The sequence below is a fragment of the Polypterus senegalus genome, chromosome 16, assembly GCF_016835505.1.
Source record: "Polypterus senegalus isolate Bchr_013 chromosome 16, ASM1683550v1, whole genome shotgun sequence".
Lineage (NCBI taxonomy): Eukaryota > Metazoa > Chordata > Cladistia > Polypteriformes > Polypteridae > Polypterus > Polypterus senegalus.
Window position 1 is genome coordinate 102,893,006 of NC_053169.1, and position 144,179 is coordinate 103,037,184.

Below are 144,179 nucleotides of genomic sequence, written 5' to 3' on the forward strand. Positions count from 1 at the left end.
TGTCAGTCACATGACTTGCTGGAATTATGGGGTCTTTTCTCAAAGCAAGTCCTCCACCACCGATGATGAATGAGTTTGCCCAAATTGTAATGGGGTGACCTCATTCACCACTTCCTAAGAATCCTACTCCTAATAACTTAGACTTCAGCATTATTTCCTAAATCAGTGCAAATCTCCAGCAACTGGAAAGTCCAAGGATGACACCCACTAAGCATTCTAATAAGAAGGAAACACCGAAAAACTGTGAACATGAGGTGAGACATTAAACAAGAAGGCGACACTCCAGACATCAGAGATGGAGCAGCAAGTAGAGGCCTTTAGCCGACAGGAGGAATTCAATGAATCTGAATAACTCAAAATGAAACTGACTGATAAGTCTTGGCAAGGAGTCGGTGAACGGTGCGGCGATTACTGGAGCAGCGGCCCGTGGCACTTACCGATGCCCCCTGTGGTTAATTGCGTGATCCGTTTTTCGTCTCTTGGACACACTTGGCCTGGCTTGGGTGGGCAGTCCCCCTTTTTCTTAGTTGAAGGATGAGATTTTTTTGCAAAAAATTAAAATTTAAAATATATTATTTAAAAAATATTGCTACCAATATGAATGTATTTTCAAATATATTACTTTAAAGTTTAATACAATATACAGTATTATACAGTAGATTCTTGCAGTAGAATGAAATATATTGCAAACTATTTATTTTTAAGTATATGTTGTGGATGCTAGGGGTCACTGTTGCCCCATTGAACCCACCAGACAGACGTCCAAGACACACGTTTAAAAAACCAAGAATAATTTCTTTAATAATATTCTTCAATAAATTGCACAAAGCACCGCACACTCCACATTTCTTCCAATAATCAATAATAAACACAATCCTCCACTCCCAGCAGCTGTTACACTCCCTCCCAACTCCGGCTCAATCTGCTGGGTTTCCCATTGTCCTTTAAATAGTTCATGACCCAGAAGTATTCCTTCTCCGGGGTCAAACGCCACATCCTCCTTCCTTAAATATCCCAGAAGTACTGCAGGGAACCGGCCTTGTGACTTCGAAGTACTTCCGTGTTGGTGTAGCAATAATAGTCCCCAGGTTCTTGGTGAACTCCCCCTGACGTCACCCCCAGCATCCAACAGGGCTGAAGAAATGGACTCCATGTCCCATGCTGCCCTGAGTGAATCTGGGGAAGCATTTCTGTCCAGGGGAGCTGCCATCCAGTGTCCGGGGGGATGCAGTACCCTGAAAAGGCTGCTCCTCTTTCTTTTCTCTGTTGAGGGACGTCCCGGCCAGACTGAAATGCCAGCCGTCCATCACAATGTATATTTGTGAATTTTGCAATATGTTTTCCAAAATATAAAAATCTACTTCTGTAATAGTGGGAATAAAATACACTAAAGCATCTCTCTCTCTCGCTATATATAATACATATATATTTAAATATAAAACAAATCCAACATCTGTCTGTCCGTCTGTCTGTTTATCCACTTCAGTGCATTAAGTATTATAGTTTGGTTCCGGTACCGAGTTATTCACGTGATTCCGAGAGAGCGGCTGTGGGCTGAGGGGAGGGGAAGGCAGGACCTCAGGAGTAGGGAGCCAGGCGTGGGGGGGGGAGCCTTGGCATTCCTCACTCGCCCTCCATTCGAGTCGCTCAACCAGCAGCCACGTTTTGGAGCACACCTTACCTCCACTTAGCTGGCGATACCCGTTAATTCTGTTATGGAGTAACGTTTGACATTTTTGAGAGAAACATCAGAGCTACGTGTGTTTTAGGGGGTTGCTGCTGATTGATTTCATGTTTTTTTCTCACCTCACCACACGGGGGAAGGCTGAGCACAATCAGACACAGTGGTAACATCTATTGATTTTTAAAGTTTGTCCTGCCATGGTGGACAGCTAATATATTACAACATATTTTAGATATACTGTCCATTCTTGTTATAATGTACTACACTAGATAGGTTAGAGGATTTAGATATCTCAATATATTTCAGTATATAATTGTTTTTATTCTCCACAATCGACAGTATGTGTTCTCTTCTCTAGAAGCTAAGGTTGAAGAGATTTACCGTACATGTCACACATCGGTAGGACTGTAACCTTCTTCATTTTCCCTGTCGATCATCAAAGACCTCGCTCTTGCAGCCAATGTTTTAGCGTTTTATCCTCTGTGTGTGCCAATAAACACAAACTATCAATGAACTTTCAGAAAGTTAGAATTAAAGGTAATGTACATTCCATGTCTTCTACACAAATATGCTTGTTTAAATATAAGGGAAATTTTTGTTTGATCATATTCTAAATATAAGCTTAAAAACAGATATTTGAACTACACATATTTGACATTATATGGCGAGATATGTCTACATATTTGTTTCAGATATATTCCAATATATTTTAATGTTCAGAGGTAAACTCGGCTTTGACTTCTCTCTGATTTGCAATTTTCTGCATTTTATCTCCACTTACTGTAGATATTCAATAAATGTAAACTTTTGAAAGTAGAACCCTTTACTGATGGAACAGAATATATACATTTTAAATACAGAATTCAAAAACTTCCAAAGCAGATTTTTTTTTGGCCATCTCACTGTTTTGCTTATTGCTCAAATTCACCTCCTGTTAGTTTTGTAGATAAGATGCATTTTCGCACTAATTGAGATTTGTAGAAGCACAGCCATCACCATACAGGTCTGAACCCCACTCGCAGCGCCAGCTGTCACAGTTTAATCACTGAGCCAGTCCAGGATGAGAAGAATACCGTTGTTGACAAGCCACTTGGTACATGAAAAGATACAACTGACTTACCGATGCTGGTAACACTTCTTAAATACGCCGGTCAATCACAGAAGTACGCCATTGGTTTCAGTTCTCATGTCCTTTGCTTGTTTCAGATAATCAGGACCCTTGGAGTCAGGATTCTGCTAGATGAGATGGCACTGGTTCTCCTATCCATGCTTGTCTTTGGAGGGAAGTTGTTGCGGGACCGGGTCACAGATCAGTAGGCTTAATTAAAATGCTCCCTAAGGGTGCTAAAGGCAAACGCTAACGGTGATTCAGTATAAATGATACATAATCAATTTGTGAAATCATATTTACCAGTAAGAATGAACTTTCACACTCTCAATGATTAGCATCTCACCACTAGATAGCTCAAGAGGAACTGCGAGATCCGATTTGTTGGACCCGGCCAGGTTATGGTGAAGCTGACATATACAAGGCCAGAATCTCGCAGTTGGCTCACACAAAGAATTTTATGTTTCTGTCATGAGTTAACATTTTTTCTTCCAGAGAAAAATACATTTTTATTGTGTGTTTTGCACTTAATTAGTGCATTAAAAGAACACCCTGATTTTCCAAAGACGTCTAGAGCAAACTGACCTATCGTCACTGTGGCAGTCACCAATTTCATGAATTCCAACCGCTGTCCTCCATGCTAGGGCCGCCATCAGCCCCTCTGACCAAGTGTCTCACCTTACGCTCGGTCCTTCCAGCTTCATGCCTTTTCGTTGGAGTAATTGAGCCCTTTCATTCACTCCCTCCATACTTTTTCAGACTCACTAAGCCCGTGTGGGACTTCATTTAAAACCTGCCTCGATATCAGCCTGGAGTGACTACGCTTGGCCAAAGCAGCCCCTCAATTTCCTGCCACTTCTGTCGGTCAGCCAGCTGTCAGTGTCAATGGAAGGCTGAGGGATTCTTGTGGATCACAAGATGAGCGCTTTTGAATCTTAATATTTCTTTACATAAACACTTGTAGGAAAATAAATTTAACAAGGTGGTCCTCGGTCCAGAATCCTTTGAGAGCCACTGGCTTAAATGGCCTTGGGTCTCATTCTGAAAGCCCAGTCTGTCCCAAAAGCCACTTTGGCACCCACGATGACCACAATGTTGGCAGCCTGTTAGCCAAGGTTTCCAGGACCCTTGAACTTTGTCATTCCAGCTGACTGTGGACCCTCCAGAGGTTTACTTTCTCCACTGATGCTATCGACTGAGTTTTTCTTTTCCTGGCCACAGTTCAGCAACAAATGAATGGCCAGATACTCTGCCAGACTCCATTTATGTTGCTCCATTTTGAACCATGTTGCTTTCCTGTCTGTTTCCTCACATCCGCGCCTTTATGTCATTAGGCATTTCTGTCTACTGGAGAACTTGTCACAACGCTCGGTGAAAGGTACCATACACAAATAAACTGAATTGAGAACTCAACTGAATAGGTGTCACACTCTGCTTGTCACCCTCAAAATGATAAAATAGAAAGCCTGGACAACTTAAAGGAGTGAGAATAATTGAAAAGAGAACTGGCAGGACCAGCAGGGAGGACTTCACCAACTTCAGAGAATCCACTAACAACTTGAGGACTATGTGAACTGTGACATACTAGAGACGGGATGGCCTTGACAATAGAAGGGTGGAATGAGTTTGTCTCTTGGACCACAATAAGTGGCAGCAACTGTCTAGCAGGTCTTTGGTGTAAACACACACAGGGCTGCACGGGAGTCGTTGTTCTGTTTGGGAGCCACCGGGGGAGCTGATGGGAGAAGCTGTACCCAGTTTAAGGAGACACTGCCTCCCCAGGAGTGCTTCCTGAATGCAACGTGGTGGCACAGGAATTACTCTTGGGCCCACCGTAAAGGAGCCTGCTTCACTTCTCCTGGTGCAGCTGATGTTGTGTATGAAGGAAGAACAAAGCTTGCTGGGAGGAATGGAGGGGAAAAGACCAAGGAGAGGTTTATTGTAACAAATAGTGGTGAAAAAAAGTAAGATTACTTGTAAAAATTATCGTGGTAATAAAAAGCCTTTACTTGTACCAGAAATTGTGTGTGGAGTTTGGGGTGCTGCTGTGCCCCCTACTGGCCACAATTAATAGACTGGTGGAAAACAAAATCATAAATCCATCCATTAACCAACCCACTATAGCCTAACTATAGGGTCACGGAGGTCTGCTATAGCCAATCCCAGCCAATTCAGGGCACAAGGCAGGAAACAAGACAGGGTGCCAGCCCACCGCAGGGCACCCACACACTAGGGACAATTTAGGATCACCAATGCACCTAACCTGCATGTCTTTGGACTGTGACAGGAAACCCACGTAGACACGGGGAGAACATGCAAACTCCACGCAGGGAGGACCCGGGAAGCGAACCAGGGTCTCCTAATTGTGAAGCAGCAGCACTACCCACCGCGGCACCGTGCCACCCTCAGAATCATAAAATATCAGGAAAACTTTTTTTTTTTTCCAAGCTAACCCAAGATGGTCCTTCCTTTTTATGAAACAAAAAAATGTTTTGAATCCAAATTGCACGGGATTATAAAGATGGCGTCCTACGCTTGCATAATACTGACGAACACTAGAGTGAAAAATCACGATTAAGAAATGAAGTGAATGAGCAGGATAGTTAATAACACAAAAAATGAAACAGAAAGGGTTAAAAAGACACTATGTAAGCAGAAGAAGAGCTGGGGCACCAATGTCACCGACTTCCTGGTCCTTCATTCTGAACATCCTTGTGATGTCAGAACAGGCAGCACCCATAAACAACACAGAAGAGAGATGGAGAAAATCAAACTTCAGATAGGAATTCCTTCAGTTGAAAAAAGAAAAAACAACTCCCCCGAAAAGGCACAAGAAATTAATAAAAAACACACACCAACCCTAAATCATCCCACACCGACTTTAGTGCCTCTCGAGTCCCACAGAGAAACTCTTTCCCTCTGTCTGTGTCCCCTCTTCATGCATTTTAGGGTTGGCCTCACCCATTCTGTCACCAAACCCTAACCCTAACCCGTTACAGCACATTGTTTTATGGCGACTGTAGGGGACAAGCATACGGTGTGTGACTTACGCTATAACGTATATCAAACCTTAACGTTGGAAACATCGATAAAAGAGCGAGAGATGGCGAGAGCGAGAGAGTTCCAGCCAGGGACCCCTTGTCGTTGATCCTTCTCTTTCTCTCTACCGTATTAAAGTTTTGTGCAGCATGTCCCCCACTTTGAGTGTCATTCCTGTTAGCTTTCTGGGTGAATCTGTACAGCACATTGAGCCCCCCGGTGGAGTGACAGGTCTCTTGTTGTTTGTCGCACCTCCCATCCCAAAGTGTTTTACAGACCCGGCTTAGTTAACACGGGAGCCATGACTGCTGGGGAGACTTGTAAGGGATGATTGGCAGACTCATTGAAGGGAGCACAGCAGACTAACTTAACTTCACCTGGAGAGTGCCCACTGTCTTAGCTGCTGGACCACAATGCCTGGGCACGAGTGCCAACAACATATCTGCACAATGTGCCCACTTCTCCAAAAAGGCCCTGCCCTGAGTGCTCGTGGCTGGGAGAGGAACTGGCGTCTTGCCTTCTGGGACAGGCTGCAGAACCATTACGGGATGTTGGAATCAATTACAATCACTAAATAGTTTTAAGAAATACCTTTTATAGGGTGAGGGTCATTTATGATTGACACATCATTCTATGGATTCATCGGTTTTTGGCATCTTCTGGCATTTCATTGGGTAAAGTGGGTGAACTTTCTGCTTGGACTCAAAACTCTGAGTGTGCATTTGAAAGAATCGCTGCAACACTCAGGTGTCTTGTGCTTCACATCAGTGTGAGAAATTGGGAGAAAAAAAGAAGTGGGCTTGGGGTCACGAAAGTGGTCAGCGTGCAGAAGCAGGAAGAAAAAGCACAAGACAGGCACGTGAGCTCAAGGAACAGCACAAGTCACCAGCCTGAAACTCCCAGGGGGGTCTTTAACTGGACTTAAAGATTAGCCCTCTTCTCAGGGAAAAACGGGAGCCAGCGGAAGGAAATAAATCCAAAATATTCATAACCACCTTGGAGCGATTATGCCAGACAAACGCGTAGAGCACACATTCTGTAAAGTGACTACAGGGGATCCGTAATCCACAGTTGTTGTGCAATTAATGTTTTTAATTATCCCCAAAGACATCTGGATTGTATTGGCTTCCCAGGGGAACGTGGTGGCTGTTTGTGTGTTTTTGAAGAGGAGTTTAACTCTACTCGGCAAAACAAACAGAGCATGTCATTAAACAAACAGAAATGAAAAGCCGACAACTTTTTACCAGCCAGCCGCGTGAAGATACTTGAAAAAAAAAAAAATGGAGCAAAAGTCCAGAAATCATTGTGTCAGGAACCATTGGGGGGGAACGGGGGGGGTGTAAGAAAGACATCATTTAGTGTCGATTTACATATGGCTAGAAAAAGAGAGTGAGGCAAACTGATAGAGACAGGGACGAGTGCACAAATTGTCAAAAAGGCACTATATAATCATAGATAGATAGATAGATAGATAGATAGATAGATAGATAGATAGATAGATAGATAGATAGACATGAAAGTCACTATATAAGATAGATAGATAGATAGATAGATAGATAGATAGATAGATAGATAGATAGATAGATAGATAGACATGAAAGTCACTATATAAGATAGATAGATAGATAGATAGATAGATAGATAGATAGATAGATAGATAGATAGATAGATAGATAGATAGATAGATAGATAGATAGATAGATAGATAGACATGAAAGAGGCTATATAAGCTAGGTGGGCAGATATGAATGATGCTATTGAAGATAAGTAGAGATATAAAGTAGCCCTGATTACATTCTGCTCCTTATAATAAAATTTTATAAATACATTATTGTAAGGAACACAAACTGTTAGACACCCTGATTCCAACAACACCAGTTATAATCTCACAGGCAACTAATGAACTATATAATAGAACTCAGACAGAGAGTTAGATGTCAAAGGTGCTATATACAGTAAGGTGGGCAGGTAGATATGAACGGTCCTGTATAAGGTAGATATGGAAATGGCTATATAAGAAAAACAGAGACATAAAAAATAGTGCTAATTATATTCTGCTTCTTATAATAAATTGCTAAATGTAAACAATTATAAGGGACAAAATGTTACTAAATCTGTTTTCTGACAATATTAGTTAAATCTTACTAGATAGAGAAAAAATGGACAATATATAAAAGAACTCTGCAAGACAAATAATAAATAAAGTATTGTAAAGGAAAAAAATATTATCAGATGTCTTTTCCAACAGTACTAGTACTATAAATCTCATTGTATGGACATTAAATATACTCTATAGTATATAAAGAAACTCTTTAAGATATACTGTATAGATAGATATTTAGGGCAGTTGGCAGGATTAGATAGATAGAAAGATAGATATGAAAAGCACCATATAATATACACACATATATATATATAAACACCACACATTAATTCAAATAATTATCCATGTTAAATAAATAGATACATTTTTACCAAGAAAGAAAACAGTTCATAATTAGTTTACTCCATCACTACTCTCTCCGTACACTCCTGATAGATAGATAGATAGATAGATAGATAGATAGATAGATAGGCAGATATATAGATAGATAGATATGAAAGATATAGATAGATAGATAGATAGATAGATAGATAGATAGATAGATAGATATAATAGATAGATAGATAGATAGATAGATAGATAGATAGATAGATAGATAGATAGATAGATAGATAGATAGATAGATAGATAGATAGATAGATGTCAAATTCTAAACTTTGTTTAATTAATCAATCGCCCGCACGCCTCTTCACGCGCACCGAGTCATGTCAGTTTCTCACTTCTTCATTTTCGTTTCATTTTAAAAGACAGAAGTCAAGAAAGAAAGGTCGGAAGTTTCTGAAGTTCCTTTGAGAACCCGACACCCCTCAAACACAAAGCCATCACTTGTTGTTGCTCTCGATTTTAATTTTTTTGTGTATTTATTTCTTTTCCGAAGTTTGTTTGGTTTTTTGTTTTTTTTTTCGTTTTCTGGGGCCCTTCCAAGTCGCCCTCCTAAAACTCACCGCTTGGACACCTAATGTAACGCCCAGGACAGCACATTAAAGTGGAAACGAGAAGCTGCGCAGTCCCGGCAGCCTGAAGGAGGAGACGACCGCCGAAAGAGGAGTCGCCGTGAAGCGCGGAAAGTGAAAAGTTGAAGTCGACTTTAAGCGAAAAGAGGTTTCTGATTTCCCGTTTGAATTTTCATTTACTGCACGCCGAAACAAAGAATTAGCTCGCGGATCCCTTAAAGATATTTATACACTTGGTGATCTGGGAAAGATATGCCTAAATTATAAAATAAAATAAATAAGCGTGTAAATGAATGGTTTATAAAAGTGCAATTAATAATAATCCGAAACACGTCATTTACTATATTTTATACAGATTTTAATAAATTGATTCTAATAGATTTTTTATTAAAAGAAAATTCATTATTATTATTATTATTATTTTTATTATTGTTATTATTATTATTATTATTATTATTTTTATCATTGTTATTATTATTGCTGCTGTTGTTGTGTTTATTCCCGTAGTGACTGCATTACTGTCATCGTTTTCGCCCTCATTATGTTGTGCTCTGTCTGCTCCAGTATTCCAGAACTTCACTCGCGACTGCCTTTGCTGCTTTCTCGGCCCCCCAACTCCATGTTTTGTTAACCTTCTCTATGAACTCGTGCTCCGTGTTTCTATTACCTGTCGAATGTCTCCGCCAACTTGTTGCCAAGCGCGTTTAATTTCACGTTTAAACTGATTTTTTTTTTTTTTGTTGTTCAAATCGGGAATCCCAATCAAGGTGGTGATGCCAATTGACAGCACGTATGAATTATTGAAGGCCTGTCCATCTGGAATTTTGTGCGATAAGAGGTGTCCAGTGTTAATAAACAGGCTTCCTCTACACCTCGGCTCCGTCTTCCTTTTCTAAACAATCTTCCTTTAATGCCGTAATATGTTTTTCCATTTACTCAACAATCTCGCCTTTGGGGGTGATGCCGCCTGATGGCTCGCGTTTCAAAATAAGTCGGACACCTGTTTTGGAAAAGAAATTCCTGACACTAAAGTTCTGACTTCCTTCTAATTTTTTCGTCCTCGAAAACACTTCTTTGCGACATGGAAACTGCCGCCTGCATGACTCCGCTTTCCTTTTTGGCAGTCTGTACTCTGCTGAAAGAAAAACGGCAAAAATAAGAAAGGCATTAAGAATCAGAACGTTCATGTATTCATTTATTTATTTAACTTCGGTGACCACGGGGTTAGTTAGTATTTATTTATGTTGTAAAGAACGAGACGGAATCAAAAACGCGTTAAAAAGATATAGACTGGCTATTTTTATTATTTTGTAATCATTCAATAAACGAGATTGGGAAAAGTAGCAGGAGTACAGAATTAAAAACCAGGCTGCTACCGGGCACGTGAAACTGATCATAAAAAAAGCTTACAGGGGACGGGATGTTCGGTTTCAATCGGCTGCTAACGAGCTGGAACGACGGCTTGTTACCCGAGTTTAGCGGATGCGTTCGTTTCTTCGGGTTGCCGGTGGGATTGGACACAAAACCGAACGCGACAAGCACCGCGACGGAGGCAATTAAAGAAAATAAAGGGAATGATATTGTGCGTAATAATAATAATAATAATAATAATAATAATAATAATAATAATAATGTGATTATGTCTGTGTATTGGACGGTGCGGAAAGCTGTTTACAAGAACTGCAGGGACAATCAAAGATGACAGATCCTGTGGTCCTGTTGGACTGGTCATCATGTTTTCCATGGGAGTAGATGGGCTGCAAATAACCCTTCTTATACAAATGAACAGCACAAGGCACGTACTTTACATGTACTGACAATAAATCAAAGATTGGTGTGGAGTTAGAAACACGGCAGTCATTATCCGGCCACAGGTGAGGTTGTGCAAGATGAAGGCCGACTACCTTCATTTCGCACTCGTTACAAAATAAATAAGTCAATAAATGACAACAAAGAAGTTGAAGTTGAGCGATCTGTGTATCCAGCACATCGGGACTCCACACCAGTCACTACACACGGTCGGGGGAAACGTAACCAAAAGAAGCCAAAGTGCCGTCACTGGAGTGAAGAGCCGTGACAGGCGCTCGATGTCAAAGCCGCACAGCACTTGTAGTGAACGACTTCGTTTCCTTACCTTAAAGCGACACGAGCGTCTTCTATTGGCTCTTTCTGTTCCTGCTTAAAAGGTCACCACTACAAACAGCTGACATTTTGCAGACTCTCTACCTTCAAGTACGAGGCGTGGTCACCGCAGGTACCGACATCGCGCTGTCTTCTGTTTTGATGCTGGAGGGCTCGTCCCGCCCGCAACAGAAATTACTGGTCGAAAGCGCACTTCCCTTTTCGTTAATTTACTTTTCTTTACAAATTAAAATAATAAAGAGGGGACCGTGTGTGTGTGTGTGTGTGTGTGTGTGTGTGCAGGCCTGGGGGAGGGGGTGTTGTTGGCGAACCACCAAAGCTGAAGTGTCGAGAGATTTAATTAAAAGTAGGTAACAAAGTAGGCGCTCATATTCCATAATTATAACAAATAGCTGAAGAGTGCGCTCGGGCTCCGGCAGTGCAATTTTCAACAGAAGGTGCCGTAACGACGACAACAACAACAATAATAATAATAATAATAATAATAATAATAATAATAATAATAATAATAATAATACATAGCCCCGTACCCAGAAAATAAATAAAAATAAAAAACGGCCCGTGAGAATGGCTGTATGGATACAAATACAACTAATAATCATCGACGCACACATATTGGACGGACTCCGCGGCGCTCCTCGTGTGCTAACACAGCAAAGTGTCAAATAATACGAGTTTTGGGCGTCCCGGTGTTACACACCAATTCTTTTCATGTGCCTATTCTGATGCTCTCCATCAATGTGTCCGAAATGAGACCTCATCAGTTTCGCCATTGAGCGACTCCTGCTCGTCCAACGGAATGAGCCTCGCATTCCAACTCAAAGCAAACAAAACGAGCCGCTGTGCTCACGAGATCTGCTTAAACGTCCCCAAAATTTAATATAAAATATGGACAGGAATATTTATTTCTGCTACTCAAAGAAGTACTCATCTTTCTCTCTCGTGGTTTTAAATACATAGAATGAACAAATAAGTAACGTTCAAAGGACATTTCAAGTTTTCTATTTAAACTGTTAACGAATAAACGGAGAGGCTAAACGTCACGTAAGGTTTGCTTACTTAAAATACGAAGACAGGAGACATGACTGCCGTGTTCGAGAAGAGCCTTTTAGAAAAACGTCGTTTGGTTTGATCGGCAGATGTACACGAGCGACCTTAACTGAAGCCACACGCCGGCCAGGAGTAATCGCGTCTCGGGCCACTCAGCGTGAGCTGCACCGGGGAAGGCAGCTTTAGGGAAAGAGGCGGGTATTTAATTTAATTTAATTTAATTTAATTTTATTTTATTTTATTTTAATTCTCCAACGTAAAGTGCACTAGTATACAATACACATGCATGTAGAGAAGTACACTTCTAGGGGCCTAATATTAAGAGTTCACACACTTTCAAGGTTATTAGTTTGCTAAGCTGTCGGATATCGGAATACATTTTTACAAAACTGAACGAGACACACAGACGGTGTTGGTACGTCAAACTGGTAAATGTGCTACATGTGCTCGTCTTCCAGAAAGAGAAGTAGTGACGGCAGGTCTATTTAACATCAATGGCCAATCCTTTTGGATCTATCTATCTATCTATCTATCTATCTATCTATCTATCTATCTATCTATCTATCTATCTATCTATCTATCTATCTATCTATCTATCTATCTATCTCATTTTACAATTTCTATCATTCCGTCTATGATATACTGCCTTTCACGTCTATCTTTTTTCTAATATAGTGCCTTTTATGCCTGTTCATTTTATACAGCATGGCGACCCTTTTATATGTTTATTGTTATTTCTGTTATATACTGTCATAATATCTGTTTATGATTAATTACCTTTTAGCATCTTTATTATTACTCTGTCTGTCAAAGTGTGTTACTGATAACTGCTTTTCTATTTCTTTATTATCTATAGTGTGTTTCCTCTCAATCTGCATTTGCACATTACCATTTATATCCATATACTTAATTTATATGGTGTATTTCATATCTATCTATTTTAAGTAGTGCCTTTCATATCCTGCATGTACTATATGTACAATATTTGCATTTTATTGTGTTTTTCACATCAATTATATAGTGCCCTCCATGGCCATGTAATGAAATGTATCATTAGGGTTATTACTGGGACTGCTGAAAAAGGATTGGCATAAAATTTAGGCTCCTTATAATAAAGGATCCCAAGTTAATCAAATCAGCACCACATTTTCTTTCTTTCTTTCTTTCTTTCTTTCTTTCTTTCTTTCTTTCTTTCTTTCTTTCTTTCTTTCTTTCTTTCTTTCTTTCTTTCTTTCTCATCTTTTACACTTATTAATTTATAATATGCTTCACATTTATCTATCATGATATAATGCGTTCACATCCACCTATGGTATAGATCTATCTATCTATCTATCTATCTATCTATCTATCTATCTATCTATCTATCTATCATATAGTGCCTTTTATATCTATCTATCTATCTATCTATCTATCTATCATATAGTGCCTTTCATATCTATCTATCTATCTATCTATCTATCTATCTATCTATCTATCTATCTATCTATCTATCATATAGTGCCTTTCATATCTATCTATCTATCTATCTATCTATCTATCTATCTATCTATCTATCTGTCTAATCCTGCCAACTACGCTATCTATCTATCTATCCAATATAGTGCCTTTCCTTTTTATCTATCTATAGTAATAAATTTATTTAAATAATAACTGCACTGCTTAGATTACAAGGCATGCTGCCTTTCAAAACAATTCACCTGAACAAACACCCCTGGAAATATCAGAGTATGCGTGTTTATTATTATTATTATTATTATTATTATTATTATTTTTTTTATTCAGTTGCCGTCCCCGTTTTACGCTCAGCTGTCCCGCCTGTCCCCATCCAAGTTTTCTCTCGTTTCCTTTGGCCAGTTTTCGCCTCCCCTTGCATTTCTTCTCCCGGCCGAAGCTGCTGGCCCGCGCCCGTCGCCTGTCATCGCACGTGCAGTTTACATGAAGAAGTCATATCAGAGGAGGACGATTCTTTCCGGATGAGGTGACATTCCCCACTCTGACCTTGTATTATAATTTCTAGTTAGTTGTATTTCAAATGTGTCTTTTGAATCTTCTTACGGACTCGTCGCTTTGCTCTAAATGTAACTTTTTTCGTTGAAGAGGTTTATCTGTTCCTCTTTCTTTAATGCGTAAATGTACATCAGTTACAAAAGAGAAAAGAAAACGAATTAAAAGAGAACGAGAAAATGGGCGATGACAAACGATAAAGACCAAACGATGATAGAAAAGACAGGTTCATTTGGCGAGGTCTCGTAAAGCTCGTCTTAGGTGCGGTGCCATTCGGACATTTCGGGGCCGAGACGGCTATCCAGAAGCCCCAGGGTGCTCCATTTACTGTCATAAATTGTGGTCAACAAAACACACGCACAGGAGTCGCGAGGGATTAAACCTCCAGCTGGGTCAAGACGGACCTCGGATGACGGCGCCCAAACCCGCACCCCCCTCACACCCAGTCCGGTCCAGTCCAGTTTAGTCCAGCTGGGGTTTCAGATTCCGAGGGCGTCCTCTCTTCCCATTTCACTGGACCCCTTTGGCGCACATTTACATACTCTTCAGTCTTGGGAAGGTTGAAGAAAACAGAAGGGTAAAATGGACTTTTTCTATTGCACGGTTTGATAGAAGCAAACTAATCGATACAAATATACGAGACCGATTATTGTTTTTTTGCACATCTCCTGCGGAGAGCCGAGGAGATGCTCTCGGCCTCTACAGACCACACGCACTACCTACGCCTTTCTCATTTTTTTTTCGGCAAACTTCAGCATTTTGTATCCCATTAAATCCTCAGGCCGCTTCTTATTGGTAGGTGGGATTGTTACATCACGATGATTATGACGCGCCGTCTTCCTGTTTCCTTCAGCCGAGTCTTAAAGTGAATCTTGTTGGTGGGAGAGCGCAGCAACTCAGCTGAGCCCCGCTCGCCTCGCCTCTCCTCTCGCCGCCGAGACAGACAATTACAAGCCTCGGAAGGAGAGCGGCGCACAAGAGCCCAGCTCGGGTCGCGCATAGCGCTGCTGAGAAATTACAATATTCATCATCAGCGGCAGCGGCAGGCGGGCGGGCAGCCCCTCGCGCTCCTCTCTCTCTCTCTTCTCCATTTCAGGGGGAAAGAAGAAACGACGCACTTTTCTCTCATCCGCCGAGTAAGTAACCTTGTCCTCCGCTCTCGTGCTTTGTGAGCCTGCCCACCGGAGAAAGGGGCTATTTGTACTCTGATTTCTGCGCTTCGCTTGTCCGTTTTTGAAATGTAAAATGATGTTGGGAAGATCCGGTGGGGACGCGTTATTCTTCACCCTGCATGGATTGGACTAGCGAATAGATTTATTCCCGTAAAGTTACTGCTTGTATTCCCACCTTTAGTTTCTTTAACTTTGATCAGTTCCCACCGCGGTGTGTCTTAGAAATAACGTCTGAAAAACGCAAGGATTGCTGCGATTGCCGGTCGCGCTCCCCTCTCATCCTAGCATATGTTCTCTTTGTCTTTTCTGTAGACTTTGTTTCATCTGGTCAGGTGAAGCATTTGCTTGTCATTTGCATGTTTACTTCTGTATTATTGTTTTCCCTCGGTGACCCCGGAGTCCAATCTGCTTACATTTCTTTTCTCTTTCTTTTGGTGTCGCATGGGTTGCAGTTGTGTGACTCTTATACTAATCGTGCTGAACGCGACTCAACGGCTTTTGTACTCCGACTGGATGCGCTCGAAAGTTCGTAACGCAACTTTTTTTTTTTTTTTGCCAGCCCCTCTTATTATTATAGTAACAATTATTATTAATAACGACGTGGTTTGGTCTAAACTTGCAGGTGATTACCTATCTAATAACGAAAAGTGGATCGCGTGTTTGTTCTTTTACATGTTACGTCATATCATGCAGTCAGTGCGCAATCTGGTCAAACCAAATAAAGTTAAATAAACAAATAAATAAAAGATTTAATTTGCAAGCAGGGTATTTCGGTATAAACGCTCTCTCGTTAATTCGATGCCCATTTTTCCTCCCAGCTCTACTTTCACATTACTCGCACCTTTCTTTTCCCTGGACTTTAAGTTTGGGGCAGCCCATTTAAATGCCTCGCTACGGGAATTAAGCGACCCCACTGCGGAGAGATCACCCGAAAACACAAAATGTGGGAATCAAAAAATAAAAAAAAACAGGTCTTTGTAAGCCCAATGAAGAGGTTTGGAAGTTGGTGGCGCAGTGCGCATGCGTGCCGAGAGACAGGTGCGTCGTGTATGGACAGTGAGCGGGCGCGGGGGTGCGCACGCGCGTGCTCACTGTGGCTCTGTCTGAAAAGACAGGTGCGTCTCACTTTCTTTAGATCTCGTTACCACGGAGGGGATTGTCAGCACGACTTCATGCCAGCCTGAGAGGTCTTGTATTTTCGGCCCCTCCTGACACAATTGACACACATAAGGCGGCTCTTTCTTTTCCAGCTTGTGTGCAGCCGGTTGAAGTTGATTTTTCTTTCTTTTATTGAGCGGAATGGCCGCTTTGTTCAATTCAAAGAGTTTTCCTCCCAGGTAGAGACCTGCATTACATGTTGACATTGTTTTGTTGTCATTGTTTGTAGTGGGATTGTAATACTAATTTTACAAAATCAGAGAACAGAACGTAGCTTAATTGTTCATTTTATGATTAGGACCTTAAAATCCAAAAAACGTCTACTTGTCTAGTTTAATTTTTATAATGTACAACAGGTAGCACTTTTTAAACAGTTCAAGTAAGTCAGTTACTTGCTGTGCAGTTCATTTACTGCTTTTAGACGTGGCCGTACATTTCTTTCGCAGACTGTTTTTCGTTTGACCCTTTATTTCTAGCAGCGTGTGATTGACTTCTCAGTATTTTTAATGGCTGCTTGCTTGCTGCTCACAAACTGATTCGGATACTCGGTGTGAACGTTGACCTTTCACTGAAACTTAAAAATGAAGACGTGTTTGACAGAAATGAAAACTTGTTGGATTGAAATGTTTGCCAGGGCCAGAGCAGGGCAGGTCCATCTCCACTCTTCGCAATGCTGGCGCTTTACTGGCTGGTGTGGTTACTGGCAGCTCTGCTCGCTTATTGACAATGAAGCAGTTAATTCTGGGAAGGTGGGCTCCAAATTCGTGGACAAACTCTTCACTATACCAGGCAGAATATACTGACAGATCCAGAAAGCCTGGACCGAGCTGGCATTATTGTAGGCAGTGAGAGTTCCGTTCACAAATCTGTTATCTGGCTATTTTAATAAATGGGCACATCCTTAATTCAATAAAGGTTCTCCTCTCTGGAACCTTCACGCGGGTGGATTCTTTGAGGATATTTGAATGCCCTCCCCACCCCCCCATGGCATCTCTGTCACCTTGATTTGTACCAGGGACGCGGCACCGGTCATTTCGTGAATCGGTTTTGTGACGCTCGCCCATCCCGTGTGACATTGTTAGTTGATGGCGAGTCTTGATCAAGTTTGGGTGTTGTTGGGACTCATTTGGGGGTTCAGATTACGTCATCTCTACCTGTATACTAAATCACAGGCCTCATTCCGGCGGTCTCTGCACGACCCTTGTATCTGACGGTCTGTCACAGGTTTCTACCCCGTGTCGTTATAGCACAGCACACGCTTACAGATAACGGTGCGGGTTGTGTGGGCCCACGTAGAACCTTTTAGGGTTCTTTGCGTGTGAATTTGGTTCTTTAGGCGTTCCGAATATGAGCTCTTTAAGATTAAGAAATCTTTAACGTCTGGTAGGTGACCCGGCAGGTACAACAAATCAAGGAAAACGGGACCGGGCCTTTTTAAATCCCGAGTCCATTTCAGTTGTACAAATCTGTAATCATCTAATGTTTGTGGACCCAGTTATGACCCTAAGTGCTCTTTCTGGAACCTTCTTGTGAGAGCCCCCTTCCGAAGAAGCGCTCTGGCCCCGCTGCCGTTGAGCGTCAGCAGGTGTGAAGCTGCCGTTTGCTTTTCACTTTCCCACATTTCCTCAGCCGCCTGCCACCGAAGGAGACGTTTTTGCGGATTGTCTTACAACAGACAGGAGGACTTTGTTTTGCTCGCGACCACCGTGCAGCTTGTATCTGTCGTGGAGCTCATTACAAAGTGCGCTGCATTGTTTATGTCGCTGATAAACACGCTAAAGAGATGATAATTTATGAACGAAACCCAATTAACGCTCATCGCTTCATTGCCGCCTCACTACAAGTCGTGCACGTCCCTTTTTCATTGTTTTGAATTGTTCTCCAAATTCTGAATAATCCCCCTGTGCGAACTTCCAAATCCGACTCACAATACGGCATTTGTTACATTTTAGAGCCCCTCGAAAGTTTCCAAACACTTCGGAGTTGACGGCGGCAGCACAGCGACAGGAAGGTTGAAGGACCGGGTAGGCAGACGATGAGCGCAGCAGCAGGCAGAGAAAAAGGATTTCAACGAAACTTACACTTTACTCTTGTTGCTTTTGAACAAAAACAATAACAGAAAGCCATCACATTTTTCTTTTTGCAAACGATGCCATTTAGGTCGGAATAGAGAGGCGTTTTGCCAGGCCTGTCACAGACGCTGTCCCGATGTTTTTACAGGTGACTCAAACTTGGTGGCAGCAAATCCAGAAAGCTGGGCGAGCGAGCGAGAAGCTTAATATGCGGGAGACTCGGAAGGGGCTACGGGGGCTCTGATAAACACACAGCCGGGACCCCCGACGTGATCGCCGCACCGGCACGGCGAGTGAAAGGAGCTGGAAAGCGCAGAACGCACCGGGAATTGCACTTCCTCGGAAAGCCATTGGTCCCGCAGGAGAGGAATAAATAAATAAATAAATAAATAAAAATGGCTTACTTTAACCCTCTGCCAACTGTCACTTTATATTGTTTACCTTAATGGAGTCTGAAACCCAAAAAGAACGACGTCCGCGTCAAGCCAACTCGTTTTACTGACAGCATACAAGTAACGGCAGGCTGGAGTTACAAACCGAATTGTGTGCAACACTTGCAGACGCAGCGGGGACTTTCGGTGTGAAATGTCACTTTGAAGTAAAAAGCCTGCGCAGAAAAGCAGCAAAACACTTCGTGAATCGGTTTAGAGAATTAAGATTAAGCAAAAGTGTCAGACACACTGGTCATAATTATGCTCTGAATCAGCAACACCCGTTTTATTTTGATGTAGTGCTTCTCACTTCATTACACGGCCCAGCATTCTCACACTGATATGTAAAAATAATAACAATTTAAAAAGTCATCTGTCACGACATTAATCTCTGGGTAGTAAATCGACGCCGCAGTGACACCGACGACCGACTCCGTGAGCCCCCCATCTGCTCGCATGGCCGGCCGGCAGTGTTTCGTGGGAACGTCGGACAACCAGGATGAGCGCTGCGGCTGTCCCGCCATTGCCGGCTGCACTTGTCACCGGGAGGCATTTTTGTGCAAAATGAGACAATAATAGAATTTGAGTTCAATTGTTTTTTGGCACGTTTTTACTTAAAGTATATTTTTTAACCTTTTTTTTATTTCAAAATTGTTCCAGTCAGAATTATCGTTTAATTTATTTATCGTGTGTAGGGAATTACTTTACAGTATGGCGCCTTCAGTATATCAGGAGGGCTATTTTTTATTTATTCTGTAGGAATGCAGCATCAGAACTGTGGGGATATTTTAGTATCACTGCTGCAGATTGATTCGTTTATTTGTCTGCTCGTCTATTTGGTCGTTCAATACTTCTCTCTATATAACATGTCTGTTACTTACAGTAATATAATAATTATCTATTTATCTATCTATCTATCTATCTATCTATCTATCTATCTATCTATCTAATCCTGCCAACTACACTATCTATCTATCTATCTATCTATCTATCTATCTATCTATCTATCTATCTATCTATCTATCTAATAATGTCCCCATGTACATCTGCCCAGTATGTAGCACCTTTCAAATCTGTCTATCAGTCTGAGTATCTTATAAAGTTCCTTTATATATAAGGCATTTCAATCTATACAATGAAATATATAACTGGCATTACTGGGATTTAAGAAAATGTTTGTCCTTTACAATAATGTAATAAAATACTAAACAGTTTAATTATAAGCAAGCAAATATAATGAGCCATAATTTCCATGAATCTATCTGGCTACCTATACCCATTTGTCTTATATAGCACCTTTCATATCTGGTCATCGAGTTACAAACAAGTCTGTTTTTTCATATTCATATTTATTTATCAAGTTATGAAAGTAGGCAGGAGCTTCATGAAATCCAAATGGCATTACCATGAACCGAAAAAGAGCCATCATGTAGGGAAATCTCTGCGAGCAGCACAAGTGCCTTACAATCAGTTGAACTCAACGTCAGCCTTTCATAGCACTGGGACTGTAACTGGGATGGCTGAAAAACGACTTGTGTCCAGTTTGTGTTACTAATAAAAAAAAAAAAAAAATCAAATCAATTATAGGCAATTGAAGCTAATTAGCACCAAAGTCTTTCTTTCCTTCTCAGAAGTATCTATCTATCTATCTATCTATCTATCTATTATATAGTGCCTTTCATATCTATCTATCTATCTATCTATCTGTCTGTCTATCTATCTATCTGTCTGTCTGTCTGTCTGTCTGTCTGTCTGTCTGTCTGTCTGGTGGCTTAATGTAGCGCCTTTTTACAGCCACTCAAATGTTTGAAACTCTGATTTGACTTTGGATTGCTGAAAAGCGCATTGAAAAATTATTTTCTTTATCATTACATTTTTTTTAATAAGGAACCCAAGCTATTCAGGCCCATTCTTTCTTTCTTTCTTTCTTTCTTTCTTTCTTTCTTTCTTTCTTTCTTTCTTTCTTTCTTTCTTTCTGTCTTCTACACTTGTCCTATCACTCTATCTTTTACACACTGCCTTTCTCTAATACGGTGCCTGTTATACGTCTTTATCTAATATGCAGCACGAGTCCCTTTGATATGTCTGTTTCTGTTCTATAGTGTCGTAATATCTGTTAGTGATTTATTACCTTTGTAGCACCTTTACTTTTGCTCTGTCCCTCCATTTATCTATAGTGTCTTTCCTCTCAGTCTGTATTTACACACTGCCTTAATGTGTACGGTGCATTTCCTATCTATCTATTTTACATAATGTCTTTCACATATGTAAATTGTCTCCATTTTATTGTGCCTTTCACATCGATTACGTTGCACCGCCACTCCAACCCATCTCAAATATGCTGCTTTTCATGTCTATCTTAACATCACATCCTGCAGTGTTAAAAGTAACACTCGGTGTGAATAAAGAAGAATGTTTCCATACAAACACATTTCCGGGTTACTTTATCGCAGAGAGTTAATTTACCAGTTGGGATTCTGCTGCGCGTCTCTCCGCCTGACTTGTCGTATCTGTCTGTCTGTCTGTCTGTCTATCCTACAGTGCATCTCATATCCATTATAGGGTACTTCTGTCCGTCCGTCCGCCAGCCCCGCTCTTCCCTTCCATATGTCCGTGTTGATGTCTGTATGTTTGAGTGCCTGCGCGTGTGATTTTAATCTTAATCCATCTTTAATCACTGGAGCAGAAATATTCCAAAATGTCTCTTTTCAAACAGACTGCCTAATACACTGCAATAACGGTAATGTGCCATAAATCCCAGTATGCCCCGTGCATTTTATGTTTTATTCAGGATTGAGGTCAGGAAACTTGGAGAAATTTAAAGAAAATGATTCATCAGTCCTTTTGTTTTGTTGGCCAGGTTCCCAGGATTCTCGCTCGAGCTGTGCCCAGCTGACAGGCTTTTGAAGATGGCACAATAACAGTCCAGTGATGCCTGACCATGACAGCACAGCCCTCTTAAGCAGACAAACCAAGAGAAGAAGAGTTGACATTGGAGTGAAAAGGACTGTAGGGGCAGCATCTGTGGTGTTCTCTAAAGCCAGAGCCACGGTTTTCAGTGCCATGAATCCCCACGGTTCGGAGCAGGACGTCGAGTGCTCGGTGGTGCAGCATGCAGATAGCGAGAAGTCCAACGTGCTGCGCAAACTGCTGAAGAGGGCAAACTCCTATGAAGATGCCATGATCCCCTTCCCGGGCGCCACCATCATCTCCCAGCTGCTGAAAAGCAACATGACCAAAAACGGTGGCAACGAGGCCAGCTTCCAAGGCAGCGGGCTCTCCAGCACGGGCTCCGAAATCCACCAGGAGGATGCGTGCAGCAACTCTTCTCGAGAGAGCCCCCCAGAGTGTCTCTCCCCCTTCAGCAGGCCCACCATGAGCCAGTTTGATATCGAGCGGCTTAGCGACGAGCACCTGAGAGCCAAGAGGGCGCGAGTGGAGAACATAATCCGTGGCATGAGCCACTCTCCCAGCGTCACGCTGCGCGGTGGTGACAACGACCGAGAGGGGGTCCCGCAGCCCCCCAGCCCCCGGGAGAGCTATCGGGAGAACAAGCGCAAGCAGAAGCTGCCGCAGCAGCAGCAGCAGAGCTTCCAGCAGCTCGTCTCGGCCAGGAAGGAGCAGAAGCACGAGGAGCGCCGGCAACTGAAGCTGCAGCTGGAGGACATGCAGAAGCAGCTGCGCCAGCTGCAGGAGAAGTTTTACCAAATCTACGACAGCACCGATTCCGAAAACGACGAGGATGGAAATTTGTCGGAGGACAGTTTGCACTCGGAGAGCATGGACCACCAGGCCCTGGACTCCACCGCCGACAGGTCGGACAACGAGATGTCTGACCTGGACCCCGGGCACTTCATCGACCGGGCCCGGGCGCTCATCAGGGAACACGCGATGGTAGCAGAGAGTGAGAAGCACAAGAGAGACGGGCAGAGGGGCAAGGAGCAGGGGCCAGCGTCCATGCACACGGAAGGAAAGCAGCTGGCCGAGACTCTGAAACAGGAACTGAACACCGCCATGTCGCAGGTGGTGGACACGGTGGTCAAGGTGTTTTCCAAACCGCCACGCCCAGTCCCTCAGGTCTTCCCACCTCTTCAGGTGCCTCCGACCCGCTTTGCGGTCAATGGGGAGAACCCCACCTTCCACCCCGCCAATCCGCGGCTGCAGTGCTTCGGTGATGTCATCCTTCCCAACCCCCTCGACACCTTTGGCAGCATACAGGTCCCCAGTTCCAATGACCAGACAGAAGCGCTGCCCCTGGTGGTTCGGAAGAGTTCCTCCGAGCAGTCTGCCTCTGCCCCGGCCTCCGCCAGCCACCACCACCCTGCCCTGCACCCCTCGCCATTGTCGGCAACAGTGGGCTTTGGCTCGGCCTCCTTCCGCCACCCCTTTCCCCTTCCTCTCATGGGATACCCCTTTCAGAACCCTTTAGGTGCCCCTTCGGCATCCTATCCGGGCAAGGACAGGGCCTCTCCGGAATCCTTGGACTTGTCCAGAGAAACCAGCAGCCTGCGGACCAAGATGTCATCAAACCACATGAGCCATCGCTCTTGTTCACCAACACACACGGGCAGCACCAACGAGGGCCTGTCGTTGTCCCTAATAAAGTCCGAGTGTGGGGACCTCCAAGACATGGCAGAGATATCGCCTTATTCAGGAAGTACAATATCCTTTTGAACAAGTGTGTGTGCGTGTGTCTGCGCTGCGGTGTCATTGCGGTGTGCTACTCGCACCAACAGCTGGAGGAGGGAAAAGTGAGCAGGAGAGCAAAGCATAGCATAGTCTGTCTGTCTGTCTGTCTGTCTATTGATTATATAGTGCCCTCTATCTATCTATCTATCTATCTATCTATCTATCTATCTATCTATCTATCTATCTATCTATCTATCTATCTATCTATCTATCTATCTATCTATCTATCTATCTATCTATCTATCTATCCTGCCAACTACGCTAAAATATCTATCTATATATCTTAAAGAGTTTCTTTATATACTATAGAGTATATTTAATGTCCATACAATGAGATTTATAGTACTAGTACTGTTGGAAAAGACATCTGATAATATTTTTTTCTTTACAATACTTTATTTATTATTTGTCTTGCAGAGTTCTTTTATATATTGTCCATTTTTTCTCTATCTAGTAAGATTTAACTAATATTGTCAGAAAACAGATTTAGTAACATTTTGTCCCTTATAATTGTTTACATTTAGCAATTTATTATAAGAAGCAGAATATAATTAGCACTATTTTTTATGTCTCTGTTTTTCTTATATAGCCATTTCCATATCTACCTTATACAGGACCGTTCATATCTACCTGCCCACCTTACTGTATATAGCACCTTTGACATCTAACTCTCTGTCTGAGTTCTATTATATAGTTCATTAGTTGCCTGTGAGATTATAACTGGTGTTGTTGGAATCAGGGTGTCTAACAGTTTGTGTTCCTTACAATAATGTATTTATAAAATTTTATTATAAGGAGCAGAATGTAATCAGGGCTACTTTATATCTCTACTTATCTTCAATAGCATCATTCATATCTGCCCACCTAGCTTATATAGCCTCTTTCATGTCTATCTGCCTGTCTTAGAGATTTCCTTGATATATAGTGCCTTTCATATCGATCAAGCGAGATGTATAACTGGGGTTATACGTGGTATTGGAAGCAGAGGAATTGTATACAACATCTGTTTCTTACAATAAAATTGTATTGGAAGGAAAGGCAAGTAATCATCAGTAGATTCTTTCTTTCTTTCTTTCTCTTTCTTTCTTTCTTTCTTTCTTCACTTGATCGAGAACTCGTCCGTTGTAACGCTCTTTTTGTGCCGCGCTCGGATTTCGAGGAGTTTGCTGTCCCCGAGAGCGTACGGCACGGAGAGATCCTTCGATTTCAATTAATCGCCAGTCATTGGCTTATCCATTAACCTCCGGGTTCTCCCAGTAGTCTTGTGTTACAACTTGTTCGGTCGTCTAAAGCCTTTCAGACGTTCGTTATTAGGTTTGATGATGCCGGACGAACACGCTGCTGATCCCATTATTGCCGCTAATGCCGCGCGCTGCTCCCCACCCTCTAAGCCTCTCTCGCCGTCCCCACTACGCCTGATTAACCTCCGTTCAGTCGGACTAAAGAAGTGTTTTGTGTTTAAACACACAAAGCAAATGCTTTTTGAAAGGCAGAAAAGTGCAAACGAAGAGAAATCTCATCTACGCTGGGACTTGAAGGGCAAAGTCTGTCTTTTTTTCCCCTCCCATCTGTCTGAGTGAAACACTTTTTTGTTTACAAAAGGATTTTTTTCTTATAATCTCTGCAGTCCCAAATAGGCCATCTTTAGTGAAGGCGCCTTCAAACAGAAGACGTGGTGTCTCTGGAGCTTCTTTTCTTGCACTAACCATCTATTGCTCCGCAGTAACATTTTTTTTTGTTAAATCCTTGACGTTTTTAGCCCGTTAAGATGGATAAAGATGCTCTTCCCTGCCCGACCGAGGAGCTCGAGCCCCTCTCAGGTTCTTCTTGTCGTTCTCGTCGCCCTTTAGATGTTGACATCGGCCCCGTTACACCGAGCGCCGTTCGCCGTTGCTGAGCAGCCAGCTGGGTTGCGCGTGCATGTGCATATGCGCGTGCGCGGGCCCACTCCCTCCCGCAGGTAGCCAATGCTGACAGGTGTTCCCAGGTAGCTCCGCTCCGTCTCTTTTCCCATTCCACCCGTTTACTTTCACATCGTTCAAAAGGCTCGAGATGTGTTGGTACACTTTTGGTAGAACTTTCAGTGGCTGCTCGTCTCCATTAGAACTTCAAGCGGAGTCGTGAAGTTCGCCTCTTTTAATTCAGCACTGGAAGGGTTAAATGCTTTTCTTTTCTTTCCTTTCCTTTTTTTTTTTTTTTTTTAAGACGCCAAGAAAGTAACACCTGCACTGCGAGGGGCGCCTTTCATCCCGGCGGGCGTTCGGGATATTTGCAAATGGATCTGTTTATAATCAAATATTAAGTTTTATTCAAATCGTCCAAGAAACAGACAGCCAATTGTTGTTGGCCGTGAGCGTCGTGATCTTCCTTGTCACACGGCCTCTTTGCATCTCAAGAAAAATAGCCTTGTTCAGGCCCGGCGACATTTGCATAAGGCAAACCGAAGCGCACAGCCGGGCGGCCGTGCCGGCCTAAGACATCTGCGCAGGTGAACGCGCTTTGCATGCCGCGCAGATGACGTACGAGGACGCGGGGATACCGTGGAGGACACAGGGGTCGAGCTGGCCGGCAGTGACGTGTCCACGGCCACCTTACATCTGACACCCCCCGACCTTGTGTTTACGTCTAAGGGAACAGCAGCACACGGTCCGTCTAATTCAGGGGGCTGAGGGCCATTCGAGCAGCATCCAGTGTGAGGCAGGAATCACGCCTGGATGGGACGCCGGCCCACCGCAGGGCCTCTAGATGGAACATTTGTGTCTGTGCTACTCTACCTGCACTGCAGGGTGGCTTAGTGGTTAACATATGGAACTACACAGCACCTTGCTGTCTGTCCAAGCCCAAACACTGTTCTTCGTGTGACCCTCAGGTAGTTACTTCACCTGCTTAAACAGAGAATCGTTTTTACGGTCCTGGCACTATATTGTTTCTTGTTATTTGGCAGACACCTTTATCCAAAACAGTTCATAACAGTTCAGGTATATTTGGTTTTGATTATTTTTTTTTCCTTTGGAGCACAGGCATGTGAAGTGACTTGCTCAGGGTCACACAATGTCACTAGTGGGATTTGAACAGTGAGCCACAATGTTTGAAGTCCAAAGTCTTTACCACCACGCTACACCACACATTATATAGAGGTAGGTAGGTAGTGAAATATAACTTCTTACAAAGAGAAGGGGGTGGCATTGGCTATGAAAGGCACTATAAAACGTTAGTCTTCACCACCTGTTCTCTGCATTACACAGAGGTCATTACTTCATCCATCAGAGCAGAAATATTAAAATAAGTGCATTACTCTGATAAAATAAATAGGACATATATATATATATATATATATATATATATATATATATATATATATATATATATATATATATATATATATATATATCCATCCATTATCCAACCCACTATATCCTAACTACTGGGTCACGGGGGTCTGCAGGAGCCAATCCCAGCCAACACCGGGCGTAAGGCAGGAAACAAACCTGGGCAGGGCGCACACACACACTCACCCAGCACACACGGGACAATTTAGGATCACCAATGGACCTAACCTGCATGTCTTTGGACTGTGGGAGGAAACCCACGCAGACACGGGGAGAACATGCAGACTCCACGCAGGGAGGACCTGGGAAGCAAACTGCGAGGCAGCAGCACTACCCACTGCGCCACCGTGCTGCCACCACATACACACACACACACACACACATATATATATATATATATATATTTAAAAGGTGCTATATAAAGTCACAACTTTCAATGTCCACCACTTTGTCACTGCGTGATCGTCACTTCATCTGCCCCATGTTCCTATAGCAGATATTTAAAAAATAATGACACTACACTCCTATGAAGTGAATAGGAAGGCACTATATAAAATCACATCTGCCAATGTCTTACTCACCTCCTCATTGCATGATTCCAAATTCATGACTTCATCTGCCAAAAAATATCACAATTAGAATATCACTCCTCCATAGTCTATAGGATGATGTTTACTATAAAAGGCACTATATAAGTTCAATCTGCAGAGTCCATAGTTAGTTTTACTTGATGTACCAGAGCGCATATAGCAGAAATATCAAATGATTACAGTATTCCTACAAAGTGAATGGGACATTGTTAACTATTAAAGGTAGACTCTCTCTCTCTCTCTCTCTCTCTCTCTCTCTCTCTCTCTCTCTCTCTCTCTCTCTCTATATATATATATATATATATATATATATATATATATATATATAATACCTTTGTGTTGTGTGATCTAAAGCTGATCACTTCCTCTGCTAGACCTCATACACCATAAGCCCCAAAAGCACTTTGCCGTGATTATTAAATAAGAAGTGTGATCTTTGCTATGAAAGGCACTATATAACTTGAATCTCCACCCCCTGCTCACTGCATGAAAGAGAGTTAATTACTTCTTCTCTCAAAGAACATATCGTAACAATGTCAGATTACTTGTGCTATTGCTGTGTGAAAGGCGCTACACAAGATAATGATTTGGTTTGTTCAGTCACCTTCTTTGAGTCGCCGTGTAACCATAAGCAGGCCTCAAAAGGCTGCAGCAGTTATACTGTAGAATGGTGTTCACTGTGAAAGGCGCTATATAAGATATCATTTAATTTGAACAGTTACCGTTCTAGATGGCCTTCAGCAGGCCTCCAAACTGATATATGCTTGTAGAATGAAAGCACCCTGGTTTGCTGGGCTGCATGATGAAAAGTGCAATATGAGATAACAATTGAATTTGTTTAGTCAGCTTCTCTTGGTCACTGTGTGGCATTAACCAGGTCACCAAGCTGTTAGTGCTGCTAAGCACAAAACAGGAGGGGATTACAGTGTAAAGCCCCTTGGAATGGTGTTCAGTATGAAAGGCGCTATATAAAGTAGTAATGTTACTTGTTCAGCTACCACATAGCATTAGCATGCGACTATAAGCATGTCCGTTGACAGTACAGGTGTTCCCTTATTGGTTCTTGAGCACCTTGTCGTGGCGCTATATAAAAATCAGTTTGCACTGTCATTCCTCCTGCTGTGGGACTCTTAAGCCGATACCCGAATACCCAGAGCGCACTGCACAGTTAAAGCATCTTAACGGCGGATAAGATCAGTTTTGCTTGGACGCTTTATACAATTGGCTTCTTAATCTTCATTCTCGTCCGCTCTCCAATCCCCACGTTTTTTTCTGTCTGCCTCAAACTAGGAACCCAAATCCCGGGCTGCAGGAGACGATTCGGGGGTCCCGTTGGACTCCTGAATGGGTGGGCTCGCCCGGTTCAAGGCCGCAGGTGATTTGTGTGCGCGGTCCTCGGTTGGCCTCGTAAACACAGAGCGGAGACAGGCGCACAGCTTGTTTGAACACCGACCGGGGTTCAACGGCGGTGCACTCCGCCGCTCATCTTTTCTGCTCCCGAGCAGATGTCTTTCATGAATTTATGGATTCATCTTTTTTTTTTTTTTTACACCTGGCAGCTGGTTCAAATTTCACCAGTTATTGTCTGCTTTGCATGGCGCACTCAACTGAATGTCATCCGACTGGAAACACGCCGGGCTAAGCGGGCGGCGTCACGTGACGCGTGGTGTTTACCGACTACCAGCCCCCCCTTTCCCTGTCTTTTAACTCCTTCATATTTATTTGGGCTCGTTTTCTTTGCCGGCCGGCCGGCCTTGAGGAGGGGCTCGGCTTACCTTCGGCGCTGCGGATGTTTACTGAATCTGCTCCGCGTGAGTCACCGGGCGGCGCGCGCGGAAGTCTCCTGGAAACGGACGGCGCTTTCTGGGAAGACGAGCTTCACTGTAGCATTGACACCTCCGGGGGCCGGCAGGAATATTCTTATCATCCGTCGGGCACCGGGGCTCTCCAGGCAGGTGGGTGTGCGGGCACCTCGCTCTGTCTGACCCTTTCTAAACCCAAGCCACCCACTTCACGCTCCTTGGATGGTACCCCCAAATTGCTGTGGGGCCCCAAGGCAGTCACTTTGCTGGGTTTAAACAAAGAAAGGGAAGAGCGAAGTGTCTACAGAGAGAGGCTTACAGCTTAAGGACCCAAGCAGCCCTGCAGATATCACACACTGGACTTTAGTGTCTTAGAAAGAAGGAAGGGTCCGTCCGGAACTCTGGGCAGAAATCGATCTTAAGGGTCTGGGAAACTTAATGGAGTCACGGAGTGAGTGTGTGGACCAAAGTGTTTGCAAACTGGCGTCAACATGGATGCCAACAACAAGTGCGCCTAAAATGAAATGAAATGGTTTTGGTCGATGGGTGGATGGATGACCAGAGCAGACATTAACATGGGACTCTGGGAGACGCTTAGCTAAACACTCGAGTGTTTTTTTTCTCTGCTTGTATTAAACGCCTGCCTTCCACTCCCCTCTGTATTAGGACATTAATTATAGCAAAGCCCCCAGGAAGCACGAGGGTACCTCACAGCTTCTGAGACCCCTGTTCAATTCTAGACCAGATTACTGTCTATGGGGGCTTTACCTGTTTAACCCCTGCCAGGGTGGGTTTTCTCTCCCATCCCAAGTGTGCGAGGGAGTGTGAATGAGTGTGAGTGCACGTGGCTAGATGGGACTGCATTTGTGCCGACTTTCCTGGGCTAGACTCAGAAAATGGATGTATAGGTGATGTTGTGCCTTTCTGTGAGTGGAGTAATGGGCAGAGATTCACGTCCAGCAAGGGAACAATTCACAGCAGGCAGGAGCTCAGAGCAAAGCAAGTGGTGTCAGCAGTGGGATCATTACTTAAGGAGTTACGTACGTTTATAGAGCTCTTTTTGAACCACTTAAAGTGCTTCACATCCCTCTTTTAGTTACCACCAGTGTACAGCATACACCTAGAGGATGCGAGGGTAGCCATTTTGTCCTGGGACACCATTAGAGATACTGGTAAATGAAGGTACAGTAGGTCGGGACACACCAGTGTTCAACATGAGAGCCCACTACCCATACAGTTTACTGGATATATGGTGGGCTGTCAGAGCAAAGTGGTGGGGGGGGGACTTTAATGCAAGGATATTTAATACATCTGTTCATCAGACTCCATGAGGCGATGCTAAAGTGGCTCTGTGTGGGTACAGAGTGTGTATTTACAGATTTACAGATACAGTACCACATAGGTTACAGTGCAGCACACGATGGGGGCACGGGGCCCTTAAAGATCAGGGACTGGATGTTACAAATGTCTGACAATGGCCAGAGAGTGACTTGTATTTTGCTGTCCAGCCCTCCATTGTTTGAAGTTTCTGCCATCCATGCCAAACTGTCGTTGACCCCGCTGTGTGCCAGCTTTGCATTTGTCTCTTTCGTATCTTCCATTTTGTGTTTCATTCTCTGTGGTCCTGCTCCTCTGAGGAAAGTCAAAACTAGAATGGTCCATGTCCTCCTCTCTCTCCACACTCTGGTGCCCTTTGTTTCTTCCTGCAGCACCACCACCGTTTGCTGGACCTCCACTGAGATAAGCCAGTGTGGTTGTGCACTGGAATGTGCCCTCTAGTGGAGGGCAGGGGTACTTCTCAGATGTTTCATCTCCATCCTTCCATCTGCCCATCCACTTATTTTCCACACCTGCTTATTCTGAGCATCCAGTCATAGCAAGCATTGGATGCAAGGCAGGAACAACCCCTGTAGAGGGCGCCAGTCCATGGCAGGCCACACACACACACACACACACACACACTACGGCCAATATAGTGTCACTAATCCACCTAACCTTTGTGTATTTGGACAGTAGGAAGAAACTGGAGGACCCAGAGGAATCCCACACAATGACAGGGAGAACATTCAAAAACTCAACCCAGGGAACACCCGGGACTCGAGGCCTGGTCTCCTTACTGTGAGGTGGCAGTGCTGCCCATCTCATCTCCATAACCTTCTCAAGGGTGTTGGGGGGCTCAGCGCCTATCCCAGCTAAATTAGGTGCCAGTCCATTGCAGGAGCCTCTCTTGTACGCACACACACACACACACACACACACACACTGCAACAGTTCGAGTCACCAGTTTACTGAGGATGTGGGGGGGAAATCCACAAGCAAACCCCAGACCATTGACAGCCTGGCTTTGGATTGACCCCCATCTTTTATTTTTTGCACACTTTAATACAAGAGCCAACTCAATGTCTAATTTTACTAAAAATTCAATTCATATATCTATGGCACTCCCTCCGTGTATGTCCATTCTTGTGGCCCCCATCTGGCTTACTGTGTTGGTTTAAGCACACAGATAGAAACTATATTTATTATATAGCGCCCCAACAATGGGAACTGGGATATCAAAGTGTGTTGGTACAAATGACCTGTAAATGTTAGCCATCCATTCATTTACACAAACTTGTTTACCCCTGAAGAAGTCAAAGCCCACCTGAGCAGCACTGGGCCCAAAACTGGAGGGGGCGCCAGTCCCCTCGCCATATGATGCGTCTCTCTGTCCGTCCATTTACAGGAACTGCTTTTCTGTTTGGAGGTTGAACCCTAGGCCGGCAGCATCAGGTGCCAGGCAGGAGCTAAGTTCAGGAAGGTGGGGGAGGGGGGGGAGGTCCACTTAGTCCACTTCACAGGGCTGGAGCCGCTTCTAGCAGCATGAGGTGTAAGGCAGCAGACAACCATGGAAGGCAAGGCACTATTCACATATTGGCCGTCCATTCCCAGATTCTTTTACTTGAATTCATGGGGGTGCAGCCTGTGAGAACAGCACTCGGGGCAAGGCAGGAACCAACCCCGGACAGGACGCCAGTCCCACACAGGGCCCCCAGATGGAGCATTTCTATGAATGCTATTCTACCTGCTCTTCAGTGTGGCTTCATTTCCAAGGCTCTGCCTCTACAATCCTAAGTACTGCGTTGTGTGACCCCGAGGCAGTCGCTTCACCTCACATTAAAGAAAAAGCAGAATCATTTCACTCTGCCTTTAAATATTGATTTATTATCTGTCTGTTATTATCAGACCCATTTCATTTGATTCTTGGGGCTGTAAGGAAGGTGCCAACTCTGGATGGAAGGCCACTTGAATACAGATATTCATATTATTTTAATTTCATCCATTCATTCTTAATCTATTATCAAATAACTGAGCATATTCCATAAGTATTAAATGCAAGGCAGGGACCAAATGTGGGCGAGTTATTAGCCAATTTTAAGATAATTCTTATGCCTTATAAAACAAATGGAGTCCAGTTCAGGGTTTAGGAGCTGAGGCCTCATCCAGCAGCATGAAGTGTAAGGCAGGAACCAACCCTGGCAGGGAGGCCACACAATTACAGATATCAGTTTTACTTTGACTTCATCCATTCCTTCTTCATCCGTTATCAAATGAAGTTCATCCAGTTCTGGGTCGCAGAGCCGCAGCCTCTTCCAGCAGCATGAAGTGTAAGGCAGGAAACAACTCTGAATGGGACGCCAGTTTATTGCTAACAGAAATCTATTTAATCCGGTCGATTGCTCAAAGGTGCCAGGGGTGACCGTTTGAAGGGAGGAGGCTGAGCAGTTGGTGCCACGGAGCTGCCTAGCGCGGCCATTGCTCAGAGCAGATCGCGGGCCATCCGTGGGCACATTAACTGTGGAGGTCCCCGGTCAGCCCTTTACGGACTGCCGCGGGTTCGAGTCTGTTCGGCGGGTCCAGTGTTGGCTCCCAGCTGTGCAGTTTGCAGTTCTCGTTCGCTCGCTCTTTCTTTTTCGACATCCTGGCATTTCCAGACATGTTAGACGTCTGCACACGTTCGCCTTTATGGTCTCCACGGGCTCGATGTCCTAAAAATGCCGCTGAGGACGGACGCCAGCTGTAAGGAAATCTGCGAATCAAGTGAGCGGCGCCAGGCGCTCCGCTCCACGGACCCGCCGCTTCTGTCCACATCCGCACTTGTCACTCGCCGGCTCCGCGGCGTCCGGCATTTGAGAATGAAGCTGTCGGCTCGTCCGTGTCGGCCCCAGGGCATCTTGCAGGTCGGTCTTTTCCTCCTTCGTTAGGCGCTGCCTTTGACAGATGGCACTGGAGAGCCTAATGCTCTTTTAGTCTTCTCTATCAGTCTAATGGAGGTCACCGAGGGTCCTTTCAGCGCGCCTCTCCTGGCACAGGAGGCACGTCAATCTCGACTTATCATCTCTGCAATCAGCAGGCTTCGGGAACACAAAGAGCCGCCATGCCACAAGTTGGCAATCACGCACATGTCAGTCCGTTTTCGGGGCGATTATTGTTATTTTGGCCCTTTAATAAAATTGTGGTTCTTTAGCTGTGGTCGGGCGTGACGTCGAAAGTTTTGGAGGCAGTGGGCTTTGCTTGCGTAGAAGGCGGGCAGAGCAGACAGTGGATGAAGCAAAAAGGCACGAGTGTGATGAACGAGAAGAGCGATGAGGATGAAGAAGGTCCGTCCGTCCACCTCCCGTTCAATTTCAGAACTACTGACACGGGCGGTGCGGCCCAGCGGCTGAGGCGTTACGACAAAAGGAGTGCAGTTCAGTCCTTGTAAGGGGTACCGCTTATTGGGTCCTTATTGTCACGTGCGCAGAGTCCAAACACCCATTAACACATCGCCACGGTTAGTGATACACACACAGCAAAGGTGCTATAGAATGACTAGATACACGTGAAAGGCGCCATATAATAGATTCATTGTGTCGTTATTATCACATGCGCCGAGTCCAGTCAAATTCTGACGTGCATGTGCCCATCAACATGTGGCACGTCTCCATGATTGGTAATAGATAGGCATGAAGTGTGATATATAATAGATAGGCAAATAAATGTGGGAGATGCTATATGATTGGTTTATATATGTGTCACGTGTGCGGAGTCCAGTCAAATTCTGACTTGCATCTGCTAATCAACGTGCAGGATGGCTCCATGATTAGTGACAGATATGTGTGAAAGGCGCTATATAATAGACAGATTGATGTGTGGCACAATAGATAGATGTGAAAGGCGCTATATAATAGATTGATGTGTGGCACAATAGATAGATGTGAAAGGCGCTATATAATAGACAGATTAATGTGTGGCACAATAGATAAATAGATGTGAAAGGCGCTATATAATAGACAGATTAATGCATGGCACAATAGATAGATGTGAAAGGCGCTATATAATAGACAGATTAATGCATGGCACAATAGATAGATGTGAAAGGTGCTATATAATAGACAGATTGATGTGTGGCTCGATAGATAAATAGATGTGAAAGGCGCTATATAATAGGTTAACTCAGTCCTTATTTTCCCAGTCATGTTCTTTCTTGCATGTGCTAATCAACATACAGTCCATCGCCCCACTAAGATGCCATCATTGGTTGAACTGACCAGGACAACTTGTCTTCCTCAGAACCTATTTGTCATGAGCAGACCTCCAGGAATGGCCTGTTGTGGCCTGTAGAGGGCGTCCCAGAGGCCCAAAGCCCAGACACAACTTCACAGACCCAAGTTCCAGGATCAAATATGTGCTTTTATTTAATAATGACCCACCATACAGGCTCACACGATCCTCTTCTTTACTTTCCTTTCTCCTCCGTTCCTTACCAGGTGAATTTTGATGTTCTCCTCTCCTGACTCCAACTTGCCCGGATCAGATGGAGATGCCTCTTTTATGTCAGTATGCCTGGTGCCATAATGCTGGACCCAGGGAACACTTCAGGGTTCTGGTGAAGCTCCTTAAATTGGAGAAGCCCTTTCCTGGTGGCACCCAAGGAACCCAGCAGGGCTGCCCATCAGGACTACGACTTCCAGGATGCCCTGCAGGTGTGGCATCTCAGCAGAGGGGTGCTGCCACGTGGTATATTGGGGGAGCACACAGCTCTGCAAGGCGGTCTCCCTCTGCCCATCCGTTATGTTCACTATAGAAGGCGCTATACAAACTATATGATTCTTTAGGAAGTCCCTTCATTTAATAATGAACAAATACATGATGATGTAGTTAAAATATGGAAACTTCTCTAATGTAGCCTGTGAAGCACCTTGGCATGGTATTCACCCACCTCTTTACAATAAAATATGTTTCTTAGGGAAGTCTCTTCTCCTGCCAGAGATAACATGGCAGAAACAGTCATAGTGTCCATTGAAGAAAGGCGCTATATAAAACCACAAGATTCAGTCTCCAGAACTTAGCCGCTTCACCTGCCAGTGCACACATCATCGTGATACGGAGCAAACAGTAGCGTCCTTACTGTACCACTCTGTACTTACAGTGGTTAATGGATACAAACGGCACTATATACAGTAATATCTATGAAGACTTACTCTGAGACCCCAAATGTGTCACTTCACCTGCCAGTAAAATGGTGATGATTCTGGGGGCAGGTGCTACACACAGTAAAGTCACAATAGTGAGAAGTCACCACTGTGACCCCGGGTCAGTCACCTCCTGTATGCAGTGCTTTCAGATGGTGTTCACTATGAAAGGCACTATATAAACCACCACAGCTTTAGGGTCCTCTTGTGACACCCAATGTGGCCCCAAGCAGGGTCACTGATAAGCTGGAGCCTAAAGATGGACATCCATCCACCTCCACAACCTGCTTACCCAGGGCATGGGGACGAGGGAGCTCTTCTCAGCAAGCATTGGGCACAAGGCAGGAACAATCTCTGGATGGGGTGCCAGGCCTTCTCAAGTTGAACATACGGTCAATGCCAATTTAGCACCGCCAATCCACCTAACGTGCTTATCTTTGGACTGTGGGAGGAAACAGAAGCAGACATGGGGAGAACCTGCAAACTCCACACAAGGAGGGCCCTGGGATGTGAACCCAGTGATCTGGTTGGGAGGCAGTAGCACCACCATGCCACCATAAAGATATTGCTGTTGTTTTTATTTATGTATTTGGGGTGGCACGGTGGCATAGTGGTAGTGCTGCCACCTCGCGGTAAGGAGACCTGAGTTCACATCCCTGGTCCTCCCTGTGTGGAGTTTGCATGTTCTCCCCATGTCTGTGTGGGTGTCCACCCACAGGTGCATTGGCAACGCTAAATTGGCCTGTGTGTGATGGACTGGCACCCTTTCTAGGGGACTGTTTCTGCCTTGTGCCCTTTGCTAGCTGGCATAGGCTTCAGCCCCCCCTGCAGTTAGAAAAAGACTAATAATCTAACTGCATGTCCATTTGGAGTTCTTTCCCTGTCCTGCACTTGTCCAGTGTTTATTCTACACTGTGGTGCTCCTGTTATTTTGTGCCATTGTATGCTACAATATGGGATATGGATGGTATGTGACAATAATGGCATTTGACCTGACTTGAGATGGACATTTACCTAAAGATATGCTTGTATGGTGGACTGCAGACCGTAACCAGGCAGACAAATTAATGAGGGTGCTTGGAGATATGAATCCGCAACGCTAAGCACTGTGCCACCGAGTGATAAACGATCACATTTCTATTATGGTAGTGTAAAGCGGGAATTGAGAAATCACATCTTAGATGTATTCATTCAGAGAGAAAGCGGCCTTTTGTAACGTACAGAAATCCAACCCCCACCAGCCTCACCAAAATTAATTGACCTTGTGGGGCCACACTGATTTTCTCCACATGCATCTTCATTTCTGATAAATTATAAAGACGTTAATTTGCCGCAGAAATGGCAGGGCCAGCGTGCGGCGCAGATGTGGCCAAAGCCGCCGTAACTCGCGGCGCGCCGCGGACTGCCAAGAAACGGCAGGATAATTGGAGCGGCTGGATTGCTTCGGTTAGCCTCACTTTCTCCTGGGACTCGCTTCAATAGATTCTGTTTACAAATCTGGAGGGTAATGATGTTTCCAGATAAATAGGGCCTTTTATTAGGGTAAGTAGGCAGTTATTGATCTGCTATCCCACAATTATTGATTAGCCTGCCCCAAAAGGCCTTTTCATTGTCAGCTGAGTAACCTTCCATATATCTTGGCTTGACGTACACAGTAAGAAGAGGGGAAAAAAAGAGACTCACAAAGTCGAGTTGCTTTTTCTTTTCGTATTGGCGCAGCTTTTCCGAACTCCGCTTCTCTACGTGTGCGTGTGTGAGTCAGTGTGAGTGAAGTGCGCGCTCTCCTTATTATAAGAATTTATTGTAGGGAGCGCCTTGAATGTGCGCGCCCCTTCTTTTATTTTCCTTAACTGACATTTTTTCACATTCAGGAAGGACTTTCGCCTAATCACTTGAAAAAGGCAAAGCTGATGTTTTTTTACACGAGGTATCCCAGCTCCAATATGCTGAAGATGTTCTTTTCGGATGTCAAGGTAAGCGTTAAAGTTCTTTTTGTTTTTTCTTCCTCTTGATCGATTTGGGTGATTTGACGGCAGTGCGCTTCGCAGCTCACTGCACTCTCTTTATATATATATATATATATATATATATATATATATATATATATAATATTGACATATGGAAACTGTGCTCAATAAAGTTTTCTCTGAAGCCTTCATACTTTCCTTATAGAATTACCCGGACATTGCCAGCATTAAAACACCCGCGCACACGCACATACACGCACACAATGGTGGCGATTGTCTTTTATTTACAACTTAATTTGTTGTCGATGCAGCGTACACTGAGCATAAGGAGCGTAAATAAAGTGACATATTCAGGCCACATTATTCAAATGAGGACGTGAAGGCTGTCCACTAACAGCTGCACCCTCCCTCTGTCAACAGAGCTCCTTGACTTGCGCGCCCCCGACATGTGCGTACTGTACGTACGGCGCGCTTCCGCCCGATTTGGCCTGCGAGTTTGATTCCAGTAATACAGTTGTGTTCGTTCGTTCATTCATTCAGCAGTTTCTGGATCACCAATCAGTGCCATATATATTAGAACGGAGTATCATGCATAAGGCAGGCGGTGTGGTGTTGTGGTGAAGTCTCTTGGACTTCAAAACCTTGGCAAGTCACTTCACGTGCTTCTGCTCCAAGTGCAAAAACAAAAGACACGGGGCCGATTAACTCCCATTTATTTTTCAAGCTGACACCTTTATTCAAAGAGATTTACATCATCCATCCATCCATTATCCAGCCCGCTATATCCCAACTACAGGGTCACGGGGGTCCATTGGAGCCAATCCCAGGGCGCAAGGCAGGAAACAAACCCCGGGTAGGGCGCAAGCCCACTTCAGGGCACACACACCAGGGACAATTTAGAATCGCCAATGCACCTAACCTGCATGTCTTTGGACTGTGGGAGGAAACCGGAGCAACCCAATGCAGACACGCCGAGAACATGCAAACTCCACGCAGGGAGGACCCGGGAAGTGAACCCGGGTCTCCTTACTGCGAGGCAGCAGCGCTACCCACTGTGCCACCATGCCACCCGACTTACATCACTGCAGAGACAATTGGTTCCATTTCTGTATTTGTTGTTGCTTTTCCAATTGAATACCAGGCAGGTGGAGGGACCTGTTCGTGGTCACACAATGGTGTCAGGAGTGGGATATGAACTCGCCACGTCAGAGTCCAAGATTTAAAGTTAAACCCAACACAGCATTGCCAGTGGCAAGCCAAGAGTTTATAAAAGGAACACTTTTTACATTCAGCGTTTGTATGAGGAGGATGCAGGTTTTCAGGATATGGAAGTTTTGTATTTAGCATTAAATTTGGTTTAATTTAAATGACATTTTGAGTTTGACAAAAATTACAGGTAGACACTGCTTCGATGTTCTTTTAATAATCTCTTGGTTTAAGTTCGACATGGTGGTTAAGACTTTGGACTTCACACTCCCTACTGACACCACTGTGTGACCCCGAGCCTGTCACTTCACCTGCCAGTAATCCAACTGGAAAAAGAAAACAAGTGGAGCCAACTGTATCTCAAATGTTGTACGTCGCCTTGAGTAAATAATAAGTAACACTTATAACGTGCATAAGCAGCATATGATCTGATATAACACGGAAATGGGCGAATGACATTCAGCAGTCTCACCAATAATTGTAAGGGGCTGCCAGGACGGTCCCAACAGGTATCACCCAAACGTGTGGCAGGCAGACAGACAGACAGACAGGGCCTGGCAAGGGTGAATGGCACCGGAGAAGGACACTGAGGGTGATGCTGAGGAGAGAGAAGCCTGCGAGATTCCCCAAGGACACTTGAGTACAGCCGGTGGATCCAACAGAAGGACGACAGAAGGCAGGCTGCCCGGCTCTTCGACAGAAAGGATGATGCCATGGGGGGATGGTGGGACGCAGACTAGCAGGCGGCAGGGGACTGTTTTCAGGCTTTAAATGGGGACACCACTAGAGGGTGCTCTCACCTGTTAGCTCTGCGGCTGCTTCCACGATCCCAGGGGCGACTCCATGGCTTGGCCTAGAAGAATCCACACAATGGCGTTTAAGTACCATCTTCTGCCAGGGACCTGTAAACATCACGAGGTGAGCCGCACAAAGGCTCACTGAGGGGAAAGAAGGAAGGCCACGCGTGCCGAGAGAACGTAAGGAGCGTTTAACGGCTAAGAGAAAGGCAAGATGGAAGGACTGCAAGGATTTTCACTCCTTGAGGCGGCAGCTCCCTCGCCATCAAAGGCTGGTTCTACTCTGAACGCCATCTTCCTTCTTCACACTCCTGTAAATACTGTAGTGGATGGGGTGGACGTCCTCTGAGACGTGGCTCCTCCTCTGAGACGTTCTCCTCCATTGCAGACCTTGGAGTCGCAGACACTTGTGAATAATGGAGGAGGATGACTGGAACTAAGAGAAGCGAGGAGTGACAGTGTGGCGCTGCCATCAGCATGAAGGAGCTCTTCCTCACACCCTTCTGCCAAGTGATTCATTGGCTACACATACTCAAAGTGCAGGAGGTTCAGCTTAGTTCATAAGGCCAGACGGAGTAAATGACCAAGTGGTGTGGTGGGGAGCAGGACTGTAGGGGACTCGACGTTATTTTACAAAAGGGTGCCAGTCCATCAAAGGGCCCTCACACACGTTAACTCGACTGCACATCTCTTGAATGTACGAGGAAAATCACACAAGCCTGGCAGAACATGCAGACGGCACCCAGAAACACAAACCCGCTGAACCGCGTCGGGTGCCTGCGTGGCGTTTGTGTGATCTCTCTGTCTCTGGAGACTCGTCAGATGTGTACTGGTGAGGCGGACTGGTGATTAGAAACTGGTCCCGGTGTGAGTGACAATGGGGTTGTGCTGATAGGTGGGCAAGGCGATGGACTGGTGACTCGTCTTGGTCGGTTCCTGCCTTGAGCCCCATGCTGCCAGAATGGAGCTGATTGAGGTGTTTAAGGTTATGAGGGGAATCTGGAGCCCGGCTGGTACTTTAACACGGGGGACACAGGTGGGCACTCGTTAAGAGGACATTTCACACAAAAACCAGAGAGACGTTCTTCACTCAGACGCGTGGAATAAGTGACCAGTGGTGTGGTGGGCATTTTCAGAACACGACTTGCTGTCATTGTGGAGATCAGGATGGAGGAGCTCGTCTCGGCACAGCTCTTCTGATGTCTGATAGAGCTGTGGACGTACAGTGTATGCCAATTTATATACAGGAGATGGAAATGAGCCCACCATTGAGTGTCAATGGCTCAACTTTCAGCTCCCACATTGAATGTTCTCTCTGTGTTTGACAGCCCTGAGGAAGAAAAGCTGATGTGCACCCGATTTGTAAAGATCTGCAGATGTGGAGTACGTAGCTAGTGAGTGGCGGCCCCCCACCGGGTCCTCAGTTCAGCACTCTCTCCTGACGTCTTCATTTTGTCCAGCCGCTCGGGTTTTCCCAGACTTTGAATGGTTTGGCTGACGTGGCAGGAGTGAACAGCAGTCTGATTGACCCCATTTATTTCTTTTCATCCCCTTTTGGGCCCTCAATGTGGACTCTAGCCATAGTTGAGTGTCCTCCACCACTTCTTCTCAGGACCCCACCGTCAGTTTCTTGCTGTCCTTGGTGCCTCCTGTGACATCTTTGGCCAAGAACTCCCTCTTGACAAAGCCCTCCATTAACTGGGATGGCGTAGGGAGGTCAAACCTGATGGAGCGGATAAAGAAGGTCCTGGTGTGCGAGTGGCCACCACCGCTAAATACACCACTGGTGTGGGGGGCTGTGTGGCCCCAAAGGAGAGGATGAACTGGGAGAAGTGGATGAAATTCCAAATGTGTTATGAGATGTTCACTCAAGGTAGACCAGGGAGTTTGGCTTTCTTTATGTCTGGAGCATTTCTGTGCAGTGTGACATCTTCTGATCACAGAGATTACTTACTTCACGTTGCCGCAGTGTTATTTGGGCCGCCATCTTATCATTCCTGCTACTGAGTCGCTGCTCCAAGGTGGCCAAGGAACACCACGTCTTATGCCACCGGTGCGACCTCTCAAATATCAGTGTGACCATTTGTTTCCGGAATTTGGATTTTAAAAACTCAAACGAACGGAGTTCTTGTGCACATTACTTACTCCGATCTCTGGCTTTTGAATTTTCAGTTGTCCCTCCGACTTTGATTTCTGATTAGCGATTTGGCTTTGTCTTCTCGGCTTTGACTCGTCCCTCCTGCTGTCGACTACATCTCGTCTCCTGGTCCTCTTCCATCCTTTGAGCAAAATAAAATGGCATACATGTTGTTTTATTGCACTTATTGGTGTATTTGAGATTGTTATTCACACAGGCTTAGGAAGGAGACCCTTTTTTGTGTAATTAGAAGGAGAGTAACAGCTTCTAGACTACACTATATGCAAATATATATGATAAACATATACAATAAATATATGTGTATATATAGTAAATAAAGCAAACTGAAACTCAAAAGGCGTTGGGGGTCACATAGGATGTCCCATTCAGTGACCAGGATGTTCAAATAAAAAGAGAGAAGAAAACATTTGAAGACGTGGGTGATTTTCACCAGCCTCACCCAAGTCTCCCGAGTGCCAAGTGAAGTTCTCTCTGGATGCTGGTCCACCACCGAAGAATGCGGATTTAATTGGGACAGGACCAGCAGGGGGTGGGGCTTATTACAGCAGGGAGGAAGTGATGTCAGTGGTCACCTGGGCTCATTCTAATGGTGAAAATGGAGAAAGAATTAGTGAGCCTGCATCAGCCTTACTTCAGCATTGCCCATGAGATACTCCCTGAGCGTGTGTGTTTGACAATATATACACACACAAGCTTGTATCTACATATACAGTATGTTTATAGCGTAAAAAGAGACAAGATAAACAGGAGAAGAGTCGGGGCACCACGGGTGCCACCTTATTTTTGTCCAAGGTTGGTAAAGAAAGATGGCAAAAAAAAAAAAAAACAAGGCTATCAAAATAATGTCAAAAAGATTTACAGAAGTCCTCTCTTCATTCTTCATGAGTCCCTGGTCGGGTGTGACAGGGTCTGAGGATCAGGTGACCTTATAAAGCAAGGCCGAAGGGGCGGAGTGTTGGTCAACTTGGGTGGAAGTGACATCACAGCTCCTCCTTATTGTGCTTTTTTATTTTAGGGAAAATAGAAATTGGCTTAGTGACAGTGTCACATCCAAATCCTTCCCCTTAAGATAAGGTGACCTAAATCAGAAGTGACATGGCCCGAGCTCTTATGTTTGACAATATGTGTATTATATATACATGTGATTATGGGAAAATGATAAATTTATGCAATGGATAATATATGGGACTAAAATTAATACTTTCAAGTCAGATCAAACAAATAATAATAATAATAATAATAATAATAATACATTTTATTTATATAGCACCTTACTCATGCGCAAGGTGCAAAAACTGGTGAGCTCTCCAGAAAACAGATGATGCCAAGCGAAAAAAATAAAAGAAACAGTCCATCCTTGCAGCTTCCCCCTTGTGGCACCCATAGAACACAGAAGGGCTGCTCAACGGGACTACAATTCCCAGTATGCTCTGCAGGTGTGTGCATGGGTGCACCGGTCCAGGATGTGTGTGTGTGTATATACTGTATATATATTTATATTTCTATATATACAGTATATATATATGTATATGTATGCAGTATATAGATAGATATAGATATAGTGACCTGTAGGTGCCACAAATAAGATACAAACACCAGACATAATAGCAACAACACAGTCCTGGGTTCAAATAAATTGCATCGGGGGTTGCTGTACAGTGGCTGACCCTGCACTCTGACCTCCAAAACGTCATGCGAAAAGTCAAATTCCCCTCCGGGATTACCAAAATGTATCAAATCAAAAGAGAAAGTTCTTGTTATTTACACAACAGCACCCTTTCATTTTCCTTCTTCCAGCACACAACACAAAACAACAGAATTCTTTTCTCACTCATTCCACGCCTCCCATGCGCAGCCTGACCTTGTCCACCCCGTCCCGACTCCAACTCCCAAACCGAGGAGAGGCAGCCCCTCTTATGTTGAACCCAGCAGTACTTCTGATGCCATAGACTTGCACTGCAGGAGCGTTCCCAGGTCATGCCTAAGCTCCGCTAAACAGGGAGGTCTTCTCCAGACAGTAGGCTCTGGTTTCACCCAAGGACCCCAAAAGGGCCGTCCTTCTGAACTGCGAGTTCCATGGAACCCTATGATGTGTTCAAACTGATACCATGCTAGAGAAACACTGTCACCTGTCATACTGGGGGATGAACTGGTCTTTGGTATGCTGTCTCCCCCAGTCCATCCATTAAACTTACTCTGTGACTGGGCTGTACCTCCACCCAGGCTATCCTTCCATTATGGCATTCTGGCCAGGTAACACATGATTCTCCATCCCAGTCAGGCTGTCTGTCCATCCATTACGGCATATATTGTAAATATAATGTATACAGTATATATATGTCTAAAAGTTTCTGTGCTATGTGTCCATCTGTTATAGAGCGCCTTTCCTAATTATCTACGTGATGATCTGCATGACAGGCAGATTGATTGCATTATAAGAAGGCCCCATAGGTAGACAGGAAAGCTGATCTTTAATAGATAGAAAGCAGAATCTAAACTTGTTGACGGGAGGCACCTTAATCAGTTTTTATTTTATATAGCCCCTTGCACCGAGCACGCTAAAGACCAAATGCGGCTCAGTGTGTATTAACCTTCATCTTCTGGCGCTTGACACCTCCTTGCATTTTCGATGAGGCACACCTCTTTACTCTTTTTGGAACAAAGCCCAGTGCGTGAAGAGCATTACAATCTGTGGAAGACGCGTAGAGAAAGCACAAAGGAGGCCCCGCTCCGCCGCAGAGGTCTTTCCAGCAGATGGTCAGCGGTTTTCACATTGTAGCTGTGCAGATTTTGTTTTTTTTTTTTCTTCCAGATATATTCCTTAAAACAAGATAAGCAGACAGAGCCACGGTGGACTTGTTCAAGTGCACAGGTAGCACAACTCAAACTCCTTACATTTATGGCCTTGAACGATTTGTTGTTTATTATTTAGTGCAAAGCAGAATTTCTTTGAATGTGTTTGACATGTGATTTTAGTGATGTTCTACATCGGGGATCACTGAGACATTTTTAGTATCTGAAATATTTGAAAAGTGAGAGTTAGGAGTCCAGATGAGATATGGGGACAGGTTAGCCCCCAAATGAGCTTGATGGACTGGATGTTCTCCTCTTAACTTCTTGTGCTCTTCTCTAACATGGAGTTCAATTGCTTACCAGCGTATTCACTTCCATGGGCTGGTGTGCCCTGCAGATTTGGTTTCTCTCTTGAGATCTTTGGGAGCCTAAATTGAGTTAAACATCATAGTCTGAATGTTTGCTCATTTGATTCAGCTGCTCTGACTAAGCCAGACGTTCCACTAGCCTAATGGCTGGTCTGTGTTAATCTCACAGAACACGTATCATAGAAAAGGTGACAAGTGACCCAAAGAGATTCTGTGAGGAGCAGTCAAGGAGGAGATGAAGAGCATCTGGAACACCAAAATAAAGAGACAGTGACATAGTGGAGACTCTAAACTTGCATTTCTCAGCAGAAGTTTTCACATGTAAAGAAGTTGAGAACTTCTAACAGCAACAAGGACTACTAAGGAGGCAGTGAGGGATTTGGAAACTGTAGAGAGAGAAGAGCTGTTTGAATTAAATAGGCTCAGATCAGGGTAACCATTAGGACCAGGTAGCGTTTATCAAAATGCTTAAGTTTGAGTGCAGGGGATTTCCTAACGACAGCAAAATAGGAAATATTATTCAGTTACAGAATTTAAAAGGTGCGATCAGGCAGATCCAAGTAATTAACATAATGTGCATCACAGGCAAATTAATGGGAAGAAATATCCGAGGATACGAGTCCAGAACAGCCATACCAGTGAGCAGTCAGCATGGGCAGGGTGGGTGTGACTGACATGCTGGATGTTATGTTACAGTCAGGCTTCCTCCAAATTCTTGTTCAATTTTGATTCTTTTGTTTGTGCTAATTTTGTTATTTGTTTACTTTGTGTGTATCTATATATCTTTTGGTGTGGTCTATGTGTTTTGTGGATGTTTCCCCAAGAGTCATCGCCAGGGACCACCTATAAAAGCGAGGGTCTCCCACAGCTCCTGGCAGTTTGTTTGAACGTGCTGGGTAGGCGGTGATTTGTGTCCTTGTGTCTCTGCTTATACTTATTGTGTTTTCTGGATTTTTGAATTTCTGATGTGTTTTTTGAGCTTGTCTTGGGTGGTTTCATTGGGACTTTGTTCACCTTGGATTGCCTTTCCTGGCAACTGCTTTTTGCCATTTTGTGCTCCACTGAGCCTCATGTTACTTCGGAGCATTTTCATTAAGAATAAATCAATTATTTTACAAAGATTCTATGTATGTGGTCCCCTGTGTTACTAGCCAGGGTTTTATGAAAGGATTTTCCCCTCTAGAGGGCATTTTTGGAACTGTTTCGGGACTGATGTGCTTGGGCAATGACAAGCGGCCCAATACTGGAATTCCATGAGGGAGCAAAAAAGGACAAGAAAGGGAAGGTGCATATGATATTATTTATCTTAAGATATAAAGATTTCAGAAAGTGTTTGAGAAAGTGCCACGTGAGAAGTTGGGCATCAAACTAAAAGAAGTGGGTGTTCAGGGTATTGTGTGGAGATGGGTGCTGAATTGGCTCAGACTCAAGAAGCAGAGGGTTGTGGTGTGAAGACCCTCATCAGAATTAGGTGATTTTAGCCATGGTGTGCCTCACGGGTCAGTACTGGGTTGGCTACTATTCTTAATAGACATAATTGATCAAAGGCCAAGCTGTTTAAATTTGCAGATGATACCAGTCTGGGTGGAATTGTAGATAATATAGGATCGGGCGTTTTCAGTTGCAGCTCCAAAACTCTGGAACGATTTGCCATTGCACGTCAGGCAGGCTCCTTCACTTGCTGTCTTTAAATCGTATTTAAAGTCACACTTTTACTCCCTGGCCTTTGACCCCATGTGAGATGTCGACTATCTGTGTACTTCTTTATTATGAACTTCTTCAGCTCTTATGTGTTTCTGTTTCTCTTACCCTTTTGGTTATTGTGTGTCTTATATGTCGGGTTTTATTGTACAGCACTTTGGTCAGCCCTGATGTTGTTTTTAAAGTGCTTAATAAATAAGTAAGTAATAAAGAAATAATCGAGGAGCAGGCAAGTCGTTACAAGCCGGGGTTTGTGGGAGGTGAGTGAGCACCGTGTAGACGTGAAGCAAATACACTTTGGGAAGCACATCTATTTGAGAGACCCCCCCCCATTGTCAGGTGAAGATTTAATGATCAAAACTTTAAAGCATTTACTGATCTTTACTTAAATGACACCAAGATATGTCTAAGTGGACACAATTAGCTTACTTAGAGCAGACACTAAGAAGATATTTTCCCTTCATTAAAAATGTTTTATTGGGGCTGTTTACCTATTCATTATCTCCATTCAAAGGCATTGGTTTTTGTTATTTATTTGGCTTCATTCTCAGAGCCAGGATGCTCACGATAACCGAAGAAGATACATGAGCAACTTGTGTGAAGAGGTGACTGAGCCGTGATGTCTAAACACAGCATCAACTACGAGTCTCTCCCCGGAGAGGAGACATCCTACCGTATTTAACGAGATTCGGGCCTGGAAAAGCTGAGCGCAAAGTTTGATAACCAGAATGTCCGACTAACCGTTCACCAAGTCCAAAACAAAAGCCAAACCTGAATTCCGTCAACAGAGAAAGCCAAAACAAGAAAATGCGTATACAGTTTTTTTTCTGTTTTTTTAAGAATTATCCACAATCTCGGATAAAGATGGTTAGTGTAGAGTGAATCAGCACACCTGGGGCTTTACCGGGCGTTTCTTATAATCCCCCATGAGATCAGAAAAGCAAACAATCAGGAGAGGTGAGGAATAAAGGTCAGTAGGACCACCAGGACAGACTACATGTGTGTGAATGAGAGGGAGGACAGTGGAATGGTGAGGATGAGGGGAGTCGGGTTGGTGAAGGTGGAGGAGTTTAAATACTTGGGATCAACAGTACAGAGTAATGGGGATTGTGGAAGAGAAGTGAAGAAGAGAGTGCAGGCAGGGTGGTGTGGGTGGAAAAGAGTGACAGGAGTGATTTGTGACAGACGGGTATCAGCAAGAGTGACAGGGAAGGTCTACAGGACAGTTGTGAGACCAGCTGTGTTATATGGGCTGGAGATGGTGGCACAGGAGACAGAGCTGGAGGTGGCAGAGTTAAAAATGTTATGATTTGCATTGGGTGTGATGAGGATGGACAGGATTAGGAACAACGACATTAGAGGGTCAGCTCAAGTTGGATGGTTGGGAGACAAAGTCTGAGAGGTGAGGTGGTGTTGGTTTGGACATGAGCAGACTGGGAAAAGGGTGCTAAGGATAGAGCAACCAGGGAAGAGGAGAAGGAAAAGGTCTAAGAGGAGGTTTATGGATGTGGTGAGAGAGGACATGCAGGTGATTGGGGTGACAGACCAAGATGACGAGGACAGGAAGAGATGGAAGAAGATGATCTGCTATGGTGACCCCTAATGGGAGCAGCAAGAAGAAGAAGAAGAAGAAGAAGCAAAATCACAGACGAAAGTCCAAAACTGGGCAGGACGTGGTCTAAGATGAGCCGACGGAACTTCAAAACTGAAACCCTAATGGAGATGCAAAGGGAGGTTGAAACCTAAAGCCACCCTAACTAACATTGACAAACTTCTTTGAAAGAGTCTTTGATCCGTGAAACAGATAACCGTTAATGTGCACCGCCATCTTTAAATAGAAAGCACATACCCAATAAGCCGGTGCTAATTACCGACAAAATAATAAACTATTCTGTTTAAAGCTAAATACAAATAAGTCCACAAAAGCTACAAACATGAGTTGAGTACGACCCTATTTTCCTGGTCTCCATGTTGACCTTCTATAAAAATGGCTGCCTCTTCGAGTTAATTGTCTGTCTTCTGGCCCAAATCTGCACTTTTCACTCCTTCTTCCTGCAATGTAAATATTTGGAATTTACCTCCCACAGAAATCGGGTAATCGGCCCGTTGGCAGTTTCCAAAGCGCGGTAGACTTTCTTCCCTGTTATCCCTAAATTGGGTTTGAGATGGAAGGAGGGATGGATGGACGGACGGATATTTAACTCTAAGCACATCCCTTACAAGGCAGAGCAGATTTGTGTCTAATTTCACTGCTTACGAGTGGAGTTTACGGCTGTTGTTTTACGTTTTTTTGGGCTTGTTGTGACATTTGACATCTCCGAGAATGAAACGTCTCCCCATGGCTTGTCCTTTCACATGTTTAACTTCAAAAGTATGCGCTTATTCTTAATTTCAAACACAAACGATGAAAGCCATTCACGTGTTTTCAGTACAAGAGCTGATGCACCGTCACACGCCAGGTGAGCACACTTTTATTTTGTTTCTTCAGATTGCCGCCTGCTGTCTATTCTGATATTTTATTCCGCCTGCAAGTTTAACATGTGTATCATTTCACTTTGTGTCCCGTGGGCCCGCATTTGTACTTTGCACTCTTTCTCGGCCCCCCATTTCAAATTCTTATTGTTAGCGCCGGCTTCCCGAGCAGACGTTCACAGGCCTTTGAGCATGACTGTGTTCAATGATGTTTCTCAGTCTGTCCATCCTTTGAGTCAACTGCTGCACGGCTAGATTAAGGTGTCAAATTGATTTGTTTTATGCGTCTTTTGACCGTGCTCATTGAATATTTAGGAAGTTTCCTTAGCAAATATCAGGACAGAGGTATCCCGTGGGAAACATTAATCAAAGTCAGAGACTCTTATGCTTTCAAAACACAGACCTTTTATTGCAGCAATTAGTTTTTGTAAAAACACATTAGCACACCACAGATGTCTTATTCGCCTCTTTTTTTTTTTTTTTTTTATAAATAACCATGTGTGCCTTTTGTTGTGTTTATAAATGCAAACAACACGGCCATTTATAACAAACAGATTGAGTGGATCAATAGAAATACATGCATACTTAATAGACGTTTAAATTGAAAAGTATAGAGATAAAAACGGCGGGCTTGTGTACACACCCATGTGGATTTTTACATCTCCTGATTCCTACGTGGGCATCACACTGACAGGGAGAGGCTGCGGCCCACCACTTGAGAAAATGCTGGAATGTGCACAGAAATCGGACAACACAACAGTCCAGAATTTGAGGAGTTTGGTTGTTGTTTTTGCCTTTGCTACAGCACCGCTTTGTAACTTGCTACTTTCTCCCATTTCATTTTAGGACTTCATGTTTAAGCACAATAGAAACCTAATTGTTGTGAAAAGTTTAATTATGTGCACATTTGCATATGGCGTGTCTACTGCATGATGTGTTTAAGTGCTTTGGATGTTGTAAATGTGGCCAGCGTTCTCAGAAGTGTGGGATACGATAAGCCATCGGCCTAAACTTGGTCATAAATTCGAGTGTGCTGATTTGAATACCACAAATATAATGGTGGGTAACGCGTCCAACGAGGGGAAATTAATAACTAGGGGGCTGAACTGCACGGATAAAACAAAAAAACAAAAAACATCGGACTGTTACAGAGTGCCTTTCATATCTATCTATCTATCTATCTATCTATCTATCTATCTATCTATCTATCTATCTATCTATCATATAGTGCCTTTCACTCTATCTATCTATCTATCTATCTATCTATCTATCTATCTATCTATCTATCTATCTATCTATCTATCTATCTATCTATCTATCTGTCATCATTATATGGTGCCTTTCAAATCTATTTATATATATGTATTCTTGTAGTTATACATTAGCATCTACATATATAAAACTAGTATTTTATTAATTTACTATTTTTATTTATTTATTATTATTATTATTATTATTATTATCATTAGCACACATACACATATATATATATAGTGGAGCCGACCCGGACATGTTGTTTTTCACCACCACACGTATTTATTATATACACTATATACAATTATGAGTGTCACTCAGACACAATCACGAACCCCATCTCACAGTCCTGGCCACACAAATGCCTTTTCTTCGGGTCGCCTCCACACTCCTCACGTGCCTTGTCCTTTTTTTACCCGACTCCAGCCCTGAATGATGGGGGACGGCCCCTTTTACATTCTTCCCAGATGAGCTCCAGGTGATTCCCGACACTCCCTCATTGGCCACGCCCCCAGTGTGGCAGAAGTGCCGGCTGTTCTCCCGGCAGCTCTCTGGGTGTCCTCTTAAATCTTTCCCCCAGCACTTCCTGGTGTGGCGGAAGTGCTGAGGTCACAAGTCCCAAAGGCATTGGGGTGCCTCCTGGCGGTGACTACGGGCCCCTACAGGGTGGGGCTTCCATGCCCTGAACCCGTGGCCCCCAAAGCAACCAGGAAGGAGGCCCCCACGTGATCCCAGATGGGTGTACGCCCACTTCCGGTCCTTCAAGGCGTCCTGGTCGGGCATCCTCAACAATATATATATATATATATATACAAAGGGGCTTTGCCCCTTTTTTACTTCACTTGCCAACCACGCCGGCCTGCACTACACACCAGCCACTTCATGTTTCTGCCACTCACATCTGTGGATTTCACTTTCACCAAACAACAAATCTTTTCATTCTCGTGGATACGCCTCTCATTCATTTTCATCGCCATTTTGAAGAAACACTACTTTTCCATGATGGCAGCACCAATTAGACGATCTGCAACTCTCCAACTTAAAGTTTAAATCTGAACGATATATTCAATCTCTTTTAGCTCTTCTGTTATTTCACAGAGTAATAATTTCTGTTTGTTTGCGCTAATGGGATCTTTACTATGATTTTCTTGAGACTTTAGAATTTTCGTACTTTCATTATCTCTAACCTGCTCTGCATGTGCATTGCACCAACATTTTTGAATTCTTTACAACGTTCTACTTTGTCATCTACTCTTTGTCTTTTATTTCCGTCCCCGGGTGAGGTTAAATCTCTTGGCACAAAGTGTCGTCTCGCGGGACGTGAAAGTATCTTTCTGAGAAAGTCACATCTCGTCCCAGGAATATTTTATTTATATATATATATATATATATCATTATGATATAAACCATGTTTGCTTGTACAATGAATGCAATTTTGTTTGTTTATCAGAACTGTTTCACTGAATCAGCTTCAAATCTCCTTCATAACGTTACCAACTACAGCTTTATTAGGAGTTTGGTTGCAATTTATTTCACACCACTGCATGTGGCCAGTTCATGAGTCAGCAGATGAAGTGAACTAATAATATCAAGCCCTGGTAAAAATAAATACATACATACAAAAAATATTTAGTTAGTGCCATAGCACCTCTGATACATCCGATTAACCAATGGCACAAAAACAGAGACTCATTTCATTGGCGAAGCTGAGCACCACAGCTATTACACATGTTATAAAAATGCCGAGGTCTGTGTGTGTTTTTGTGTGTGTTGTGTGTGTGTCCCCTCTGTTCCTCAGAGCAATCTGATTGGTCACTTTGCCTTTGGTATAATTGGTCAGTTTAGCTTTGATGATGCAATCAAAAGAGGAAGTGCAAGTATGAGACATACGAGGAGGACTAAAGGCATAGGAGGGACACTGAGAGTCACCTTCAAAAACAGAAAGTGTAAGCATGGACAGACAGTGAGCAAGGCGCCTCAAAATGGCCGAGTCTGAGAAGGCAGGTTTTATGGGGTGTCAGGCAAGAGAGGTTCACACACGCAAGGAATCTGAGGACAGCCGCTGAAGGTACAATTAGGGCAAGAGATATCAAATATATTTAAATTTATTCTAAGACCTGCCTTCAAAATGTCACATAGCAAGTAAATTCACAATATTGTGAAGAGAGCTGGGAGAGCTGGGCTGTCACAGAGTCCAGTATTTAAAAGAAACAATGCTAGTTAAAGTTAAACGAAAAAAAAAAAAAGGAAGGGTCCAAACTACTGCATTTCCTGCGGTCTTCAAAATGGTTGCCCCTGAGGATTATTAGACCTCCAGGAAATGCAAGTCCGCTAATGACTGGCAACTTCTAGTCACCTGGATTCTTATACAGGCAAAGGGTGGGACTGCTGGGTGAGGTTCAGAAGTGAGGTTGGTGGTCTTTTGTGGAATGGAAGAAGAAGAGCAGTTTGTAAGTGCATTTCACTCAAACCAGTATATACTCCCGTATATACTCACACACTCTCACACACACACACTCGCTCACACACAGATATACAGTAAATGATTTTTATTGTAGACCCGTGTATGTGTTTCTGTCCCATAGCTTCAGAAGTCCTGCTGGTCTCTTCATGTGGTTAACTGGCGAGTGGCCCAGTGTTAGTGTAAGCGTCATCTTGAGTGGGCCCACTGATGAACTGGCACCCTGTCCAGGATTTCTTTTGGGCCTGAGAATGCCACGTTGTCATTGTGATCATACAGTATATGTGTCTACATGACGTGAATGTGTTTATCTGCTGTGTGTATATAAGTCAGGTCCCCAAATGACTGGCCTGCTCCACCGGTGGGTCGGGGTCTGTCCATTTTTTTTGATGTTTAGGGGGTCTTGCCCATGTATGTCAGTGTGCCCACCCTTGTATCTGTGTGCTGACATGTGGCATGATCGATTATAAACGGGGGTGCCGTGTGTGTATTTGTGCATATCCTGTACATTTGTGACTCTGAAGCCCAAGTTTGGGGGTCTTGAGCAGTATGCTGTCACTTTATTTTGTCGATGTGACCGAGGTAATGAAGAAGCTTTCCTCGGTGCCTTTCTCGATGTCGTTGTGTATGCGCTCTCTCGTTTTCTTTGCATCTGCTCACTTTTTGAACGACGCCACGCATATCTTAATTTGTTTATTTGTTTTTGTTTTTTGTTTTTTGTTTTGTTTGTTTTTTTTTGTTTTTTTTTTTTTTTTTACACGCCTTGGGGAAGCATTTGTCTGACAAGCAGATGACACGATCCTTAATTGCTGAGCTGTCACGTTCCAGTGACTCCGTTGTTTTGTCCGCTGCATCTCTGGTATTTCCATTCGGCAACAATACTCTTTAAATCTCCCTTTATGCCCTCCTGCCAAACAATGTCATGCGGACTTACTTTTTTTTGTAGTCTCCATTATGTCATCCAATGGCCATTCTAGAAAAATACCCTCCCTTTTTTTTCTCCTATCCTTGTTCGTATGAGACAATGTCTTGTAACAATGCCGGAGCCTAATCTCCATGTCAAAGCAATTTTCATTCCCCAGTGAACAGCCTCCTATCATTTTGTAATGTTTTGTTTCTTATTCTAAAAGAATTAAAAAGGAACAGTAAGCCGTCATGGGGGCCTGTGGTCCTTATCTCAATGTCTGGAAATTTGGATGGTGTGTTTTGCTGCTGGGATAAAATGGAAAGAACTCCGAGTTCAGCAGATCGTAATGGGCTTGAGTCCTATTGAAAGCGGCAAGCAGAAGATCTGATAACGGGGCCCTTCAGTTGTCTTCTTTTAATCAGGATCCCCGCAAGGCTGAATGCAGACGGAGCAGACGCACCGAGTGAATATATAATTCTTGGATAGGTTAAGTACATGTTTGAACTCTTGCAGGCAGGAGCGGTTTGATGATGACTTAATCATTTTCTGGTCAATTATCTGTAAGAACTCTTGCAACTGCACAGCAATTATGATGCAGGCTGCCCTTTTGGGAGAAGCACCAGGCCTCCCAGCTTCTGTTTCCTTGTTACTTTAGATTCCCTGCCATGAATTTTCATTCACTTCATTATCTTAAATTTGCGAGCATAGAAACAACTTTCTACACGGTAATTACCCCCCCCAGCCCTCTCCACATACACTTTAGTTGTCATCTTGACAGAGGCCTGCATGTTCTCATGGCCGCTGCTTGATAAGTGCTTGCTGTTGATTTTTGATTAATGCACACCCTTTTTTAAGACTGGGGAGACTGCAGACACTGTATTGGTGGATTACTGCTGGGGGGGGGGCAGGCAAAGTGTGTTAGGGGGATGGGTGTGTGTGATGAATACCCACACTGACAAAAGGCAGGGGGCTGCATGTCAGAGCGGCTAACATAAAGCCCCTTGGATTTATTGGCTTTAACTTGGCTGAACGCAACTCAGCTGTCCGCCGAATATGCAGAAAGTCACATCGGAGCCCACCGAGCCGAAGGCCGCAGCGTATGCTGATATCGCAGAGGTCATCTCAGGGGTGAAAGAGCAGGACGCTGCCCTGCTCCGTAAGCCCCCTGAGGAGAGCAGGAAGGAAACACAAAAGAACGAAAAAGTTTGGGGAAGCAAAATCAACCTCCGGTTTTCATTAAGCGCTCGTACATTTCATAGCCTGCCTGGCCCACGCGTTACACTTTTCTTGTCAAGAAGAACAGTAAGGGCAGGATACTCGGGTTTTAGACTGAATACAACAGAAACTTTACACGAAATAAAACTCATTTACAACTCATTACAACTCATTATTTAGATAGAGAGATGTGAAAGGCACTGTATAATAGATAGATAGACAGAGATAGATAGATAGATAGATAGATAGATAGATAGATAGATAGATAGATAGATAGAGTGAAAGGCATTATATAATTAATAGACCAGTAGTGCCTTACTCATCTATCAATTACATAGCGCCTATCTATCTATCTATCTATCTATCTATCTATCTATCTATCTATCTATCTATCTAATCCCACCTACTACACTATCTATCTATCTATCTATCTATCTATCTATCTATCTATCTATCTATCTATCTATCTATCTATCTATCTATCTATCTATCTATCTATCTATCTATCACAGAGTCCCTTTCGCTCTGTCTATCTCAGTTATTTCTTACTTTTTATCATTCATTTGTAGCTCTTCCTGATATATTATATTTATTTGCTAAGACATTTGTTAACTCAGCCATACAGCCATGAGAGTTACCCTTACCTCTTGTCTCTATCATTTTCTTCTTTAATTTATGAAAATGTTCATTTTTAGTTATTTATATGTTGATTCATTTTTTGTTTATTTATTTGTCACAATTTCATTTATTTATGACATTATAATTTTTAAGAATTTACAAGTTGTAGATTTAATTTTTGCTCTCTTCTCTGTTTACGCACTTTCATGTTATGTTTGTTTTATTTTTTATTTATTTTCTTCTTTTATTTGCTAGTTTGCATGTTTGTTGACTCCAAATTTGGCCAATAAGGACGCCACTTTCCCTGTAACTCTATTGGCCCTCATACTGTAGTTGCACATTTACGACATTAGTACTCCTAATTCATTAGATCATCAGTACATTTTTGCGAGTTTTTGGCTGGTGTTTGTCTGATTTCTTTGGACGGTCGTGTGCGGCCTTGGCGTGGAGCGGCGGCCTGTGGTCGAGGGCGTCTCCGTTCATCTTTGTTTCTTCAGTGGCAGCACACAGCCTTTCACCGCACTGACCGATGGACGTTGTTTTATTATTTCTTTCCTCTCTTTTCTGTTATTTGTTTCAGAGGGGTGGCTAACCCTCTTCTTCAGTCCTGTGAATAAAGCAGGTGTGGTGTGCAGCGTGTAACGCCGTTTGTTCAGTTGTGGTTTTCCTGACGTTTAGATGACATTTTGGCTCAATAGTTAGTGCTGATGTTGGACTTGAGGGCTTGAATGGCTGTAAGCTTGTGTTCTGGTGCAGGTTCACGAAGCTGAGGATGTGTGTTCTTTCGCTCGCAGCGCGTCATTAGGTGTTTGTCGTTCTGCTCGATGAATTCATTGGGTGGGAGTGCCATCCAGAAATAAAGAAAGGAATTGCTGTGGCAGCCAACCTTGGTTTGAGACGGCCATGATGGTTTCCTTCTTTCTTTCCCACTCATTTATTAAAATTTGTTCTTAATTGTGATTCCTTCTTGAGTTGATGCTTGCTTCTGCTCACTCTCTTCAATGACAGGAATCGGATTTCTACCTCCGTTTTCACATCTGAAAGAGGTTCTTTTTGCAGCTTTTTAGTCCATTTTGTTTTTGGAGGCTTTTACTTATCTTTTTACTGTTTCTTTTCATGAACAAAATCATAATTCATGACAGTAAGCATTTATCATATCAATTTATTGTCTTATACAATATTTAAATACAAGAAATGTAGGCCTTTAATTTACAAAAACCAAAAAGCTTCATATACATTGGTTGGAATTTCTGACATTGTGATGATGTTAAGGACACGTAACTGTGCCCAAGAATTATTGTGAGCACAATAAAAGTAACAGATGATTAAAGCAGCAGTAGCCAAGACCGGGACCATCAAGGTTTGTGAAAACTGAGGAATCTGAAGAAAAACAAGTAACCAGTAACCAAAGGGGTGAAATGAAAAGGAACGTAAAACGCCGAAACGAGATCGTAACCAGAACACAGTCTTACTTGATGGAAAACAAACTGAATAATTTTCTATCCATCGAGGGATAAGGTCATGTGTAACTGGTGCCACATTTTTATTGTCACTTCCTGTGACGTACGGTAACTAACGCAATGATCGCGGTCATGTGATCAACGAGACAGGCGTAGTGTGAAAAAAAAAACAGAAAATGAAGACAGTAACAGAAACAAACATTTTAATTTCAATACCAATCAAAGTCCCAAGGCTGGAAAAATGGGGAGGGTTGGAGTCAAAAATGACATCTGGGCATAAAAAAAATCCAATATTGAAGTTTGGTCAGGATGGGATATAAAGATGGGAATAGTTAGATACTAATCAAAATGAACACTTTCAGAAGTTGATTCTTCATGTGACAAAACCCCAAAACAATATACAGTATATAAATCATTTTCACTTTTCAAATCTTAACTTAAAACTCATTTGTTAAAGTCTGCTTTTTCTCTTGATTCCAATTGATTTAACTTGTGTCTTTTACTTTTCTTTATAATCTGTGTTTTGTCTCTTGTTTGGTGTCCTTGACTGTTTAGAAAGGCGCCTGCAAATAAATAAAAGCGCTATGCCTCTGTGCGGTTCTGCCGCTCGCGTATGTGGATGCGGATGTCCAATTTAAACAAATTGTTATTTTCATGGGAATTGTTACATATGCATAATAGACCTAATTATTTTACATTGCAGCGAGTAATTAACCAGAGTAAAAAATAGTAAAACGTAATAATTTGAAAGTAAATTATCTCTCATTGCGTAATATGATTTTGTTCTGCTTGGCTTTAAAATTAACACACAAATGCTTTTGAAACGTACACTTTTACTGTAAAACTTCAGTGAAATTTTTTTAAATTAAATTTTCATCAATATCGCACTGAATTTTGATTCTATGCTTGGACTTTCATCGTGATAACACAACGTATAACTGGCTGTGATTGAATTTCGTTTCTTTCTTTCTATTAAATAAAACGACTTTTTTCAAATGTTTGGCTCTGAGATTTGTTAATTTGCAAAAACTATTCTAAGGGGAAACTGTAAACGTTTTAATACAAATGGCATATCAAGATCTCCTTTGCTGTCGAATGCTATCCTCTGAAGATGTACTACATTACCTTTCTTGGATACGTCTTTCTTTCAACAGTAAGTTTTGCGGTAGAAGACCCGACGGTGTTAACGGTTGTAGATATTCTTCGTGATATTGTAAGCTGATGTTGTCATCTTCCTCACCATCACCACCAACTGCTTCAGCAGAGTCTATTGATACGCATTTAACTGATCTGCCGTGTAACCAATCAACATTTTTGGCGTTAATTCGTTTGACTTCATCGTTTCTCGTGGCTAGGATTGCCCATGTACTGATTTTTTCTGTTGATAACCCTTCGTGATAAAATACTTCAATAAGATTTGGACAGAATACGTTTTCTTTAATTGGGAACTTAAAGTGAGGAAAACGTTAAAACTTATAAGAGCTGAGAGAGCAGGAACTGTGTCTGTCAAAAGCATTCACGCGAATGAGAGGTGAGAGGACCGTGTGCATTTTGGAATATGGTTGAGAGGAGGGCGGGACTTGAAAAAATCTCATGGCCAAAGTCTCATCTCACGGGACTTGGAAAAATCTCCTGGAAGAAGTCTTGTCTCGTCTCAGGATTGTTTTATATAATAGAGAGTTATAAATTAGACGAAATACCACAATAAGGAGGAGAATGGAGCAACCCATTCTGCTGAGGAACTGAGCAGAGTGAAGGCGTCAGTCATCGCAGATTTCCGGGAGCAGGACGACCATTGAGAGAGTACAATGGTGTGCATTCATCAATTCATATTGGAAATTTGAAAACATAAGGTGTCCATGTCTGCAATTAGGAATACAGAAGACTCAGGGCTGTACACGTTTGCTTCAAACATTTAATAATCGTGCGTTTGCTAGGCTAGACTTCACTCTTTTTCACTACGTCAAGCCCTCGATGGTCATTGGATCCAGGATCAATACCAGCAACTTGAACTCACCTGTACGGCTCTGTTGATTGTGCTTGTTTACTGTAAATACAGTCGTCTCTTTATCACCGGTCAACACATTTATGGCCCAGACGAAGAGCTCTTCACTCGACACGTGTTGGTCGATAATGCTGAACATTGTACAGCATGTCCACTGGACCCCTGACGTGCCACGCTGACAACTGTTAGTCACCTTTGTGACATCACCCCCGGTGTCTTGCTGAGATGGCTGAACTCACTGAGGTGCAGCTGATCACCTCGGTTGGGCTCGTCTGTTTGTCACGCCATTGCTAGTAAAAACCAATTGACATTACAATGATCATGTTTATACCTTTTATTCTTTTTATGTTTTATCTGTAAACAGCATATGTAAGTATTATGTTAAAAAAGAAGTCTTCTTTTGTGTTTTCTCATTCTTTGTATTTTATGATTACCCCTTTTATGCTTACTATTACTATAATCAACGTGCTTTTCATGTTAATGGTTATATTTGCATTCCCTGTGGCTAATGACAGTATTGTTTCTACTGTGTTCTGTAAATAAGGTCCACTTTTACTCTTTGTAGTTTATTTTTCTTAACTGACTCCCTCCTTATTTTTATGTTTATGGACTCTGCTCTGCATAAGTGGGTTTGTTGGATGGATGAATGCATGGCTCATGTTTCTTAAAACGCTAGATAGAGTCATTTGCCGCAGACCCACGCTATTTTATTCCATAGTCCCTTCCCATCTCCCAAGCCCGTTCCCTTAAATTATTTGGTGCTTCTTAATCGGCCAGCATATCTGATCCTTGTGGTGGGCTGGCGCCCTGCTCGGGGTTTGTTTCCTGCCTTGCACCCTGTGTTGGCTGAGATTGGCTCCAGCAGACCCCCGTGACCCTGTAGTTAGGATATAGCAGGTTAGATAATGGATGGATGTCTGCGCCTTGGACCAGACTAGCAGGTCACGCGGTGTAAACTTTCTTTGATGGAGTAGCGTGAGTGGGATTTTTTTTTAAGTTTTTAAACCAGAAAAGATGGAGTGAACCCAAAACACATTGGCCTACAGGTCGTTACTGTATGTGACCCCTGGACATTCTTCAAATCAGTTTTTGTGAAGGCACTGAGAATGAAGCCGGATTTGCACACCTTTGCTATGCTGTGGACAATCCACAAGCCATCTGACACACCCTGAAAATGTGAGTCTGAAGCTGGGCAGCTATTGTTGCTCCAGTGAAATGTGTTTCACGTGCATGTGGACTGGTGCTTACTGCAGGTTCTGCTGCCATCACCCTGGTGGTCTCTTCATTGATTCATGGACTATTTACAGAAGATGCCTTCTACGTTTTAGGCACTGTAAGTTTCAAGATGAAGTGTGAAAGTCTGGCGGCGTCACTTTTGCATATGGTAGTAACAGGGTGCCCGCTTTGTGTTGGTGACATCCAAAGTGGGTACCTACCCTTCATACCCTTCAGGTAAGGAGCTCTCTTGTAAGTCAGTCCTAATTGTCGAGGTGTGCGGAGCTGAGCTAACTGGTCTGATTGCATCAAGAGTTTTTCGTAAAATTAACATGGATGGAAACGAAACGAAAATCATTGAAAATTGAACGCGATTGAAGACCAAAGCAGTCCTTAAAAAGAAATGTTTCAGATGCCTTAAGGGGGGAGAAAGTTAACTGAGAAAAGTAAACCCAAAACTGATACAGAGAGAGCAACCACGGACGACGTTCTTCAATGATATGAAGAAATGGAGTCGGCCGTGCGTGGAAGCTAACTGGAGGGTTAAGGACACTGAGGTCTGGAGCGTATCATCCAAGGCTTTTTCAGCAATAAAAATGTATAAACGTATGGGATTTGAAGTCCATGACGAGTTATCCCAGTTGCGATCATCAGGCATGTGATCCATTTTGAAGAAGACCCACCCGCACAACATGCCGGCTTAGTTTCCTTTCTTGCTGAGTTGCTCCGTATATCAGAAGTATTCAAGTAGTCATTTGTTGTCTTTTGCTACACCAGCATTAAGCTTAATTTGGGCCTGACGCCTTGTGTTTGTACCCTATGTCCACACTACTCATTATAATATGTGTATGTTGGTCTGCTGGCTATTCTGAAGGGGAGAAGTTCAATTAATAAATTACAAGCCTCAGATGGATCCTGGCAGAACCAGTGGATCATATGACTGTCTGGTGCAGGCTCATAAGGCTGAGGATGTGCGTTGTTTTCGCTCGCAGCGCTTCATTCAAGGGTTTGTCATTCTGATAGATGAATATCCTGAGCGAAAGCTCCATCCAGAAATAAAGAAAGGAACTGCTGTGGTGGGCAGCCTTGGTTTGAGACAGCCATGGTGGTTGCCTTCTTTCCTTCCTACTCATTTTTTAAAATTTGTTCTTAATCGCGCTTCTTCCTTAAGGTGATGGCTCGCTCCCGCTCACTCTCTTCAATCACAGGAATCTGAGGTAGCAATAGCCGAGATCAGGAAAATCAAGGTTGAGAAATCCATGGAAATTGGACAAAACTAGAAAACTGCTAACCAAAGGGGCAAAATGTAAACCAACGTGGAATACTGAAACAAAATAAGAAAACTGACCCCGGGTGCCGCGTGTTTGTGTGAAGCAGCTGACCTTTATTCTTGCGTTAATTGTAATTTCCATTCTTGAACCCTTGTGACAACAGTGAGCGTGCTGAGAAGCTCTCTTGTCTCCCGCTTTGTCACCTTGTTTCCAGCACAAGAAACAGTTTTGTCACCAGGTGTGCACCAGTCATATCACTTGAAGGTTATCAGAAGGAGTTACGGTAGAAACGTTTTTTAGATGTTCGAGAGATCCATGGTTTTCAGATGTTTAATACGAAAGCCATGGGCTGTGTATTTTGGGAGGAATGCCCCCAGATTTCCATTTGGACATTTACATCTGTCACCTTAATTGTCCGTCGTGAATATTTAATGAAATATTTCTCTCTTCTTTCCCAACAGTTCAACCGATGCATCACCTCACAACTCATCAAGTGGTTCAGCAACTTCCGAGAATTCTACTACATTCAAATGGAGAAGTTTGCGAGGCAAGCCATTAATGATGGCATCACAGGGACTGATGAACTGAATGTCACCCGGGACTGCGAGTTGTACCGCGCCCTCAATATGCACTACAACAAGGCGAACGACTTTGAGGTAGGAACTTCACTGGTCTATTGGTAATTGGAATCGAGCTCGGTGATAACGTTAAAATAACGTGTGTGAATAGAGCAGTCACATTGTCATGTGTACAGAGTGCAAGTGAAGCTCTTACTCGTATGTCTGGCCGACGTGCAACACGTCACCACACTCTAGCACCACGATGAACTAGAATTGTGCTCTCCTCTGTATGACAGTAAATACTCCCTCCAAAGGGGTCAAATATCAATTACAAAATGGGATAAGAATGTGACGCCAGTCCACTAGCGTGCGCATAGTATATGGGGGAGAGTCGCATTTCACCCTTAATTACCTTTGAATTTCTGATCAGCACACATGCTTGGACAAACATCTCGCTGCAAATGCCTGACATCTTTTTTTTTTTTTTTACTTGATTAATTGATGTTATGAACGGTCTGTGTGGAGTTTGCACATTCACCCCTCATTTTTATGGGTTTTCCTCTCACATTGCCAAGTACGATTAGGCTGACGTTTGAGCACATGAGTGGACCCCGAGATGGGCTTCAGCCGCCACAGTCCTGGCTTGGATTACGTGGGTCTGAGAAGGCCGAGCTGACTTTGCTTTGTTCTTTTGACTTTGAATTCTGGTTGACGTTTTTGGTTTTTGATAATTCTGGATTTTGGCCTTCACTTTTCACTGTCTAATCTCTTCCCTTCTCTTTGTCCTCATGTCACCTTCTTCTTGTTGTTCTGTTGGGCGTATTGTCTCAAAAGAGCCCTAAGACAGCTTTACTGGCCACTAATCCACCTTGTCTGCCCACGTTTAATTATGGGGGAATTCAGCCAAATGGACATTTTGTTGCTTTTAAGTCAAATTGTGCAAAAGAATCTCGAAAACAGAAATGAGCTTCTCCTTACAAGTGGAGACCATTCGACATGTTTTACCGAGCAAACATGCTGATGTGAAGTATTAGAATTTAAACATTTATTTTGTCTCAGATAAACTTTTTAGTGGATTTTTGGAGGATTCTGATTGTATTATTGTTTTCTTTGTAACATTTGTCTACAATAAGTTCCTTTAGTTTAACGTGATGTTTTGTATTTTCGGCGACGCCATTATGTTTTTTCCTTGGATGTTATCAATTTGTGGTTCGGCCCTTAGTGGTCAGTAATCAGACATCAGAGACGTGTCCCCAGAGATTTTCCTGCCTAATGTCACACGCGTAATGCTCTTTAAAAGCCTGCATTGTATTCATTGTAGCGTCCAAGATTGCGGATATCCCTCTGAAAACAGTTTCAGTGAACGCTTCTCAGTATATGGACTCCTTGTTGTGTATTCTGACTTCTGTCTTTTGTTTGTCGTGATCGGACTTATGTTTGTTATGTTTTCTTCTGTTCTTTGGCCCTTAGATATTATTTACTTATAACTCATGGGGTTATTTCTTAGGCCAGGAGATCTGTTGATAATTGTTGTTTATTATGCTAGCAGTGTTGAATTTGAATCACGTCCTCCTGCAGGGCTATTTGTTATTGTTCTGTTGACGCTTGCTATGCCACGGCAAGGCTCAGTGACTGGGAGTGTGTGACCCGTGAGGTCATTGCCATGACGGCATAAAGGTTGGTGTCTTATACTTCCTGGCCATCCAAGATTTGGACTCACAAACAAATAACCTTTAGCATTTTCCTTATCGTTAGATTCGGAGTTACTGGTTACTATAATTTATTAAGCGTTTGTGCAGTTTGCGCCACCCCTCACACTGCATCCCTCTTCCTTGCATGTTACATATTTGTTTCAAGTTAAAGTTCCTATCATGTAGTGGGAACACAACACGTAGAAGTGGCCAGGAACCACAAGTGGCTCAGGGCTCACATTGTCACCTTCTTGGTGTTAACCCTGAGCATCTTTCAATCTTGGAATGCTATGTAACAATGGTTAAGCCCGAGTGTGTCTCAGGATAAGCTACTATGATCCAATGTAAAGTGTTACATCTGAGTAACACTCAAGACAGTATTCTGTCACCAACTAGTGGATAAAATAACATCATACTGCAAAAAAATCACGTGTACCACTTTGTGGTAACTCATCAATATTCATGAGTCGGGCGAAGCCTTCAGCCAAAACACACAATAAAGTGGAAATGGAAAGCTGTAATGCCAGTTTTAGAAGAAACTGAAACTGAGCCATTAGTTGAATCAAGCGACAGTGATGACAATGTGAACTGGTCATCAGACCTTGACGCGGATAGTGGAACTGATGCATAAGGCTTTATATGAACGAACCACCATGATGTGCCTTGTGACTTCAGTCATTTAATACTTCAGCAGGGTGTCATATCAAAAATGCAAAATGGTTGCATTCAAGAGAAAGAGCAAGAATGGCATTAGGCCGCTAAGTACTGTTCACAATGCAGCAATGTTAGTATCAGGGGAATAATAATAATAATAATAAAAATAATAATAATAATAATAACATTTATATAGTGCTGTCTCTCACTGCTCAAAGCCCTTTACATAGACAGAGTTGAACCACTTCCACCACCACTAATATGTAGCACCCTCCTGGATGATGTGACAGCAGCCATTCTTGTGCCAGTAGGCTCACTACACATTAGCTGTTAGGTGGTGAATTGGTGAGAGAGACAGAGAGGGAGACCAGAATGACCAGGCCAGATTTTAACCTGGGCATCAGTGTACCTCCCTGGGGATCTTGAATGACCACTGTGGGTCTGGACCTCGGTTTTTCATCTCATCTGAAGGACAGCATCGTTTTTACATCAGTGTATCTGTCACAGCACTGGGGCACTGGGATCCACACACAGACCACAGGATGAGCCGTGGGTAACCCCCTTGCCGCCTTCTCCAACACCTCTTCCAGCAGCAACACCAGCTTTTCCCGAGGTGGTCTCCCATCCCAGTACTGCTTCGCTTCAAGTGCAGGTGGCATGGCTGGTGACAATGCGGAATCACGGAAGTCACTAAGCCTGGCACTGCGGTACCCTGCAATACCACAAAAGGTGGCGACGATTGTGCGGATCAGGAACTGACATTCTACCCTCTCACACTCAAGTGACAGAACATATCTGAAAACTGAGCAAAGAAACACTTCTGTTGTCCTGATTGTGACGCCGGGCTGTGCGCTGGTGACCATCTCAAAACATGTCACTCGAAGGACGTGCCCTGAATCTGCATGAGAGCAGCAGTGGACACTGGGCACACCTGTCCTACGGTATCATAATGATGATTTTCTTATATGTAATAACACTGCTGATGAATATTTCTGGCTCATTTTTTGAGGTTAAACATAATGCTAAGGAGGCAACTTAACAGTCCCGGGGGTCCTGCTCTGGCTGTAATGGGCACAAAGTAGGAACTCAGCCTGGACAGACTGCCAGTCCCTCACAAGACCCACTAACACACCTACATGGCGTAGGTGTATAAGATAATGACCCCAAAGTACTTGCAGTTAGAGAGCAGACCCCGTGTTATCAGCATGATTAGCAGGCTACCAGATGTGATCTGCAAAGATGTACTCTTATTTGCATATCTAAATTTTGGATTTGCAAACCGAAAAGAAAAAAAGATCCTGAATAAGACTTTTGTTGGCCGAGAAGAGAGTTAAGGTGGAGTCTTTTGCATATTTGGCCTCTAAGTGAGCTGTGATGTCACCTGAACAGGTAGATCTTGGAGACGATTACAAGCCGCGCACAAAAGACGTTCAGCAATGCAAATTTGCCAACCCAACCCGTTTGTCTCGGTGGCTCTTTGTCTTGGCCTGTCCTTTTCAGCCCCTTTAGTTTTTCTGAATTTCCGTTGCTTTGTTCAGTCCTGCTGAGCAGCCCCAAGTCTCTCCCTGCCTCTACCTATCAAGCACTGCTTACCCAGAAGCATGAAACTGGAACCCAAGCCGATTCAGCAAATTGTGCTTTTGCCAGATTTAGCATCATCAAAGTTCTTTCCACCTTGGTTGTGCGTCTCATGAATGAATATGTCCTCTGTTTTGCTGATCTTTTGATGTTAATCTGGCCTGTCATTGTGCTTCGGTAATTTGCTTGCTTTTCCTTTGAGATTTCTTTGTTGCTCTTTTTCCTTCCTTTGGCTGCCCCCACTTTTAATTTTCCCCCCTCTCCTAACTTTTAATGACATAATTGTTGCGGTCCTTGTAGTGAAATCAGCTGGAGCTGTAATTACAGCCCCTTCATTAATTACCTTTGTTACGTCGGTCCAGCGCTTTCCCTTTCGGGCTCTATTTTGGGTTTTCTTTGAGTGTAATTACTCGAGCACTCCGATGCACTGTCCTGAGAGGAACGAACAGCTGAGAGACGCAAAGTGATAGCGGAGAACCGTAAGATTATCGAGTAACGGCCTGTGCCTTTCCTTCTCCAGAAATATCTTCACGGTGTCACATCGCTCGTTTTTTATTGGAGTGAAAGTCCTTCCAGTCGCTCGTTTTACAGCCGGGTCCTACCCTGGAGAGGAGCCATCCTGCAATGCTTAGATCAGGCAGGATCACCCAGAAAAGGCAGCGAGACACTGGGAGACGAGAGTTAATCATGAAATGAGCCGAGGTGAAGAACCAAAAGGTTATCGGAGCCGAAGATGCAAAAGCCCGATAGATGAACCAAAATTCAGATCAAAGTGAACGGGCAGAGGCCGTGACTCCTTAAAATGATTTAGAATTGCATTGAGCTGTCAGCCCAGGAAGATAAAGAATATAATGGGCCTGGAAATGGAGCTGTCAAAAAGGGGGACATAACTGGAAAGAGCAAAAGAATCAGTTGAGCGTTAGAAGGGCAAATCAGAAGCCCTGGATCTAATATTTCATGGCTTTGCAGTGCATGGTTTCTATTCTTGTACTTCTCACCACACCTTCTCCTTATTTTCCACTAGAAAATGTGAACATTGGAACAATTACGACAAGAACAGGCCATTCAGCCCAACAAACTTGTTCATCGTATTCAACGAGATTTTCCAAAATAACGTCAAGTTGAGATCTGAAGGTCCCTAAAGTCCTCCTGTCTACCACACCACTTGGTCATGTCCTCCGTGTGCGTGTGCCCTTCTAATGTTTGTGCAGAATGTACCCTCACTTTTTCATCTATGTCCCCATGTTCTTCCTGAAGGACTCAATTTATAGTAACAACAGAAGACCCCCACAATGGAGAACTCCTCTATGTTTAAGTAGACAGGGTTAGGGCTAGTCGGCAGTATCACCGGCCCCCGCAGAAATCAACTCTTCACAGGTGGCTGTGGGATCTGGCAGGAATTCCTCAATGCCAATAAGAGGCAGGACTGAGAAATGGCATAGAATAGTCGAGACCCTGCTGCCAGTTACAGGGCTCAAGCAGTCCAGAAAGTGCTTGAAGAAGCTGAGTCTGTGGGGCAGCAGATGCAGTTTGTGATGGGTGGGGACGTTCCTGAACCCTGAAGTATGCCATGTGGAGTGTTGCTGGTGCTTAAGAGAAGCCAAGTCTGGAGTCAGAAAGTGAGACCAAAGAAAGCTGGTTTGGGTAATTAGGAGGGTGCCCACCGTGGGGTGGTAGAAGAGGGCAGTTGGGATAATCATCCGTACTGGCCAGTTACAGGTTTCTCTTCTTGTTAGAAAGCCCCATGGAACGATGGGACCCTTTTGAGGTCCCAATAGTCACCCAAATCTGAGTTCACTCTTTTTTAAGACCACTTTATACTAATCGAATGAGGTGTTGTTTCCTGCCAGTACCCACTGCTCCTGTACTCTGCCCACCACAGACCCAGTGTGGGTTGAGTAGGTCTGATAATGGATGGATGGAATGCTTGGTTCATTCTGTCCTGCAAGGGGCTCTTGTCTTCTGTCTGCTCAGTGTTCTGGTCTCACAATGGAGACCCCTGAGATTTGTCTCTCAGCGCAGTGCCATACTTGTGTCCCTTCTGTCCCTTGCTAGACAGGCAGCACATACAACACACATACTGTACATCTGCCCCCCCTCAACCTCGCTGCATTGTTCTTTATAAAGATGAATCAAGACGCGCCCGCCGCCTCATTAGACTCGCCTTTCATCAGTGATAATGTGGCACCTTTCAAAGTTCACAAGAGCCTTGGGGGGGAGAAATGCATTTTATGGCAGCCATGGGAGAGGGTCTCATCTTTCCATCAGAAAACAGTTCAAGGCTCTTCTGTCAAGGTTCTCTTCTCTTAGCATTCCACCCCAGCAGAAAAAAGAAAAAGAAAAAGAACTTTTAAAAGAAATTCACTTCAACGCCGAGGCTTTGAAAGACGGTGGCAGGGCAGCTGAAATACAGAGGGGTCCTTTGACTTGAGGGGCTCCTGCATTTGTGTCTTGAGTATCGTATGTCTGACCTTATCGGTGACTGTCTTTATTGTGGGGGCAGGCAGTCAAGAGTGTGTGTGTGTGTGTGTGTGTGTGAGCGCAGTGTCTATCTGTGTGTGTGTGTGAATCAACTTTCACAAAGTATGGCGATGAGACACTGGAACAGCCGAGGTGTTAGCTAAGCAAACAAGCAACAAATTGACCAGACGGCCTCCTGTTGTATTCATGTTTCTTTACACAAATACTTTTGTCTTTTTTTTTGAAGATTTTAATCATGAAGAATCCATTTCTAATATTTTCACATTTTCCATTGAAATTTAAAAGTTGCTTTCCACTGACGCCTTAAACTGATTTACGTGACTTCTTGTCGCAGCGTACATTGGGTTTGCCAACTGCAGTCTCGTCGCTAGGCCTCATTAATTTCCATGACTGAAAAGTCACTGGGCATGTCCAATTATGCAACTGCGTGCCAACTTCCCAGCACACTCATGCCCACCTCTGTTTTTATTGCTAACCAATAGTGCGCCTGACGGAGCTGCTGCTGTACGAAGGGTTAGTCGCTTAGCCGCAATCTCTGCCTTTGTTTTCCTTCCTCCATTCTGTGATAGAATGTGAACCGCGAGACACCAGGCAGACAAATGTCCCTTCTGCCTGTAAGACCTTACACACGTGCGCTCCTTCGCCCTCGTCGCTTGCATGCATTCTATGCCATGTACGTCTGGATGAGCTTTCTTTGGTTGTCAGCTCTCGCGCACACAGAGGACCCCACTTACAGCTAAGGGCAAAATCAAACCTGGAGAAGATGGAGTCCCCAGGTACTTCAGATTAGGCGAATGTCCTTTTTCGGAATCGCAGCCCTGACGGCCTCCGACTTGCTGAGATTACGTAAATGAAGGCTACAACTGAGAAACGCCATCCAACGTGACACGGCCTTTGGTTTTCCTTGTTTAGGCAGCACTGTTTTGAAGGTCTCTTGACTTCGACTGTCACACGGGTAATGTACAAGGGACGTTCAAAAAGTTTCCGCACTTTTTAGGACTCAGCATTCATGAAGAATTTCAAAAACAAATCACTTTTCTACATAGTCACCTCTGCGATGCAATTTTCCCAGCCACATGACACACTCAGACACGATCATTTACTCCTCCCTCCCGCCTTCACCGTTTCCAACGAAAATATAAAGCGTCCCTCGTGATGGACGTTATACTGTCACAATGCAGTGATCACACTTTCATCTTCATCGTGATGGTTAACTTTACTTTCAAGTAGGCCCTGGCGTGATGATTTGTGTTCTGTTTACGACGCCTTTCTCGTTTTTTTGTCTTGCCCATGGATTCTAACCACTCACTGTTATTCATTACGTACTTCTACCCTCATGAAGTCAATCGACTTTTACTGTTCTGTTTAATTTAATTTCGGATTTGAACTATGGAGAATCAAATGCTGCCTTCATTTTCTATGAATAAGTTATGTGTGCCTTTATGTCCGTCAGCATCACTCACAGATCTAAGTTGGCTCCGGCGTTAGGATTGTGGTCTTGACTTTGACTCGTGTGTTCGTTGGGCCTTTTGCTGTTTTGGTTGCCCTCTCCGCTCGGACTTCTTTCTTTATCCTCGCCGTGTTTTCTGGCTATCTTGTCATCTCTTGTCATCGTTATAATCCCCGGGCAGACAACTGTGTCCTTTACACGACTACCTCGAGTTGACTGAACTCAAATTGAACGCGTCTGTCGGCTTTTGGTATCCCTTTCTGGTACAACGGATGTGAGTTTGTTGGATGTCGTAACAATTCGATGAATTGATGTTGGCATAAGACAGCCAATCATGTATGCACACACACACACGCACACACACCAGTGTTATCAGGTGGGCACGTTACCCCCCCAGATCGGGTGTTTTGTATGCGGATATTTTTGGGAACGTTTTCATAGTTTTGTGTGCTGTTTGTCTTGGCCAAAGTCAGACTGTTTGCATCAAGAGACCACCCTGTGGTGTCCTCACTCCTTTCTTCATGTTTCACAACGGTCCCCAGACTGAGGTTTACTCAGTTATGTTCGCATTTTTGGGATAAAACTAAGCAAATAAACGCAAATGTAAATGCAGTAGATCATCGCTCCCTGCGGATTTGCTTCTCCGCTCTTATAAAAGTGTCGCTCATTTCGCTTACACGCAGTCTAATCCTGCAGCAGAAACATAATTCCCAGGGGCATATTGCGTGGAAGTGAAATGTGAAATCGACCAGTTAAAGGTCTGCGATGGCCTTAGATGTCCAAGGCAGCATGGGCACCACACTGAACGGATCAACATGTGGCTACCCGGCGCCGAGAGATACGAGGAAGCTGTTGATTATGAGGGGGCCAGGGACGAGGAGTTCCTAGTGAGTGCGGGTCATACGCTCACGCTGATTAAATCCCCCTCTACTCACGTGTAATTAAATGAACTCCAGTGAAATAACGAGGAGCGTCAAGACTAAAAGCTCCATAAAAGGTCAATGGTCAAATTGTGCTTTATGGAGTTGTGGGAATGAGAATGCCATTAATGTGTACTAATCTATATACTGTATCATAAGCCGATCCCTGCTGTGCGTGTAAGTAAGGTCAGCGGTGTCAGGGCTGTGCTACGTCGAGGTGGTCTGCTGTGTGTGTACGTGAGTAGTGAGGGCTCGGTGACGTGGCCAGCGTGACTGCTGATGCGCCAGGTTCGGCTGTGGAAGTGACGCCTCTTTGACGGCTAATTTGGGCTTTCTGTTCAAATCCTTTCACAAGTCTGTGTGATTCAGCTGCAAATCCGCTGTATTTAAGGACACCTGAGTGGAATTTGAAGCCGTAATTGGTGTTTTGTTTCTTTTTTTTTTCCGCCTGATACATCTGGCCAACTAAACCAGTGATCACCTTCTCCAGCACCACATCTTTTTCCGGCTTTTTTGTCTTTTCCAAACTGTCCTATCAAAGGAGAGCTTGGTTTAAGAAGGGCATAAGGAAGTGAAAAGGTCTGCAGGGCAAATGGCCAACCAGAGAGAAAAAGAGAGTGAAAAAGAGAAAGAAAGTCTGCATTGTCAGATAATAAGACAAGACAGACATACAAAGAGCTTGGGGTTCCAGGATGGAGAATCCTGATCAGCCAAAGGTGGAATGATAAAAATATGACAAAAGAGCAGAGTGTTCTTCCAAGACCGATGAGCACTGTGATGCCCCCAGCCGTTGGCACCACCTTCAGTTGGAACATCTGTAGTCATGGACCGGAGCAAGAGAGGTGACACAGAGAATAAAAATTGTCCAAAGGCACAACATTGCATTCATTAAACCAATAAATAATTACGCCTTTTAAACCAGCCTGTGTCCTTGGGTGGCAGATAGATAGATAGATAGTGTAGTAGGCAGGATTAGATAGATAGATAGATAGATAGATAGATAGATAGATAGATAGATGTTAAAGGCACTATATAATAGATAGATAGATAGATAGATAGATAGATAGATAGATAGATAGATAGATAGATAGATAGATAGATAGATGTTAAAGGCACTATATAATAGATAGATAGATAGATAGATTTCCTTTCTTTATCTGGACATCCTCAACAGTCTGCCACCTCGGCCGTTCATCTGCAGCTCTCCAGGCCGCCTGGCTGTCTCTCGGTACTTTTCGTGTCCCTGAGGTCACACGTAGTCACATGCCAGCCATTCCTCTGTGGTTAAACCACCACCTCTGCTAAAATCCTGTTAAAAATCAACTACAAATGAAACCATTAAAACACCGCCAGATTTTATAGCCCATCGCCAGAGGAGGTGGGACCTGGGGGCGGGGCTAATAACGGGACCTCCTCAATAGTCCAATGGGTCTCTAGCGTCCACTGTGCACCACTCTTTCCTCGCTGCCCCTCCCCCCACTCCCCCTTAATTATCGGACCCCGTAAAAGACTCCTATCTTTGGCATCGCCGATGTCGTCATTTCCTTTTCCGAATGATACGTTAGTTTGCTTCGGCTCCCACTTCACTCTCATCCCAAGGTGTTTTGGGGACTCCCTTCATCAAATGGTCCTCCATGTGCCATCCTTCAAAGTTTGTATATTTGGAGGATGAGGAGAATTAGAACAAAGTGAAGGTAAAATCAAAGTAAAACGTTCAGGGCTGTGTTTTAATTAGTTTGGTTTGCCAGTTGTACAGTTTAAACTAAGGCTACGTCCACTCAACTACGTCAATCTCTGTCCTCGCTTTTCGTCCACACTACCCCACCATTGTTTTATACTTCTGCTCGGCATTGCAATGTGAGCAGCTGATAGTGTAGCCCTTTGAAATCCCCGACTCTATTGGTGTTCTGATTGGTTCGTGCTCATTACGTAACCCCTCCCTGATTGGGGCGTGCTCAATGCAACATCTCATTCCCTGATTGGTCACCCTTCACAGAAGAAAATCGCATGCCAGCATGGTGGACATAAAAGAGTTGCTTTCCATTGGGCTTGTTGTGTTGATTACCCGTATGCGCCCAAAGTGCATTTTGTACGGTTTGAATGTCGTGCAGATTCACAAAAGGCACATCATTTACCGATCACTAAAATAGTATAATGTGAACGTGGATGAACACTCACAAGTCCTCCTCAGTCCCAAGTAAACTCCAATGTAACAGCAAGTAAAAGAGCTCAATTTGGAAAAAACAAAAGTAGAACAAAACATACGAGCGTAAAACCCACTGCCCCGTGGGGTGGCTGCTCCACTTGGCCACCATCATAAACCTTTCTTCCTTCTCACTTCTGAGCGTCTTTCTGCTAATTCAGCCCGTGTACAACTTCTGCTGTACGTCCCGACTTGGAGTTCACCAGATCAGCGGAAGGAGGAACCCAAATGTTGTGACCCATCCTACCCCACAGTAGGCACTTCCAGGATGCCTGAGTGATATCCTCAGTCCTTGGTGTGGTACGGGCAGAGCTCCCCCTAGAGGCACCAGAAAATGTAGAGATGTGCTGGAAAAGAGGAGATTGGTTGTCGCCTCCAGGACACTTCTGAAGGTCCAACATGCTGCCCTCTAGTGGCTGGGAACCTCAAAACAGCATTTCTGTTATTGGAAACAGGGTCCTGACGACCCCTGTTGTGCCCCCTGCTGTTGAATGATAAGGGTATCGCTGCATAGACAAGCTTTACTACTTTTAAAAATAGTCTTCTCCAAGATATGTATTTAATGCCACCCTCAAGCACATTTCCTTAATGAGGACAACAGTTTTGTTAACACTTGAAAAGGTGAAATAAAGTGGCATGGGTGTGGCAAACTGAATTAAGGAGTTGCTTATTTATTTATTTACTCATTCATATTTTCATTTGTATTTTTATTCTGATAGAACAGTGGTGTGCAACAGTTGCTTCCAACTCAAACCCCCCAAGTCCATAAGTATAATTTAGAAGATGGGATTGTTATGATAATTTTTTGCTCATAAAAAATGTACGCTCGGCTCATAAATCTTTAATTAGCAGCAGTGAAAGGGGCCAGCGATCGCTTTGTGCGGGGCTCCGCTTACAGCACGGCCTCATTGTTCTCCTGCCTCCTCAAGCACATATTCACTTAAGAGCTGACAAAAGTCACTTAACACCCAGACAGCTGGAGGGACACCGACATCCAACCTTCCTCGAAAAGGGAGCCGTTGTGAGACACAAGAAATCGCAAGAACGAGAGGAGGACGGGCCACCCTTCAACTCATCTGCTAACGCAAGGAGAACAGACAAACTCCACACAGAGCCATTGTGCCTTAGCGTGCAATTGACCTCAGATCCCAGAGCGGAGTGCCACGTAAGAGATGGGAGGAACCTGACCTGTCACTTGTCTGTGCCCACCACTTTCAGTTCGTTTGTCCTGATTTGAGATGCTTTTGCTGAGAGCTAATGGGGGTTGTGGGTTTCTGCTTGGTTCATACGTAATATTCATGGTGATTTGAGAAACCCCAAAACTAGAGGGAGCTCACCACAGGTAACTAAACATATTGAACCAAACAATTTACTTTAGGCATAAAGTTCATGGCACAAAGAATAAGGGTGTAGCCCTAAGCCCACAAACTCTAACCTTAACGTTCATCCGGAACCTGCACTGACATCTCGGCACTGTGGCTGTGCAAATATGTGATATTGGTGGCATTCAGAGTCCGTCCTCCTGGCAGCCTGCTGGACAGGGCGGAGCTGAATGTTTAGGGTGGGGCTAGATGTCAGTGATGCCCAGTCATCCATCTATCTATCTATCTATCTATCTATCTATCTATCTATCTATCTATCTATCTATCTATCTATCTATTATATAGCGCCTTTCACTCTATCTATCTATCTATCTATCTATCTATCTATCTATCTATCTATCTATCTATCTATCTATCTATCTATCTATCTATCTATCTATCTATCTATCTATCACTTTCATGGTGCCTTTCACATCTCTCTCTCTCTCTATATATATATATATATATACCGTATATACACACCTATGGATGTGTAATCTGTCTGTCTAGTTGCCACATCTAGATCTATTCCTTTTCTTGTCTATCTCTGTCGCTGAGCTCCAATCATATCTGTCTCTCCTATATAGCTCCTTTCATATCAGTCCACCTAGCCAGGTAGTCTGTTCCTTTCACTTCTGCTGATTTTACATTTGCCTTTGTACTTTAATTTCTGTTGATGAGATGCAAATGCTTTTCAAGTGGCTAGATGATGGGAAAGGCACTGTATAAATACTATATGTTGGTGGTAATATTATTGTCATCGGTCACATTTACAAAATCTTAAAAAAATAATAATGTCCACACTCCCACAGATGAAACTGTGATATTGGAGCAGGGTTATCTCAAGAAAGGGAGTTTGTTGTCTAAGCAAAATGCACAGAAGAAACCGTGCAGAAGGCCGAGATGTAAATACGCTTTTTCGGTTTAATTCTTTCCCAGTAAAACGTGTTGCGAAGTTTAAGGCCTGCGCACTTGGCCGCGCTGAAGGGCCGCCATCCCCATGTCACCTTGTGTGCAGTCTGGTCTGTGACACCACTGGTGATTATGTCATTATTTTGCTCTGGGGGGCCTTGACACATCTGCAGAGCTGATGCACATCTCCTTTCTCGTGCTGGCATACGTCCCATATTCCCAACGCTTCATTAGTCTCGCTGCCTGCCCCTTCTTTTGCCAGATAAGAACGCCCAGCTCCAAGCTGCTTCTTGCTCGGCTCTTTGTGCCGACTTTGTGCCTGGGTCAGTCTGGCTCTCTTTCTTTTTTGATTTTGTTTTTTTAATGCCTCTCCCTTGACACTCCAGATGTCCCCCGCTTTCTCCCCTGAATTGCCAGTTGCCATGCAATTGGTGACAAGGTGACTTCATAACCCTTTAGAGCTTACACTGACCCCGTCCTCAGATTCACTCAATCGAATCGGCAGAGCAGCCTTAAATAAGAACTTTGCCTTTGTTGCTTTTTGAAATATCTCAATTAGGAACTGAGCGGCGGACGCCCACATTGATGATCCATCTTACACATCTGAGGCGGGTGCACCTCTCGGTACAAACTTAGAGATTAACAAAGTCATCTTTTGAAGCTGAAGTGCACACGCCAGACACTGCGCAAGTCTTCCCTTCTCTCCTGCACATCACAGAGGAGCATTTGAACCTCTGGAGGCGTGGAACATTCATCATGCAGCTTTTGCCGACTGTGCTGCGGCCCACTGCCTAGACAGAAAATGCAAGGTGGCGCTTCCAGCTTTCATTAGATCAGCACAAAAAAAATAAATCAAACAGACGCGGCCCGCTGGCATTAAGTTATAATGTTGCTTCTTCTTTAGAATCTGAAGGCCCTGCAGTTCTGGCCAGACTCTCTATGATGGCGGCGCCTGAGCTTTTCAGTCTTCTCCTCCCATTTTAGGCAGAGATGCGGTGCTTCGATTTCCAGAATAAGACTCGGCCCTGATCGATTTTTCAGAAAAATTGTTTGACGCCTCACTTCTGTCCGCTCTGACTTTTCTAAGGCCTCATTTACAAGTCGATCAAGGGAATCGATCAAGCCTGCGCAAAATCATGCTGCTCTTATATTAAACTGCCCGAGGAGGTGCAAGCCCACCATAGTTGTTTTGGAAGAGCTTCACGGCCTACTGCTGATGATTAAGGGCCTGCTGCTGGCCAAGCAGCTCCAAGTCATTTACAAGAACATGTTGTGCCGCAAGAGCCATTTTCACCCTTCTGATGTCGTTTTTGTGCTCCAAGAAGTCATCAAGCCGCACTGATATTTTAAAAATAATTGGTTAGAGACTGCGGTGGGCTGGCACCCTGCCCAGGGTTTGTTTCCTGCCTTTTGCCCTGTGTTGGCTGGGATTGGCTCCAGCGGACCCCCATGACCCTGTAGTTAGGATATCGCAGGTTGGATAATGGATGGATGGATTGGTTAGAGACCAGGAGAGGAGACAATACTCGAAGTCTAAAACACTGTAATCCCTTCAAAAGAAGGCAGAGTTGTCTTATATTTATTACCAGGGGTTAGAAATAACCAAGCCAAAGTTCAAAGTCTGTCCTACTGGTGTCTAAGCCCAAATCAAAGTCGAGAATTAAAGTGAGGGGCCAAATACCAGGCATTAGGATCCTTTAAAGACAATCGCACACCATTGAAGAGGTTAGCTTTGAAATCTATCATCTTGGACGACTAGGAAACACTTGACACCAACTGTGTGGTTAGGAACCGAAAAGTTCCTGAGCACAAACAATCCCGAAATATCACAAAATGCACACAGAAGGGGGTAAACACTTTCAAACCCGGATAGTATCTTGGACAAACACAGGATCTTTATACATAAAAATATTTATTATCACAAAAGTAAGCTCTGTGGAGAACAAAATTGACAAAAGTGTTGCCTGAAAAAGTAAAGGCAAACCAAGTCCCAGTACAAACTTCAAGGCAAACTCAAAAACAAAGCATAAGGTTACAAAATCCAGTAAATCATAAAAAAGCAGAAGAATCCAAAAAACCTGCCAAGTCCAAAGTGCGTTCAGAATGAACCAAAAGGGATTTCTCAGGTTATATGGGATTGAGGGCAGGTGGCCCTGCTTCTCGGGAACCACCAACAAAGCAGTTGGAACATAAAGGAAGACACACAGACACCTAGAAGCTAAATATTCAAAAATATTCTTATAAACAAAGGAGTCAGAAATGAACACAACAGACATACAAATGGTATTTGGGAGGAACCCTGATTGAAACAGGACACTTTTATACTGGCACTCGACTGACTTCATGTGCCACCGGACAATCTAGCATGTCAGCATTAGCTTCTTGTAAAGTTGTTTTGATATTTAAAACTTGGACACCAGAAGTGTCTGCAAGGCGACGTAAAGCCATTATGGGACACCAGCGTGGGTGCTTGCCAACTAAAAAAAAACACACAAAACTGTAGCATGAGATCCCAAAACGTGAAACCAAGTGAAGTTTTGGGGAAAAAAACAATAAAACAATAAAAACATAAGGCCTATAACGCTTCTCAATAATGATAACAATATTCAGAAGACTTCACAGTTATATCAGCACTCAGGCTTATCCTTGCCTTTGCTACATGATGCCCAAGCAGATTGTTCTGCCAGCATAAGGAGCAGGGCAGAGGAATGGAAGAGAGAAAGGACCAGGAAATGAATCACAGGCTAGAAACAAAGCTGGGATATTTACAGTTCTTTTAAAATATTTTTTTTCTAAGGTTTAAAAATGTTTCTGTTTTAAATGTTTTTTTTTTAACCACAACAATTCTAAGATTATAGTTGTTTTCTTAGTAGAACATCTTTTGATTACCATTTTTAATTGAAATATTACTGCAGCATTATTTTGTTGCCAGATTCAAAATGTTGTGTCACCGCATGTTGCATGTTGATTAGCACATGCAAGTCAGATTTCACCGGACTCTGTACACAGGACAATAGGGACCCAATAGAATGTGTTTGTTTTCTTTTTTTTATATTGCATTTAGTATTCCCTTGTATATGAATCATTTTGTATTTTTTTTTTTTTTTGCTGTCTCATAACTTCAGTTACTTTTTCTTGTTCTTTGTACATTAAGCCCAAGGTGGCGGGGCCCCCTAATACCTCGGCTCTTTATTGCCGCCTTTACTGTGGACATTTATAAAGGCCGTAGAGGCCTCAGGCAGGTGCTGTGCCGTTAGCTTTCTGGCTTTTATTGTTCGACTCCACTTTTGTGTTTCTTTGGGTTTTTAACTTTGTATCTTAATGTTTGGATGTCTGTTTTGTGGAGATATTGACTGTTTATTTCCAATCTAATTTCACTCTCTTTTTGGTTTTCCTACTATTCAGGCTGCATTGATTGCTTAGCTTTTTCTCAAACGTTTTTTAAAATGTGTTCTTCCTGTACTTATGGTACTTTCATTTTTAGTTTGGACACCCTTTTTGTTTTTGAACTTTTCTCTATTAAATAAACAAAAAAAAGTTAAAACACCAAAGTCTGAGTATTCCCACAGTTCTCCTCTCCTTTAAGTGCAGTTTTACATCTTGGCCTTTTTTGAACTTGTGAGGCCAAAACTCAACATTCTTTTGATCATTTACTCTGCTGTACTTAAACTGGTTGTCGACACCTCTAGCTTTAATTGGATTTCTTCTAAGTATTTTTGGTCTCTTGTTACAATCTTTACCTTTTTCTCAATTTTGACCCCCAACTCCTTTTCTCTCTGCTCTTCATCTCCTGGTCTCTTGTCCAGGACTAGTCCGTTTGTTTATGTTGGGCACAATACTTCATTGTTTTACTTGCCCGAGTTTACTTTCACTGTTATTTTGTGCATTCATATTGCTCATTTTATGTTATTTTTGTGACATCACTGTGCCATCATTTTATGGATCATTATCAATGGAGGTGTTGTTGCTGGTAGCAGGACTCCATTGTCACCATATGTGAAGCAGACATGCAGCGTGTGATCACCGCAACTCTATTTAAATCTCAATTGCGCTAATGCAGATATGCAAGAGTTTGGATAAAAAGCAAATCAACTCAGTGTCGGTGTAGGCAGTACATTTTAAAGGCGTTGCAGAGCTTAGCATTTTGCTTGTTTTCTCAGACTTTGCTTTGTGGTGAACGTTTTGGGCTTTCATTATTTTTGGTGCGACGAACCAGCATTGTTCATTTAGTTTTTTCAGTAACAAAGTAGCATAGTCGGTAGGATTGCTGCCCCTCAGTGTGGAGTTCATTTTATGAGGATTTCTTTCACAAACAGGAATGCAAAACCAGGAAACACTTCCCAAACTTAAAAGAGCAACTAGGATAAATCTTAGTTTTGACACTTGTGCGATCAAATGATTCCATTTCTGGAGTTATTGTATGCCTCTTTTCTGTATTTTATTTTAACATTATCTCAGTGATATTTTGGATGGCTCTTTCTCTGCATTGCTGCCATTCTGTGGTAGTTTTCAGATGGCCAGCACCATTTGGTTTTTGGTTGCTATGCCCATTGATGACCAAGATCACATGACGCTTTCAAATCCAATCACAATCCAACCCAACTCTATTTATCGGTTACAAATTGTCCAAATGGTACACAATATAGTGCCATGCTCTCTGCCTATACAAGATGGCAGCACTTAGCAGCATTGAATTACTTTCAAAACAAACTTCAAATGCTAGCGACAGTTAGGAGGAAGACAAACAAGTTCACGGGAGGACATTTGGCAATGAATAGTTTGACTAGGGGTGGCACGGTGGTGCAGTGGGTAGCGCTGCTGCCTCGCAGTTAGGAGACCCGTCTGGGTTCGCTTCCTGGGTCCTCCCTGTGTGGAGTTTGCATGTTCTCCACGTGTGTGCGTGGTTTCCTCCTACAGTCCAAAGACATGCAGGTTAGGTACAATGGCGATCCTAAATTGTCCCGTGTGTGTGCTTGGTGTGTGTGTCTGGCGCCCTGCCCGGGGTTTGTTTCCTGCCTTGCGCCCTTTGCTGGCTGGGATTGCCTCCAGAAGACCCCCGTGACCCTGTAGTTAGGATATAGCGGGTTGGATAATGGCTGGATAGATAGCTTGACTAGGAGTTTTGGTTGGTGTTTTGGATTGTTCAGCTGTTAAAGTGTAGGCCCCACGCCTGTATGCCGTTTTAGGACTCTTCTAGGACTCTTTGAAGGAAAAATCACACTGGATTACGGACACAACAAGAAACTGAAACTTCAGCTTGAGCTAAACCCTGCATCACCAGCCTAAATGTTTTTAAGCACCTCTAGGGAATTGTGTCCTGAAAGACGCTAAATAAATGAGCACTCTGGGGAGAGGAGGGGAGTCCGGGGTCCTGCGTTCAGGTCCATCACTCGCTGTCTGTGTGGAGTCAGGACAGGTTGCCCCCTCTCACATCCCAAACACGCATGTTAGTGCATGTGTGCCCCATGAAAGACTGGTCAGGTGCCAGGGCTGCTGTGATTGGTGCCAACTTCAACGTGCCTGGGGTCTGAAAATGGATGTAGGTGTGCTCCGTGTCAGTTGAGAGGCGAGGTTTACATTGGAAATGCTGGCCTTTCATTCAGTTCAGTTTGGGTTCAAGGCCAGAGTGGACAGACTAGTGGACAGGAATGTGAAGGGTAAAATCACAGATGTAAATCTGATCGAGTCTGAGCCTCACTTGTATGTGTGAAGAAGTTCACATTGGTGAAAAAATTAAAAATAAAGTGAAGGCCATTGCTGAGGTTAACGGAGGTGTTATGGTGAACACATCCCCTTCGACAGAGGGCTGCGATGCGGCCCACCTCTGTGTGTATCGAAGCCTAACTCGTCAGCCTGGCAGCCATTCGCCTTGATTTGCTCAACCAGGCAGCCCTTGAAAACACGGAGCACACCTTGAGAATCGAGCATATGGCGTTTGTTTAAAGTTTTCTTAAGAATGACCTGCCACAAGGCCACGGTTATCTTCTGTGAAGTTTGTTTATGAGTAGAAACCTAATGGCAGCTTCAAGGCTACACTGCTGTAGGACCTTAGATATCCCACAGCACACACACACACACACTAACACACTAACACACACTCTAACACACTAACACACACTCTAACACACTAACACACACACACACACTCTAACACACTAACACACACACACACACACACTCTAACACACACACACACACACTCTAACACACTAACACACACACACACACTCTAACACACACACACACACACACTCTAACACACACCTAACACTAACACACACACACACACTCTAACACACTAACACACACACACACACACTCTAACACACTAACACTAACACACACACACACTCTAACACACTAACACACACACACACTTTTTTTTCACCTACTTCAATTGAATTAATATGGAAATCGACCCTTGAGATGTTTTATCCCAAAGGTGTTCTTCGGCTCCTCCTGACTGCTAACTCCCAGTTGATTTTGGTTGGCTCATCTGAGAAGTTGGTAATATGGGATATGGTGCTCCGGAGACCTGTGGCTCTCTTGTGACAGATGACACTTCTTTATTCCTTTAACACGATGGCCTTGGGCTCTGTTTGTTTTCTGACAATCTATTAACTCGCTGACTGTTTGTGAAAGAGCCAAGCAGGCACTTTCTCCCAATGGCTCCCTAAAAACCCTGAGACGGATTTCAGCGATTTGGCACCGTGGGGCAACATGCGGGAGAAAGTGAAAAGTGCGACAGTCGATTAATATGAAATCAAATGGCTGGTGAGAGTCTAGGCTTGTAGGGCCACCATCACCTCAGTCTGATGAGCACAGTATTAGAGGAGGAGCAGAGGCAAGGAAGAAGAGGAGGCCAAGACATTGAGGAAGGCAGGGGCCTGCGTCATTTGTGCATTTGGACAGGCCAGGAGAGCCGTCGTGCTTGTTATTTGTCTACTGTTTGCTATTTTGGGTCCTTCCGCTTCAACTTTCTGTTTGACTTTGGACAATTAGTCACATTTTTTTTTGTAAAACAGGGATGGGACTGACCAGGTGTCCTTCAGGGCTTGAGGATTGCTCAAGAACACCCCATCTGTTCCCAGGTGATTCACAGAAACAAGGAGACCAGTGGCTATGCTGGACTAAAGGACGTGGTGTGGGAGATGAGAAGAGGATGAATCATGGAGACCCCAAACCTGCCATTTAAGCAGTGTCCACATACACGTTTGCTCTCGAGTACTTGCTGCTCGTCATGTGGATTCGGCATTTGAATCCCACTGGTGTGCCGTCTGCGTCCTCTCCTTGTCTCCTTCCACACTCACATAAAAACATAAAAGTTCAGTGGGCTGCTTACTCGAAAGTGGCCCTGTGTGCATGAGTGGGCTTTGGTGTCCTTTCTACTCTTGGCTCCTGCCTTTAAGCCAATGTTACCACAACAGACCCCCGGCCCCCCACCACCACCCTGAATTGGGCAAAGCAGGTTACGTCCCTGAGGACACCCAGTGGAGGCCACGCTGTGCTGTTAACTCACTGAGCAATTCTACGCAGTGTGCCCCCGTAGTGGCTAAGACGACCACCCATCCATTAAGGGTAGGGGAGTGGGGACACTTTTAACTGTTAAGTGAAACGATTGGGCTATTGGGCTCTGTCCATGTGACAGTACAGGGTGCTGTACTCGACTGTCGTGTCCTGGGTGGTCTCTACTCTGTGACGCTACACCTCAGTGCACTGTACTCTGCTCTGCTCTACTCTGCCCACTCAGTGACAAATGCTAAGTGGCTAAGACCCCTTACTGTCAACTACTTCACAAAGGGATGCCTGGCATGTTGGCCGGACATACGAGTAAGAATTTCATTTCACGCTTTACTTGGGACAGTACTGTAACTGCAGCGGTGCCGTGTGGACAACCAATTGGGTTAAATGAGAACCACAGATGACTAACATGGAGACGTCCCAGAAGTTGAAAGCTTTATCAGCCTGGGAAGTCATTAGAATGTCGGCGTGCTTGGGGTGGATTTTGTTTATTTGGACATTCCTGCAAATCTGGAAAATAAATCAGTGCAAACTAGGGTTTGGGTTAGGGTTAGGGTTAGTAAAGTATCTATCTATCTATCTATCTATCTATCTATCTATCTATCTATCTATCTATCTATCTATCTATCTATCTATCTATCTATCTATCTATCCTGCTATCTACTATCTATCTATCTATCTATCTATCTATCTATCTATCTATCTATCTATCTATCTATCTATCTATCTATCTATCTATCTATCTATCTATCTATCTAAATCTGAGCCAAAGTCAAGATTAAAGGGTCCTGTTGACTTAGAAGGCGCTATATAAACTGAAAAGAATTGTACTCCATTGCAACCATAAGGTGTTCTGAGATACACAAAGGCGCTATGTAAGGTCCCTGGCACTGAGGGTCATGTGGCCTGCCAGTGTGTTCTTGTAAAAATATTTCAGTAAGACTTCACCTGTCAAGTGCCTGGGCAACGTTTTCACTGTGGTATCATCAGGGTGCTTCTTCGCTCCTCTCTACCAACTCCATGTCCTTATTGTCCTTTGCCAGTTTAGAAGGTCTGCCCAGATCTCACCCAGAGTGTGTGTACAGGTTTAGACAATCAGCGGCATGAACTGAGCTCCCTGGTGCGGCTGGAGTCTTCTGCACTCATGTCCCTGTCTATCACTCTTCTAACGGTCAATTTTCTAGTAGTCGGGCAAGATGCCCACCTTCACTTGTCCACTTCTTTAACCTGTAGAGCAGTTTCCGCTTGACATACTGTACCTGCTCTTCTGAGTGAGCTGCCCTTTCACTCTGGTCAGACATTTGCATTTGTGCTTAATGTTTAAACCTCTGATAAGGCGGTGCCGCTTCAGCCAGTTTCACTTTTTGGAGTCGAGAGCGTCACTTTTTGTGTCACCTTGACTGTAAGGGCACTTGTGGAGGGGTCCCTGCCACGGCCTTTTGTGTGGGGCCTAATGGGCGAAGCACATCTGCTGCCCGGCTGGGACAGCTCGCCTTGATCAAACAGCAAGGAGCGGGGAGTTGATTTGGAAGACTTGTGTGCCCGTGTGCCATGCTGTACCACACCAACACATACAGGAGTGAATGAATGCTCGGTGAAGTAGTTGCTTTCCCTGCCAATGAGCTTTTTTTTTAGCTTCGGTCTGTGGTTTGTCTTGGCTGAAGCCTGCCTTATCTCTTTTAGTGGACCACCATCTACAAACCAGAGCACCAGAGTGCCTTCTGGGACAAATGCAGGAAAAACAAAATGAATGAAATTTAAAGACAGTCATCCATTTCCTTTCTTCAGGATGCCAACTCTGGATGGGACGCCAGCCCATTATATGGCAGACTTCCTCTGAGCCAGTTAGCCATCTTTGGGATGAAACCAGCAAAACGCGCAAAGAGAACATGCAGATGCCACACAGTAAGCCAGCTGGCATTTGAATCCTGACCCCTGGGCACGCTAGCCATGCCCAGTAAAAATGTACACTCTGTATCTTAAACTTTTCTTTTTTTTTTTTTTTTTTTTTGTTCCTCTGTTTGAATGAAGAACGCGCTTATTAAGAAGTCCAGCTGACACGCACGGTTTTGCTGGTTCAATTGGGGGAATCAGAATTGCAAAAAAGGCGTATAAAATATTTACAAAGATTTGTCCAAGAGTTGTGTTTTGCTCACCGCAGAACGGCTGAAGTGGATTAGCTGCACAATACCCCGAACAAAAGGCCGACAGCTGATGCATGTGATGTTAGAAGGTGACAAAACAGTTAAAGCACGCGGCTGGCTACGGGCAAGCAGTCAGCAGATGCGGACAAAAGGGTTTGTGACAAGAATAACTCGCGCTGGCGCGCTCTCTCCAAGGCGAGCAGTCAAGAGGATCCAAAATACCAATACCCTTTTCTCCTTGACATTGTCTTCTCCTTACAGTCAGCATTTTAGTGCCCTTTTATAGTAAAAAAAACAGCCCCAGACATTCCTCCTTCCAATCGTCCGTAATGCGGTGCGCTGCACCAGCTGAGGCTCTTATCAGCGCGCTGCCTCCTCGGCACGTTTGGCTGCCCGTTAGCTTGGCGAAGACGGCGGCCACTGAGCCTCCTAACGCGCCCTGTCACCGCGGCCCCCTTGCCAGCTTCACTGACAGCTTTGAAATGCCTCCACCGTTCTCACAGAGACACAAGCAGCACTCCTACCCGGCAGTGCCACTAAAAGCCCCGGTGGGCACAGTAATGTCTGGTCACACTGCCATTTATTTCGTTGTCACATCCACTCCTTTACTAAGTCACTGATGCAGTGTGAGGCTGTGGGGACCAAAGCCTACCTTGGCAGCGCTGATTGGGAGGCAGGCGAAGAAACCACGCCGGTCAGACCTCATCAGCGGTACAGCCTGGGCTGCCATTTGGGGCAATCAAAAGGACTGAAAGCACAAGAAATGAGCCTCGTCGTTACCAGCCACGCAAAGGAGACACCAAGCCAAAGCTGACCAGCATGCAAACTGTGAGAAAGTCACATGTGCAGACTAAACTGGGAAGACTGGGCGCACTAGCGCCAGACCAGCCTGTTGTTGGACTTTAACTGAGAAAAGGAGCTTCTGGGGTTTGGAAGGGGACAACGATGAGAGGGAAAGGACCGCAGATTCAACCATTCATCCATATTAGTTATTGTACTGGTGCTAGCACCGGTTTGACAGTTGGGGTTCTAGTGGCCATATTATCTCTGTCATATCAGTTGTGGCAGCAGTTGGTGAACTGGAACCAGTAGTGCTGACAGCACACGTACAGGGGCTGCTGGTTTGTACGCCTCATGTGTGTTTGTTTGGAAAAATATTTGCGTAGAAAGATAAATAAGTTACTCGCCACCTATTATATAGCGCCTCTCACATCTATCTATCTATCTATCTATCTATCTATCTATCTATCTATCTATCTATCTATCTATCTATCTATCTGTCTGTCTGTCTGTCTGTCTGTCTGTCTGTCTGTCTGTCTGTCTGTCTGTCTGTCTGTCTGTTTTAATGTCTATGTCCTTATTAGCAGCAGTTTTTGTCATCTTAGTAGCACAAGTTGTAGTAAATAGCACTGTGGTTGCTGATTATTTTAGTAGCCATGCTGCTCATAGTAAAGACATTAGTTCATCCATTCATCAATTATCTGACTTTACATTAGTAGTTGTAGTACAAATAGGTGTGGTTTTTACATCTTTATTGTTAAGAATATTATTTGTCATAGCAGCAGTAGTAGCAGTGATTCGGTATTCTTAGCAATAATAGCAATATTAATATCAGTTTTACTCCAATTACTGTTAGTGGTAGCTTTAATTGTTAAAATATTTATCGGGTGTAGCAATTGTTGCTAGAATGTTAATAGCAGGAGTAGTACATTTCTTTAATAAAATGTAGATGTAGCTGTAATATTACATGTAGTAATATTATTAGATTGTAAAGTCATCAATTTTGTAAACCTGCCTTAGTGCTGGTTGTAGTGGTAGTGCCATTATTATTATTATTATTGTTGTTATTATTATTATTATTATTGTAGTAGTAGTATTTTTATTATTTTTAGTATTATTATTATTATTATCCCCATGATGAGATGGACTAGCGTCTTGTTCATGGATTGTTCCTGCCATGGGCCAGTGCTTGCTGGGATCGGCTCCAGTCCCTCATGACTCTGCTCCGAGCTAAGCAGCCTTAGTAAATGGTTTGGCACTGTTATTATTCTGATTATTCTTAATATTAGTAGTAGTAGTAGGGACGGTTGTAGTGTTGTTACTCTAAGATGCAGTAAGAGCCAGATTCTGGCGCTCGTTTTAGTAACCAGTATGATCCTTGTAAACTGTAACATTACTCGTGCCTTATTGCCATGCCCTTTAGTAATGCTGGCAGTAGCAGCAGTTTGGGGTTTGTGGTTAGCACTTCAAGTGGCAGTAATCCTTAAATGTAATGCCACGTGGTGAGTATCAGAGGTCATTTTCATATTAGTGTTTGTATTTAGTGTAGTGCCGCTGGTAAGAGCCTGAAGTGGTTGTAGGAGTAACTGGCACAGTCGTCAGTAGTAGTTGTACTTGTGCTAATTCTATGAATGAAGTTTATGTTCTTAGTAGTAATTATAATATTAGCAGGAGTATTAGCATCGGCAGTAGTACTATTAGTAATATTAGAAGTCCTATCCGTTGTAATTGGTCCTCTCGTTATTCATCGCCATAGTAGGTGTAGTGCTTACTGTCATATCATTCACATACAGCTAGTTATGAACAAGTCCGACTTAATACAAACAGCAGTATAATTCAGTGTTAGTGCTCTTAATGGAGTGGTCTGTTAATATTAACATTGGCGTTTGTCCTTTTAGGAATATTCCAAGGTGCAGCAGGAACACTCGGGACTCTCACTGACTAACACCCAGAAGTCGTAACTTTCAGTGGCTCATGCAGCTCACGTATTTCGGTGGTAATGGGGGCCCATAGTATTCACTTTACCGCTGGCTCCACGAGTGACACTAATAGTCATAGTGGAGTGACCCCCGATTAGGTCATTAGGGTGTCAGCAGCAGTGCCGCTGGTCACAGTCAAGGTGGCGTTGGCAGCAGCAGTTGACGTCTTCCTTCTTAGCAGCCACACCAGCTGATTATTCAGAGGAGGAGCAGCAGCCGTTCTGCTGTTCTTCTTATTTGTGACTCTTTCGGCTCGAACTTCCGTTCTCATGTAAACCCAAAGGATACTCTAATTTCAAATGCCCATGCAGACTCTCGATCCCGGCCCGTTTCAAGACACTGTTGTTGTGGGGGGGACTTTCTCTCATCCAAGACACAAAGCATTTGTTGTGCTCGAAGTGGGAAGGGGCCCGGCTATGTATAACCTTTGTAATTCCCCTTCCATTCCATGTGACATTCATTTATCTGCCAAGTGCGTTTGGCAAGGCTCAGCCAGCTAGCGCCGTTCCAGTGACCGCTAACCTTGGTATGTCCTGACACTCATGATGAGTATCTGCAGGACGCAGAAGGCTGGCGGGTGGGTCGGCCGGCCGGCAGGCTGCTATGTCAGGCTTTTATTGTGTGCTGCAGAGGCCGGGGACGGCCCGCACAATCAAACAAATGACCCCTGAAGGGAAAGTGACTTGAACAATGCTGCTGCCCCAGGGAAGAACACACAGAAGGAGTGACAGAAAGAAGGAGGAAGAAGAGCAGCGCTTCACAGCAGCCTCTCCTTTTCGGTTTTGTCTTCTGGATAAAACTTACAGAAAACTTTGCTGCATCCTTCCCCATTTGAGGGGGTCCACCTTGGAGGTGGCGCACAAAGTTAAAAGTTCTGAGATGATTTGTGGGGAGGTGACCTCAACATGGCTAGAGTCACACGCTCCAGGGTCCTGCCCACCCCTGCCCCCAGTATACTCACACCAATCCAGTTTGCTTGTTTTCCTCCTTCTCCCCTGTGGTCCCCATGTGGCTCCAGCCTGACGTGTTTTTTTGACCCCCTCCATGATCTGTCAGCTTCATCATGGACACTCTCTCTACTTCTTCTTCCCCCCCAGACTGTGGACTGAACATCAGCCTGAGAAGAACCTTGGCCTGAGATGACGACTTGAGGCTCCGCTCAGGATCTCGGTTTACTGTGCTTGTGTTTCGGGGTCCTTGTGGTGACTCATTAGTGGCCGCGTCACTGTACTGCTTCAGATGTGACATTTATTTTGCCTGCCCTGTCTGGCTGTACACTCAAGTGCTTGGTGTAAGTCACCTTGGGTTAAGGACTCTGCTAAAAAAGGAATCTTAATACCAAAAAGTTTGGTTGTGAGAGTCCGTAGGATTTGCTCCCAAATATTCGATAACATTTCAGTAATTACATACCGATCTGATGCTGATCTTTCTGATCATAAAAGAGGTTGTTATGATAGCAATTAATGAGAAGAATTCAGAAGGTATTTGAGGGTTCCTCTCGAGTGCCTCCGTCTCTTGCACGATTTGGCTCAAAAACGAATCAGCACCTCATCATCTCCTAACAGGCTCAAGTTTCGAGTTTGGTATTTTAGCTCCTGACCATCCTTGAGAAACGGTGACACGCAGACAGACGGACAGACAGACACACGCCCATCACCGACATATCGATGTTTTCACTATCAGGAGACCCTAAAACATCGAGATCCGTCATTAACTAGAGACTGAAATTTTTGATGAATCCAAAGTTTTCATTTCTCCCCCATAGATGATTGATTATGGTCGGTGGTGGGCACTTTATACTTATCATATTATATTATATTAAATTATTTTAATAACCAGCATGCAACACTTTACTTCTCTCAGTGAGGGTAGAAGTCAATCGAGTGAGTGATTTGGTGGCAGAAGTGGGATTAAACACAACTTTTCTAGTTTTGTCTTCTGAAGGTCTTTTATCCTTTCAAGTCCATGCTAGTTTTTTTCCCATACACTAAGGTGGTGATTGGAATTAAAAAAGAGTCTTTATTTTATATTACACCTTTAATAATCTTAACAAGTTCCCACTTGAGGTCAGATTTTTGTATTTACTTTTTATGAGGTCATTTTCTTAGGGTCGCACAGTACTTTCGTAATGTGATATTGCAGCGTTTCTCAACCTTTACGTATTTCGGACCTGAGTTTTCATAACAGTTTTAATTGCCCAACTTTTTTTGAAAGGAGCCCACTAATTCCAATTTGTTCTTTTTTAATTAGTTATATATCATAGATGCATATTTTATTCTACCTACTTCACTTTTATCAACATTTCTCTAACTCTATATTTATTGTTCTAGTATCAGAATGTAGTTTAAGTTCATTTGTTTTGGTTTCAATAGATGGATTTTTCATATTTTTGATTCTTGTTTTCTTTTTCTTACATCTTCACACCCCCCTTTTTGTTACTTCTTTTGTTACCCCACAGTTTGAGACCCACTGTGTTATTGTATTTTCTATACTCTTTTTCCTGATACCCATTTCATGAGAACATAAGTTTGACGTTCAGTCCTTTTGTCGCTCGTTTGGTTGACCAGCTGCTAAGTCGTTCAAAGAATCCATGCAGACTTTGTAAAAGTCGTCTAGGTTTCCACTTCGTTGTTTTCTAACACTCTTGGTGTGAAAAACTCCATTCTGGTTTTAGTCTTAATTGCACTTCCCATAGTCTCCAGCAGGTGTCCTCGGGGATGTGATCTGCTGTTTAATTGAACGGATTCTGCTGGTTTACTGCATATCTGTTGACATACTGTGGATGATTTTTACAAAGGCGATGCTCTCACTTTGAAACACCGGCTCAGGGTCTCACAGCCAGCCTTCTAACCTGCACCTGCTAAGAGTGACTTGAGTGTGTTTGCAGCTTCTATGTGACCTTGAGATTCATGTTGTACTTTCAGCTAAATCTCCTCAGGTTGCCGTGCAATGCAGAATTCCTGCCAGGTGTGCTAAAGCATCCTAAGCACTACGGCCGTGAAGTTGCTGCATGTGAATACTTCAGGCCAGTTGATGTTCCTGCTTACTGTCGCGACTCACACAACATGCAGGTTAGAATCTCACTGTACTCTGGACACTTGACAGTAATCGGCCTTAATAAAAGAGTGTCCATCTGGTAATAAAATGCATTACACGTGCCTTTTCCAACAGATGGTGCATCGCAAACATTTTTAGTAATAAAATGCATTACACGTGTCTTTCCAACAGATGGCGCATCACAAACATTAACACTACTTTTACGAGTCCCATACCAAATGGCATATAGCAGAGACAGATGCACTGCATGGTGCACTGTAAATGTTAAAGCCGAGGCCCACATGGATTGTTTCGATTTCATCCCGTCTTAGACGGGTAGCACAGGTCGTGGCTCTATAAAGCAATATCACAAAGTTAGCAGGAGTTACCTATTTGGATAAGAGTGCTTTGGAAAGGATCGATTTCTATCATCCCAGGCTCTAACATGCCCGCTGTAACCAGATATCCCACGTATCACTCCCACCAGGTCACCGTCTGTCTTGCATGCTACTTAAGGAGGCTGGCATCAGGGCGGGTATCCAGCTGCTCCCTGTGATGAGTTACGAAGCCTGATGTACTTCATTTTGAGTCTGTCGCATTTCGTGATTGTAACTTATAACCATCAAGATTTTTGAAACGGACAGTGAAATTCACTTCACAGGTGAGTCGTTATCACCAAACGCGAACTTCACTAACGAGATTTTTAGGGTTGTAAAAGTCTTTTGTGGATTAGAAAACAATGACTACGGCCCTCTAAAGCCTCACTCACACTTCTGTGTCTACTTGTGTTGTTCTTCGCAGCTACGCAATGCCCACTGGTAAAATCTGTGCTATTCACGGCCTCCGCTCACATCGTCACAGAGCTGCATCGTGTTTTTTACACTCCATGTTGTCCGTATGAAGACACCCTAAACCACAGCACCCGCCTTCTAGCCCCTGGACGATACACACAATTTGGGGTGGTTTTTGAATAGAAATCTTTATGTCAGTTTTAAATGACTGGCTGGCAAACGCCGAACTGATGCATGAAAACTTGTCTTCTGGGCCAAATAAATTTCGATGCCTTCCTTCTTGTGTCAAAGGTGTGCATTTTGCCATTTATTTTGTGAAAAAAAGCACAGAGTTTACGTACAAATCGCATAACTCGGCACCAATGTTCGTGATGGAGGTGATGACCGGAGAAGAGTGGCAGGGAGCTCGAGAAGGAAAAGAAAAAAATGGAAATGAGGTGTGGAAGAGGAGGGCCGTGTGGTCGAATTTTGGCGCCCTGTTACGTAACGTTTTCTCGTTGCTCTGTTGTGGATGGCATCAACCACTGAGAGTGTTCTTACATGAGTGCCTTGTATTCAGTGAAAAAGAGATGATGCTGTTGGCCACAGCGCCCCCTCTCGGCCCGGAGTGTCCAGACAACGTCTTTATCTCTTCACGTGTGTTCTGCGCACACATCTTTAGAAAACAATAGGAAAGTCCTGACAAGGTGAACCTCCTAACACAATTCTTGTTATGAATTGCCCGTTTGGAATTTACTTCTGCCTTTTGACATTATTTATTAGCGCTACAAAACAACAACAACATTTATTTCTGTCGCACATTTTCATACAAATAATGTCGCTTACATGATGAAGAAAAGAGAAATAAAAGACAAAGTAAGAATTAGAATAAGACAACACTGATTAACACAGTAAGGTGGTCTGACGGCCAGGGAGGACAGAAAAATCAAATCTGCAGGGGTTCAGACCACGGGACCACCTGACCAGTTGTTGTTGTGTGTGTTGTGTCGGTTTCTCTGTTCCAGTAGCCGCTGCTTTCTTTCCGTCCTTTTGAGGACCTGACGTTTCTCGGGACTGTGGAGGACGGGCCCTGATGAATTTTGGGCTTTTATTTTATTTATTATATTTTTATTTTCCGGATGGCTGTGTACAGATGAGCTGCACTTCCCAGTTCTGATCTCCATGGTCCCGTCACATTTGTCACAGTTGTCTTCATGATTGTTATTTTTAATGACCTGCTTGTGAATTTAAAAAAGAGAGAGAAGATGACGAGGATGAAGAACAATGCGGGGTTGCCTAACTTTGTCCTGCAGTCAGCGGGCAGAAGTGTTAAAGCAGCTCCTTGTGTGTCGCGCGAGCGTCCAACTGCCTCCTTTGGTAAATGGGAGACTTGGGATTGAAATTTAAAACTTTTATTAATGTCATTGTCTCCTTGTGTATCAGCAGGTTCCGGAGCGATTCCTGGAAGTGGCTCAGATCACATTACGAGAGTTTTTCAATGCCATTGTTGCAGGCAAAGATGTTGATCCTTCCTGGAAGAAGGCCATATACAAGGTCATCTGCAAGCTGGACAGTGAAGTTCCTGAGATTTTTAAATCACCCAACTGTCTGCAAGAGCTTCTGCATGAGTAAAGATTTCCATCGGGTTTTTGTTCTTTATTTTTTTGATGTTTTGGAAAGGATAAAAAAAAAAAAGTTTTGGCCTTCCCTTCTCCGTGATCCTTTACTTCTGCAGGAGGCTTTTGGTGTCCCTCTCTGTTAAAGGCTCTTAAAGCTGTGGGATGACTCAGCAGCGTCTCCTCTCCTCTCCTCTCCTCAGTGGACTTCTTCTTCTCCCCAGTGGCTGAGTGGCTAACTGTACTGCACCCCCATAGGCCCCTCGGCCCCCCATATTTCGTCACTCGGAGGCACAGAACTCATGAAGACAAATCTGCAATGTGCAGAGCTGTGCTGCATAGGGCATTATGTCACAGATTGTAAGACTCACCCATAGAGCCGGTTGTTTTGTACAAAGCGCTCTGGACGGATGTTCTCCGGCTCTGATCCAACACACTGGCAAGAGGACTTCAGTGACAAATCGCTTCAAACAACGAGGAGTTCATCCTCTGGTCCCAAACCTGTATGGACGGGTTGTCTTGTGTTTAGAGCATGTCGACTACCAGCAGAGGGCGCCTGGCTGAGCTCCTCCAGGGCAGAGAGAACTGCGTACAAAGAACACCCCGCCGGCCCCTTGAACTAAATGACAGAATCGATGAATGAATCGAACGGCGCCTCATCAAGCCCCTCCGCTGGGATTTCTTTCAAAGTGAGCCAGCCCACTGTCCTTGCTGATCTGATTTGCCTCAGATGACTTCTTCCCATCGCTGCCCAGAGTTCTGTTAGACTTCAGCCATCACGCGTACCGTTTCTGATTATCTGAGAACGAGTTCAGTCAATTTTATTCATCAGGTGTAATTTTGTTGGAATCACGGACCGCAGTTTTGTTAGACCCGTAGACTAACGTCATCTCCCTTCCCCAGTGAGCGTTGATCCCGTTCTGCACATCCACCTCCACTTTGTTCGATCTGAAGGGCCACATCCAATATCTCCTTCAACTCTTTGGCTGTCCCAGCAGTTGTCATCCTGTGGGCTATCGCGTAGTGCTCTTCTCACGACCGTTGTAGCCGTGCCTCCTGCATCTCCTTGGCTATTGGCACAACCTCCATCCACTTTCGCCGAGTGAGGCCCGGCGACCATTCGCGTCTCCATCACACGCTGGGTTTGCTCGTCCTCCCCGGCGGCCAATGGCGGACTTGTAGATCTTCACCTTCAGGCGGCCGGACATTTGGTGTCTGATGACCCCTGCGTCATTCATTTCCACACTGGCATCGGGGATTGAGGTTGGAATTTGATTCTGTGGGAGTCACGGTTTAAAATGATAGACCTGAGATTTGTTAGACCCGTAGACTTCGGCCATCACATGGACGCAATTTCAAATGGTCTTTGGTTATTTGAAAATGGACCAAGTCGGTCTTGCGTTCATTTGATTTTGTTGGGACCCTTCTGTGTGTAATAATCGACTGTGGCAGGCCTGTTAAACCCGCAGGCCGCGGCCCTCGAACGCGCCAATAACAAACGTTTACCGTTGTTTGACAGGGAACTCTGACTTTTTTTACGTTAACCGAATTTCGTCACAATCACTCACTGCCCTAAACGTTTTCAAAACTACGACTGGCTATAAAAACTAAGCAGAGAAAGCGGGAAGGTTTGAGCCACTCGTAAAGAAATAACGGGGGGATTTGCGTCCTTTTATAGATTGGCATGAAAGAATGTTGTTTTCGATTTTGACTCCACCGCCATCTGCGCACAGTTGACCGAAGTTGGATCACTGCATACACTTCTCACCATCTTGAAGATGCAGATGTAATCGGCTTCTAAAAATGTTGCGCCGTTTATTTTACCCTGAGCCCATCTGATTCCCCGTCGTCTGGAGTTCACATCGATGGTAGGTTTTCTGGGATTGCTTCACGTCGTTAACGTTAGTCGTGACCTCCGACCTTTTCGTAGCGGCGTGACGTGCCGTCCTCTCTACTAACTCTTAGACGTCGGAGAGTAAAATGCCATCCGTGTGACTGCCCTGATGATCCAATTGCTGGACTTTCACTTTTTTTGTTTCGGCACAGTGGATGAGTTGAAATGCGGGAAAGCAAAATTTGTCAGCACAAAGCCTTAGAAGCGCGCTGACAACACAATGCCCGTGACGCCCTGGCAGTATCTGCCGACTTTGGACATTCGAGACAATGGAGTGAGTGAAGTTCCACGATGAATCCTAAACAGCCAAGCGTTCTTAATCTCCGCCTGACCTCACCGCAGCTCTCTTGTCCGCACGACCCCGGAGGCCGGCTCGAAAATGTCACTCGAAGCATCTCGGTTTGAGAGCGGCCATCCCGTCAGGTTGGCCTTCTTCAAACGGTGGCACCGGCCTTTCTAATTATCTGCAAAATGAAGCCGTAGCACATTCAGAAATGAAAGCCGATGGTTCGGAGGGCTTTATGCAAAGTCAGAGCTCATCTGCATAAGTCTCTCCGCACGCAGTCGGCCGCCCAGTTTGTTATCAAGCCAGCGTTCGGTTTAATTACAGGAGGGAAGAGGGAAAGGATGTTAGGCGAGGCCACCGTTTCATCTCGTCAGACATCTCTGTGTAGAGCGGCCTTTGTTTGAGAGCCATACTGCCACTGTGCCTCTGTATCTGGAGGAGATTATCGCACAAGTAAACTTCCTCCGCTATCAGGTTACTCCCACGTGCACAATTTGCTTAACAAAAATGACTGGAGTGCCGGCGGCCGCCTGGCCTTTCAAAATTCACAGAAAGAGATGAAGAAAGGTGCAGCAGGCAGCAAAGTGAAGTCGGCCCGCTTCGCTGTCTTCCTTTTCATTCCAAACACTTGCTTATTTATTTATTTATTTATTAATTAATTAATTCATGAATGAATTGCTGTATTTATTTCAATCTTCCCTCTTGTGCAACAAAAATAATGGTTAGTGTGCCTTCCGTGGCTCGCATTTTGATTTCCTGATACGTTATTGAAATAACGACAACTGCAATAATCACTAGACGGCTGTCTCTGTCTTTTTGCTGTTAAAATGACGGTGTATAGCTATGCACGTATTGTGTGTGTGTGTGTGTGTGTGTGCAGAACTAGACACGGGGTGTGTGTGTGTGCATACATGTACATATGTAGATGGGGGTCTGTGTGTGTGTGTGTGTGTGTGAGCCTTGGATACGAGCGGATGTGCGCGTACATAGAAACAGACACACGACACTCATCTGCCTGTCTATATTCACTATAAATATAAATATATAGACAGTACATGTACACATCCATGACGGCAGGTGTGTATCACTGCAAAAAATAACAGCTAAGCAAGTTATTACACGAGCCGTTAAATCTTGTTTCCCTTATCTTACGATTTATTGACTTATTAAGAAATTCATATTTAGGGTAATTTTAAGAAATCTTGTCAAGTATATTTTGCTATCTCTATTGGCAGATTTGGTCGCTAAATAAAGCAAAACAGCTCCCATTTCAAGTTGCACACATACACAGACACAGGGTGGGTGTGCTCAGGTGAAGGGCTGGATATGAAGATTCACTGAGATGTTCACAGAGCGTACAGTATGTGTACAGCGTGTGTTCTAAATATCAACTGTCTCTGTATATTATGTACAAATCAGGCACGCAGACTGGACAGAGAGTTCATCGCCCTGCCTGATGGATGTACACTTACAGTATGTTCTGTGTTTCATATGTGAAATGATGCACAGTATGAATATTCAGTACACGTGTACATTTTCACACACCCGTACATTCATATAGAAAATGCATAGACAGTGTGAATGTACAGCACACACACACACACACACACACCCACCCTGTGGTCTGCATACACACTCAGCCTACATATACAGACATACGCACATAAATCAGTGTGTATGGGGCGTGTCATAAAGATGTACAGGCACAGGACGAGTGTGTCACATACTTACACAGGACGAGTGTGTCACATACGCCACATGTCATGCAGTGTTCAGGCTGTGTACACACATGAAGATTCATGTACAGGATGTGCGTAGAGTCACATATGGGGTGTATGTGTATATATACTGTATGTACAAGTGCACACACACACACACACTTTATATATATATATATAATGTACAGTGCACTATATATACAGAGAGGGTGTGTTTGTTTCTTTATAATAAGGTGTGTGTGTGTGTGTCTGCTTATCTCGATACAACTCGTATGAGTCCACGCTGCGCTTGTGTGTGTGTGTGTGTGTGTGTGTAGGCAGGGGGTGCACATTGGGCTATATAGAGGTGTGTGTAAATATACACATTGGGGTCTTTGCTGTGTACTGTAAATATATAATGAAATGATCGGGTAAACCTTTTTCTTTGAGAAGTGAAGCACATTTGTAACCCCCCTTTGATAAAGCAGATTCTTTTTCCTGACCCGAGTGCCCCGACTTGCCATTTTCGGGGGGTCTCGGCTCTTTTCGTAGCCGTGGTGCAGATTGGACGTGTTTTCTTAGCCCATCCGAGTGTAGCATCGCCGCAATATTTAAAGAAAACGAGTGATGAGTGGCCGTGAAGTGATTCAAAGCGAGGCTCCTTGTTGTCGTCCCGCCATGTTTTGTGAAGAGATGAGTTTGTTTTCCAACGACCGGATGCTTTGATTTGATTTATTTCATGTTGTTATATGGGGAGTGGGGGAGCGAGAGAGACTTTATTTTATTTTATTTTATATTTTTTTTGCTCCGTATTAGACTCTTGGCATTGAAGTATCTCTGCAGTTCAACGGGAGAGCGTGACGCGTGATGGCAGATAATTATGGACTCAAAAGGCAAGCGTACACCCAGAAGGGGCAGATTTGTTTTTGCTCCTTTCTTTTCATTTCACAAGTTCTAACAATGCCGTGTGGCCCGACGCCACCGAGGATCGAGGGCTGTGACTTAATCCTCTCACACCGTCTAATGTCTGAAGCGACTCAAAGTTGAAGGGGAGCTTTTAAGAATCCGCAGAGGGGAAGCAAACAAGCTCTGGCGGTAGTCTTTGAAAATGGAGAGCGGAAGTGGGATGTGTCTGTGGGGTGCGTGGAAAGGGCGTTATATACTCAAATAAAAACAAGTGAACGTGTGAGGACAGCAGTTGGGCCTGGCGGGTTCACAAGATGGATTTGCAGTTCATTGAATTCAGTTATGCTGAATATTCCCTACACGGCATGGTGGTTAACGTCGCCGCCGCTGCCACCTCACTGATCCGCCATTCAAGGTTCAAGTCCTGTGCCCAGGTGCTCTCCTCCCACTGCCTTTGTGGGTTTCCTCCAGCAACTCATGCAGCGTCTTCAAAGACCTGCTGCTTGGCTTCACTGGCATGTCCATGAGTCCTGTTTGCTCTGAAATGGATGGGGTGCCTGGTTTCCATTTTGTGCCCAATGCTCAATCCACCAACTCTCACCCTCCTCATTAGCTGGGGTTAGGAGCAGACGTGTGTGTGTGTGTGTGTGTGAACGTGGACTGGTTCTGCATCCATGGTACCCACGGAAAGGATGGGCTCACAAAACTGACTGACAGATGAATTGAACTGAAATGGATTGGCATCCCATTTGGCACCAGCTCTTGCCTCGCACCCGCTGATCTAGAGAGCCTCCTGTTTAAATGCAATATAAGGGTAGGTGGCAGGTATGGAGGGGCTGGCAAAGAGACTGAAAAAATTGGCAAAGGTTCACCAAGGAGGAACCCGATGAAGCGTCAACCGCCAATGTGCCCGTGGGCCATCTTGCTTGTTTTTTAGTTTTCAAAATGGGATCAGTTAAGTTGAACATTTCTAGTTCTCCTATAAGAAAAGTCGATACAAACGCATCACCCCAGCCACTTGATGCCCACACTGGAGACAATGATGCCCACTCCTGACCACAGTAACGTCTAGCTGGTGGTCAGCATATCCTCTACACGGCTCACCTTATTTAATGAATTTCACTCACGCTATCGATTGACCCGAAAAGCCTCCCTTCCACGCGCTGCGTCCGCCGACGAGACGGCGCTTCATTTGTAAGCGAGATGTTTCATCGCCGCCCGCCTCATCGCAACCCAGACCCTCGCTGGAACGAACGTCGAGCTTCAGCCGGTCGATGGTCTGAGGTGGACAGGTGCAGGCCCCCCTTCGGCCAGAAAATTAGGGACACCATAGTGGACTGAAGGCCTGCAGGTTTGGACGGAGTGACGTGTTCCACTGGCCCGGATTTTTATGTAAATAACCTGAGAAAATAAGACACTGCCTTTATATAATTTAGCAATATTTTGTAAATAGCATTACTACGCTCTTTTGTAATAAAATGAGAAAAGAATGACTTTTATTTGATTATAGTGCAGTAATTGCAACTGGTGGTCAATTTCACAGTTTTTTATATTCTAATATATACACATATATAAATATATATGTATATACACACATGCGCATATATATATATATATATATATACAGTATACATATACACGCACACATATATATATATGTGTGTAAAGCTGGTAGCAACTTTGATTGTGGATTTTTGTTGTTGTTGTTATTTGTTCTGAGGACTTTGCATAATTTATTGGTTTAATTTATGCTAATTTATTTGATGAAGGTGTACAATTTTGTATAACCAAGGATGTACTGTAATATGAATTCATGGAAGAAAAAAAAAAAATAGAAATAAAAGTCCTTGTCCATCACTCGAATCTTTTGGGGAAAATGTACAAAGAGGTGCAAGTAGCCAGCAAGTTAAATTCAAACCTTTCAAGTCTAACTTGGCAGCTACGAAACTGAAAATACTGCAAATCTACAATAATAACGTTTTTGTTTTTGGGGGTTAAAAAAACAAACAAACAAACAAACAAACAAACAAAAAAGGATCTCTTTTCTTTTGTGTGTTTTATTGCTTTTTTGTATTCTCTCCAGACCTTTACCTTTGCTTTGTACCACCTACAAGATACAGTAGTTCAATTGCCTTGTGTGCCTTCCATCTTCTCTGAACTGAATGTATGTGCAGTATATATGCAAGCTTGTGCAAAATAAATTCAAATTGCAAACTTTTGGTATGTGCTGGACTTGTTGGCTCTCTTCTTGACTCAACGGATGCCTCCTCATTCGTTCTGGCGGTGGCAGTGGCGGCGGCCGCTTGGCCTTGAAGAAGCCTTTGTTCCCCCACCCACCGGGTCCCTTCTAACAAGTCAGCTATTCCATGCATCCATCGCCAGCTGTTTAGCTTTCCGTCCCACGTGTCGTTTTATTTAGACTCGGCCTAACATTTTCCTACAGAAAGGTCGCAGCCCTCCAGATCACTTGCTTGTGTAAAAATAATCCCTGCAAGGCGCCGGTGCCGTTCGAGCGCCAGGTTTACATGATGTGGGAAGGGCGCTATATAGTGTCTGTAAAAAAAAGTCTTTGCCCCCTCTGAGGTTTTCACGTTTTATTGTTGTACAACATTGAATCTCAGTGGAGTTCATTTTGCTCTTTTTAAAAGATAAAGACGCTTCAATATCAAAGTGCTGCGGTGGGCTGGCGCCCTGCCCGGGTTTTGTTTCCTGCCTTGCGCCCTGTGCTGGCTGGGATTGGCTCCAGCGGACCTTGTAGTTAGGATATAGTGAGTTGGATAATGGATGGAATATCAAAGTGAAAACAGATCCCTGCAAAGTGATCTCAATGAATTAATAAAAGTGTAAAACACAAAAACATATTCAGCCCACAAAATGGAATTACGTAGATGGCAGCCATGAGTGGTGACAATTTTTGTTATCTCAGTGACTCCAATGAATTGGTTTGCGAGCTCAATGGGCCCTGTGCTGCGGCGCCTGCGTGTCCAGCGTGATGCTGTCGGCGTCTTCCATTTCATTGTCGCTGGGGGATGTCGAAAGTGCGAGCGTAAGAAGCGCCTGAATCACGAGTGTCGACCCGAGGACCAGTCTAATGCTTCTCGTTCACTGGATCTGCAACTTGCACAATTTTCATTCACTTCTGCAAGAAAACATTATATGTATTATACGTCTTAATCATACTTTGTGCATGGAGCGTATGAACGATCGTGTTAAATACAGTATATCGTGAAATGTGCCACATATGGGCGTCTGAAGATCATCTTACAAGCTTATCTCCGGTATGCGATGCCACCCCGGGATAAGAGGGGGCGCTGTCGCTCACCATGCTGGCTCTTTCCTCCACAGCTCCAATGAGGGTGACTGACCTCGCCCCATTCGCCCACAGAAGGCCCGCCCCCGGTGGTCAGAGCAGTACAAAGTTGGACGTCCCCAGATGCAGGGTGTCACTTTCAGAGCGCCACCAGGCCAGACCTGCTTCAGTTAGAAAGTCTCAGTCACCTAAAGTGACTCGCGCAGGGTTGTGTCGATTGCGCCATCTTGTGTCTGGTCCTTTCAAAGCACTTTTTATTTTGAATGCCTTGCGTTAAACGAGGTGACCAGTGGCACCACAACTGTTTGGTTTGGGTGTCCACAATTTAATAATTATATATAATTAGCTATATATGAATGAATAAACAGTAATGTTACTTTTGTATTTCTATACACACATACCTACACATAAATCAAAATAACGCACACATAAATGATATATTTGTGATGCAATTAGAAAGGCAAAGACTTCCTGTGTACGCCTGACTGCAAATGAATCAAAAGAGTCGATGGAAGCCATGAGATCAGTAAAGTGAAGACAAGCGGCCATCGGTGGCCATACCGGTCATGAGTCCGGTGACTGAACTGCCACACCGTCTCAGCTGGACTGTGACTCGGCCCCTCCAGGACAGTCGCATTGTCCTTGGGAATCCATTCCATTTATGCTGGGCCTCATTGTCTTCTCCCAAGCTAGACTCCATCAGGTGTTCCTCCAGGATTTTACCCACACAAGCCTACAGAGGGCCTGCTGCAGAGAGGCACTCTCATAGCCTGATGCTGCCACCTCCATGTTTCCCGGTGGGGATGGTGTGTTTGTCTTAAACATGGTGTTCGGTCTGAATGCCAATTGTGGTCTCATCCGACATAAGAACCTTCTTCCAGCTGACTTCCTAGTCTCCCTCGTGTCTTCTCCTGACACGGCCTTCTCGATTTCCTGCTCTCCCATGAAGCTGCGACTGGTGAAGCACCCGGGCAGAGTTGCTGTCACTCCAGTCTGAGCCACTGCAGCTTGTGATTCCTTCAGAGTACTCAGAGGTCTTTTGGTGGCCTTCCTCACTTGTCACCCTTAGTCGTCTCCTGTACTCTCTCCATTTCTTTGCGCTTGATTTAAGTGGACATTCAGCGACTTCCCCGACTTGTGCTTTTCATGGAGTCGCTCGCTTAGCGTGTTTTTGGGTCTTCATTGTGTAGGTTAGGCCACCATATGGATTCTCACTCAGCTCAAGTTGGACTTTCCACAAACAGTCATTGGAAACCCCAGACAGGTGACGTCCTTTGAACTAATGTTGGGACTTCTAAAGCCACTCGGCTGCCCCAGAGATCGATGACGGTGTGTTTTTATATTTGTCATCAATTTACACCTCTTTGCAGAGATCACATTAAAGAGTCTCCTTCTGTTAATGAATCAATGTCAAAAAGTGCAACTTAAAGCCACCATGATTCAATGCTACATAACAATAAAACGTGAAAGCTTCCAAGGAGGTGGTGAGTACTTTTTATTGTTTCTCTATAGACGTTGATCTGGAAATTTCTTTTTGGGTATGGAGGGCAAGAAGAAAACTCACATCATAGCCACCATGTTCTTTTATAAGTGTCTGATAAAACACCTCGCAGCCTCCAGAAGCGTCTCACAAATGTCATTGGGCTGTCTTCACAGGTTGAGGCCCACCATAAGCTTGTAGTGCCCCCTCCATAGGGTGAAGCCCCTCCTTCCCTGCCCGCAGTCCATCCTCCTTCCACTCCCTAGTTGTCAACCAGATTCTTGGGCCACATGACCAGAGGGTGTGGCCAGTTGTGGACCTCACTGGGCGTGACTGGAGGTGACTTCCTGAACTTCCTGGGCGTGGCCAGTTTCACTTCCAGCCTTCTCTTGTGAAGGAGTCGTGCAATTTTGACATGATGCAGTGACGAGATCAGCGACCGCGTTCGGCAAATGTGGTCCACCCCACCACCAAAAGTCACGTAATGTGACATTGGCTTTAGTTCATTTTTAATTTATATGGAGCCATCACAAGGTGTTTCATAAAGTCATCACAGAACAAGATACATAAATACCTCGCCAGTCATGACACCAATGTCTCCGTGAAGGGCACACACTGATGACACATGGATGGCAGCTGCAATCTGTCCTGGAAACTGAGCAGGTGGGAGGATCAACATCTGTCCATAGACACAGTGTTACCAAAGTGACTTACAAGGCATTTTAATGCACCAGATCAGCCCGGGAGTCAGAGGCGGCCATGCGGCATGCAGCCTGGCGCCCTACCCACCATGCCGCAGCACCCGCTTTGACACTAAAAGAGGTTGAGGAGGACGGGCCGCACTTGATTTCTCCCCCGTGTCCCTCATTATTCGATCATAATAAATATGCCGCACTCGCTTCGCCGTTCACGCTAAAGTCATTAAACGCGGGCCTGTCGCTGATGCTCATTACTGTTAGCAGGGTGGGCTGTGATCTCCCCTTCTGTTTGATTTCAGCGCAAGCCTTTGAAAGCCACTCCTTTACAGTGGAACAATCAAACAGCTGTGTTTGTGTTGGCTGACCTGCCGTCGAAAATTTGAAACCCACCGCCGCACCCCCACCCAGGGCCACTTCTAGATACAGCACGCAGCACCTGCAATGCAAACACGGCTGTCCGACCCGCCTCGGTCTTCATCGTGCACCGTTAGCCCACCCCGAATGCGCCCACTTCGGGTGAGAAATGAAACGGTGCTGCTGTGTTTGACCTTGTCGGCTTAAAGAATGACAACGATGCCACCGTCTGTTAAAATGGAGCCGACGTGCGCGGAGCAGGGGGCCAGCGTCACTTCGCTTTCTTTCTTTCTTTCTTTCTTTTTCTTTCTTTCTTTCTTTCTTTCTTTCTTTCTTTCAAAGACAGGCCTTTCATTTTTATGACGACTTTAATGTCAATTGGCATCTCCGCCCCACCAAGACCACTGTGTAGGTCTTGATGGAAAGGCACCTCTGGAAGCAGCTGCCCGCCTGCCCGCCCGCCCGCCCACCTCCCTCGATTTCCAGTCCCGGGCTCCTTGTGTACGGCTGAAACAGCATCTTTGTATTATCCGAACAGTCTGCTTCATAATCAAATACCATCTGTCGCTACATCTGAACCTGTTTTTAACATCTGTGCTTTCTGGTCTTAACAAAGCTTTAAAAACCAATTCACAACTTTCACAGCTCACCGCCTCCATGTACACATTTACTACCTTTAATGCGTCTTTCACATACTTTTATGGAATTTCAATCCTCCGGCTTGGGAATAGTTAAGGCCTTTGCTTTTGCATTATGTGTTGTTCCTTAAATAGTAATAGGCCTGGCATGAGCAACCAAGTGCAAAGAAATTGTACTTGTTCAGGCACAGAGGAGAACAGAAAAAATGGAAGCAAATAACGCGCCGGTGCCAACGGCTCGGCCCTTCTGCCAATGAGGAAACCTGAAAGTGGAGCGGCCACTGCAGCCCTATTACCCTAAATGACACTACAGACACAATGGCAACCAAGGGGAGAATCAACTGTACGGCTGATCTGCCACAGAAGTGCGTTTGAACAAATGGCGGAGTGAAATGAGGGGGCCTCCAGAGGACAGATATGCCGTTACTTCACACATGCTTTACAAATCTGAAGTGCATTCTTACCCAACTTCTGGCCAATCCACTACCAGATGTTGGCCGGCATCGTTGTGCAGACAGCAGTGATAGGACATTAAAATGGAGATTGGCAAATTTAGTGCAATCCTGACAGTTGGGTTAAGGCTCATCTTCTGTCCAATTTAGTTTTTTTTTTTTAAGGCTCACGATGCCAGGTGCCAAGTGACAATTTCCTTATGGCTCAGAACAAGCGCTTCACAGTGCAAGAACAGACCGTCCCATATTGAAGTCCTGCATATCGGCGCTGCCCGACTTTCTCTTTCAGCTTACTGGCGTGTTATATACGGGCCATAGGGTGTAAATGCATAGGTGGCACCGGCAGGGTGAGGAGCCCAAAATCAAAAGCAGGGTGCAGACTAAGGTGGTTGGCCTGTGTGCCCACCATCCACAAACACAGCGCTTCAAGCTCCTCAGCCTCTGCACACTCTGGTGGTACTACCACCCTGCCAGTTCAGACTTTGCCCCTGGCACTACTTCAACAGGTCACTGGCAGGGAGCAGCCTTTAAAGGCCACTCACTTTAGGGGAATTCATTACCTTACTTCTGGGGTGAGGAACACCCCTCTGAAACTCTGGCAACCAACTCCCATCCAAATGCCCCTGTGGTGGCACCTGTTGTCCATCACAGAATTCTAATGCCAAGGCTGCCCACCCTCTATAATACAACAGGAGGTCTTACCTGATTTAGGCGGTAATCCACTGCTGACACCTACCAGTCCGGAGGAGCCCCCCGCTGGCTTTGTGCTCGTCCCCAGTGACTGCTGTGCTGCTTCAGCACATACTGCCCCCTGGTGGCTGTTTATCCACACTTTCCCTTTACTAGTTTAGGTTGTTCTTTTAAAGATCAGAATTCCCCGTCATGTAGCCCATTTTTTTGCTCTTACATTTAGTGGTGAATTCCATTAGAGGTGTGTCACCATTGCTGGCAAAGCCACCTTCTCCAGGCTGGTGGTAAGGCTGTCCTTCTGGCATTGCAAGCAATGCTTCCATTTGGGAGACTGGCATCATCCGAACTGACTGGAAAACGGGACTCATCGTCCCTATCTGGAAAGGGAAGGGCGATCGCCTGGATTGTGGTGACTACAGGGGGATAACACTGCTCTCTGTGCCCGGTAAGGTCCTTGCTAGGGTCGTCCTCTATATAATCCGTGATCACTTGATCACCAACCAGCGACCAGAACAGTCTGGTTTTACGCCTTAGAAGTCTACCATCGACCGCATCCTGGCACTGAGGGTTCTCATGGAGCGCAAACGTGAATATCGGCAGAGTTTCTTTGCAGCCGTTGTCGATTTTCACAAAGCGTTCAACTCAGTTAATCGCGCTGCCCTGTGGGACATCCTGAGGGTTTGCGGGATCCCCTCGAGGCTGCTGGATATCATGGCCGGCCTGTCCACTGGGACTGTGAGTGCTGTGCAGAGTGGAGGCAGGACCTCTGTGTTTTCCTCCAGTTGATTTTCGGGGTCGTCAGCGGTCTGTTCTGCTCCTACTCTGATCAGTGCTTGTGTGGACTGGGCATTGGGCAGGGGCGTGGGGTCCAGCAGCGGGGGGGGGCATCTGTTGGTGAAGAAAGGTTCACAGAATTGACGATGCTGTGATCTTCGTGGAGTCAATGGAGGCTCTGATCGGGGCGCTCGAGAGACTGAGTGAGGAGTCCGAGTGTCTGGGCTTGTGGGGGTCCTGATAAAAACCAACAGCCAGGCCTTTAATGACCTCCTGGGCACGGCCATCAGCAGGGTGTCTGTCTGCGGAGAGAGTGTCGACCTTGTTGAGAGGTTTACTTACCTTGGCAGTGACATTCATGTGACTCTGGTGACTCTTCCTATGAAGTCAGCAGACAGATTGGGAGAGCATGGGGGGTCATGAGGTCACTTTAAAGGGGTGTGTGGCGCTCCCGATATCTGCAAAAGGACAAAGGTCCAAGTCTTTAGAGTCCTGGTGCTTCCTATCTGTGAGATATGGACGCTATCCAGTGACCTGAGATGAAGACTGGACTCCTTCATGTGTGTCTCTCTGGAAAATCCTTGGGAACCGCTGGTTTGACTTTGTGTTGCTCACGGAGTCCCGAATGAGGCACATGACCTGCATTGTGAGGGAGCGTCAGTTACGGCACTACGGCCATGTGGCGCGTTTTCCCGAGGGTGATCAGCTCGTAAGATCCTCATTGTTGGGGAGCCGAGTGGCTGGAGCAGGACAAGGGGCCGCCCACGTAACACCTGGCTGCGGCAGATAGAGGGTCATTTCTGGAGGGTAGGACTGGACTGTGTGTCTGCCTGGGGGGTTGCCAAACGGGACCCCGAGTTGTTTCGACATGTACTGGGTGCGGCAACGTGCTGGGCCAGTGCAGGCTCCCCAATTTGACTTGACTTGTGTCAGCATCCATATGAAAAAGCAGGTGCATCTTGTGTCTTTAGCCACTATTTCTATGTTGGTTTTCAGTGTTACAATAATTATGCATATAGAGAGAAAGAAATAAAAAAACAAACTTTTAGGTCTCAAAGTTTGAAAATGGGTGAGGTAGACAACACGAAAAGAACAAAATGGAAGGAGTCCTCCTTCTACGATGGCCTGAAGCAAAAACATACTTGAGTACAACACAGCTGTGTTTCCTAAATGGCAGATGGTCAGCTGATGCCGGCTTCCTGTTTGGGGCGTCTTTTATAGTCCATGGATAGGAGGGGGTGGAGTGGTTGTGACGTCATCGAGTGTGGGCGGGGCTTCTTCAAGCCTGGGAACAGGAGCGGACATGTTGGTGAGGTCAGTGCAGCCCTCGTTTCATTTCCTCCCAACTGCAACAAGGCTCACATAATAACAAAAGATATGTTATATAATATAGGCTTTGATTGCACTGAATACGTTCTATAGATATATAAACAGTATATTATCATGGATATTATATAGGTGTGTGTATGTAAATACAGCATAGAAGATATCATCAATTGTTATAGAATATACAGTAATATATTCAGTGAATTCTGTATATTGTATGTGTTTTAATTGTATAGTTTCTAAAAAATATATAAACAAAACATGTCTGTATATATAAAATATTCTATAATACAGATATATATATATAGAAAAGTATACATTGTATATATTCTGTATACTTTTATTAAATATAATCTATAAGTTTTCCATAAACATAAATAGTATACTATTTTATATCATGTATGTTATTATATATATAGTGAAGAACAGCACAGCCTGGGACAGATATCAAAAGAAATGACTGGAGCCCCAGCCACACAAAATTAGGCAATAGATAGATAGATAGATAGATAGATAGATAGATAGATAGATAGATAGTTTACCTTTTACCATTTGCTGAGCACATTTGAGCAGCGTGTACGTGACGCTGCATGAGCAGGACATGCGGGAGCAGCAGGATCAGTTCAGCCAGCCGCTCAGCTCCACTTTCATGGGTTACAGAGACACCAAGAGCGGGGGAGGGGCGAGCGGCCAAGGAGAAACGAGTCTGACAAATGAGTGGCTGCCACCTAGTGGTCAGCATGAGGAGTGCTCAGTGTCCTGGCAGCATGAGGATGCTGTGCTTATGAGGCGGGTCATCAAAAGTGAAGGGTCAAAACATTTGAAAAATGACCAGGTATTGCAATAGGTGGGCTCAGGCAACGACTGAACAAATTTCTGAAGGAAACAAGGGCTCTTTACTTCACAAAAGGCTTGACTCTTTTATTTTTAATAATCATTCATGCCAATGAATATTCAGTCTTGCAAATCACAGAAAATCACTTTAATATAGGGGTGCTTGTTCACCGTAAAATAATAAAAATATAAGAAAAAAGCGCTCATTCAGTATATGCTTGGGTAGGCGTGAGGTCCAGTTTTGCTTTCTTGAACTTCTTTGAATTACTCCCTTTGTGCCAATTCATGCCAACTTAACATCACCCATACGAGAACACCTGAAATGATGCCAGGCAGACACAAAATTCAACTTGGAAACTCAGCTGGGCTGAGACTATCAATCAATCAATCAATCAATCAATCAGGAATAATGGTGGGCTGGGACAGACAGTGGTTACTACTACTACTACTAATTCTACTTTATATTGTATATACTACTACTAATAATAATAATAGTAATTCTTTTGTTATATACTACTACTACTACTACTATAATAATAATAATAATAATAATTGTATATAACTACTATACTACTACTACTACTACCATTCTACTGTAATAATTAATATATATATACTACTACTAATAACAATAATACTAATTCTACTTGTATATTGTACTACTACTACTACCACTAACAATAATAATAATTCTTTATTATATATACTACTACTATTACTACTACTACTACTAATTCTACTGTATATTGTATATACTACTACTACTAATAATAATAATAATAATTCTATATTGTATATACTACTACTAATAATAATAATAATACTAACAGTAACTCTTTTCTTACAACAGTAGACCATTAAACATTACACCTCACTGGTAAAGCACTGGAAATGACTTTTGCGATATTTAAGGACCAATTATTATTACTGCTGGCCAGAGAAAGGCTGCGCTCTCTCATTTCGCTTTCAAAGGCTAAAGTTCTTCTAACAGAGAAACTGGTGAGGATCGCCGCTGGCGCAGCAATGCAGCCAAAGCCCCGCCGATATTTACACCAGCAGGCTCATGCTTGGGGTCTGAGTATCACATAAGGATTTCAGTTACAGGATTAAACGGCAGAGTTTTATTGAAATTCCAGTGTATAAAACAGATTTATGCTCTCTGATCACTAACTTAAAACGAGTGTCTTCTGCCTAAATGGAGCGCACTAAGCCCTTTATCTTGGCGAAACACAATTGCAATGTCCAGTCTAAAGCAGTCCCGATTGTTCACTCCCAAATGTCTAATATTGAATGCTGATGCACGACTCAAGGAGTGATAATCGTCCCTCCAGTCAGTGGTGTGCTGCGGCGCACGGGGTGCTACTCTGAGCCTTTATCTACCACCATGCAGACTTTAGATGTTCGGAGACGCGACGTGATGCCCTGTGTTGCTTTTCTGATGACAAATATAATTCCAATTAGATCTAATTACAAGTTGTGAGCAAGCAAAGCGTATCGGACTCAAACTGCGGTGAATCGATGATATTGTCATACAAGAACGCTATGCTGCTTCAGGCTGTGATGGGTGGCTTAAGAGCAAATTCAATTATTTTGTTAATCTTTATATTATTTGACATATACCGGAAGCTTTACACTTTGAAGGCAAATGCTTTGAAAGTTTCCAACACTGAAAGTTATGCCAATTTGGGGCAGCACAATGGCATGGTCTGCGATGGACTGGCGTCCTGTGCCAGCCGGGATGGGCCCCAGCAGCCCAACTGAGACCCTGGTCTGGATTAAGAGAGTCAGAACTTGACATGACAATGGTACAGTGCAGCAAGAGGGCACTCACAGTTGGGCCGATGTGTGGTGGCCATACACATGAAGGACCAGCATCTTCAGTTTAACACAAACCTGGCCGAGAGTGAGACCACAAGAGACGAGAGCAAACAGAATGGCGTCCCACACGACAGAACACTGTGGGCTTGTTGTGCCAAGCTGAGGATGCGTTGACATCCAGAAGACTGAACATGGAGCACTGAGTGTACCGTAATAGAAAATCGTAAAATAAAACAGAATTGAGAAAATAAAAGTCTCAGTAGTTAAAAAAACTCAAGGGGTGACTTGTGCTGATCAAACATTTGTAAGGTGGCATCCATAAATACAGACAACCAAATGTAGACCAATGGACTAAAAATCATAACATTAAAGAAAATGAAAAAATAAAAATCCCATCTAGGCATTGCCATGCACTTGTGCTTGGAGACCACCTTCTTGGTACTGGTGAGGTAAGCAGTTCCACCCCAGGACCAGAGGGGGCGCTGACACTAACAGTATCTTCTATTTTCCCCCGTAGCACCGAAAAGCTGCCCAAGCAGGACGCTAGTTCTGCCCACAATGATCAGAGAAGACTCCTCCCCTTCCGGCGCCAGCACTGTATAAGGGCACCGCCCAGGTAAGGTGGCGCCAGCATTGGCCCACGGTACGAGAAGGACAGCCCTCCATCTCTGTTGCTATGACTACTCTTTTGCAGGGCTGAGCGGACACTAGCCGAATCTTCTTGGTAGTTTTGTTATAACGTAAAGAGGGGGCCCGGCTGGTACCCCAACCTTCTGCCTGCCTACCCAAGTCTGCTTTCCTGGCCACATCACAGCACAAAAACTCAAAGGATGACTCAACAAACCCAAGGCCAAGCTGAGGATGGGGTGACGCCGATAAGACACTAGATTAGATTGGATTTGTCCCCAAGGGAAAATGAACAGAGTGCAATGGAAGATGACAACATGAACCTTGAATGAAAACTCAAAGCGTGTCATAGCCCGTGCACGCATGAACAAGGCCAATGAAGATGGTGGCACATCACGTGACTTCTAATCAGCGAGGATTGCAAACTTAGCAGATTACACGACAGGACAACCAACCACTCTGCTCTACATCGAAGTCTGAGATGGCTTTCCAGCACAGTTTCACAAACTCTGTCCTTTCTCTGACATGCCGGTGCTCCAAGAATTACAGGCGCATCAATTTCAGTTCCGTTCTTAACCCTTTGGATTTTTTTTTCTCACTTTTCTCAAGTTTTGTTGTGGAATGTAAATCACAAGACGGTCAAGTCGGCCTTTCGTGTGTCAGGTCCACGTCACGCGTGCTCCTCATTCTGTCCTTCTGGCAGAGCACTCGCTGGTTCTCAGCTCTCGTATGCACAGAGTCCACGGCCACAATGGAAGACAATCAGTCGTGTTGGATCGAGTCACTGGGAATGCTGGACTATACAACGTCAGCAGCTGCCTCCAATTCATTAAGATTATGTAAATAGCCGGAAAAGTGGAGACAGGGCCGTAAAACAATGCCACGCATAGCTTAATATTTAGCGAACAATACGCTACACCATGGAGAATATCAATCAAAGTGTTGTAATGTTAAAAGGCAGGTGTTATATCACTGAGCTCACCATTTGAAGAGTTGAATTGGATAATCCTAGGGCCTGCAGCAAATCAGAAAGACAGCACAGAAAACATTCAAGGTTAGGTGGACCCCCTTTGGTTATTGTTTCTCCATTCCATATCTGGTAACAATCATTATTATTACAATATTGTAGTGCTTTTCTGAGAGGGGGTAGCATGGTGGTGCAGGGGGTAGCGCTGCTGCCTCACAGTAAGGAGACCCTTAAGGCAGCGTTTCTCAACCTTTAAGTATTTGTGACCCGAGTTTTCATAACAGTTTTAATTGCCCCCCCTAAGATTTTTTTGAAATGTAGATGAATATTTTATTATACCTACTTAACTTTTATCGACGTTTATCTAACTCTGTATTTATTGTTCTAGTATCAGAAGTTAATTTGTTTTGGTTTCAACAGATGTTTTTTTCATATTTTTGATTCTTGTTTTGTTTTTTTTCACATCTTTGTGCCCCCCCTTTTGTTACTTCGCGCCCCCCTAGGGGTGTCTGCCCCACAGGTTGAGAACCACTGGTGTAAGGGTTCGCTTCCCGGGTGCCCACTGTGTGGAGTTTGCATGTTCTCCCCGTGTTTCCTCCCACAGTCCAAAGACATGCAGGTTAGGTGATCCTAAATTGTCCCTAGTGTGGGTGTGGGTGTGTGTGTGTGCCCGGCGGTGGGCTGGCGCCCTGCCCGGCGTTTGTTTCCTGCCTTGCACCCTGTGCTGGCTGAGATTGGCTCCAGCAGACCCCGGTGACCCTGTGTTAGGATGTAGCGGGTTGGAAAATGTCTGACTGACTTTTCTGAGAGGGAAAGCACATCAACCAGCACCAACGTGTAGCACCCACCTGGATGATGTGATGGCAGCCAGTATTGCGCCAGTACACTCACCACACATTAGCCATTAGGTGGTGAAAGGGTGAGAGAGAGAGAGTGTGAGCCAATTAGAGACAGGGAATGATTAAGGGGGCTGAATGACCGAGCCATGGTGGGTAATTTAGCCTGAACATTGTGATGCACCCCGTTCTTGTTGAAAGATGACCAGGGATCACATCATATGCAATATCAAGTAGGAGATGTAAGCCTCTGGTGAACTGGGATTCTACCACTGAATCATCTATTGGGGAGATAATTAAAAAAGTAGCAATAATGGCAAACAAATCTTATTATTTGAGAACACAATATGCACAAAAACATGTGAATGAATGAAAGAGTAACCATGCAGTTAGTATGTGAGGTGTAATCCCATGTTATGTATGACGTCGCTTGCTGATGCGACTGGACGCACTGCATGTTGACCTGGACACCTCCAGCTCTGGGGGGACACAAAGTCTTCAAAAGGCACGCGACGTAAAGCATGGAGGTTTAACGTGGAGACAAATCTTTACTTTACTGTCACTCTACAGCGTTACTTATCTTAGTTTTAGGTCTCAAGGATTCATTTGGACCTTTAAAAATGCAAGATTAACCCTTTAAATTCAGCCATTGTTTTAGAGCTGCCGGCGGGACCGAACAATAAAAAAATGAAAACTGTATAAACTCAATGTTTCCTTATTGCAACAGCTAAAATAGTGTTTTTCCATTAAAATGTCGTATCACTCTGCCGCACGCCAATGTTTTTCTTTCTCCCCTCAAACAGATAGATAGATACTGCAGATAAATACTTTATTAATCCCAAGGGGAAACTCACAGCTGCAGCCAATGGATTTCTTGAGCATCCTGAGTCAGTTGTGTACAATTTGATGGACAGGCTGTCATCTACTGAATGAGGTGGCTGTTTCAACTTTCAAACGATACACATCCCACCCATCCATTCATCCATCCATTACCCAACCCTAACGACAGGGTCAAGGGGGTCTGCTGTAGCCAGTCCCAGCCAACACAGGGCACAAGGCAGGAAACAAACCCCAGACAGGGTGCCAGCCCACCACAGGGCACACACACACACACACACACACACTAGGGACAATTTAGGATCGCCAATGCACCCAACCTGCATGTCTTTGGACTGTGGGAGGAAACACGGGGAGAACATGCAAACTCCACGCAGGGAGGACCCGGTAGGCGAACCCTTAAGGGTCTCCTAGCTGTGAGACAGCAGCGCTACCCACTGCACCACCGTGCCACCGATACACATCCCTAATGTATATATTTCAGAATTTGTTTAAGACATTCTTGAATCTTGCAACAACTGGCGTTCCAGTATGGATGCTGCCACACACTCTCAGGGCTCATTTGACTGTAGTTCCACTCCTGAACGAGGGTTGGCGCTGTCACCGAATGGCTCTCCTCATTTTTCACCTGCAGATCCGATGATCGCTAGCGAGACAAGGCATGACATCCCCTCTGGTGTGTCCTGCCCACCGACCCCTTAATTGGCTCCACTGCCATCTGCTGGCAGCCTCCTGCTAGACTCGCCCGTTTTGAAACGGATGTTAATCATTTTGTTAGATAGATAGATAGATAGATAGATAGATAGATAGATAGATAGATAGATAGATAGATAGATAGATAGATAGATACTTTATTAATCCCATGGGGAAATTCACATAATCCAGCAGCAGTATACTGATACAAAGAAACAATATTAAATTAAATAGTAATAAAAATGAAAAAAATGAAAATAAAAAATGTAAATAATGTTATTTCGTGTTTGCCTACACTTTGTGCTCTCGCTGTCTCGCCTTTTATTACACAGCGCCGTGTTATTTCATTTTCACCTGCGTATCTTCTGATAGAGTAAGATTTGCCCTTCACAATGATGCTTAGGCCTGGGGTCTTCCAGGATGGATATTTCATTCTAAAAGCAGAGAAGATGAATTCTGTTTCTTGAACCCCTTCAAAGAAGTGAAACAAGACCATTCACCACAATTTCCGTTTCCCCTGGGTGATCCTGACACGTTCACTGGCACTTTCAGAATGTTTGGAAGTTTATTTCAAAGTCTGTGAGAATGCTAACTAACATTCAAAGGGCATTTTTTGGTAAAATGGTTCCTGAATGTTGCACCTTATTCTGCTGTAATGTATGTGCCCAGCTTTATCTAATTCTCAGGCTGTAAACATTCTGAAAGAAGAATATCTGAGCTTTACTTGAATGTATAAAACATGTATATTGAGTGAAGGATGATAACGTTATGGCCAGATAAATCCGAGTAGCAGAAGGTTTAAAGGGTGTGGTGGATTGCCGGCATTTCACTCCGGCCCTCAACCCCAGGCCGCCAGGAGGAGCTCTCCCGACAGCATGATCGTGCCCCGAGTTCCAGCAGGGCATCATGGACTATGTAGTGTTTGTACACAGCCCTGCTGGATACCTTGGGGGCCACCAGGCGTCGCTGTAGGGGGGCTCGTAGGCTCTTATGTGCCCTATAACCCGGGAGTGCGCACGGTCACGTGACAGGAAGAAACGACGTGCTCCCGGGTTGAAGAAAAGGACTATTTACCCTGACCCGGAAGGAATAAGGACTTGTGGACTGTTGGGCAGGAACACCTCCGGGTCAGGGAATATAAAAGGGCTGTGGGAGCTCCCAGACGATGAGCTGAGTTGGGAAGCAGGGTGGCTAAGCGTCTGGGAGTGGAGGATTGGTTTATTGTTATTGTTGTTATTGGAGTATTGAGAATTGTGGAGAGGAGCGTGCTTTGTGCACTTTATTATTATAATAAATATCATCTTTGGACTTTTACCTGGTGTCTGACGTATAGTCTGAGGGTACAAGGGTGCGAGAAGCACTTAATCTATTACAAGGATTAACGTCTCTACACTGACAGGCACACAGCAGTCACCGAGTGATCAAATTCTCGGACGTTCAAATTGGTTGAATTGTGGCTCCTGGTGACAGTACGCTTAGGTCTCCTCTCCAGCTGATTGGAAGTGGACGGCTTTCTGCTGGGCTGTCGTCCGATTTGAGCGTCACGTTCCTCGAATGGACCTTCCTTAAAGAACGATAAGATCGCTTTCATCCTCCAGCTCACATGCCAGCGCTTGTCAAAGCAGCCTGGTATATCTGGGGCATGTTCTAATCAGACGGGCGCGGACCCCCCCTCCCCACCTCAGCTGTTCAGCTTCTCAGTTCTAAGTCATCCATTGCACTGCATTAGAAAAATTAATTCCATTTTTTCAAATGCATTTTCATCTTTGCCAAAAAGAAACGAACAAAAAAACAAAAAGCTTTTTGTGCGACTGTAGGGATTAAGAGGTTACCCTCCAGGACATAAGGAGACTCTCCTTTTCTCATCAAGGAAATCAATTTCTCTTAAAATAATACATTCTTGAGACACGTGCTCAAAAAAAAAATGATCTCCTATGAAGAGAATAAGAGGTAAAGAGGATCAGGATGAATTATAATCTACCACACTCACACATCAGCCATTCACGTCGTAATTCCACATAAACGGAGGATTTACATATTTAAGATTAAATGGGTGAAGAGCCCCCGTGTATGAACAGTTCAGAGGGGTCCTCGTCGGGTCGACTTTATGGGGGGATTTGTTTAGAGATCTTCGTCATCCATCTTAGGCTTTCCGTTCTTTTAGAAGCAGCCCTGGCACAGCACTGGATGGCCGTTCTGCTGAGGACCTGTGGCTTCAGATCTCTCCTGACGGCGGTCACTGTGGCGTTTGTCTCCACTCTGAACTTTAACTTACTTCTCCTGCAGATGTTTTCACCCTTTTGGTGATTCTGAGGACAAGGCGTCCAATTCCCATGTGTCTTTTGTCAATCACTTTCACAATAATGTCATAATTGTCGGGATTTTGGGTGCCAGACCAGGGAAGCCACCACTTTTGTGCTCTTGTTATTGATATGCAAGTCTGGTTGCTAGGGGCGTGGCTTCAGGAGTTAGGAAAAGGAGGTCAAAGTTCATCTGAAGCAATCATTTCCTGTCCATGTCCTCGCATGTTTCTGTGGCGATGACCACTTGGCAACGTTTTTCGACTACAATTCTCGTGTTTGGTGGTGACATTTTGGATTCTCTTCCCAGTTTTGACCCGTGCTTGTCTCGTTTCCTGGTCTCTCTCTTATTCAGTTCAGGAATAGCACGGCGTTTACAGATTCTCACCTGTCCGTCTCCATCCCATGTTTGGCAAATTGGAGGCCTGCAGGATGGATTGGCACCACAGCACCAAAACCTTGTGGCACTCCAAGTCAGGGCAAAGGAATAAGCAGGCTCAGAATACACAGGGGTGCAAGAATCAATCGCGCCATGAAGGAAGTAAGGCGACACGGGGACAGATGTCCTAAAATATAATCGATCCAAATCTGGACTTTGATACCACCGACACGTCCAGATGCCCAGCAGTATGGCCTCTAGCTGGAAACTTCAATTCAAATTGTGCATTGGGACAAAATTGTCCAGTGAAATTCTTCATTGTGGGTGTTAATCAGCATACAGTGAATCTCCAGTAGACTCACCTCACCTCTGAGCTTCTGTCTTCTTCACCTGAGATAACTCCCTGACCCCCAAAAATCCCACTCATAATTAGAGGAGATCCATCGGTGTCATGGGCGCTGATCACGAGAACACGGGGGGCTAAGGAACCCACAGAGCCAAGGACTGAAGCAACGGGGCAGAGAATCAAACACACAGCTCTGTTATTGAGCTCTTCAGTGGAGCAAAATGGACGTCTTGGGGGTGAGGAATATTCTCTGAACGCTTAGCCTTTTCCACAGAACACCATGTCGGTCATCTCTTTCAGGCCACAATGGCAAACACAAAGGAATCACCCCATGAAAGGGAAATTATCTGAGCAGTGTACTGCACTTACTATTCATTCAATCAATCAATCAATCAATCAATCAATCAATCAATCAGTCAGTTAGTTAATCTATCAATCAACTTATCAATCGTCTTTATTTAATCCACTAGAGCACTGTTACTTCTTCGGACTTCCTCAATGAATCCGTCTTCAGTACAGCACTGCTGCTTAGTGTCCATAAATGAGTAAATCTACATCAGTCTTTATTTAATAGGCAGTTGGACTATAAATTCCACTTGAACTGAAACTTGAACTTGGATTGATCATTTACAGGAATTGTTCAGTCAACCAATCACTCACTCACTCAATCAATCAATCAATCAATCAATCAATCAATAGAGTGCACACTAAACCTCACTGTCACTCAAAATGAATTCATTTATTCAGTCAGTCAGTCAGTCAGTCAGTCAGTCATTATCCAACCCGCTTTATCCTAACACAGGGTCACAAGGGTCTGCTGGAGCCAATCCCAGTCAACGCAGGGCAGAAGGCAGGAAACAAACCTCGGGCAGGGCGCCAGCCCACAACAGGGCACACACACACCCACCAAGCACACACTGGGGACAATTTAGGATCGCCAATCCACCTAACCTGCATGTCTTTGGACTGTGGGAGGAAACCCACGCAGACACGGGGAGAACATGCAGACTCCACACAGGGAGGACCTGGGAAGTGAACCCAGACAGGTCTCCTACCACTGCGCCACCGTGCCACCCCTAATTAATTTATTGTTCAATCAAATTGTTTTTATTTTAATTATTTACTTTGAATGATTCCATCGAATTGGTTTTATTTTAAAATATGCCCGATGCTTAGCCAATTTAAAGTAATAACTCAGCTAATAGGCGAATCAGTCAGTCTTCATTTTCACACATCGGCCTGTCAGTCTTTAGACCTCGCTAATCATTCGATTGCTCGATATTTAGTTGACAATTGGCCCTTAGTTTCCATAAATTGGATTATCAATCGACAAATCAATCAATCAGTTGCTGTGTATTAATTAAGCACTGACAGCAGACCTGAGGGCGGCTCATCGTATCAAGGGGCCGAGTCTGCATGTCCTCCCCGTGTTCGTGTGGATTTGCTCAGGTGAAGTGTGCTTGGGGTCCGTGGCGCGGTCAGCTCTGACGGCCGCAGGGTGGGGCTTGATGGGAGGTCGACTGACCGCTCGTTCTCGTGTGTAAGTGCAGCCATGGAGCTGCGCTCAGCTACACTCACAAGGCCACCAAGAATAATTCTGAAAAGACGAGAGGAAGGAGACATCAAGGAATGGAGGGCAACAAAGAGCAGAATCGGGTGGTGCAGCCAGTGCAGGTGAGAGGAGGCGATTGGTGGGGATGCCCCGCGGGTATTAAAGGAAGGTGTAGAGGACTGTAGACAGCCACAAGGAAACTAAAGAGGATGTAAGGGGGTGTAAGGCGACTTAAGGGGAACGGCCGAGTAACATGAGGCTCGAGGAAGGCACCGTGAATGTCATTTTGATTTGAGAGATCTGGACTTGTCTAGCGGTGTTGTCGGTTCAAGGTCAGCCCACACGTCTAATCGGTGTTATTCACGGAGCCTTTCTATACTTCTGCTCCTATTGTGCCATTGTGAATATTTGTGAGGCACTTGGAGGATTAAAGGCACCATACAAATAAACGAATAAATCAAAAGCAGCAGCGTCATTCCAGTCGGCCTCTGTCTCCGTACTGCCCTTCCTTCTTTTATCCCAAGGATGTTTCATCAAGTGCCACCTGTCCCGGTACATTGTGACACTGCAATTCAGGCCACAAGGCTCTGCCGCTGCCTTCTTAATGCGCACCTTTATTTTGTCACCTCTGTAAAGAACAATGGCAGTTACAGCCGACTCAACAGACTCTTTGTCATCCTGAATTATTAATTGACGACTTTTGTTGTGTGTTCTTTCACGGCACTTCCTTTCATTTTCTTATGGCAGTGAACACGTAAAGGTGAGGATAAGCAATCAATCTTCATTTCACGAGCCTCCTTTCATAAAGAACATCATAATGCGCTTTACGGGTAAACCATAATAGAAGCTGCGCCCGCAGTTGTGCCACTTTGTCTAATTATTTAGCTCCTCTGTAGCTTCAAGGCAAACCTCCTCCTGACACAGCAGACCAAATGCTGTCAGGGCCGTCGCTTTGAGTGAGTTCAAGTGGCACTGCCGCCGTCTGCCAAAGCCCGTCTTTAACGTTCTAGAATCTTCTATGCAGTTTTCAAGTGGTGGGACACCACACTGTCCAAAACTGTGAAGCACAAATGGGAGAAGGGGAACCACGCAAAAGCCCAGGCACAAAACACAAACTTAATATACTTAAGAATATGGAGATCAAGAAAAGTCAAAACTCATTAAAACAGCAAAAGGAATCTAAGGTGCCTCGTAAGTCACAACCCTAAAAGTGAACCAAAGATCTGAAAGAATGGAATTAAAAAACAAAAGTGAGAGCAAAAGTCCAAGAAACCAACAGTCCAACAAACGCGTGCAAATCACCTGCTAGGAAAATCAAGTAATGGGGGGGGGACACACTGTGCTGGTGTTTTGTAAAACTCCTAACTGGGAGAGCAAAACCAAAGCGCGAAGTTGGAAAAACAAAGTCGACGATTGCCGACCAGAGCTTTCGAATTAATAAAGATAAAGAGAACTGAAGAGTTTGGGCGAATCCACCATCCTGGACAAGGGGCCTAGCGCCGCTCTGGCTTCAATAGCATCAGGCTAGTGAGGTCACGTGACACAGCATCCAGGGGCGTGGCCTAGCAACGGAACTCACCAAATGGAAAAACTTAAAATGCATTTTTTAGAACATTAAACTAAACCTAGGAATAAGAAATAGTGGATTCTTTAGCATGAAAAACACCAAAAAGGGCAAAATCACGTCAACAATTCTCAAAACGCGTGAGCCCATGGCAGCAGTGTTGGGATTCTGTTCCTTTAATGGTTTTTCTGGTCCTATTAGTGTTCCTTTTGAACCTTCCAGTGTTTATTATTTAGAGTTCAATTCTACTTTAGCTTTAAGTTTCATTTTCTTTATTTACAGGACGCCATTTTGTTCCCTGTCACGCGATGAGATCACTGCTACTCGTGATGTCCTGATCCTTCCGGTATAAATACAAGGGGCGATTCCATTGTTTGATATCCCCTGGTGACTAAAAACTCAAATTTCTAGTTAGTTTTACAAATAATAAGAGATTGTTTCAGTTTAATGTGTGGGCGGCACGGTGGCGCAGTGGGTAGCGCTGCTGCCTCGCAGTTAGGAGACCAGGGTTCGCTTCCTGGGTCCTTCCTGTGTGGAGTTTGCATGTTCTCCACGTGTCTGTGTGGGTTTCCTCCCACAGTCCAAAGACATGCAGGTTGTCCCTTGGTGTGTGTGTGTGTGTGTGTGTGTGTTCTGCGGTGGGCTGGCACCCTGCCCATGGTTTGTTTCCTGCCTTGTGCCCTGTGTTGGCTGGGATTGGCTCCAGCAGACCCCTGTGACCCTGTAGTTAGGATATAGCGGGTTGTATAATGGATGGAGTTTAATGCTTTGTATATCGGACTTTGTCTTCAGCTATGACTTTTCCATGAAATTCAAGATGTTTTGATTCCTTGTGCTTTCCCAGTGCTCTCTCCTGACTTTTCTTGGTTTTGCCCTTCCTCGTTTCTCACGATATCCCTCAGCTGGCCGCACATATCCATAACAAGCAGCAGCTCAAGCTTCATGACTCTCATATCGGCCACACACAACTGCAGTTCCAGTGCCAGGTGGCCCCGCCACCTTGGGCTCGACATATAAAGTGCAAGGAAAGTAATGAAGAGATTTAACACAAGAAGAAGACAAAAGCAAAAATGAGAAAGGATTCACAAAAAGAGTCCAAAGCCAAGGGCAGAGCCCTAGTTAAACCATGATGGGCTTTTAAGGGGACTGATTTCATGGGCACACTGGGGGAGGGATTTGAGTGTGACACACCCTTTTACCTATCTTCCTTTCACGCATTCAATCTGAATTTAAAGCTCCGGATGATGAGTTGTGGCCACGCCTATGGCCCCGCCCCTCTCTTTGTACCCCTACACCAAAGAACTGGAAACTTACAATATCCATAACGATGATGTTTATCGATTTATGATTATTTGGAGATGTTTTGTGTCTTGGATGGAGTTCTGAAGTACACCGAAGTTCAATCTGTGGATGGTTCCCGTGTTTTTTGCCTCCTGAAAAAGTTGAATTTTACTTTACTTTCTACTGCATCACCATTTTATTTTCACTACAGCCACCAAGTGTAATGCTGGTTGCTGAAACGGAAATCTGTCTGGGAATCCACGTGATGTGCTTGTTGGTGACATCACACAAAAATAAGGTGTAGTCCCATTAATTCTGGGATGTCCCATCTTGACAGGTAGTAACCTCTTTACTTCATGATGGACTGTAACTCTTCTTTGGAATTCTTGGACTTCAATCGCCGATCACTTTATGACTCTGCATTTTGATTGCATTCTGATTCTCTTTAATTCCTTGGTGTTGTCCTCGGTTCGTATTTTGTTCTTCACATCTTCTGTTGATTCTCATTTTTTGTCCTCTATCTCTTTAAGGCAGAATTATTAACAAATAAGCAGTCGTAGAAATGAGAATCGAACAACACGTGCAGGAGCTCTGGACTCAGCACTGGGCTCAGGCCTCTCTGGTGTCCTGTAAAGCTACCGTGTCAGGAGGGCCTGCCCCCCCAGGGCCCAAGGATCAGAGTTGACCGTCTGAGGAGGTTACAAAGAAACTCAACAATACAAAGGAATGGAATTTGACAAACACAAATGATCACAATACACAAAAAGCAAACCAAAGTAGAAGAACTTTGAGCGAGGAATGGAGGCCTGGAGCTCTTTGTGCTTACATTTAAACAGCCTGTTGTATACGTCCAGGTGTAGATACACAGCTCAGTGGTGCTCCACCATAGTCATGGCTCTCGGTGCAAATCACTTGGGGTCCGAAAACCCTGCATCTCTCAAAGGTCAAGCACATGAGCATCGGCTCTGCTTCAAGGTTTTGGAGAAGGATTTGGGTGTGACTCTCCCTTTAACCCAGTCTATGTCTGCCCCATAATGGAGGAGAACTAATGATGTCATATCCTGGCCGTTTATCCCAGCCGGGACTCCCCAATAACGGAAGGATGGGGGAAGGCAGCTTATCAAGGACACTGCCTCCCCCAGGACGATAGATGGCAGCTTCCCCAGATGCCCGCAGGAGTTCATCAACACAGCCCTACTGGGTACTGTGGGTGCTGCCAGGAGACGCTGCAGGGAGACTGGGGAGTCCCTACCGTTTACATAGCCTGGAAGAACTTCAGAGTCACGGGGGCGGATGCACAGAAGTACTTCTGGGCTGAAGAAATGACAAGTTCTCCATCTGACCCAGGTTAAGGACTATCTAAAGGACCGCTGTGAACCCAGCAAGCGAGCAGGAGTTGGGGGGTAAAGGGCAGAGCTTGCTGGGAGGTTTGGAGGAGAGAATTGTGATTATTGTGTTTATTTATTTAATTGTGTATGGTGGTTATGGTGCTTAGAACAAGAAGAATAAGAATTAAAACTCTTCTTAATACTTTTACCTGATGTCCTGAGCGTTTGTCTGTCGGGTTAGTGGAGCAACAGCGACTCCTAGTGTTACAGCCTTCAGCTCCGCCCATTCCACTTCCTGTGCTATAAGCCCCACCTCCACAGGAAGTCCAATGTCCTTCATGACCAGAAGAAGAAGCCCCAAGACATCCCTAGTCTTCTATCTAACCTTTTTTTGCATTTCCTTTAACTGGGGTAACCTGTGGTGCCAGAAGCTGTTTAATTCCCTTTTATCTGACACAGGCCTAGAAATTAGATGGCTGAGTGTGGCCTGGTGCTTTTTGGGTTTGACATTAAGCGTCTTTCTCTCATTCATTGTTCATTTCTGTTTGATATTAATGATATTATGGTGGTGCAGTGCGCTATAAAAATACATTAAAGTGAGTCGAATCATGGATGGATGCCAGTCCTCAAGGTAACTGAGTTCAGTAAGTAAGGAGATCCCACGAGGACTACAAAAAGTCGGTGACAGAAATTTGGCTCCCATACGTTAAGCTGTTTTCATTCCTTCGCTGCATATGTTGAGTAATTTGTCAAGAACGACATGCAAACAGTGCCATCTGTGAAAGCAGGACTGGCACCAAGATGAGGACAAAAGAAAAAGCCCTGCGGAATGTCTTATTGCTACTTAGTGCAACTGATGTGAGGCAGAAAAGGAGGCTTGATGTACAGTACTGAGGTTGGCACAGTGGGCATCGCGGCAGTCTTGCGCTTCCAAAGATCTGGGTTCAGTTCTCACCTTGGTCACCGTCTCTGTGTGCTCTGAAGCATCTCCTCACGTGTGTGTGGCTTTGCTCAGGGAGCTTTAGTTTAATCTTCAAATGCGATGAGTGGCATTTGGCCCACCTGTGCCCTCCTTCTTGGCATTAGCAAGTTAGAAGAATCTGTCAACTTTCTAAAATAAACCAATGCCAGGTTTGAGTACAAGGCAGAAGCCAACCCTGTCTCTGGACAGACTTGCTCATATGGCACCAATCTGTAGAAATGCGTATTGGTTCTAAGGTTAGGAGAAGTGCTGGTGCAAGGGGTACAATGGAAAAAGGAAGGGGAAGGTGAGAAGGGACTGCCAGGGTGTGGCACTTGAGAGGTGGGCAGACCACCACCTCAGATAGACAGGCACATGCTGCAATAGGAGGTCCAAGAGCTTTCTGTTCTGTACTTTATCTTCTCCTTGTGCGCCACCTCACAGTGCTTAATAAAGTCTTAGGAAGACTGGTTTCTTGGTTTGCCCTTGTATCCAATCCTGCTCGGACAGATGCCATCCCCTGAATAAATTCTGAATTGGATTAGGGGGGTTGCAAAAGTCATATTAGGTACAAGTCTTTGGACAAATAACTCAACCCAAACAATGAATAAACTGGGACTTGAACCCAAGACTCCCGTTTCCAAAGCAATGCCACTAATCGCCATGCTGGAAGTGAATGAGCCTTTCATTCCAAAAACTGTTACTTATGTTCCTTTTGTTTGGTGGGTGGGGCCACCATGATGTCCCTGACGCTGGGACCACCCTCAGCCTTTATACTGTGATGTATAAAAATGGTCCCAGCAGCAGTTCACTGACGTTTGTTGGGTGCTCCTTCTGAGGATTTATCATGAACTAGGAGTTCAGAGCAGCTCTAAGAGTACTTCCAAAAACACCCACTAGAGGGGGAAATCCCATCAAAAACCCTGACTAGACACAAAAAGGGCTTCATAGAATCTTTATAAAAATAAAAGGTTTATTTCCACAAACTGCTCAAAGTCACAAAAGAAAGTCGGAAAAGATGGAATGGTCCGTAACACAAAGGCAATCCAAAGCAAACAAATCCCAAGCAGAAAAAAGCAGAAACCACAGCAAAACGGCCAAAATCCAGAAAATTCACAGAAAGCTCAGCAATGGGCTCAAGAACTCACCAACTCCCCCTGGGATTGTGGGAGACCCTCTGGATTTATATGATGGAGGGCAGCTGCTGGTGGTGATTAGTAGGTGGACCCACCTCTTGGGAGACCACCCACAAAACACATGGAGCATAATAACACAGGCATAGAAATCACAGCAGATAATTAACAAAAAGTAGCGTTAATGCAAAGAAATGGCTCAAAAAAAAAAAAAGACATAAAGACCTGCGACGGTGAACCCCAGCCCTGGTTTTTCTGGCTGTTGGTGTTTTACGTCTGTTTTTCCATTTTGATTACTGGGTAACATTGTTTGGTGTGCATTACCTTTTCAGACAAACCATATTTTGTCATTTATGTACTTATTTATTTTTGTTAGTATATTAATATGTTCATATATCCATCCATCCATCCATTTTCCAACCCGCTGAATCCGAACACAGGGTCACGGGGGTCTGCTGGAGCCAATCCCAGCCAACACAGGGCACAAAGCAGGAACCAATCCTGGGCAGGGTGCCAACCCACCGCAGGACACACACAAACACACCCACACACCAAGCACACACTAGGGCCAATTTAGAATCGCCAATCCACCTAACCTGCATGTCTTTGGATTGTGGGAGGAAACCCACGCAGACACAGGGAGAACATGTAGGGGAGGACCGGGAAGTGAACCCGGGTCTCCTAACTGCTAGGCATGTTTATATATGTCATCTTTTATAACGTTCTTGTATGGACCTCGTTTCCTCAAGCCAGACGTTTTATGATTCCTCTGCCTTGCTGGACATTTTTTAATACTTTTGTGTATATTTTTGAAACAATCCAGATGTTTTTTGAACTTTAAAAGTTTTTAGGCCTGAGAAGTCTGCAGCCTGTGGAGTTTTGGGGTTGACTGCCTGGGCTGAGGCCATATAGGCAGCCTAATGAAGGTCCAGTTCTGCTATGTGGGACTTTTAGGAGGTCTCAACGGCCATTTCGCTTTGATCACCACAGGCACAAGATGGCAACCAGCATGTGGCATTACTAATTTTCAGTTTATGTTCAAGTAGGCAAATCAAGTACACCTGAGTGTGGCATGAGAGTTGGTGCTGGGCATGCTAGTTCAAGCATCTCCACGATGGCTGTCGTCTTGGGCTTTTCTTATGCAGCCATTTCAAGATTGTGTAAAAATTAAAAAAGATGGCCAGTGATTGGTGACCCTTTGGACATAAAAGAGAACAATGAGAATCATCCGAGATGACAGACAGGCCACAACCTGGTAAATCATGTCTGAATTTAGCAGAACTTGTCTCAAATGAGTGACACCAGCATGCCAATGTCAACGAGTCTCTAGTGGAATCAATACTGGACCACTAAGTAGTGGACCAAAGTTGGCTGGTTGGATGAATCCAAGGCCCCTTTGGCATCCTGCTGATGGAAATATCCAAATTTGGCAGAAGCACCACAAGTCCATGGAGCTGTCACGTTTGGTGCCAACAGCACAAGGCAGTGGCAGTCCTATGACGGTAAGGACCCTGTGTATCTGAGGATCACTGCTGACCTGCGAGATGTCTGGACCTCAAACCTATCAGTCATCTTTGAGGTGAAACCCGGCCCCCCTTAAGAGCCACATAGTTTCAATTGTCTCAGGCCCCTGCCAGTTAGCAGAAATGGTGGTCCAAGGCTGTCATTTGTGTAGCTTCCAAATATAAGAGTATGTCCAACCGATCTTCATAGGTAGACACTGCATCTGCTTAAGTCACACAAGATTACCCTTCTAATATGGGGGCTGATGTGAAACCCCCACCTAGTGCGACCAATCAGGTCCCTACCATCACCATGGGTTCTGTTTGGGCACATCTTAGTTTGGTTATGTTAAAAAAGTATGGAGCATGGATGAAGAATCCTGAAGCACCAGGTCCTCATGCCGATGGTGGGAAGGACTGTCTGCAGTGAGACTGTGCAGCTGGCCCAATTTCAAACAATGATGGTGCCACACACTCATTTCTAGATGGCACCAAATTCAAAGAGCGATGCATTGGGCATCTCGGAGAATCCAAGGCCAGGTGTGTCGATGCTGTTCTGAAGACCACCAGGAAGGCATACTTATTAAAATGGCCACTCTGCCTATCTCACCCGTTAACAGCACCAGACAGTTGTCACTTGTATACCCCAATGCCATATGAGATGGTGTGCCCTACTTAAGTCACTATATAAAATGAAGAATGGTGTGCTGTACAACTTGGTGGCTCGGGACTAAGACAAGCTTTCTGTTTTCATAGCCCCTTAAACGGTGCTCTCCTCCACCCCGAGTCATCATGCTGAAAGTCTTAGAAGTTCAAATGCTGCACTCCACAAGATCAGCAAGTGGGCGGCAATTAAAATCCGCCAAACTCTTTCACCGTGAGATCTCGATGATCCTTCATTAGCAGGTATGAAACGTGAAAAGAGAGGCACAACATCTCCGTGCGGAACCTGCGCGAAACACAAGGGTTACATGCAATACATATGTCTGAAGCCCTGAGCAGGTGGTCCCCGGTCACCTCCGGCAGATGGCTTCCCAGATAAGGTTTGCTTTCTGCACTTGAATATAATTAATGCCTGAAGCCTGCGAAGACGGCTGGCTCTTAAAAGGAGACGATGAGTCCCACGGGATTCCAGTGGCACCTCTAGAAGCTCCGCGCGTTTCACGAAAGCTGCTAAATACAAGGAAGAGGCACTCGTGTCACAGACTTGCAAATCTCCGTACGTGCAAACATGGACAACTTCAGCGGCAACAGAAGTGTGTCACTAAACACCTTGAAATAGAAATATCAAGTGTGACTCAAGTGGCACCGTCCCCCGAGGGAAAGATGTGTGCCATTGGGCTGAATGCTGATGAGCCAGTCGACTCCTGACATGAGGGTCTTTGGCGATTAGAAAGTTTGAGGTGACTGGCAGCATGGTCCACACAAACCTGAATACCATCCGTTGGAATCCAGGATGGCAGTTAGGAATGGGGTGGCACGGTGGGTAGGGTCCTTGGGCCACTCTTCAGTTTCTGGCTGTGAGGAGTGACTGGGATTTTACTTTATGGTTTCCAGTTTGCTTCCACTTCACAAAGACATTGTGGTGGTGCAGCATAGTGATGCTTTGGTTAATTGATATCAGCACACAGCTGTGTGGACGTGGGATCAACTCACAGCCTTCCATCAGTGAAGTGAAGATCACTGAAGGACTGGCATTGGCTTACTGTTCGAGTATGCAGTGCGAAATGTGCAATTAGGAAAGACCAGGGTGGCACAGTGCTTAGGGTCCTTGGGCTCGTCTTCAGTTTCTAGGTGGGACACCAGTAGGTGTGATGTTACACTCCCTGAAGGCAAGCTGCCATCAGGGGGGCATCGATTGACTATGACCGCCTCAAGCTGTGTGGAACTGGGATCAACTCCCAGTCTGTTTTCAGTGATAAGGGGATAAAAGAACACTCACCTCACGGTTTACTTACTGATAAGGTCCAGACATCCCAGTCAGAAAGACCAGGGTGGCACAGCGCTTTGGTGAACAGCAATGCCTCCAAGTGTGGGAGACCAGGGTTCAAATATTAGCCACTTACCAGTCATATGGTGACAATTAAATGATTGTGTGGTGGGCTATTTGGTGGTGCATTGGTTACACAGCTCCAGGGATCTGGGGTCCCACCTAAATGGCTACCTGCCTATCTAGAACACTGGCAAGAGCAGCGAGTTCATGGCATTTAATGTAATGGAGTGTACGGGCGGCGCAGTGCTTAGCGTGACTGCCTCACAGCTTCAGGGATCTTTAAATAGTAAACCATATTGAATACTACAGTCAGAGCTGACTTAAAGATAGGTAGATATGAAAGGCACTATATAATTGTTAGATGTGAAAGGCAGCTTGTAATAGCTAGACAGAGAGGAAAGGCACTACATATATAGAAAGGTCCATGTGAGGAAAGGCACTACAAGATAGATAGATTGATAGATTGATGTGAAAGGCACTATATACAGTAACAGATATGCAGAGAGGAAAGGCACTATATGTTTGATAGATAGATAGATAGATAGATAGATAGATAGATAGATAGATAGATAGATAGATAGATAGATAGATAGATAGATATGGGGAAAGGTACTAAATAACAGATGAGTGGGAAAGGCACTGTATAATGGACAGAACTTTATTTGTCCCAAGGAGGTAATTTAGCATATTCAGAAGCTCAAGAAATGTTGTCGAAAGCAACAGCTGGCAGCCCTCCTCAAACACACACAAGAATTCCAAAAAGAACAAATTACGTCAAGTGAGCTGAAGTGAGTGGCACAGCGGTTTGCCCCAGCACAGCTGATGAACCCGAGTTCAACTCCCAGTCAGTATAATGATGGAAGTGTTTTGAAATTTCTGATTGAATAAAATCCAGGCCAGTGTGGTGGCACTGCTACCTCCCAGCTTCATGGACGTCTGCTAATCTTGAAGGACTTTGGGGCTGGCAGTGATCTGACATGGAGTGGCCCAGTGGTTAGCAGCACCACAGCTCAACGACCGGTTCACTTCCATGCCTTATGTCAGTGTTCTGAGTATGGTTGTGAGTGTTGTATGCCAGGGCAGTGTGGTGGCACAGTGGTTAGCCCTCCTGCCTCACTATCCCAGGCATTGGAGGTCAGCTCCTGAGCCTCTGTTGGTGATGAAAGTCTTTGCAATTCATTTAATTTTGAAACATATTGTGAATGAAGTACGACTTAGAAGCCAAACTGTGTATTAAAGTTTGGATTATGGCCAAGGGGGCAACATGCCATTTCTTGTCTTTCTACCTCAGGCCCCCTTTGCTGGATTCCCGTAGTATTCAACTGGAACGTGCTGACGCCATGAGCTCTTCAGCCTCTTTACGCCTGTTTCCAGCTCACAGTTCAGTGACAGTTCAATCCACGTGAACATAAAGAATGATTGGGACACTCAAAGCTGGAGGCCGAGCGAGGGTCTGGACCCCTCTATGACATATTTTATTTAAGAGTGTCCTTTGGCTCTCCTTCTTTGTTGGCAGCCAAGCGGCATCTGCACAGACGGTACCGTCTACCGCCGAGGTTTCTCTGTCAGAACAAAAGCGGGCTTTGCTTCTGCTGCTGCTCTCCAGACAATGAAGTCACCCACAGATCTTGAGATCAAAGTCCTGCCGGGGTGCACCAGTGGCTCTCGCGCATTGTGTGTGCTGCACACTCGATGGCATTGTGCTCTGGTGAAAGTAGGTGCAGCACAACGTCTGAAGGCACATAAATTACACAACGGCCCGAGTCAAAGGGAATTTTAAATGGCAGGATGGAGGAACATCAAGAGGCCTTCGGCTCCTTTTGTCTACACCAGGAATTGCCGATGCCGTCACAAACATTCCTTCTTCTTGCGTGGTGGTGCGTCTTCGATTTATGGTGGAGGTCGTCTCTCAGCAGCTCCTGAAGAAGTCAAATGCGAAACAAAACACTGGAGTGACAATGCCAAGATGGAGGAGCAAATGTGATTGTGGAGGTGGAAATCAAAAACTTGGAAATCATTTGATAGTCAGCCATACCAGCATCTGACTGTGCAGGCACTCTGGGGTGGCTTCTGTATTGGGAAGGAGCAACAAAACAATGAATATAAATCAGCGTTCACTCTGTAGGAGGCACTAGAACAGCACACACTAGGCACACAGCAGCACTAGAAGATGGGCAGAGGACAGCAGCCATGGGGCTAAACAGTATCGTCCACCATGACAGGCTCAGGAACCTTCTTCTGAATTCTCAAAAGCTTCGCTAAACTCCATCCCTCATAATTCTTTAAATTAAAAACAAAACTGGAGGAGACCTTGTGGTGACTGAAGGGAAGTGCATGTTGGACTGAGGCTGGCATAGAGTGGTGACCGCCAAGTCATGGAAACCCTGCCAACTATGCTATCTATCTATCTATCTATCTATCTATCTATCTATCTATCTAATCCTGCCGACTATGCTATCTATCTATCTATCTATCTATCTATCTATCTATCTATCTATCTATCTATCTATCTATCTATCGATCTATCTAATCCTGCCAACTATGCTATCTATCTATCTATCTATCATATAGTGCTATCTATCTATCTATCTATCTATCATATAGTGCCTTTCACTTCTATCTATCTATCTATCTATCTATAGTGCCTTTCACATCTAGCTATTTCTTATATAGCACCTTTCATAGATACCATTTAGTTGCTTTTATTTATTATCTATTATTCAGCATTTTCCATATCTATTATATAGTGCCTTTCTGTTATGTTGTTTCTCTATTTTCTATTTGTTACACTGCATCATTCATGTCTATAATCAGAATCAGAATCAGATTTATTGGCCAAGTATGCACACATACAAGGAATTTGACTCCGGTTTTGGTGACTCTCCAATTATAAGATATATAATGGACATACACACAACAGTTAACCACACAGAGAATATATATATATATATATATATACACAAAGTGCAGAGTGCAACATTGCAAGACCCTGGGAGGACAGGAGGGATGAAATTAACCATTTGTGAGCTTGATGGCCTGTGGTAAAAAAAACTGTTCTATCTATTCTAGTTTTGGCATACTGTATATTAATCTGTAAGGCCTGGCTGATAGAAGAAGTTCAAAAAGGTTGTGGCCTGGATGTGAGGGGTCAGTGATGATTTTATCTGCTCGTTTCATGATATATACAGGTATAGTTATTTTCTTATCTAGCTATGTATAATTTAGTTTGTTTCATTTTCTAGTGCCTCTTACATCTATCAATCTATCAAATAGCACCTTTCATACAGTAGTTATCTATTATATATTGCCTTTCATAATTATCTCTATTATAGAGCATCTTTCATATTTATTATGTAGTTCCTTTAATTTGTATCTGTTATATAGCATCTTTCCTGTCTATTATATAGTGCTCTTCTTATCTATTATGTAGTTGGTTTCATGTTCTAGCCATTATATGTTCTCTTTTTGTCTGGCACCTTTCATAGCTATCTTTTTATGATATAGTACCCTTATATCTGCCATATTATGCAGTGCCTTTCACGTCTTCTATTTATTAAGCAGCACGTTTCATATCTGCTGTGTTGTTCCTTTCGTTTCCTGTCGCTCCATCTACTATATAGCGCCTTTCACACACCTCTCACCTGTTCTCTTACTCCCCCGCCCAGCCATGCCGTGTCTTTCCCTCCCTCTCTTTTCTCAAACGAGTGTGCGCGGGTGACACAGAAGCGCGCGGGCACCTGCCGTGCACGTGTCCGCATTCCCGCGCTGCTCCGTCGTCTGGAGCGCGCGCGCTGTCCGGCGTTCCCGGCAGTGCTGAAGAGGTTAATGAGTCGGCGGCTCAGCGAGTGGGTCACATTTGAAGGGAATTACAGCAGATGAGGTCCTCCTCGCAGCGCGGCGGCTTCTGAACATGTTGAAAGGGCATTAGTTCAGTCACTTTCCCCGGAATTACCAAATCTGCTCGGGAAGCCTTCATTAGGATATTAAACAAGACTTAATAAGTGAAAGTGATTTGGAGCAACGATAATCACGCGCATTAATCAAGGCAGCTTCTGTCTGCGCACAATATGGTCGACGTTTTATTGAAAAAGCCTCTTTAATTCCAGAGCTTCTTAGGAGGCAGACGCTATATTCAAGTGATTACATATTTATTATGTTAAGACCTGGAGACAAAATGTTTAGTCACCTGCATGCCTGACTCTTTCTTTCTTTCTTTCTTTCTTTCTTTCTTTCTTTCTTTCTTTCTTTCTTTCTTTCTTAATAAGCACTAAAACTCCTCACTTTCCTTTTCCATCTTATAGTGCATTTCATAGTAAGCATCATTTTGTGTTTCATAATATGGCATCTTTCATGATAACTATTAAAAAGTTAAAGTTAAAACTGTTAACTGTTAAGTAGTTTTGTGTGTGTGTGTGTGTGTTTTACTACAGTATGATGTTCATCAAGCATTCAATTCATTATATGGTGCCTTTTTCTACAGAGCAGTAGTACAAAGGTCAGCAAACTTTACACAAAGAAACTCGTCAGGATTTGAATCGGCGTCACTGGACGTGTCAGGCAGTTAGCGCCATCACAGAAGCACAGATGAGGTGGGCATGAAGAGGTTTGGGGTGCGTGTGAGTGAACACAGTGGACCATAAGATTAGCATGGGAGTATCGGGGTCTGAGTGCCCAATGAAGTATTTTATGGCCAACCCAAGGGATTGATCCAACACAGAATTTGGACACATGGTCTTCCTCATGTCCCGTTGAAATTAGACATTATCATAGAAGACAAGAGCTGGCTGCCATCCCGACTGGGACAGTTTGGTAATGCTGGGGAGGGGTGCTAGTAAACTGCCACCTGGGGCCATGTGCTCCCCCAGTTTGACAGGTGGTGGCAGAACTCTGGGAAGGGGGGTCTTCCATATGCACACCCTCAGGGCTTCATGGGAACTGGACTTCCAATAGGCAGGGAGCCACCAGAGGGAGCTGTGGGGAGGAGGTCTCCCCATTTTAGTGCTTCCTGGACACAATGTGGTAGCACTGAAGTACTCCTTGGTCTGGTACATACACTGGGGATGAGGATGAAGATGAAACTCACTGAGGAAGAGTGGAGGGAGAGAAAAAAAGAAAGAAAGAGAGAAGAAGATTTACTGTATGGTGTTGGACAGAGAGACCTGTATTGGATGGGCATTTGTGCCGTAAGCCATTTATGTTTGGGGTCTGGTGTGCTGGTACGTCCCCTACTGGTCACAACATGAAGTAAATGTCTAAGCCCTAACCCTAGCCCTAAATACAAAGAGGCTGTTTCATTGATGTTAGGTAGAATGCCCAGAGGGGGCTGGGTGGTCTCGTGGTCTGGAGCCCCTGCAGATTTTATTTTTTCTCTCCAGTCGTCTGGAGTTTTTTTTTTTTGTTTTTTCTGTCCTCCCTGGCCATCAGTCCTTACTCTTATTCTATGTTAATTAGTGTTATCTAATTTGAATTCTTACTTTGTCTTTTATTTATCTTTTCTTCATCATGTAAAGCACTTTGAGCTCCATTATTTGTATGAAAATGTGCTATAGAAATAAAAAACTGTGAAGAAGCAGATCATTACGAGAAGCACGTAGAATCATTTGGATTTCTAACACAAAGCCATGTCTCTGTGAACTCGGAGAATGAAGTGTCCCATCAGGCACAAGACCCCCTTAGCCCCTCTCCCACCAACCACAAGCCATCCCTCGCATCAAGACGCACCCGCAATCAACAAAATGGAGGCAGACAAAGCTCAAAGATGAATTTCTGAAATGTAAACCAGGCACAGAAACTTCAATCCAATGAGAAAGAGATCCGATTCTTTGAGAGGAGTCTCTGCGGACGGACATAAAGCGCAGAAGAAGCGATGAACATCCGGACCCCCGTTCCACAAATCCGTCACCGCGGCCGCTGCTTTCCTCCTCACAAAGCTCTCCCTTTAAGATTTTGATTTTTCTGCCTAGAAGCCCACCTTCTGCGTTCCCGTGACCCTTGAAGTGAAGGTTTGGTTAAATCAACCGCTTCTCATTCATTTCAAGTACTGGAAGATTCAGCAGTTTGAGTTTAAGGTCCTTCTAGAAATGGGATTTTGTTTGTTTAAATAGAATAAGAATTAAAAAGGACGCTGCAACATCTGCAAAGCACGCGACAAGCCCACATCTGCTGAGGGCACCCAGTGGTTTAGTCTTCAATGTCCAGATGTCCCCTTTTATCCTTATTAATGCAATAATTGCAACGCTGAAATTAAAAATGGCTTTTGTGTGCTTATGACAATGTGATCTGGTCATCGGCGGGCCGCGGTAAGGAATGCAATATTAAACAGAGAGCAGTTACTTACCAGATAAATCTGCGACGTATAAGAAGGAAATCGCTTCCACTAATACGACTGGAAATTTCAGAAATGTGTGTGAAATTAATGCACTCGGATGATTCACTTAAGCTTCGCTCCCATGTCTTGGCCAGATCACAAAAATGTATTTGCTTTCAGCGAGCATAAAGCGTTCGGCTACTTGCGATTAGGCCATAGATTTGTGCCTTTCAGCCCTCAAAGCAGATAAAGGGTTTAGTTTGACCTTCGCGAAGGCCTAATCGGGGTCCCGCCTGCGCTTGACAGGTTTGCTCTTTTGCGGTGCGTCTTCCTTCTGACGGCGACGTCTGCAGCGTCGCACGTGGCCCTGGGGTCGGGGGGCGCAGTGCTTGGCCTGAAGGCCCTCAATGTCACCCCGGCTCACTGTCTGTGTGCAGCCTGCTAGTTCTTCTCGTGTCTGTGTGGGATTCTCTGACACGTGTTAAGTATTCGCTAAAGTCATTTGGTGAAGCAGGTCAGGGTGGTGATGCGGCAGGCCAGACAGGTCAGCCCAGACTTCCCAGCCCTCAGCTCTTTCCTATGCCAGCCCAGTGAGGTAAACCCCCTCCCTAGCAAGTCATGGTGGTGTAGGCATCCTTATGACATGCCAGACCTCCTCAACTGGCTCTTCTTGATCTTTAATCGCCGAGCTTCTCAACTTATCATGAAGGGTCAGCCCAGCCACACAGTGGAGAACCCTCATTTCGGCCCCTCATCCTCGTCATCTCATTCTTTCAGTCGTCACCCACAACTCATGACCATAAGTGAGGACAGGATTTTGGATCGACCAGTAAACCGAGAGTTTGGCTTCTTGACCACTGTAAGTGCCAGGGTGGATGGATGGGCATCTCAACTACGATGGAAGATGAATCGTTTCCCATAATGGAATGAGTACATGAAAGGGGGTGCCACCTGGCCGGGTTGGTTGTAAATTCTTATCCCAGTCAGGATAAACAAAAAATGAATAGACCAAAGGAAGCTGGAGATTATGTGTAATTGGTCCCCCAGTACAAAAGGGGGCAGTGCTCCTCTGGCTTGTCCCCAGTATGGACTCCCGCAGAGTGGCCTGGGAATTGGAGTTTTGAAGGACAACCCTGTTGGGGTCCTTGGGTGCCACCTGGGGGTGCACTGTTAGGAGTAACTCTCCATTTTTTATTGGATTTTCATCTCCCTCCTGAAGGAGAGCTGGTTTTGGGGGGGGGGTTGGGGGAGTGAGACGACACTTGTGGAGAAGGACGACAGAAGAAGACAAACGAATTAGCGTGTGCTGTACTATTGATCTGAAGCCTGGAGAAGGTATCTAAAAGAACTCGGAACAGTTGGTGTGGGAGAGTTGTGTCTGAAGTCAGGGTACCAAGGTGCCCCCTGGTGGTCACAGCACCCACAGGACAGCTGGCGCCACTCTACAGTAGATAAGGGCAGCTGGGGAGACCAATCCACTCTCTTCTGACAGAGAGGACCACGACCTCAGGCTCAAAGGTGCTGCTCCTCATTCCAGCCACCTCCACCTTGGCAGAAGAAATTAAAGAAAAATGTTTCTGGATATCAAAAAACTTGCGGAAGCCAATAGGAAGCCCAACGTAATCGATGTTTATGGTGCCCAGCCTTTGCTTTTCAAATTGTATTTGTTCTCTCATGCCCACCCTCTGTGTGCCATTTGTCCCCGTCTCTCATTCTACTTGCCGCAGTTCTTCCTTGACTGTCATCTCCAAATCATCCCAAGCAGCTTTACTGATGTGGAGTTCAGGGCTCTGTGGACCCCATCCCACCATCCCACCTGTTGTTCTTTTTGCTGAAGGTGCTTCTTTAGGACCTTAGCCGTGTGTTTAGGGTCATTGAAGTTGGGACAATCAGATGTCACCCTGATGATGACCTGCTTGGGCTTCTCAGCACTGAGTAATCCATTTATTCTGACCTGATCACCAGCTCCAATTGCAGAAATGCATCCAGGCTCTCCGGCTCTTTTTACGGACAAATGGCTTCTCAAATCTGGACTCCTGTCCTTGTGTTTTTTGGAGAATCTCTTGACTTTGTTTCCATATTGGAAGAGGAATGGCTTTTCTACACAAACTCTTCCATGAAGATCAAACAGGGTGGCTGGACTCTGGAGCCAGTGGTTTCTGTCAGTTCAGAGCTGATGGAGGTGCTGGATTTCTTCTGATCCTTTTAGGGGTGTCAGCTCTCTGGTCTGCTGCGCTCTAGTCTGCTTCTTGGATCTTGAAAGTCTTGTCTTCTGAGAAGAGACCTAACGCATGCAGGATAACCGACTTGTGACGTGTTGCTCTGCTGACACTTGGGTTGATGATTTGAAGCTCTAACTGACCCATCTGCCCCCCCCAATGCCCTCATCTTTGCCCAGATTCTGTCATTTGTGCTTCAGCTCATCGGTTTGGTTCAGTCCAGCCCTGAGGTTACTTGTCATCATCACCTCTTTGTTTAATCCCCCATTTCTACCCAAAAGGCTTGACAGTCCAGCCGGCGACTCCTGTTGGGGAACGTAGAAAATTTTATTGAGTCTTCCCTGCTGTCCTTTCCTTTTACTCACATCCTTACAATAATCTGAGGGGCTCACTTGTCTGCTTCTCTTTACCAGGGGGCAGATTAAGATTGGCCTCCCCTCCAGGATGTCGTCTCACAGCTGCTAGAATATACAGGCATATGAAAAAGTTTGGGAACCCCTCTCAGCCTGCATAATACTGTAATATACTCTCCTTTTAACAAAAAAGATAACAGTGGTATGTCTTTCATTTACTAGGAACATCGGAGTACTGCGGTGTTTTCTGGAAAATAATTTTTAGTGACGCAGTATTTAGTTGTATGAAATTAAATCAAATGTGAAAAACTGGCTGTGCACAAATGTGGGTCCCCTTGTCATTGTGCTGATTTGAATGGCTGTCACTGCTCAGTACTGATTACTTGGTTGGCTGAGCTCATTAAGCCTTGAGCTTCATAGACAGGAGTGTCCAATCACGAGTGGTCAAAGGTATTTAAGGTGGTCAATTGCAAGTTGTGCTTCCTTCCCTTTGACTCTCCTCTGAAGAGTGACAGACAGCATCAAAGCAACTCTCAAGATCTGAAAACTAAGATTGTTGAGTCTCGTGGTTTAGGGGAAGGCTACAAAAAGAGATCTCAGAGGTTTAAACTGTCAGCTTCAACTGTAAGGAATGGAATCAGGAAATGGAAGGCCACAGGCACAGTTGCTGTTAAACCAATTCAGGTCTGGTAGGCCAAGAAAAATATAGGAGCGGCATATGAGCAGGATTGTGAGAATGGTGACAGACAACCACAGATCACCTCAAAGACCTGCGAGAACATCTCGCTGCAGATGGTGTATCTGGACATCGTTCTACAATTCAGCACATCTGTATGGTAGGGTGATGAGAATGAAGCCCTTTCTGCACTCACGCCACAAACAGAGTCGCTTGTTGTATCAAATGCTCATTTAGACATTTAGATTCATTTGGGAACAAAGTGCTTTGGACTGATGAGACAAAAATGGAGTCATCTGGTCAGAACAAAAAGCACTTTGCATGGCGGAAGAAGAACATCTGTTACCTACTGTCACATTTATTGGAGGTCCCATCATGCTGTGGGGCTGTGTGGCCAGTTCAGGGACTGGGGCCCTTCTTAAAGTCGAGGGTCGGATGAATTCAACCCAATATCAACAAATTCTTCAGGATAATGTTCAAGCATCAGTCACAAAGTTGAAGTTACTTACGCAGAGGTTGGATATTCCAACAAGACAATGACCCAAAACACAGTCTGAAATCTACAAAGGCATTCATGAAGAGGGAGAAGTACAATGTTCTGGAATGGCCGTCACAGTCCCCTGACTTGAATATCATTGACAATCTATGGGATGATTTGAAGCAGGCTGTCCATCAAATTGAACTGAACTGGAGAGATTTTGTATGAAGAATGGTCAGAAATACCTCCATCCAGAGTCCAGAGGACAGCGTCTGGAGGATCAAAGGAGCAAAAGGAGGCTCAGCTAAGTATTGATGTCATATCTCTGTTGTGGTGCCCCTGTCTAATTTTGTTATGATGCATATTGCATATTTTCTGTTAATCCAATAAACTTCATGTCACTGCTGAAATCCTACTGTGTCCATAAGGCATGTCAGATATTAAAAGGAAGTTCAGCCAATGAGAAACACAAATCCAAAGAATTAAGAGGACTTCCCAAACTTTTCATATGACTGTAGAATTTATACACAGATATACTAATGTCAACTACTGTTTTTGGGTGAGTTTCTTTCTACCAGTCCATCTTGATATTGTAATTGTCTTAACGCTATGCCAATCTGATGTTCTTTTCTGCAAAGTTCTCATCAACTGAGATGGATGTTCAGATTTTCATTTTGTCCAATAGGGAGATGGCATTCCATGGTTTACTTGACACCAAAACGATACGCCGGTCCTTGGACCAGGACACCTTGAGACGTGTAGCATCTGCAGCCCCTGAAGAACAGAAGCTCAAACCTGAAACAGAAGCTCGGAAGCTCTAATCGACATTTTCAGAGTAGAATTAACCTCAGCATTGCGGGAGCCTTGTGCCTACAGTAATAATTCACACCAGCCATCTTGAGGGGATGAAGCGTGACATTTGTGGTATTTTTTGAAATCCCGTTTCACACATGCAGTTGACCGTTGAACTCAAGACGGGAATAGAAATCAACTGTTGGAAGCAACTCTGTAAGGGAGGCTGTGAAGATGAAACACATGCCGAGTAGGTAGTGATTTCACAGAACGTGTACAAAGGCAAATACGCGATGAAATCCACGGAGACTCTGGATCAGGGTCAACGGGGAATGTGGAAAGACCTGATGGTAAGTGACTAGATGCTCTCCACCTTTTACAATACACTCGGCGAGATCGTTAGGCTGCCTTAATAAGGAAGGTACCATTCATCATGGCGTGTGCTCATTTCCATGATGTCAAAGTCTTTGTGTGGCGCAGCCCCATTGCAAATATAGGAAGGAGGTTGTGTTCGCATCTGTGGAGTCCCATCTTGCACACACACGGAAAAACGAATGCATGTCAGATCAGAGTAGGAAGGACCAAGCGTGGTCTTCGTAAAGGAGTTGCCCCCCTGGTACCCACCGAGTACTCTCATCCAGCTCATGCCAGCTCTCTTTTCTCTTTTGAACTGCTGTCCCTGGTCTTTTGTTTTTTTGGGACACCTTGTGCTGCACTCCTGTGCTGGCATGGGGTCGCACATTTCCATGGCTGGTGGGTGATTTTCTCTCTCTGATGGCCTTGCTGAGAGAAAGGGGGAGCAGATCACTTCCGTGGGGTTTTCTTAAGCGTGCATTGAATACGGACGATTGGAAAATGGAAAATGTTTAGAAAAAGACCCCGTGGTGCTCTTGTGCTACGAGGCAGATAATAAACGGAGGACCCGGAGACAGAGAGACAGAGAGAGTGACGTTAAAAAATTGGGAGAGGCTGAAATTGAGAAAATCAAACCCGAACCTGTGAGACAAGTGCAAAGTCAAATAGCATAATGATGAGGAGACCAAGAGATCAACAGCAGAATGGAGTTTTTTAGAGCAATTCTAACAATCTCGCATGTCGCTTACGGATTGCATGTCAGCCTTTATAGCATCAGGCTAGTGATGTCACTGTAAAGCCACGCCCCCCAAGCAACTACCATGGCAATGAGAGCACAACAACAAGATGGCTTCCTGGTCGACAATGAATCATTTTAACTTCAGAAGGAGCTGACGGCCCTTCATGTTCGTCCGGTGCCGACCCCGGGGGAGGCCGAGAGGCCGGAGATGTAGAGAGTGGGGTTTTGTCCCCTTTGTTGCACCTCATTTTTATTCCTTGGTAGTTTTTACATTTCCTCTGTGTCACTGACCACCCTCAATCTTCTGTCTTTCGATGTCCACACACAAACTCGTTTTTTCTTCATTTCAAAGGAATATCCCACCCGGAGATGACGTCTTGTTTCTGCATTGCTAACCCCATGGAGTTTCTAATGTGAAAGCATTTTGAATGTGATGACCTCATGGACAATGAAAATCACAAATTCTGTGGAGCTCAGCAGCAAATCATCTTAAAACATCCATAAAAAAGTCAGTCATCCGCTCGCATGGGCACAACGTCCAAAACACGCGCGGCTTTCGCTAACATATTCTTGGATCAATACTTTGACGTGGAGGCTTGGGGGGCAGCATGTGGAGGGGGGGTCTTGGTGCTACACATTTACATCGCATCCCAAGTCACATATCATAGGGTGATATTACAAGCAAAGCCTCACTAAGAGAAAAACGTTTAAAACTTTACAATAAAGTGCACAAGTTCCAAATGACAGAAACCCTCTTGGGTTTGGCTCCAGCTTCCCAGCATTCCTGCTCTTGATAAGTGGGAAATGAATAATAATTCAATCATTAATTTTAATAGGAATTTAACAATAACTATTATTGTGATTAAAAATAATCATTTTTCTGTAATGTCGCCAAATTTCAATCAAATTTCAAATGCCAAAGCATTTTTGAGATTTTGGAGTGATTGTTATCTCTTGTGGACCCTGAAGTACCCCTAAATGTTGAAATATCCAAATGTCCTTTCTTAGGGGATGCCCCAGATGTGCCATCCTTCCAAATTTCAGCTTTTTCACTAGACAGGGAATAGTCAGCATTGCATCATATATAGCATCCCGCACGTGTGTCAGTGGGTCGCCTGCCAGGCTCAGCTGAGGTATGTAGTACCACCCCAAAGCAAGAGGGGGCGCCGTCGCTAACCTCGTCACCATTCTTCTGCCTCCGCAGCTCCAAGAAGATGCCCAGTGAGAGCAACTGACTCCGCCCCTTCTGGGCGAGGTCTTATAAAGCTGAGCATCTCACTTTGAGATGAGCCGACCCAGAGGGCGGAGCTTCCACAAGAAGCCAAGACCCGCTCAACCGAGCAACGGCGTTCAAAGACAGGAGGTGACTGCCTGCAGGCTCAGTTTTTAAGCACCAAAGGTTTGTTTCACCTTTTTGTTAAAAGTATTAAATGGGTCTCCTAACATTTCATCCTTGAACCCGCGTCTCACCACCATTCGACCACAATTGATATATAGATAGATTTATGGATATATCTCATTCCTTTATCTTGGCTGCAGGGTGTCTGTTCTCTGTTAGGTCAAAGCTTTAAGCCATCTTTAAACAGTGCAACTGTCCTGAAGTCACCCTCTGTGGTCGTGAACATGACTTCTGTGACAAATAAGTGACAGAGCCCGTGATACTACCTGCCGAAAATGACAGAAAAACACACACAAAATGACAAGGTCACTGGGAAATAAACGAAAAAACAATAAGAAAAATGAACAACAAATCAGACCAAAGAGCCAACGTCAAAAATTGAAAAGCCGACTCGTTCCTGAAAGACGAACCCACGGACGACGAGTCGCAGGAGGCGAGTTTGGACGTTTCACCTCCCTGTTTTCTAATACACGATATTAATGTTTCATAATACACCTTCCACACACATCAAAGATCTGAGCCAAAGCCCAATCTGAAGGCTTTATTCCTCTTGGCCTACATGCACTATTTAATTCAATTTTTTCAGTCTTTCCAATCTAAAGATTTATCTCAATATTTTAATACTCTCATATGAAAGAAGGTTTGGGATATTTTTTTTCCTCTTCTCATCAAATCTAATTAATAAAATGACATCCTGGATATAATTGTTTGGGGCCAATCTGCTTGCTGGCCATTGTGTTTTTGTACAAGTTAAAAGTTGAACATGAAAAAAGAAGAAGAAAAAAAAAAAGAAATGTTAAAGAATAATAATATAGAAAAGATAAGTCACAGATTGCTGCTTTGAATTAAAAGAATATGACAAGGAATCAAAATCCTAAGTAGATTTAATATAGAAGGAGACGGGGTTATGACAAAACACAGCAATCTGTGCAGATGACATCCCCACCGAGTGCATCTCAGTGCAGTTAAATCGGAAATCAAATGAAACGAGAGCAGCTTAACGGGGGGCCGAGCTCAATAGACCGGGCACCTTGGAGGAAGGATCAAGAGTCTTCAACCATTTCAACCAGTACTGGGGCCTGGGCATCCACAGAAATTCAGTCCTGTTGTATTTAGATAGATAGATAGATAGATAGATAGATAGATAGATAGATAGATAGATAGATAGATAGATAGATAGATAGATAGATAGATAGATAGATAGATAGATAGATAGATAGATAGATAGATAGATAGATAGATAGATAGATAGATAGATAGATAGATAGATAGATAGATAGATAGATAGATAGATAGATAGATAGACAGCGTAGCAGGTATAATGGATTATGTCCTCTGAAATTCCCTTTGGGCTCTCTAAGCTCCTGGATTGTGCCTGCTTGCCAAGTTTCAAACGTCTTTCCATTAAACTGGTGTCCCTCCCTCCCACTCATGTTGTCTACAGCTTTACCAGTTCCCTATGGGCTCACCACCTTACAATCCGAGGTTGAACCGCTGGGATCACTTAACCTTGCGGTTAAGTCCTCTGCCGAGTGCCCCCTGACGTTCATTGAGCTCAATCCTCACAACGTTCCTCGAGTTCCAGCTGTCTGGGCCTGTGAGATCGACAATGGCCTCCTTTCTTTTTCGCCGTGACACTTCATGTTTGGAGCACTCGGCTGAATGGCAGTGCTGTGTCATGGACGCCATTATTCACACTTGAGCACAACGATCCTCACTACAGCATTGAGGGCTCTTTAGCTGGGTATGGGACAAGACAGGCAAAGTAGAAAATGTGCCACTTGGCGAAGCTTTCATTAATCAAACAAAGGGACTCAGACACTCCCAACTGCTTTCAAAGTGGAGTCTTGAGGGGCCCGAAGAAATGAATATTAAAACCGCGCTGAAAGCTCTGGAAACGAAACTAATGAGCAGGAGTGCCGTTCATCCACTGCTTCTTCACGCGCGGCCCCCAGTTTTTGGTTGTCTACCATTGACCAGCACCTCATCCTGAAGTGGACTCACCGTTGTGATTTAACACTCAAGCCCAACTCACACCTCGAGGTAGGCACTTTGTAA

The 144,179-nt window shown here is 44.4% G+C and overlaps 1 protein-coding gene and 1 long non-coding RNA gene across 5 annotated transcripts; one reads left to right on the forward strand and one right to left on the reverse strand.

Moving 5' to 3' along the window:
* The first annotated feature begins 8,850 nt into the window (after nt 1-8,850).
* prox1a (prospero homeobox 1a) lies at nt 8,851-100,350 on the forward strand. Of its 4 annotated transcripts, none has more exons than XM_039739142.1 (6): nt 8,851-9,036; nt 21,781-23,582; nt 37,690-37,797; nt 44,765-44,824; nt 62,154-62,348; nt 93,179-100,350. In XM_039739142.1, the coding sequence occupies exons 2-6, from the start codon at nt 21,852-21,854 to the stop codon at nt 93,362-93,364; spliced, it is 2,280 nt and encodes a 759-aa protein (XP_039595076.1). In that variant the 5' UTR covers nt 8,851-9,036; nt 21,781-21,851; the 3' UTR covers nt 93,365-100,350. The 4 variants fall into 4 exon arrangements, with proteins under 4 accessions (XP_039595076.1, XP_039595075.1, XP_039595078.1 ...); XM_039739141.1 differs by lacking the exon at nt 8,851-9,036 and adding an exon at nt 14,245-15,223; XM_039739143.1 differs by lacking the exon at nt 8,851-9,036 and adding an exon at nt 16,401-16,596.
* On the reverse strand, nt 9,614-11,488 carry LOC120517045. The gene is made up of 2 exons (XR_005630970.1): nt 11,023-11,488; nt 9,614-10,020 (listed from the first exon to the last, which is right to left on the reverse strand). It is a non-coding gene; the product is annotated as an uncharacterized LOC120517045 (long non-coding RNA).
* Nucleotides 100,351-144,179: the final 43,829 nt, after the last annotated feature.

Coding starts and splice junctions, on each gene's coding strand:
- prox1a (XM_039739142.1), top strand. CDS start 21,852: ATGCCTGACCATGACAGCACAGCCCTCTTAAGCAGACAAACCAAGAGA. Junction 37,798..44,764: donor TGTTCTTTTCGGATGTCAAG/GTAAGCGTTAAA, acceptor TTTTTCTTCCAG/ATATATTCCTTAAAACAAGA. Junction 62,349..93,178: donor ACAAGGCGAACGACTTTGAG/GTAGGAACTTCA, acceptor GTGTATCAGCAG/GTTCCGGAGCGATTCCTGGA.